The sequence below is a fragment of the Nerophis lumbriciformis genome, linkage group LG20 (assembly GCF_033978685.3).
Source record: "Nerophis lumbriciformis linkage group LG20, RoL_Nlum_v2.1, whole genome shotgun sequence".
Classification (NCBI taxonomy): Eukaryota; Metazoa; Chordata; class Actinopteri; order Syngnathiformes; family Syngnathidae; genus Nerophis; species Nerophis lumbriciformis.
In genome coordinates this window covers 3,002,367-3,146,545 of record NC_084567.2, presented here as the reverse complement: position 1 = coordinate 3,146,545, position 144,179 = coordinate 3,002,367, and the positions used below count along the sequence as shown (strand labels likewise).

The 144,179-nt window shown below is 40.0% G+C and overlaps 7 protein-coding genes across 11 annotated transcripts in view; 2 read left to right on the top strand and 5 right to left on the bottom strand.

The window, feature by feature from the left end:
* Positions 1-153, top strand: part of LOC133619178 (uncharacterized) — a 10,434-nt gene extending 10,281 nt beyond the window's left edge. The window contains exon 2 of the mRNA XM_061980103.1: positions 1-153. This exon is cut by the window's left edge and continues 1,351 nt beyond it. The gene's annotated coding sequence lies outside the window, so the exon portion shown is untranslated.
* Positions 1-17,450, top strand: part of LOC133619176 (uncharacterized) — a 170,400-nt gene extending 152,950 nt beyond the window's left edge. Inside the window, exons 1-3 of one of the 2 annotated variants that reach the window (XM_061980100.2) lie at positions 4,125-4,250; positions 4,332-4,487; positions 15,517-17,450. In XM_061980100.2, coding sequence (XP_061836084.1) covers positions 4,400-4,487; positions 15,517-17,066 — 1,638 coding nt within the window. In that variant the 5' untranslated portion in view covers positions 4,125-4,250; positions 4,332-4,399 and the 3' untranslated portion in view covers positions 17,067-17,450. Of the gene's footprint in view, positions 1-4,124; positions 4,251-4,331; positions 4,488-10,393; positions 10,530-15,516 lie in introns of those variants that run through there. The other variant, XM_061980101.2, reaches the window with a different exon arrangement.
* A 35,308-nt stretch (positions 17,451-52,758) lies between these two features.
* LOC133619174 (uncharacterized) lies at positions 52,759-71,511 on the bottom strand. 3 transcript variants are annotated; one of them, XM_061980094.1, is made up of 4 exons: positions 71,409-71,511; positions 71,170-71,326; positions 62,651-62,941; positions 52,759-54,143 (listed from the first exon to the last, which is right to left on the bottom strand). In XM_061980094.1, exons 2-4 carry the CDS (start codon positions 71,273-71,275, stop codon positions 52,771-52,773), a joined length of 1,770 nt encoding a protein of 589 aa, XP_061836078.1. In that variant the 5' UTR covers positions 71,276-71,326; positions 71,409-71,511; the 3' UTR covers positions 52,759-52,770. The 3 variants fall into 3 exon arrangements, with proteins under 3 accessions (XP_061836078.1, XP_061836080.1, XP_061836081.1); XM_061980096.1 differs by having other exon boundaries at positions 62,705-62,941; positions 71,170-71,505; XM_061980097.1 differs by lacking the exon at positions 62,651-62,941 and having other exon boundaries at positions 71,170-71,505.
* Positions 71,512-84,098: 12,587 nt separating this feature from the next.
* On the bottom strand, positions 84,099-100,034 carry LOC133619187 (uncharacterized). Its single transcript, XM_061980112.2, has 2 exons — positions 99,778-100,034; positions 84,099-86,038 (listed from the first exon to the last, which is right to left on the bottom strand). The coding sequence occupies exons 1-2, from the start codon at positions 99,887-99,889 to the stop codon at positions 84,900-84,902; spliced, it is 1,251 nt and encodes a 416-aa protein (XP_061836096.1). The 5' UTR covers positions 99,890-100,034; the 3' UTR covers positions 84,099-84,899.
* Positions 100,035-105,101: 5,067 nt separating this feature from the next.
* On the bottom strand, positions 105,102-113,663 carry LOC133619171 (uncharacterized). Of its 2 annotated transcripts, none has more exons than XM_061980091.1 (2): positions 113,376-113,663; positions 105,102-107,715 (listed from the first exon to the last, which is right to left on the bottom strand). In XM_061980091.1, exons 1-2 carry the CDS (start codon positions 113,470-113,472, stop codon positions 105,644-105,646), a joined length of 2,169 nt encoding a protein of 722 aa, XP_061836075.1. In that variant the 5' UTR covers positions 113,473-113,663; the 3' UTR covers positions 105,102-105,643. The 2 variants fall into 2 exon arrangements, with proteins under 2 accessions (XP_061836075.1, XP_061836076.1); XM_061980092.1 differs by having other exon boundaries at positions 105,102-107,712.
* Positions 113,664-120,352: 6,689 nt separating this feature from the next.
* On the bottom strand, positions 120,353-130,566 carry LOC133619173 (uncharacterized). Its single transcript, XM_061980093.2, has 2 exons — positions 130,162-130,566; positions 120,353-122,472 (listed from the first exon to the last, which is right to left on the bottom strand). Exons 1-2 carry the CDS (start codon positions 130,262-130,264, stop codon positions 120,734-120,736), a joined length of 1,842 nt encoding a protein of 613 aa, XP_061836077.1. The 5' UTR covers positions 130,265-130,566; the 3' UTR covers positions 120,353-120,733.
* Positions 130,567-141,368: 10,802 nt separating this feature from the next.
* LOC133619194 (uncharacterized) overlaps positions 141,369-144,179 on the bottom strand; it is a 20,476-nt gene continuing 17,665 nt past the window's right edge. Inside the window, exon 2 of the mRNA XM_061980127.1 lies at positions 141,369-142,943. Coding sequence (XP_061836111.1) covers positions 142,075-142,943 — 869 coding nt within the window. The 3' untranslated portion in view covers positions 141,369-142,074. The remainder of the gene's footprint in view (positions 142,944-144,179) is intronic.

Here is a 144,179-nt window from a genome sequence, read left to right as displayed (position 1 = left end):
ATGGCGCACAGAAGAAAATCCTTAACACAGCATTTTATTACAAACAAGGCAGATCACATAGATCTCATTAAAATGTTTACCGTATTTTCCGCACCATAAGCCGCCCTGGGTTATAAGCCGCGCCTTCAATGAACGGCATATTTCAAAACTTTGTCCACCGTGTTATAAGCCGCATCTAATTGCGCTAAAGGGAATGTCAAAAAAACAGTCAGATAGGTCAGTCAAACTTTAATAATATATTAAAAACCAGCATGATGTGGGCGCGCATGGAGTCGTATATCAACATGGACGGAGCTGCGTGAAAAAAGCCACCCGGCCTCTTCGCGTAAACTTCCTTTAACCACTCGCTCATCTTTTCTTCATCCATCCATCCCTTCGAGTTAGCTTTTATGATGACGCCGGCTGGAAAGGTCTCTTTTGGCAAGGTCTTCCTTTTGAATATCACCATGGGTGGAAGTTTCTGGCCATTAGCATGGCAAGCTAGAACCACAGTGAAGGATGACTTCTCATTCCCTGTGGTGCGAATATTCACCGTACGTGCTCCCGTTGTATCCACAGTGCGGTTCACAGGAATATCAAAAGTCAGTGGAACCTCGTCCATGTTGATAATGTTCTCTGGCCGGATCTTTTTTTCAGCTATCTTGTTTTTACAATATGCACGGAAAGTAGCCAGCTTTTCTTGAAAGTCTTTAGGCAGTTGCTGTGAAATAGTAGTCCGTGTGCGGATGGAGAGATTGCGTCTTTTCATGAACCGGAAACCTGTCGCTTAGTAGGAGCCATTTTGTGGTCTTTACAGATGTAAACACACAAAGGAAATGAAACGTAATATCCGCGCGCTTCTTCTTCTTCTACGGGGGCGGGTGGTTGCTTACAGTAGAAGAAGAAGCGCTTCCTCTTCTATGGGGGCGGGTGCTTACCTTGGCGGTTGCTTGCGTAGAAGAAGACGCGCTTCCTCTTCTACGGGGAAAAAAGATGGCGGCTGTTTACCGTAGTTGCGAGACCTAAACTTTATGAAAATGAATCTTAATATTAATCCATATATAAAGCGCACCGGGTTATAAGCCGCACTGTCAGCTTTTGAGTAAATTTGTGGTTTTTAGGTGCGGCTAATAGTGCGGAAAATACGGTACTTGATTACAATTTTTTTTTTTTTTTTTTTTTTTTTTTTTTTCCATAAAGAAATACAATCATGTGTGCTTATGGACTGTATCCCTGCAGACTATATTGATCTATATTGATATATAATGTATATATTGTGTTTTTTATGTTGATTTAATTAAAACAATAAAATAAAATGTATATTTTTTTCTTTTTTTGTGCGCCCGGTACCAATCGGTCCACAGCCCGGTGGTTGGGGACCACTGCTGCACATTACCTTTTGCATTATATTAATTTATATTATTATGTATTGTCTACCTTGAACTTTTTTTTCCTTTTTTTTTATGTCATTGCCTGAAATAAATAAATTAATAAAAAAAAACAAAAAACAATGAATATAAAGGAAAAAAATTAAAAACATAGGCTTTTTTAAAATAAATTGAATCCCTCTAATAAAGACAACAATTTAAGGACGTATATATCTTTTAATATTTTTCAAGATTGTATTAATAATTTAAAATCTTTAATCCAATCCGAGGATTTGCGTTTTACTTTTTTTTTTTTTTTTTTTTTTTTTTTTATCGAATCTTATGTATAGAAAGAATAGCTTGCAACATAATTCTATCAATAATCATTTTTAGGTTACTATCTTTCGTAAAAATGCCAAATTTAAATGAATTTTTATGTGTGAGGTAGAGATGCGCGGTTTGCGGGCACAACCGCGGAGTCCGCGGATTATCCGCGGATCGGGCGGATGAAATTTTAAAAAATTAGATTTTATCCGCGGGTCGGGTCGGGTCGGGTCGGGCGGTTGAAATAAAAAACAATTTAATTTTAAATAGATTCAGGCGGGTGGCAGTTAAACCAATTGGGAAATATATATACATAGTTAAATGTTGTTACCCACATACGAAAAACGAGCAGGCACCTGCAGCATATGCCACAACAGAAGAAAAAAAAAAAGAGAAGGACACTTTTACGGAGCGGAGAAGGGACGCCTCGCCGGGGTCCGGGACCGAGGCCCCTTCCCCCGAGAGGGCCCCACCGGGAGCCGTAGCTGAGGCGATCCGCGAGAAGGGCCCGACGCACGTCCAGGGTCACCACCGCACCGACACCCTGCCTCGTCTGCCTTCGCTGCGTCCGGCGTCACGCACAGCAGGTAAGCAGCTTACCTGCCCGCCACCCCCGTGGCCGGGGGCTCGTAACAGGGGTCACTCCGCACGCTCCGCCCGCGCAGCTTCCCTGCCCGCCACCCCTGTTGCCGGGGGCGCGTAACAGGGGTCACTCCGCGCGCAGTGCGCTCACGAAAGGGGTGGGGCTCACCCTGGTTGATATAGACAGCAGCTAGGACGGTGGCCATGGAAGTTGGAACCCGCTAAGGAGTGTGTAACAACCCACCTGCCGAATCAACTAGCCCTGAAAATGGATGGCGCTGGAGCGTCGGGCCCATATACCCGGCCGTCGCCGGCAGCGAGACGCGCTTGGAGGTGCGCTCAGCGCGGCTCCCATATGATTGCGCACTGGTGTGCGTCTGGGTCGTGACAGCGTGGCACGCGAATGTCTGTGCTGCATTGGATCAGTCTCCTTTCTTTAACAGGCAAAAGCTTTATAACCTCACTAATGCCTTGCATCGTCTATATTAGATATATAACAACGGGCGGATGCGGTTCTGATCAAATGTTAGATCGGGTGGATTGCGGATGGTTGACGACTTTCTGATGCGGTTGCGGATGAAATAATTGCCTATCCGCGCATCTCTAGTGTGAGGAGTTTTATGTATGAGGAGTAGGGAACGGAAGTGGCTGCCTTTTGGCGCATGCGCAAAGGGGTGGGGTAAGCAAGAGCGCTGACGATACAGCAGCTATGGGGCAGGGCCGACATCCGGGCAACTGAGCTACATACGGGTTCTTCGAGCCATAGCAACCTGACTGGCGTTGAAAACAAACCGTCGCCATTACTCTTTAACCTGTCGACCTGCGCTGATTAAACCCGTCATTCTGCCTCCAAAATGCCAAAAAACTGTGTTGTTTTTGGTTGTGCAAACCACAACTGGAGACAGGGAAAACAAAGGTCGTATTTTGTTCTGCCAAAGCGTGCTAAAAGCCCACAGAGACGAGACAAATGGCTCGCAGCTTTACACCGGGAAAACGAGGACGGTTCTCACTGGAGTCCCCCAAAATCCCGGGTCGTGTGTTCGGATCACTTCGTTTCTGGTAAATATAAGGAACAAAAATCCACCTTCTTAACCACAACTTGGCTATACCGTCCATGCTAATGTTGAACCCGTTGAATTTTTACTGAATAACGTTCGACAGCTGAAGTTGTTGTTGTTGCACAACAATAACATACGGTATAAAGGCTATTTCCAGTAATTCAGCAAATAATAAATCATAATACTGAACTGAATTTGAATGAGCTCTCTACAGATATAATAAATATACAGATACTGGTAGCCACCGTGTCATCCTTATTATCATTTATCAACATACCTTGGGTGATTTAACCATTTTTATGTGATTTATTCGTTATACAACAACCGAAGCTAACAACCGACCTGGTGCGCTTGTGAGGTAGACATAAAGATTTCCAAATTCCATGTCCGGCCATTGGGTAGGATTTTCAGTCCACGCATCTGCTGGAAGGCGGTAAGGGCAGTCGTTTAATCCAACTACAGAACATTTTAACTCGTATCTTAACCTAGCCTCACTGGAAAGACTATTTACATAATCATACGCCATTTAGAACAGTTTAAAATGCCGTGAAACCTCGTTAAATGCCTTTTCTGTCAATGCTGTGTTAGCTGTGAGCTGGTTTGTTTTCAACGAATTCAATATGGCGACCGTGTTGCTAGGGGATTGGAGGGCGGAAGTGACGTAGGTCCGCCCTCGCCCATATCGATTCACTGCAAATATAGCAACACAAATGTCAAGGATTCGTCTTTTCTAAAGCCCACGAAACGGAAGTTGAGTTTGGAGCGATGGAATTTTATCTGACGAGAAGAGTTGACGACTCGACTTTGTTGACGTACCATTATTTTGAAAAAACAAAAAAACGGAAGTGGTTGCCTTTTCGCGCATGCGCAAAGAAATCGCGCAGCGGCAAAGACTTTGGCGCGGACCAAGATGGCGGACTGAGCGGCTGTGGCTTTCCGGGTAAGTCTTAAATGTACCTTCTAAAAGCAAATATAGTAACAAATACCTATTTTGTCTTTTCTAAAACACACAAAACGGAAGTTGAGTTGGGAGCAATGGCGTGAAGATTGAAGACTTGAGAGCACACGGACGACTACTGCTATGCTAAGATGGCGACGTCATGGAAAAGAGAACATGAAAGAGAATCAACTTCCAGCAAATCACCAACGGAGATAAAGATAAAAACCGAGGATGAAGGTGAGTGTGTTGAAGTTTCGTCATTTGAAAGCCATCATACGTCCTGAAATGAGTGTAGATGAGAAATTAGCCGACTTTGTTCAAATGTAAACAAAGAACCGCCATGTCAAAATGGATGAAACCCCCAGTGGTAATTATGGACGAGCACTGAACTTCTCTTCCTTAATGGAACCTTTGTCAACGTGCACAAAGCAACTTGACGGGAAAAATGGAAAACGACATATATGGTTTGCTAATTTGGGTCCTAAAACAATCCATTGAGACAATAAAATCGATTTTTTTTTGTAAATCAGATTGACTGTTTGGATTACAAGTGAAACGTGATTTTTATCAGACTCCACTATAACGCCAACAGGCCCCAATGTGGCCCTCAACGTCACTTGCATGGGCAGTTTGATGAAGTCAAAACGAAAGGAAGTTGACTGTATTCTGCAAATGAACAAGGAAGTTGCCACTACTACTACTACTTTGCAAAATCAATCAATCAATCAATGTTTATTTATATAGCCCTAAATCACAAGTGTCTCATAAAGGGCTGCACAAGCCACGACATCCTCGGTACAAAGCCCACATAAGGGCAAGGAAAAACTCACCCCAGTGGGACGTCGATGTGAATGACTATGAGAAACCTTGGAGAGGACCGCATATGTGGGTAACCCCCCCCCCTCTAGGGGAGACCGAATGCAATGGATGTCGAGTGGGTCTGACATAATATTGTGAGAGTCCAGTCCATAGTGGATCCAACATAATAGTAAGAGTCCAGTCCATAGTGGATCCAACATAATAGTAAGAGTCCAGTCCATAGTGGGGCCAGCAGGACACCATCCCGAGCGGAGACGGGTCAGCAGCGCAGAGATGTTCCCAGCCGATGCACAGGCGAGCGGTCCACCCCGGGTCCCGACTCTGGACAGTCAGCAGTTCATCCATGGCCACCGGACCTGTGCCCCCCCCCTCAAGGAAAAGGGGAGCAGAGGAGAAAAGAAAAGAAACGGCAGATCAACTGGTCTAACAGGGGGGCTATTTAAAGGCTAGAGTATACAAATGAGTTTTAAGATGGGACTTAAATGCTTCTACTGAGGTAGCATCTCTAATTGTTACCAGGAGGGCATTCCATAGTCCAAAATTACAGTTGGTACAAAATGCGGCTGCTAGACTTTTGACAAGAACAAGAAAGTTTGATCATATTACGCCTATACTGGCTCACCTGCACTGGCTTCCTGTGCACTTAAGATGTGACTTTAAGGTTTTACTACTTACGTATAAAATACTACACGGTCTAGCTCCGTCCTATCTTGTCGATTGCATTGTACCATATGTCCCGGCAAGAAATCTGCGTTCAAAGAACTCCGGCTTATTAGTGATTCCCAGAGCCCAAAAAAAGTCTGCGGGCTATAGAGCGTTTTCTATTGGGGCTCCAGTACTATGGAATGCCCTCCCGGTAACAATTAGAGATGCTACCTCAGTAGAAGCATTTAAGTCCCATCTTAAAACTCATTTGTATACTCTAGCCTTTAAATAGCCCCCCTGTTAGACCAGTTGATCTGCCTTTTCTTTTCTCCTCTGCTCCCCTTTTCCTTGAGGGGGGGGGCACAGGTCCGGTGGCCATGGATGAAGTGCTGGCTGTCCAGAGTCGGGACCTGGGGTGGACCGCTCGCCTGTGCATCGGCAGGGAACATCTCTGCGCTGCTGACCCGTCTCCGCTCGGGATGGTGTCCTGCTGGCCCCACTATGGACTGGACTCTTACTATTATGTTGGATCCACTATGGACTAGACTCTCACAATATTATGTCAGACCCACTCGACATCCATTGCTTTCGGTCTCCCCTAGAGGGGGGGGGTTACCCACATATGCGGTCCTCTCCAAGGTTTCTCATAGTCATTCACATCGACGTCCCACTGGGGTGAGTTTTTCCTTGCCCGTATGTGGGCTTTGTACCGAGGATGTCGTTGTGGCTTGTGCAGCCCTTTGAGACACTTGTGATTTAGGGCTATATAAATAAACATTGATTGATTGATTGATAGTACTGGAGCCCCAATAGAAAACGCTCTATAGCCCGCAGACTTTTTTTGGGCTCTGGGAATCACTAATAAGCCGGAGTTCTTTGAACGCAGATTTCTTGCCGGGACATATGGTACAATGCAATCGACAAGATAGGACGGAGCTAGACCGTGTAGTATTTTATACGTAAGTAGTAAAACCTTAAAGTCGCATCTTAAGTGCACAGGAAGCCAGTGCAGGTGAGCCAGTATAGGCGTAATTGATCAAACTTTCTTGTTCTTGTCAAAAGTCTAGCAGCCGCATTTTGTACCAATTGTAGTCTTTTAATGCTAGACATAGGGAGACCCCAAAATAATACGTTACAGTAGTCGAGACGAGACGTAACGAACGCATGAATAAGGATCTCAGCGTCGCTAGTGGATAAAATAGATTGAATTTTAGCGATATTACGGAGATGAAAGAAGGCCGTTTTCGTAACACTCTTAATGTGTGACTCAAAGGAGAGAGTTGGGTGGAAGATAATACCCAGATTCTTTACTGAGTTGCCTTGTGTAATTGTTTGGTTGTCAAATGTTAAGGTGGTATAATTAAATAAATGTCGGTGTCTAGCAGGACCGATAATCAGCATTTCCGTTTTCTTGGCGTTGAGTTGCAAGAAGTTAGCGGACATCCATTGTTTAATTTCATTAAGACACGCCTCCAGCTGACTACAATCCGGCGTGTTGGTCAGCTTTAGGGGCATGTAGATGTCTTTAATCTCCTTTCTAAAGTTCAATATACTTATTAAAGAAATTTATAAAGTCATCTGCCGAGTGGGTGGAGCTATTGGGAGGAGTCCCTTGTTGGGTTAGCGATGCTACTGTACTAAACAAAAAAATAATAATAAATAAAAGCAACCACACGTTAAGAGAGTCTATCATTCACAAGACAAGAACACGTTTGTCTTTCTCTTTTTTTGTGTGTATTTTAAATTGCAGAACCAAACGCTAGCAATGGGTGGCTAACAATGTAGCTAATGGGAGTCATGTCATGTTGGAGTCCAGTCCATCAGGAAGCCAGCATATAGTCCTGGGAGGGGGTCATCTTAGCCAGGTCATCCCACATCTGTGCATGGAAGAGCCAGCCATCTTGGGTCACAACCCATGTCAGCCAGCTCCTCATCCAGACTGGTACCTGGTACTGTTTTCCTTAAAGGGGAACATTATTAAAATTTCAGAAGGGTTAAAACCATTAAAAATCAGTTCCCAGTGGCTTATTTTATTTTTCGAGGTTTTTTTCAAAATTTTACCCATCACGCAATATCCCTAAAAAAAGCTTCAAAGTGCCTGATTTTAACCATCGTTATATACACCCGTCCATTTTTCTGTGACGTCACATAGTGAAGCCAACACAAACAAACATGGCGCATAGAACAGCAAGCTATAGCGACATTAGCTCGGATTCAGACTCGGATTTCAGCGGCTTAAGCGATTCAACAGATTACGCATGTATTGAAACGGATGGTTGTAGTGTGGAGGCAGGTAGCGAAAACCAAATTGAAGAAGAAACTGAAGCTATTGAGCCATATCGGTTTGAACCGTATGCAAGCGAAACCGACGAAAACGACACGACAGCCAGCGACACGGGAGAAAGCGAGGACGAATTCGGCGATCGCCTTCTAACCAACGATTGGTATGTGTTTGTTTGGCATTAAAGGAAACTAACAACTATGAACTAGGTTTACAGCATATGAAATACATTTGGCAACAACATGCACTTTGAGAGTGCAGACAGCCCAGTTTTCATCAATTAATATATTCTGTAGACATACCCTCATCCGCTCGCAGATTTCTTTGACTTTATGGTTAGAAATGCATCTGCTTTGAGTGTCGCAGGATATCCACACATTCTTGCCATCTCTGTCGTAGCATAGCTTTCGTCGGTAAAGTGTGCGGAACAAACGTCCAATTTCTTGCCACTTTGGCATCTTTGGGCCACTGGTGCAACTTGAATCCGTCCCTGTTGGTGTTGTTACACCCTCCGACAACACACCGACGAGGCATGATGTCTCCAAGGTACGGAAAACAGTAGAAAAAACGGAAAATAACAGAGCTGATTTGACTCGGTGTTTGAGAAAATGGCGGATTGCTTCCTGATGTGACGTCGCGTTGTGATGTCATCGCTCCAAGAGCGAATAATAGAAAGGCGTTTAATTCGCCAAAATTCACCCATTTAGAGTTCGGAAATCGGTTTAAAAAATATATGGTCTTTTTTCTGCAACATCAAGGTATATATTGACGCTTACATAGGTCTGGTGATAATGTTCCCCTTTAAGAAAGTCAATGACTTCACTATTAAAGTGGATGACATTGTTATCAGCAGGAAAGATGAGGTCATTGATTGATTGATTGATTGATTGAGACTTTTATTAGTAGATTGCACAGTGAAGTACATATTCCGTACAATTGACCACTAAATGGTAACACCCCAATAAGTTTTTCAACTTGTTTAAGTCGGGGTCCACTTAAATTGATTCATGATACAGATATATACTATCAGATATATACTATCATCATAATACAGTCATCACACAAGATAATCATCAGAGTATATACATTGAATTATTTACATTATTTACAATTCGGGGTGGGGGGTGGGGTTAGGTTTGGTTGTTATCATCAGTCATCAACAATTGAGAACAGAGAAATGGATATTGAAACAGTGTAGGTCTGACTTAGTAGGATATGTACACCAAGTAGTGGACATAGAGAGAGAGAGAGAGATCAGAAGGCATAAGAAAAATATCTGCATTTGATTGTTTACATTTGATTATTAACAATCCGGGGAGGGTTTTAGTTTAGGGTTGAAGTTGCCTGGAGGTGTACTTTTATTGCGGTTTTGAAGGAGGATAGAGATGCCCTTTCTTTTATACCTGTTGGGAGCGCATTCCACATTGATGTGGCATAGAAAGAGAATGAGTTAAGACCTTTGTTAGTTCGGAATCTGGGTTTAACGTGGTTAGTGGAGTTCCCCCTGGTGTTGTGGTTATGGCGGTCATTTACGTTAAGGAAGTAGTTTGACATGTACTTCGGTATCAGGGAGGTGTAGCGGATTTTATAGACTAGGCTCAGTGCAAGTTGTTTTACTCTGTCCTCCACCTTCACCTACCTAGGTTCCATTCTGGAGGCTAATCTTTCCTGTGATAAAATGGCAACCAATGTCATCAAAAAGGTCAACCAACAAACAAGACTTCTCTACAGAATCTCCTCTCTGGTCAACAAAAGCACCATGAAGATTCTAGCAGGAACTCTCGTTCAACCCTTTTTCGATTACGCATGCACCTCCTGGTACCCTAGCACCTCCAAAACCCTCAAATCTAGACTCCAAACATCCCAGAACAAGCTAGTCAGATTACTTCTAGACCTCCACCCCAGATCACACCTCACTCCTACCCACTTCTCCAAAGTGGGCTGGCTCAGGGTGGAGGACAGAGTCAAACAACTTGCACTGAGCCTAGTCTATAAAATCCGCTACACCTCCCTGATACCGAAGTACATGTCAAACTACTTCCTTAACGTAAATGACCGCCATAACCACAACACCAGGGGGAGCTCCACTAACCACGTTAAACCCAGATTCCAATCTAACAAAGGTCTTTAACTCATTCTCCTTCTATGCCACATCAATGTGGAATGCACTCCCAAGAGGTGTAAAAGAAAGTGCATCTCTATCCTCCTTCAAAACAGCAATAAAAGAACAACCCTAGCTTAACCCCATCCCACCTCCCCGGATTAATCAAATGTAAATAATCAAATGACTTTTTATTCTTTCAATAAGATGCTCAGGTTGCTTTCCAGCAGTTGTCTCTCGCTCTCCCTCTTGCTCCAGCTCCAACAACGTCTCTCCTCATGGCTGCTGCTTATACAGAGCGACCGGTGATTAGATAACAAGGCCCAGGAGGGCCAGCTACGCACCTGTCGCTGACTTCTGTCAATACTTGGTCCGGGGTGTGTGCTTTTCCAGGATGCAACGGAAAGTTGGCACGGGCGAGACGGGAATTAAGGTACATGATTTATTTATCAACCATAAATACAAAAAAAAGGATCAAACAAAAGGCGCGCACAGTGGCGGAGAATAAACTATGAACAATTAAACAAAACTTGCAAACTATGGCTTGAATAAAGAAAACTTACTTGGCATGGACAAAAAAGGAGCAGCGTGAACATGGACATGAAAAAATGGACAGAGCATAAATGTGGTGTGGTCGTCAGGACGAACAACAGAAAATGAATGAACTTAAATACTATGGACATGATTAGTGAAAGCAGGTGCGTGACTCAAAACGTGAAACAGGTGCGTGACGTGACAGGTGAAAACTAATGGTTGCTATGGTGACCAGACAAGGGAGTGAAAAGACAGAAACTAAACAAAACATGACTTAAAACAAAACATGATAATACAGACATGACAACTTCGAGGCCGATCCTGGCACACCCCGCCTCGCTGCAGGCCCGCAGGCCACGCCCCCTCCACAGTCCATTTCTCAGATGATATAATTGTTGATGACTGAAGCGCTGATAGCAACCCAACTCAATACACCGATGATACTTTGTTTACTGAAGAATGTTTGTGATGACAAGCAAAACAACTAAACAACCTTTAGAGACAAAAAAAGGTTGTTGTCTTTACCCCCACAAAGCCTTTTGAGACATTTGTGATTAAGGGCTATATACCGTATTTTCCGCACTATAAGGCGCACCTAAAAACCACAAATTTTCTCAAAAGCTGACAGTGCGCCTTATAACCCGGTGCGCTTTATATATGGATAAATATTAAGATTCATTTTCATAAAGTTTCGGTCTCGCAACTTCGGTAAACAGCCGCCATCTTTTTTCCCGGTAGAACAGGAAGCGCTTCTTCTTCTACGCAAGCAACCGCCAAGGTAAGCACCCGCCCCCATAGAACAGGAAGCGCTTCTTCTTCTACTGTAAGCAACCACCCGCCCGCGTAGAAGAAGAAAAAGCGCGCGGATATTATCATTTCCTTTGTGTGTTTACATCTGTAAAGGCCACAAAATGGCTCCTACAAAGCGACAAGGATCCGGTTCATGAAAAGACGCAATCTCTCCATCCGCACACGGATTACTATTTCACAGCAACTGATATTCCTGTGAACCGCACTGTGGATACAACGGGAGCACGTACGGTGAATATTCGCACCACAGGGAATGAGAAGTCATCCTTCACTGTGGTTCTAGCTTGCCATGCTAATGGCCAGAAACTTCCACCCATGGTGATATTCAAAAGGAAGACCTTGCCAAAAGAGACCTTTCCAGCTGGCGTCATCATAAAAGCTAACTCGAAGAGATGGATGAAGAAAAGATGAGCGAGTGGTTAAGGTAAGTTTAAGTTTACGCGAAGAGGCCGGGTGGCTTTTTTCACGCAGCTTCGTCCATGTTGATATACGACTCCATGCGCGCCCACATCACGCTGGTTTTAATATATTATTAAAGTTTGACTGACCTATTTGACTGTTTTTTTGACATTCCTTTAGCGCAGTTAGATGCGGCTTACAACACGGGGCGGCTTATAGGTGGACAAAGTTTTGAAATATGCCGTTCATTGAAGGCGCGGCTTATAACCCAGGGCGCCTTATGGTGCGGAAAATACGGTAAGTAAACTTTGAATGATTGATAAACTTGGAAAACGTACCGAAAAAGAAGCAAAACCGTGGCCCTAAAACCAGGCACGGACCGGAGCGTGGGTTACCTGTATCGTTGCACCTTGTTTAAGCACAATTATAGATATGAACACCTGTTCGCACATGTTACCTCGATCAAACATGGTGGAAATGTTTGTTCCAAGATACTGCAGTAGTAAACAGTAGGGATGCGGTACTCGCTATAATCCTGTACGGGACAATCCGCTTTAATAATTTAAAAAGTCTTTATAATAATCAAGATCGAATGATAAGAACAAAATTATTGTCATCATTTTTTTTGCCATATCGCCCAGCCCTCATCTACCGGAGTACTCATGTGAATATAAAAATCGCCCATGATAGCTATACTATCTGCATGAGTCACCAGTTCGTCAAATGGGCAGTAGACGATTGCCAGATAGAGTGGTAGAGGGACTACAGTCCTCGTAATAAGAACCTTTAATGAATTCTACTTATTACTCGGACAAGGGTTAATGTTGGAACAAAATAACAAAAATGCCCCAAACAATGGTTTTGAAAGAAAAAGAAAAATAAATGCTCGCAAAACCTTTGACAGCTTCTACTCTCTTGTCCACCTTCTCATTGTTTTCCTTTGAGTTCTCGCTCTTGATTGACACTCTGCTATCCTGTCTCATGTGCGCTCTATTGGAGCATTCTTGCGCTTATTTTACTCATTAAAGGGGAACATTATCAGCAGACCTATGTAAGCGTCAATATATACCTTGATGTTGCTGAAAAAAGACCATATATTTTTTTAACCGATTTCCGAACTCTAAATGGGTGAATTTTGGCGAATTAAACGCCTTTCTAATATTCGCTCTCGGAGCGGTGACGTCACAACGTGGCGTCACATCGGGAAGCAATCCGCCATTTTCTCAAACGCCGAGTCAAATCAGCTCTGTTATTTTCCGTTTTTTCGACTGTTTTCCGTACCTCGGAGACATCATGCCTCGTCGGTGTGTTGTCGGAGGGTGTAACAACACCAACAGGGACGGATTCAAGTTGCACCAGTGGCCCAAAGATGCCAAAGTGGCAAGAAATTGGACGTTTGTTCCGCACACTTTACCGACGAAAGCTATGCTACGACAGAGATGGCAAGAATGTGTGGATATCCTGCGACACGCAAAGCAGATGCATTTCCAACCATAAAGTCAAAGAAATCTGCCGCCAGACCCCCATTGAATCTGCCAGAGTGTGTGAGCAATTCAGGGACAAAGGACCTCGCTAGCACGGCAAGCAATGGCGGCAGTTTGTTCCCGCAGACGAGCGAGCTATCGACCCTAGCTTCCCTGGCCTGCTGACATCAACTCCAAAACTGTACAGATCAGCTTTCAGGAAAAGAGAGCGGATGAGGGTATGTCTACAGAATATATTAATTGATGAAAATTGGGCTGTCTGCACTCTCAAAGTGCATATTGTTGCCAAATGTATTTCATATGCTGTAAACCTAGTTCATAGTTGTTAGTTTCCTTTAATGCCAAACAAACACATACCAATCGTTGGTTAGAAGGCGATCGCCGAATTCGTCCTCGCTTTCTCCCGTGTCGCTGGCTGTCGTGTCGTTTTCGTCGGTTTCGCTTGCATACGGTTCAAACCGATATGGCTCAATAGCTTCAGTTTCTTCTTCAATTTGGTTTTCGCTACCTGCCTCCACACTACAACCATCCGTTTCAATACATGCGTAATCTGTTGAATCGCTTAAGCCGCTGAAATCCGAGTCTGAATCCGAGCTAATGTCGCTATAGCTTGCTGTTCTATCCGCCATGTTTGTTTGTGTTGGCATCACTATGTGACGTCACAGGAAAATGGACGGGTGTATATAACGATGGTTAAAATCAGGCACTTTGAAGCTTTTTTTAGGGATATTGCGTGATGGGTAAAATTTTGAAAAAAACTTCGAAAAATAAAATAAGCCACTGGGAACTGATTTTTATTGGTTTTAACAATTCTGAAATTGTGATAATGTTCCCCTTTAAAAATTCAGCTAAACATGTGAACGTGTACCGTATTTTCCGCACCATAAGCCGCCCTGGGTTATAAGCCGCGCCTTCAATGAACGGTATATTTCAAAACTTTGTCCACCTATAAGCCGCCCCGTGTTAAAAGCCGCATCTAACTGCGCTAAAGGAATGTCAAAAAAACAGTCAGATAGGTCAGTCAAACTTTAATAATATATTAAAAACCAGCGTTATGAGGGTGCGCATGGAGTCGTATATCAACATGGACGGAGCTGCGTGAAAAAAGCCACCCGGCCTCTTCGCGTAAACTTACCTTAACCACTCGCTCATCTTTTCTTCATCCATCCATCCCTTCGAGTTAGCTTTTATGATGACGCCGGCTGGAAAGGTCTCTTTTGGCAAGGTCTTCCTTTTGAATATCACCATGGGTGGAAGTTTCTGGCCATTAGCATGGCAAGCTAGAACCACAGTGAAGGATGACTTCTCATTCCCTGTGGTGCGAATATTCACCGTACGTGCTCCCGTTGTATCCACAGTGCGGTTCACAGGAATATCAAAAGTCAGTGGAACCTCGTCCATGTTGATAATGTTCTCTGGCCGGATCTTTTTTTCAGCTATCTTGTTTTTACAATATGCACGGAAAGTAGCCAGCTTTTCTTGAAAGTCTTTAGGCAGTTGCTGTGAAATAGTAGTCTGTGTGCGGATGGAGAGATTGCGTCTTTTCATGAACCGGAAACCTGTCGCTTAGTAGGAGCCATTTTGTGGTCTTTACAGATGTAAACACACAAAAGAAATGAAACGTAATATCCGCGCGCTTTTTCTTCTTCTATGGGGGCGGGTGGTTGCTTACAGTAGAAGAAGAAGCGCTTCCTGTTCTATGGGGGCGGGTGCTTACCTTGGCGGTTGCTTGCGTAGAAGAAGAAGCACTTCCTCTTCTACGGGGAAAAAAGATGGCGGCTGTTTACCGTAGTTGCGAGACCGAAACTTTATGAAAATGAATCTTAATATTAATCCATATATAAAGCGCACCGGGTTATAAGCCGCACTGTCAGCTTTTGAGTAGATTTGTGGTTTTTAGGTGCGGCTAATAGTGCGGAAAATACCGTACTCCTCTGGAAATAAAGTATACATAATCAAGTTTAAAGGATCAATATTTATATATTGGTTTAAAATAGCCTAATGGGAAAGCATTCTAGTTTAAGTAAATTAAGAAATCATTTTTGACCCTGCCTTTAAAAAGAATTAGGATTTGTTGGGAGCTAGAAACAAAACGAGGATATTGAATCGAGATCGAAATCGTCCAAATTTAAACAATTCCCAATCTTAATAATGTCTGAGTCAAAGTGTTTTTGTGTTTGTTGTGTCCCACAGACATCCAGCAGCTGATTAGTTATCCAGAGGTACTTCCCACTGAGTCCTGGGTAGGGCGCTGGGCTCTGATGCAGGAGGATGCACAGCCCCCCCACATCAAAAAGGAGGAGGAGGAACTTTCAATCTCTCAGGAGGGAGAGTGTCTTCTAAGGCCGGAGGAAGCTAAACTCACCAAGTCGCCACTGACTGTTGTCTCTGTGAAGACTGAAGATGATGAAGAGAAACCACCTGAGACCTTTCGTTGGTTGTGTCCTGCAGACAACCAGCAGCTGAGTAGTCATCAACAAGAACTTCCCTCTCAGCTGCAGTGGGTTGATTCTAACCTGAAGGATCCACAGCCACCCCAAATTAAAGAGGAAGAGGAGGAACTCTGGATCACTCAGGAGGGAGAGTGTCTTCTAGGGACGCAGGAAGCTGATCTCAACAAGTTGCCACTGACTGTTGTCACTGTGAAGACTGAAGATGATGAAGGGAAACCACAACCAGACAAATTCTTAGCTCCACTATCAGATAGTGAGGTTGAAGACGAGGTTGAAGTAACTTTGAGCAGCGATACAGACTGTGAAGGTGATATGAGGACTCACACTGACAACAAACATTCTAAATGCTCTAAAGTGAAACATCTGCGCTGCTCGGGAGGTGGTAAAAAGTTTTCTCAGAAAAAATGTTTGACCCGACAGATGAGAACACACACAGGAGAAAGACCATTTAATTGTTCAGTTTGCGGTAAAACGTTTACTCACAAGAGCAATTTGACTCAACACATGAGAACACACACAGGAGAAAAACCATTTAGTTGTTCAGCTTGTGCTAAAAACTTTACTCACAGGACCAGTTTGACTGAACACATGAGAACACACACAGGAGAAAAAACATTTGAGTGTTCAGTTTGTGCTTCAAGCTTTACTCACAAGACTAGTCTGATTCAACACATGAGAGCACACACAGGAGAAAAGCCATTTAATTGTTCAGTTTGTAGTAAAAGCTTTTTTCAAAAGAGCCATTTGACTGGACACATGACAACACACACACGAGAAAAATCGTTTAATTGTTCAGTTTGTGCTAAAAACTTTACTCAAAAAAGCGGTTTGACTCAACACATGAGAACACATACAGGAGAAAAACCATTTAATTGTTCGGCTTGTGCTAAAAACTTTACTCACGGGAGCAGTTTGACTCAACACATGAGAACACACACAGGAGAAAAACCATTCAATTGTTCAGTCTGTGGTAGAAGCTTTTTTCAAAAGAGCCATTTGACTGGGCACATGCGAACACACACAGGAGAAAGAACTTTTAAATGTTCGGTTTGTCTTAAAAACTTTACTCACAAGAGCAGTTTGACTTACCACATGAGAACACACACAGGAGAAAAACCATTTAATTGTTCACTTTGCGATAAAAACTTTACTCACAAGGGCAATATGACTCAACACATGAAAACACACACAGGAGAAAAATCATTTAATTGTTTAGTTTGTGGTAAAAGCTTTTTTCAAAAGACTCATTTGACTAAACACATGACAACACACAAGAGAAAAGACATTTAATTGCTTTGTTTGTAAAAAAAAAAACAACAAAAAAACAGAGAAAGCCTTGACTGTACACATGAGAACGCACACTGGTGAAAAAACTTTTAATTGTTCAGTTTGTGATAAAAGCTTCACCAAAATACATACTCATATAATAGTACAGTTGTTATTAGTGAGAATATACTTATTTTTGGGTTCATTGAGGTTAGCTAATTTTACTTGTTTTGGAAAGTCTTGAAAAGACACATTTTCTTGTTCTATTAGTGCAAATAAAATACCCCTCATTTTTGTATTTTTTTTTCTTGTTTTTGAACACTGACTTTTTGCAGTGTACCGGCAGTAGAGATGCGCGGATAGGCAATTTATTTCATCCGCAACCGCGTCAGAAAGTCGTCAACCATCCGCCATCCACCCGATGTAACGTTTGATCAGAACTGCACCCGCCCGCCATCCGCCCGTTGTTATATATCTAATATTAATTTAAAAAAAAAAAAAAGGGTGAAAACTACGTGAATTGCACCTTGTGCAGACAAGATTTTTCGATCGGACACGGAGGAATTAGCGATGTAAAAGACCACGTTGGGACAAAAAAACACAAGTCTAATGCCGTTGCTAGCGATACAAGTGGAAAACTCTCAACGTTTTTCGTCGCCCAAACAGATTCTTTGGATGTGATAAATGCCGAAGTTTTATTTACGGAGGCATTAATTGAGCATGGACTTCCAATCGCACTGGCTGATCACATGGGACAGTTAAATGTTTGTAATGCAACCTTTAAAAATCATTACGCGGTGATCGCGATCCCAAAAATAAACTTTTCTTGACTGATAATGTCCAGAAAAAAATCGCTTTATATTACTATAGAGTCCTTTTAACGAATGAGTTTGATGGTTTATCACAAACCTTAAATGAAAGAAGTCCTTTGTTCTCCTGCACCATGCATGCGCTTTGGCCTTGCTTCGTGTTTGGTGCGCAATCCTGTCGGCTGTATTTCACAGCACGACATACTGTTAAAAGTGTTTATACTATTTATGCTTTCAAGTCCAAGTTGAAGAAATCTTGTTAAATGTTGACAGCATAACTACCAAAATACAGAAGTATGTCCTTAATATTTTTGCAGTGCTATTTCTGTTGAAAAGTTCAAATGATTACATTAGAGATGTGATGTGCCACTTTTCAAGTGTCTGATGGCTTAAATTCATTTTCATTAATTTTTCATATTTTGAATTCTTTTGAAAGGCTTACAAAAAAACTACATTAGAATTGTAATTCCATGCTATTGACAGGACTATTAATTTTAATGAAGTTAGCTTACCATGTTTACAGTATGATAATTGTGATAGAAATGTGAATTTTAGGCACAGAATATTTTTTACAATTGAACAAGGCAGTAGATTATACAAGCTTGGACAGAAAGTTAATAATGACACCAATTTTTTTTTAATGGAATTGTTTAGTACTGTTTTACCATTTGTTTACTGTAAAAAGTGTTTATACTGTTTATACTTTCAATCAACAAATTGAAGTCTTGTGAAAGGTTGACAGGATAACTGGCATTAACTGTCAAAATAATTTCAAACGATTGAAGTTAGCTTACAGAATAAACATGTCAATCAACCCATATGATTTTTGCTGTAATATTTTTGTTTTGAAAAGTCACTGTGACTGATAGAAAAGTGATGGTTTTAGCAACATTTTAACCTGTCTGAATGCTAATAATCATTTTGCGTCGGGGGGCGAAGCCCTGAACCCTCCACCAGGACTTTGTCCTGGACCTACCGGGGCCTGCGGCCCTTGGACCCTGGCTACTAGGTTTTTCTGATTTCAAAAGTTGGCAGGTATGGCGAGGTTATAAAGCTTTTGCCTGTTAAAGAAAGGAGACTGATCCAATGCAGCACAGACTTTCGCGTGCCACGCTGTCACGACCCAGACGCACACCAGTGCGCAATCATATGGGAGCCGCGCTGAGCGCACCTCCAAGCGCGTCTCGCTGCCGGCGACGGCCGGGTATATGGGCCCGACGCTCCAGCGCCATCCATTTTCAGGGCTAGTTGATTCGGCAGGTGGGTTGTTACACACTCCTTAGCGGGTTCCGACTTCCATGGCCACCGTCCTGCTGTCTATATCAACCAGGGTGAGCCCCACCCCTTTCGTGAGCGCACTGCGTGCGGAGTGACCCCTGTTAGGCGCCCCCGGCAACAGGGGTGGCGGGCAGGTAAGCTGCGCGGGCGAAGCGCGCGGAGTGACCCATGTTACGAGCCCCCGGCCACGGGGGTGGCGGGCAGGTAAGCTGCTTACCTGCTGCGCGTGATGCCGGCCGCGGCGAAGGCGGACGAGGCGGGGTGTCGGTGCGGTGGGCGCGGTGGTGACCCTGGACGTGCGTCGGGCCCTTCTCGCGGATCGCCTCAGCTACGGCTCCCAGTGGGGCCCTCTCGGGGGAAGGGGCCTCGGTCTGGATGCTAATAGCGTCCCTTCTCCGCTCCGTAAAAGTGTCCATCTCTTTTCTTTTTTTTTCTTCTGTTGTGGCATATGCTGCAGGTGCCTGCTCGTTTTTCGTATGTGGGTAACAACATTTAACTATGTATATATATTTCCCAATTGGTTTAACTGCCACCCGCAAAAAAAAAAAAAAAAAAAAATCTAATTAATCCGCCCGACCCGACCCGCGCGCGGATAAAATCTTATTTTTTTAAATTTCATCCGCCCGATCCGCGGATAATCCGCGGACTCCGCGGTTGTGTCCGCAAACCGCGCATCTCTAACCGGCAGCATGTAGATGCTGAAGAGTGCAGGGCCAAGAACCCAACCCTGGAGAACTCCACACGTTACCTTAACATACTTCGAGGTCACATTGTTATGGGAGACGCACTACTAATTAGAACATTTCAGCTTTTTCTCATTACATAACGTTTTTTTGTACTTTTTCCCCACACTGACAAATTACATTGCCTAAGCAGTTCGTATTAAAATTATTAGAAGGACACAAGTGTTGTGGGCCTTGCTTTTTCTTTGTCTTTTCCTTATGCAACCAGCTGCCACTTCAGCTGCGCCATTTCTACATACAGCTCAAAGGAAAAGAATAAAGAAAACCCAAAAATTGAGCAAAAAAACACACGTTTGCACCAAGCATAGACAAACAACAAAACAAATACACCATTTCAACACCCACATACTGTACACCGCAGGACAACACATTGTCATTTTCTCCTAACACTATTACACAACATTGTCACAATTCCATGATCAATGATGTACACTTCTGGCATCCAAATGGAAGATGAGGAAAACCCCATCCTTGTTGTCCTCAAAACAATCTTAAGTTGTGTAGCTGGCCTTTGTAACTGGTTTTGAAATGATGATATGATCATTTATATACCAAATAATATATGAAGCTTCCTTTTATTGTCATTCAAATTTGAACTTTACAGTACAGATTACCAAGCAAAAGGCTGGTAAAACTCCACTGTGTACGATGGGAAGCGACATGAAGGTGTCGGTTTCTTTGATCTATTGTGATCCACAGGAAGATCTTGTCTTGACCCGAGATCTACAAAGTGGAGAGGAAGCAGGACTTGACGCAAACTCCAGGCATCTTTTCTTAGAACTGTTTTGTGACCGAGAGCAACAGCTGTTTATGACCCCATCTCCCCTTAGAAACAGCTGTTGCTATGTAATCAGGGAAAGTCCAAATAAAAGAGGATACGTGCAACCATTTCGTCAGAGAGTTGTGGAAGACTGTACAAGAGTACAGCCCAGACGTTTCTCCTCATGAGCCAAATTGAATCCTGTCTCTGTTTAATTCCTTGCTTCTTGTCGTGTCTAATAGATGTCATCGGTGCTTGAACCTGACAATTAGCTCGTTGTAGTGCAGGATAAAAGAGCAATGAGGTGCAGATATAAATAAATAGATTACTGTACAGATAAATATATTGCACTTTTGCATATGCATCCACGTTTATGGATGTATGTTATATTGTCTTTATATTCCAGCCAGTTAATCCGTTTTTGGGGGGAATTGAGGGGATTATTTTAATGCCTTCATGAGTCTTACGGCCTGAGGGAAGAAGCTGTTACAGAATCTGGAGGTTCTGCTACGGAGGCTGCGGAACATCTTTCTAGAGTCCGGCAGTGAAAACAGTCCTTGGTGGGGGTGGGAGGAGTCTCTGCAGAATTTCTGAGCCCTGGTCAGGCAGCGGCTTTTTGCGATCTCCCGGATAGGAGGAAGAGGAGTCCTGATGATCTTTTCCGCCGTCCTCACCACTGTCTGCAGAGATTTCCAGTCTGAGGCACTGCAGGCTCCAGTCCAGACAGAGATGCTGTTGGTCAGTAAGCTCTCTATAGTGCCTCTGTAGGATGGGGGGAGGGAGCTGTGCTCTTTTCATCCGATGTATATATAATATATATAATACATATCACTATGTAGATTTTAGGCCAATTTTAGAGGATTCAGACTTGGTTTTCTCATTTTATGTTATGTCATACTTGCCAACCCTCCCGGATTTTCCGGGAGACTCCCGAAATTCAGCGCCTCTCCCGAAAACCTCCGGGACAAATTTTCTCCCGAAAATCTCCCGAAATTCAGGCGGACTCAGGTCCTCCACAATATAAAAAAGCGTACCTGCCCAATCACGTTATAACTATAGAATGATGGAGGGCGAGTTCTTGGTTTCTTATGTGGGTTTATTGTTAGGCAGTTTCATTAACGTCCTCCCAGCGTGGCAACAACACACAACAACAGCAGTCACTTTTTTGTATACCGTAAAGCAGTTCGTCTGCCGTAAACAGCAATGTTGTGACACTCTTAAACAGGACAATACTGCCATCTAGTGCATTTGATGAAAGCACTTTTGTGCGTGCCACACAACAATGCTCAGAGAGGGTGTTCAGCATGGTTAGAAAAATAGTGACAGAGAATAGAACAAGGATGGACAATTCAACCCTTAACTCAACAATGAGTAGATGAGTGTTATGTGTGTGTATATGTGTAAATAAATGAACACTGAAATTCAAGTATTTACTTTATATATATATATATATATATATATATATATATATATATATATATATATATATATATATATATAAAATAAAAATTAAAAAAAAAAAATATATATACACATATATAATAATATATACCGTATTTTCCGCACTATAAGGCGCACCGGATTATTAGCCGCACCTTCAATGAATTACATATTTCATAACTTTGTCCACCAATAAGCCGCCCCGGATTATAAGCCGCGCCTACGCTGCGCTAAAGGGAATGTCAAAAAAACAGTCAGATAGTTCAGTCAAACTTTAATAATATATTGAAAACCAGCGTTCTAACAACTCTGTCCCAAAATGTACGCAAATGTGCAATCACAAACATAGTAAAATTCAAAATGGTGTAGAGCAATAGCAACATAATGTTGCTCGAACGTTAATGTCACAACACACAAAATAAACATAGCGCTCACCTTCTGAAGTTATTCTTCATTCGTAAATCCTTCGAATTCTTCGTCTTCGGTGTCCGAATTGAAAAGTTGCGCAAGCGTGGTATCCAAAATGGCCGGTTCCGTCTCGTCGAAGTCATCGGAGTCAGTGTCGCTGTTGTTCTGTGAATCCTGCGATCCGGAAAGCTCGGACCACAGTTGTGACCGAAATATCTGCCCAGGCATTTACGATCCACTGGCAAATGTTGGCGTATGTCGTCCGGCGCTGTCTGCCCGTCTTAGTGAAGGTGTGTTCGCCTTCGGAGCTGTGTGAAAAAAGCCACCCGGCCTCTTCGCGTAAACTTCCCTTAACCACTCGCTCATCTTTTCTTCATCCATCCATCCCTTCGAGTTAGCTTTTATGATGACGCCGGCTGGAAAGGTCTCTTTTGGCAAGGTCTTCCTTTTGAATATCACCATGGGTGGAAGTTAGCATGGCAAGCTAGAACCACAGTGAAGGATGACTTCTCATTCCCTGTGGTGCGAATATTCACCGTACGTGCTCCCGTTCCACAGTGCGGTTCACAGGAATATCAGTTGCTGTGAAATACGGTAGTAATCCGTGTGCGGATGGAGAGATTGCGTCTTTTTATGAACCGGATCCTTGTCGCTTAGTAGGAGCCATTTTGTGGTCTTTACAGATGTAAACAGGAAATGAAACGTACGGTGATATCCGCGCGTTTTTTCTTCTTCTTCCGGGGGCGGGTGGTTGCTTACAGTAGAAGAAGAAGCGCTTCCTGTTCTATGGGGGCGGGTGCTTTCCTTGGCGGTTGCTTGCGTAGAAGAAGAAGCGCTTCCTGTTCTACCGGGAAAAAAGATGGCGGCTGTTTACCGAAGTTGCGAGATCGAAACTTTATGAAAATGAATCGTAATAAAGCGCACCGGATTATAAGGCGCACTGTCAGCTTTTGAGAAAATGTGTGGTTTTTAGGTGCGCCTTATAGTGCGGAAAATACGGTAATAAGCAAGGTGGCCAGCCTCAGAGCAGCAGCAAGAGCATCCAGTCCCTCCTGTCAGCTGGCGGAGAATGGAACATGAAGGCTGATCTAGATCGTCAGTTGACGTTCCCTCAAGAAATCACAACAACCTTGTTACGCCCAGACATTGTCCTGTGGTCCACCTCTACTAAAACTGTCATCATGGTAGAATTAACGGTACCATGGGAAGAGGGAATGGAGGCTGCCTTTGAAAGAAAGAGGGACAAATACTTAGAGCTGGCAAGTGAGTGTGCACAAGCAGGATGGAGGCCCTTCACCTATCCAGTAGAAGTTGGCTGTAGAGGCTACACTGGAGCGTCCACCCAGCGGCTCCTAAAGTCCCTCGGGATTAAAGGCTCCAATCTAAAGAAGGCCCTCAAAGCCCTGGCAGAGGAGGCAGAACAAGGGAGCTTCTGGTTGTGGCTCAGAAGAAACGATAAGGCGTGGGGAAAGCAAGGCGCGTAGACAGGGGGCAGTAGGGAGACTTCCCTGCTGCCATGTTATGGTATGCGGTCAGGCCCACACTTGACTCAGGGAGATGGACGTCCCTGCCATGCATAGTCCCTTGGGACTCATTCCATATACACAACAGCAATAATACCGGGGTTAGAATGTGGGTACAGTATGGATCCTTCAGCTGGCTGCAGGGGGCGGAAGGGAGACGTCCCTGTCGCTGCTCCACCACCCAGAGATGTTCCGGGATTAAAGGAGCGAAACATCCGTGAAAGGTGGCTCCCGGCTGATGACCCTGCAGCCAGCACCATATGGCACTGTCGGAGGTGCGTCAGGCAGTAATGCCCTGCAAGTGTTAACTTGTGCTTACATCTATATATATATATATATATATATATATATATATATATATATATATATATATATATATATATATATATATATATATATATATATATATATATAGCTAGATATCACTGAACATCAAGTATTTCCTATATATATATATATATATATACATATATATATATATAAATGTATATATATATATAGGAAATACTTGACTTGGTGAATTCTAGCTGTAAATATACTCCTCCCTGTTTAGCCACGCCCCCAACCACGCCCCCGTCCCACCCCGACCACCCCCTCCCCCCACCTCCCGAAATCGGAGGTCTCAAGGTTGGCAAGTATGTGTTATGTTATGTTATTTTCAATTACTATGCGCCCCCCAACCAACTGTTACATCAGCCCGAGTAGAGAAACAAAACAAAAACAAAAAACAGAAACAGAGAACGAGACACACAAAGGAATCTAAAATAAACATTTAAGACACACAATGAACACAATGAATCAAATGTCATCTGCGGCAAAAAGGTGAGTTTTATGCTGTGGTCTAGTGGGCAGCAGCATTTTTGGTGATTTAACCCCCAATTCCAACCCTTAATGCTGAGTGCCAAGCAGTAGTCGTCCATGTTCTATCAAGTCTTCAATCTTCACTTCCGATAACACTCCATCGCCCTAAACTCAATTTCCGCTTTGTGTGCGTTAGAAAGCACCACATTATTAAGGTATTTGTGGCTATGTTTGCTGTGAACATATGCAGTTGTCAAACCGTACAACTGTCCAGGAAGTCAGAGCCGTTCTGTCAGCCGTCTTGGCCGCACCCAAGCCGGAAACACCACGGGTTGTGCACATGTGCGTGATGACGTCACGTAAGCGACGTGTTTACGTGGCGGCCGTCTTAGCAGGGGCCACACTCCCATTTAAATGCAATTCAAGTTGTACATTGAAAATAAACCATGACTTGCTTATTTCTAAATCGATTGTCATGCAGTTCACTTTATTGACAACATACAAACATGTGCGTTTCATACTTGCCAACCTTGAGACCTCCGAATTCGGGAGAGGGGGGGTGGTGGCTTGGTTGAGGTGGGGGCGGGGTTTGGTGGTAGCGGGGGTGTATATTGTAGCGTCCCGGAAGAGTTAGTGCTGCATGGGATTCTGGGTATTTGTTCTGTTGTGTTTATGTTGTGTTACGGTGCGGATGTTCTCCCGAAATGTGTTTGTCATTCTTGTTTGGTGTGGGTTCACAGTGTGGCGCATATTTGTAACAGTGTTAAAGTTGTTTATACGGCCACCCTCAGTGTGACCTATATGCTTGGCATTCACTTGTGTGTGTGTGTGTGTGTGTGTGTGTGTGTGTGTGTGTGTGTGTGTGTGTGTGTGTGTGTGTGTGTGTGTGTGTGTCTGTGTGTGTGTGTGTGTGTGTGTGTGTGTGTGTGTGTGTGTGTGTGTGTGTGTGTGTGTGTGTGTGTGTGTGTGTGTGTAAAAGCCGCTTATATTATGCCACTGGGCCGGCACGTTGTTTGTATGTCGGAAAAGCAGACCTGACGACAGGATGTAGAAGACGTTAAAGGCCTACTGAAAGCCACTACTACCGACCACGCGGTCTGATAGTTTATATATCAATGATGAAATCTTCACATTGCAACACATGCCAATACGACCGGGTTAACTTACTAAAGTGCAATTTTAAATTTCGCGCGAAATATCCTGCTGAAAACGTCTCGGTATGATGACGTCTGCGCGTGACGTCACGGATTGTAGAGGACATTTTGGGACAGCATGGCGGCCAGCGATTAAGTCGTCTGTTTTCATGGCAAAATTCCACAGTATTCTGGACATCTGTGTTGGTGAATCTTTTGCAATTTGTTCAATGAACAATGGAGACAGCAAAGAAGAAAGCTGTAGGTGGGAAGCGGTGTATTGCGGCCGACTTCGGCAACACAAACACAGCCGGTGTTTCATTGTTTACATTCCCGGAAGATGACAGTCAAGCTTTACCATTGGCCTGTGGAGAACTGGGACAACAGAGACTCTTACCAGGAGGACTTTGAGTTGGATACGCAGACACGGTACCGTGAGTACGCTTCCAAACATTTGATCGCTTGCCCGTATATGCGTGCCGCTATCAATCAATCAATCAATCAATCAATCAATCAATCAATCAATCAATCTTTATTTATATAGCCCTAAATCACAAGTGTCTCAAAGGGCTGCACAAGCCACAACGACATCCTCAGTACAAAGCCCACATACGGGCAAGGAAAAACTCACCCCAGTGGGACGTCGATGTGAATGACTATGAGAAACCTTGGAGAGGACCGCATATGTGGGTAACCCCCCTCCTCTAGGGGAGACCGAAAGCAAAGGATGTCGAGTGGGTCTGACATAATATTGTGAGAGTCCAGTCCATAGTGGATCCAACATAATAGTAAGAGTCCAGTCCATAGTGGGGCCAGCAGGACACCATCCCGAGCGGAGACGGGTCAGCAGTGCAGAGATGTTCCCAGCCGATGCACAGGCGAGCGGTCCACCCCGGGTCCCGACTCTGGACAGCCAGCACTTCATCCATGGCCACCGGACCTGTGCCCCCCCCCACCCCCCCACACAAGGGATAGGGGGGAGCAGAGGAGAAAGGAAAAGAAACGGCAGATCAACTGGTCTAACAGGGGGGCTATTTAAAGGCTAGAGTATACAAATGAGTTTTAAGATGGGACTTAAATGTTTCTACTGAGGTAGCATCTCTAATTGTTACCGGGAGGTATGTGCATGTCACGTACGTAGCTTTGGGGAAATATATGTGCTGTATGAACTTTGGGGAGGTGAACGGTACTTTGGGCTGTGGGATTGAGTGTGTTGTGCAGGTGTTTGAGTTGTATTGGCGGGTTATATGGACGGGAGGGGGGAGGTGTTTGTTATGCGGGATTAATTTGTGGCATATTAAATATAAGCCTGGTTGTGTTGTGGCTAATAGAGTATATATATATGTCTTGTGTTTATTTACTGTTTTAGTCATTTACAGCTGAATATCAGGTCCCACCCGCCTCTCACAGCATCTGAATCGCTCCCACTGCCCTCTAGTCCTTCACTCTCACTTTCCTCATCCATGAATCTTTCATCCTCGCTCAAATTAATGGGGAAATCGTCGCTTTCTCGGTCCGAATCGCTCTCGCTGCTGGTGGCCATGATTGTAAACAATGTGCAGATGTGAGGAGCTCCACAACCTGTGACGTCACGCTACTCGTCTGCTACTTCCGGTACAGGCAAGGCTTTTTTATCAGCGACCAAAAGTTGCGAACTTTATCGTCGATGTTCTCTACTAAATCCTTTCAGCAAAATGGCAATATCGCGAAATGATCAAGTATGACACATAGAATGGACCTGCTATCCCCGTTTAAATAAGAAAATCGCATTTCAGTAGGCCTTTAAAGGCAGTGCCTTTAAGGCACGCCCCCAAAATTGATAACCGGGTGGAAATCGGGAGAAATTCGGGAGAATGGTTGCCCCGGGAGATTTTCAGGAGGGGCACTAAAATTCGGGAGTGTCCCGGGAAAATCGGGAGGGTTGGCAAGTATGGTGCGTTTTATTTTGGTAGAAAATAAACATGAAACACTTAACTGATAAAAGATTATTCCCAGTGACCTTGTTTCAACTGTACTTTGCAACTCAGCACAATGTGCAGACATTCTTGTTTTCTTATCAACAAGAAGAGAATATCCTAACACTTTGCCCCTACTAGCTTAGACCAGTGTTTTTCCAACCACTGTGCCGTGGCACACTAGTGTGCCGTGAGATACAGTCTGGTGTGCCGTGGGAGATGATCTAATTTCACCTATTTGGGTTAAAAATATTTTTTGCAAACCAGTAATTATAGTCTGCAAATGATGTGTTGTTGTTGAGTGTCGGTGCTGTCTAGAGCTCGGCAGAGTAACCGTGTAATACTCTTCCATAGCAGTAGGTGGCAGCAGGTAGCTAATTGCTTTGTAGATGTCAGAAACAGCGGGAGGCAGCATGGAGGTAAAAAGGTGTCGAATGTTTAAACCAATAATAGACAAAAGGTGAGTGCCCCTAAGGAAAGTTAGGGAAGGCTATGCAGAATGTGTCATGACTTGGTCCTGGGGTTTAGTTTTTCCAGAAGGCAACGGAAAGTTGGCTCGGGCGAGACGGGAATGTAAGTACATTTTTTTTTTTTTACACTAACAAAGGACAAAAAAAGAGTACAAACGAAAAGCGCGCACAGTGGCGGAGAACAAACTATGAAACCAAAAGACTATAGCATTAATAAACAAAAACTTACTTGGCTTGGACTAAAGTAGCAGCATGAAAGATGGACATGAAAACAAGTGTCAGGAATGTGAAGAGCATAAATGTGGGATGTCACCAGAAAGACAAACTGAAAACAATGAACTTAAATACTACGGACATGATTAACGAAAACAGGTGCGTGACTCAAAACGTGAAACAGGTGCGTGACGTGACAGGTGAAAACTAATGGGTTGCTATGGTGACAAACAAGAGTGCACAATGAGTCCAAACGTGGAACAGGTGAAACTAATGGGTAACCATGGAAACAAGACAAGGGAGTGAAAAGCCAGAAACTAAAGAGTCCAATAACTAAACAAAACAAAACATGACTAAAACAAAACATGATTACACAGACATGACAGAATGAAAGTAAAACTGAACTGGCAACAAAGGAAACAAAAACAGAATGCTGGATGACAGCAAAGACTTACTGTGGAGCAAAGACGGCGTCCACAACGTACATCCGAACATGACATGACAATCAACAATGTCCCCACAAAGAAGGATAAAAAACAACTGAAATTTTCTTGATTGCTAAAACAAAGTAGATGCGGGAAATATCGCTCAAAGGAAGACATGAAACTGCTACAGGAAAATACCGAAAAAAGAGAAAAAGCCACCAAAATAGGAGCGCAAGACAAGAAGTAAAACACTACACGCAGGAAAACAGCAAAAAAGTCCAAATAAGTCAGGGTGTGATGTGACAGGTGGTGACAGTACACCTACTTTGAGACAAGAGCTATAGTGATGCATGCTTGGTTATGCTTTAAAGTCATATCCAACAATTGCGACAACGACTTTTTACTGTCAACTGAGTTTTCGTTTTGTTAAAATTTTATTTATTTTATTTTATATATTTTTTTAATTTATAAATGTTTTTATTAAATTTGACAGGTATTACAATATACAATAGAACAGTAGTCACATTTTCCCCTTTTTTCCCACCCACTTCCAAGAAGGTCCTGCATACAGTAAGTTAAAGGTACAGTCACAAATGGAAAATAATTAGTACATCACTTTCTTCTCAACATAGGCAGATAGTAAATATACACCCAGAATAAATATAAATGAAAAACAAAAAAACAAAAAGGAAGCTGGTTTATGAAAGGTGAACTTTTCATGTGTCCTGTAGCGTCTTTAATTTAGCTATGTAGTCAACCACACAGCCCCAAACAGAATAAAACTTCCCAGGTGGCCCCCTAAGATTGAACTTTATTTTCTCCAGATCTAAATACATCATAAGGTCTTTAAGCCACAAGGAGGCTTTGGGGCAGACTGGTGACTTCCACTCCAGCAAAATTCTCCTATGTGCTAATAAGGTTATGCGCTGATGCTGCTGCGCTGCTGTTTTTTTAAGATGGCTGCTTAAAAGCAGGAAGCACCAACGTGCCCACTAGAGATGCGCGGATAGGCAATTTATTTCATCCGCAACCGCGTCAGAAAGTCGTCAACCATCCGCCATCCACCCGATGTAACGTTTGATCAGAACTGCACCCGCCCGCCATCCGCCCGTTGTTATATATCTAATATTAATTAAAAAAAAAAAAAAAGGGTGAAAACTACGCGAATTGCACCTTGTGCAGACAAGATTTTTCGATCGGACACGGAGGAATTAGCGATGTAAAAGACCACGTTGGGACAAAAAAACACAAGTCTAATGCCGTTGCTAGCGATACAAGTGGAAAACTTTCAACGTTTTTCGTCGCCCAAACAGATTCTTTGGATGTGATAAATGCCGAAGTTTTATTTACGGAGGCAATAATTGAGCATGGACTTCCAATCGCACTGGCTGATCACATGGGACAGTTAAATGTTTGTAATGCAACCTTTAAAAATCATTACGCGGTGATCGCGATCCCAAAAATAAACTTTTCTTGCATGATAATGTCCAGAAAAATTTGCTTTATATTACTATAGAGTCCTTTTAACGAATGAGTTTGATGGTTTATCACAAACCTTAAATGAAAGAAGTCCTTTGTTCTCTTGCACCATGGCCTTGCTTCGTGTTTGGTGCGCGTGTCGGCTGTATTTCACAGCACGACATACTGTTAAAAGTGTTTATACTATTTATACTTTCAATTAACAAATTGAAGTCTTGTGAAAGGTTGACAGGATAACTGGCATTAACTGTCAAAATAATTTCAAACTATTGAAGTTAGCTTACAGAATAAACCCATATGATTTTTGCTGTAATATTTTTGTTTTGAAAAGTCACTGTGACTGATAGAAAAGTGATGGTTTTAGCAACATTTTAACCTGTCTGAATGCTAATAATCATTTTGCGTCGGGGGGCGAAGCCCTGAACCCCCCCACCAGGACTTTGTCCTGGACCTACCGGGGCCTGCGGCCCTTGGACCCTGGCTACTAGGTTTTTCTGGTTTAAAAGTTGGCAGGTATGGTGAGGTTATAAAGCTTTTGCCTGTTAAAGAAAGGAGACTGATCCAATGCAGCACAGACTTGCGCATGCCACGCTGTCACGACCCAGACGCACACCAGTGCGCAATCATATGGGAGCCGCGCTGAGCGCACCTCCAAGCGCGTCTCGCTGCCGGCGACGGCCAGGTATGGGCCCACGCTCCAGCGCCATCCATTTTCAGGGCTAGTTGATTCGGCAGGTGGGTTGTTACACACTCCTTAGCGGGTTCCGACTTCCATGGCCACCGTCCTGCTCTCTATATCAACCAGGGTGAGCCCCACCCCTTTCGTGAGCGCACTGCGCGCGGAGTGACCCCTGTTACGCGCCCCCGGCAACAGGGGTGGCAAGCAGGTAAGCTGCGCGGGCGGAGCGCGCGGAGTGACCCATGTTACGAGCCCCCGGCCACGGGAGTGGCGGGCAGGTAAGCTGCTTACCTGCTGCGCGTGACGCCGGCCGCGGCGAAAGCGGACGAGGCGGGGTGTCGGTGCGGTGGGCGCGGTGGTGACCCTGGACGTGCGTCGGGCCCTTCTCGCGGATCGCCTCAGCTACGGCTCCCGGTGGGGCCCTCTCGGGGGAAGGGGCCTCGGTCCCGGACCCCGGCGAGGCGTCCCTTCTCCGCTCCGTAAAAGTGTCCATCTCTTTTCTTTTTTTCTCTTCTGTTGTGGCATATGCTGCAGGTGCCTGCTCGTTTTTCGTATGTGGGTAACAACATTTAACTATGTATATATATTTACCAATTGGTTTAACTGCCACCCGCAAAAAAAAAAAAAAAAAAAAAAAAAAAATCTAATTAATCCGCCCGACCCGACCCGCGAGCGGATAAAATCTTATTTTTTTTTATTTCATCCGCCCGATCCGCGGATAATCCGCGGACTCCGCGGTTGTGTCCGCAAACCGCGCATCTCTAGTGCCCACACAATGCAGACAAGGTAGGTACACTAGACAAAAGTCTTGGGACACTTCAGACTAAAAGTAGACAAAAGTATTGGGACACTTAGGACTAGCACCTGCCAAATACGCGGGCCCGACCAATGCTGCTTGCAGCTTTAATTATTATTGTGTTGTTGTTTCAACACTTAATTATCATTCTTGATTATTGCAAGTGTTGTTGTTTCAACACTTGATTATTGTAAGTGCTGACAGTAGTTGGTGATGATAAAGTGTCGTGGAAGTGTGGGCTGTGACCAGGGCCGGCCCGTGGCATAGGCCGTATAGGCAAATGTTAAGGGCGCCGTCCATCAGGGGGCGCCACGCCAGTGCCACAAATGTTGGAGAAAAAAAAAAAAAAGTTGGTACTATTATTTCTAAATACAAAAAATAACCCCACGTTAATTAAAATGCAAAGTAAAGCCTATATAATAGAAATATTATTTGTTACAACATTACGCCCCCCCCCCCCCCCGGTGTGCCCCCACCCTTCCCGTATCATGACTCTTTTTGGACGCCACCACATCAAAAAATCAACACAAAATGTCAAAACGGCCAAAACTGTCAGGTGCCCAGGGAAGAAAAAAGAGAAAGGAAGAGGAGGAGAAACGAGAAAAAGACAGAGGTAGCAGGTAGGTAACGTTAGCCTACATGAAATGATTTGTCTGTTACAGAATGTGATAGTAACCTGGCTTTTTAGCATTAAGCTAATGTTACATGATTCGGCAATTGCTAATCAATAAATAGCTAGTTCTGTTTTAACGTCGGGTTAATATTGTGGAGGGGGCTAAATTGTCATGGAAAATAATAATGTAACGTTAGGTAATTACAGTACTCCCACCTTACATTCCTCAGGGACATTTGTATTAGATCTTTTAAGCAGGTGTTTTTTGTTTACATTGTTATTGCCTTCTGGTTAGCTATTGTTTGCCCTGCAGGTAATAGTCACTTTTCCACCCCTTTATATATTAGGTATAGTTGTAAGTAAAAAAAAAATGTGGGGGGGCGCCACCTAAAATCTTGCCTAGGGCGCCAGATTGGTTAGGGCCGGGCCTGGGTACACTAGACAAAAGTCTTGGGACACTTCAGACTAAAAGTAGACAAAAGTATTGGGACACTTAGGACTAGCACCTGCCAAATACGCGGGCCCGACCAATGCTGCTTGCAGCTTTAATTATTATTGTGTTGTTGTTTCAACACTTAATTATCATTCATGATTATTGCAAGTGTTGTTGTTCCAACACTTGATTATTGTAAGTGCTGACAGTAGCTGGTGATGATAAAGTGTAGTGGAAGTGTGGGCTGTGACATCTTGCTGTTGCTAATCCGACACTCTCAAGTCAATCTGATCAGATTAGCGGCGCTCCTTGGCGCCCGGGCAGCATATGCCACCTCCGGCTGTTGCCATGACGACGTGACAGCACCTTTCAAGTGGGCGACTGACCTCTCTTGAGTTTGGCGTCTGTCTTCAAGACAGGTAAGTACGTCCTTAATATTTGACTTCGTATTTCATTTTGACCTGCTCGGATTCCAACTTGATTGGAACAATTTTAACTTTGTGCTTTGAGGCAAAGAGAAAAAAAGCTGGTCCAGCTTCACTTGCTAATAGGGAATGTCATGTGGAATACATTTTTATGGCTTTATTTGCATTATCTTAGGATTGTAACAACATTACTGTCATATTGAGTAAAAAACTCATGTTTGTGTTTGCAAGCCTTAAAAAAAGCATATGTTTGTAGTAAAAGTCACAAAGATACATTATTTCAGGCATTATTAGACATTTTGCATGTTTGGTTTAGGACTTATGTTTGCTTTTTTTCGCATTGTCTCAGGATTCTAAGAACATTACTGTCATATTGAGTAAAAAATAGAGATGTCCGATAATGGCTTTTTTGCCGATATGCGATATTGTCCAACTCTTAATTACCGATTCCGATATCAAGCGATAGCGACATATACAGTGGTGGAATGAACACATTATTATGCCTAATTATTAAACAATGTAACTTTACCATGAATTGATTATGTAACAAGGTTTTCCAAAATAAATCAACTCAAGTTATGGTAAACAGTGCCAACATGGCACTGAAAAATGTATTATTGAAGTCACAAAGTGCATTATTTTTTTTTTAACATGCCTCAAAACAGCAGCTTGGAATTTGGGACATGCTCTCCCTGAGATAATCCTGACACCCACTACAACTATGGGAAGTATTATACTTTGACTTTCACAAAGTGCATTTTTCTTTCTTCTTTTTTTTTTAAACATGCCTCAAAACAACAGCTACAAAAACAATGAAGGCACACACCTTCAGTCCAGAGTACACTAGAGTAATAAAGTAAACAATAACATAGTCCTCCTTTAGTAGACTGCCTGGTATACTGTATAACAGGAAATTATCAACTCGGCTCAATCTACCAGTGACGTGCAGTCACTAGAGGCAGGTGAGGCCCCCGCCTCACCTGCCTCATCATGGAAAGAAAAAAAAAGTAAAAAAAAAAAAAAAATGTAATTGTTAAATGCATCCAGTGATTATACTATAAAGTTATTTTCCATTTAACTTCACCAGTTTTAGATTATTTTTTATTCAAAATCGCTGAATTTTCACATTTGCCGTTCAAATACTGAGAAGAGACGGCAGCCAGTTGAGGCACGTCACTCAGTGCCTCAACATGGACGGACTGGGCTAACTGCTGGTCTGCTGTGCAGTGAGACCGTATTGCTATATGAACTATATTATACATTTCCATAGTTTAGTTAGCTGAGGTATATAATGTACAGTGTATTTTGTCAACAACTGTATGTGTGTAAAGTATTTCTTGTGCTGAGCGATCATAAAACGGCTGCAAAAGACGCACTGGCTGAGGCTCGCCTCCTGCACCCCCGCCGTAGAATTGTTATATCAACTAAAGCCCACACTTAAACTTTCCACGTGCAAGATTGAATCTATTTAAAAAAGTTATTTCATAAGAAGCCAAAAAGTGCAAAAACAATAATGTTGGTGTTGGAGGAGTTGTGAATGACTGCAGGGCCACAACATTAGGTACACCTGCAGACTGCAGGTGTACCTAATTCACAACTCCTCCAACACGAACATTATTGTTTTTGCACTTTTTGGCTTCTTATTAAATAACTTTTGTAACCTATTTTCATGGGCTTTCCTATTTGTGATGTTAAGTTCCTGTTATGCGCTGTTATACAGTGTATGCCTTGAGCTCTTATTTTGAAGGCGCTAAGAGCGGAATTTTGACACGTTGGAGTGGAGCGGAAGTTTTTGAAAGAAGGTAAATAAAGTGGTCCTCGTGTAAACTGGAGCCTCCGTGTTTGTTATTTTGTAGTTTCATACAGTATAGGCGACATTTATAAACCCTCGGTTACACTTTTTTAAATAGATTCAATCTTGCACGTGGAAAGTTGAAGTGAGGGCTTTAGTTGATATAACACTCTCGTCAGGGGGTGCATTAATCTAGCACAACAGCGGCGCATTTATAACTAAAGGTAAGACCATATTAACGTTTTTTTATTAAATGTGCTTTTTTGTGTGCTACAGTTTGTATGTGTAAAGTTAAAGTTAAGTTAAAGTAGCAATGATTGTCACACACACACTAGGTGTGGTGAAACGTGTCCTCTGCATTTGACCCATCCCCTTGATCACCCCCTGGGAGGTGAGGGGAGCAGTGGGCAGCAGCGGCGCCGCGCGCGGGAATCATTTTTGGTGATTTAACCCCCAATTCCAAGCCTTGATGCTGAGTGCCAAGCAGGGAAGAATGCTGGTATGAGCTTTTAAACATAACCCGTTAACTGCTGCCAATCAAATGGTGAATAAGATACTCTTTAGGGTTCATATGTTTGTAAATCTGACTGTGATGAAGTCAGTGCCTCACCAGCCATCAACCTCACCGCACGTCACTGCAATCTCCCCTGCTCTAACGTATTTCGGGAGGGTTGGCAAGTATGGTGTACTGTCACCACCTGTCACATCACACCCTGACTTATTTGGACTTGTTTGCTGTTTTCCTGTGTGTGATGTTTTACTTCTTGTCTTGCGCTCCTATTTTGGTGGCTTTTTCTCTTTTTTTGGTGTTTTCCTGTAGCAGTTTCATGTCTTCCTTTGAGCGATATTTCCCGCATCTACTTTGTTTTAGAAATCAACATTGTTGATTGTCATGTCATGTTGGGATGTACATTGTGGACGCCGTCTTTGCTCCACAGTAAGTCTTTGCTGTCGTCCAGCATTCTGTTTTTGTTTACTTTGTAGCCAGTTCAGTTTTAGTTTGGTTCTGCATAGCCTTCCCTAAGCTTCAATGCCTTTTCTTAGGGGCACTCACCTTTTGTTTATTTTTGGTTTAAGCCAGGGGTGCTCACACTTTTTCTGCAGGCGAGCTACTTTTCAATTGATCAAGTCGTGGGGATCTACCTCATTCATATATATAATTTATATTTACTTATTTATGAAATATATGTTTTTGTTAACAAGTTAAAGGTGTTTAATGATAATGCAAGCATGTTTAACACATATAGTTAATATTGTTAATACATTAAAGGTGTTTAATGATAATACAAGTATGTTTAATACATATAGTTAATATTGTTAACAAGTAAAAGGTGTTTAAAGATAATGCAAGCATGTTTAACACATATAGTTAATATTGTTAATAAATTAAAGGTGTTTAATGATAATACAAGTATGTTTAATACATATAGTTAATATTATTAATAAGTTAAAGGTGTTTAAAGATAATACAAGCATGTTTAACACATAGTTAATATTGTTAACAAGTTAAAGGTGTTTAAAGATAATACAAGCATGTTTAACACATATCGTTAATATTGTTAACAAGTTAAAGGTGCTTAAAGATAATACAAGCATGTTTAACACATATAGTTAATATTGTTAACAAGTTAAAGGTGTTTAAAGATAATACAAGCATGTTTAACACATATAGTTAATATTGTTAACAAGTTAAAGGTGTTTAATGATAATACAAGCATGTTTAACACATATAGTTAATATTGTTAACAAGTTAAATGTGTTTAAAGATAATACAAGCATGTTTAACACATATAGTTAATATTGTTAACAAGTTAAGGTGGTTAAAGATAATACAAGCATGTTTAACACATATAGATTCCTTTCTTTCATGAAGACAAGAATATAAGTTGGTGTATTACCTGATTGTGATGACTTGCATTGATTGGAATCAGACAGTGGTGCTGATAACGTCCGCATTTTCGAATGGAGGAGAAGAAAGTCCTCCTTTCTGTGCAATACCACATGAAAGTGGTTGGTTTTTGGCATCTTGTTTGTCCAGCTTCCGTACTCCTTTGTATACACTTTACAAGAAATACATTGTCGGCAAACTCCGTAGCTTGCTAGCTTGTGCACGCCAGCTTTCTGAGACTCTTGTTTTGTTAGCGCAACTGTGCAGTCGGTCTTTGGAGTTTTGACGACAGGTACGGCGCCAGAGTCTGTTGAAATAAAGTGTTTCTCGCCTTCCAGTCGGTCATTTTAATGAGCTGGCAGCAGCCAGCGTCATCTCAGAAGACCCTCGGGTGCCGTGAATGTCAATCAAGTGACGAAAGTGACGTCATAGTGAAGATTTATGATCGCTCATTTTTAGGACTATTTTTTTCATGCCTGGCTGGTGATCGACTGACACACCCTCCGAGATCGACCGGTAGCTCGCGATCGACGTAATGAGCACCCCTGGTTTAAGCATTAGACACTTTTTTACCTGCACACTGCCTCCCGCTGTTTCCGACATCTACAATGCAATTAGCTACCTGCTGCCACCTACTTAGGGTGTTACGGCACACGCAGTCTGCGTCTCTGCTCGCGCTGAGAGCAGCACGCCCACACAGCTACAAGCCTGCAGACAATCAGACAATCTACACACCTGGTTCTGATGAGGGCAAGCTCAATAAAGGACCAGTGGACCCAAGGATCGGGGCGGGAACTTAGTTTTCTCATGATTTGATGACATTGATGGGATTGGGTCTTCTCCGGTGAAGAATTTCAGATCCCTTCACAACTGAGATGCTTCGTTACTTGGATGGTTTGATCTTCATACGGGCCCAACTGATGTTCTCTTCCAGTTTTCTGAGAAGCTTCTTGGTGCATGGGACGGTGGTGGTCAACGCTTATTTGACAATTACTGTTGTAGAATGAAATAAGTCAAGTTGTTCTTGTCTGTGGTCTTAAAGTGACTTATAAATATGAGATGCATGAAATAAAAGACACACGGTGTTGTTGTCTCTGAGAACAGGAAGTGATTGTTTACTGTGAGAAGCAGCAGTGTTTGAAGTTGAAATGAAGACGGCATCGTTTCAAATATGAATTGTTCCACATGAAACTAAATAATAAAATGTTGTTTTTATGCCTTTTGTCTTTCAGTGGTTCATTCACTCATGTATTTCCGCACTGCATCTTCTCAAGATCCAAACTTCCCAGAGTATGTGAGTGTTGTTTATGTTGATGAAGTAGAGATTAGTTACTATGACAGCAACATCAGGAAATCAGAATCCAAACAGGACTGGATGAACAAAGTCACAGCAGAGGAGCCAAACTACTGGCAGAGATAAACCGAGAACAATGTCGGTAATGAGTATGTCTTCAAAGTCAACATTGAAATAGCCAAGAAGCATTTCAACCAAACTGAAGGTTTGTTTATGTTGAACTTTCTACTGTTGTAAAAAAAAATTTTCAAGGTAAAATTTTTTTTGCAAGGTTAAAAATGATTTTCAAGGTAAAAAAAATTTTTCAAGGTAAAAATTTTTTTCCAGGTTAAAAATGATTTTCAAGGTAAAAAATTTTTTTCAAGGTAACATTTTTTTTTCCAGGTTAAAAATGATTTTCAAGGTAAAAAAAATTATTTTCAAGGTAAAAAAAAATTTTCAATGTAAATATTTTTTTTCAAGGTAAAAAATGATTTTCAAGGTAAAAAATGATTTTCAAGGTAAAAAATGATTTTCAAATTTTTTTGATTTTTTAAAATGTTATTAATTTTTTTAATTTTTTTAATTTTTTAAATTGTTTTAATTGTTTTAATTGTTTTAATTGTTTTAATTGTTTTAATTTTTTAAATTTTTTAAATTTTTTTAATATTTTTAAATTTTTTAAATTTTTTTTAATTTTTTTTAAATTTTTTTAAATTTTTTAATTTTTTTTTAAATTTTAAATTTTTTTAATTTTTAAAAATTTTTTAATTTATTTTTTAATTTATTTTTATTTATTTTTATTTTTTTTATTTTATTTTTATTTTTTTTAAACAATTTTAACAATTAACATTTTTTTTATGTTTAGGGTTAGGTTTAGGGTTAGGGTTAGGGTTAGGGTTAGGATTAGGGTTAGGGTTAGGTTTAGGGTTAGGGTTAGGGTTAAGATTAGGGTTGGGGTTAGGTTTAGGGTTGGGGTTAGGTTTAGGGTTAGGTTTAGGGTTAGGGTTAGGGTTAAGATTAGGGTTAGGGTTAGGGTTAGGGTTAGGTTTGGGGTTAGGGTTAAGATTAGGGTTAGGGTTAGGGTTAGGGTAAAATTAAAAAAAAAAGGTGGATTGCCATCTCCGGGTTGGGGAGGAGATCTTGCCCCAAGTGGAGGAGTTCAAGTACCTCGGAGTCTTGTTCACGAGTGAGGGAAGAGTGGATGGTGAGATCGACAGGCGAATCGGTGCGGCGTCTTCAGTAATGCGGACGCTGTATCCATCCGTTGTGGTGAAGAAGGAGCTGAGCCGGAAGGCAAAGCTCTCAATTTACCGGTCGATCTACGTTCCCATCCTCACCTATGGTCATGAGCTTTGGGTTATGACCGAAAGGACAAGATCACGGGTACAAGCGGCCGAAATGAGTTTCCTCCGCCGGGTGGCGGGTCTCTCCCTTAGAGATAGGGTGAGAAGCTCTGTCATCCGGGGGGAGCTCAAAGTAAAGCCGCTGCTCCTCCACATGGAGAGGAGCCAGATGAGGTGGTTCGGGCATCTGGTCAGGATGCCAACCGAACGCTTCCCTAGGGAGGTGTTTAGGGCACGTCCGACCGGTAGGAGGCCACGGGGAAGACCCAGGACACGTTGGGAAGACTATGTCTCCCGGCTGGCCTGGGAACGCCTCGGGGTCCCACAGGAAGAGCTGGACGAAGTGGCTGGGGAGAGGGAAGTCTGGGCTTCCCTGCTTAGGCTGCTGCCCCCGCGACCCGACCTCGGATAAGCGGAAGAAGATGGATGGATGGATGGAGGTAAAAAATGATTTTCAATTTTTGTTAATTTTTTAAAAATGTTTTTATTTATTATTATTATTATTTTTTTTTAAATTTGTTTAATTTTTTAATTTTTTTAATTTTTTTTAATTTTTTTAAAACATTTTAATTTTTTTTTTAATTTTTTAATTTTTTTTAAATTTTTTAAATTTTTAAATTTTTTTAATTTTTTTAATTTTTTTAATTTTTTTTTTAATTTTTTTAATTTTTTAAAATTTTTAAATGTTTTTTAATAAAAAAAAAAAAAAAACATCTTTAATTTATTTTTAATTTCTTTTAATTTTTCTTTATTTTTTTTATTTAAAAAAAAAAAATGTTTTTATTTTTTTAAATTTTTTTTAATTGTTTTTATTTTATTTTATTATTTTTTATTTTTTAAAACCATTTCAAAAAAATTCATCCATCCATCCATCCATTTTCTACCGCTTATTCCCTTTGGGGTCGCGGGGGGCGCTGGAGCCTATCTCAGCTACAATCGGGCGGAAGGCGGGGTACACCCTGGACAAGTCGCCACCTCATCGCAATTAAAAAAATTTAAAAAATTAAAAAAAAATTACATTTTTTTAAAAAACATTTTTAATTTATTTTTAATTTATTTTTAATTTATTTTTATTTATTTTTTTTATTTTTTTTAAATTTAAAAAAAAGTTTTAATTTTTTTTTATTTTTTTAAAAAAAATGTAATTTTGTAAAATTAAAAAAAAAAAAGTTTAATTTTTAAAAAAAAAATTAAAAAAAAAAAAAAAAAATTAAATTTTTTTTTTAATTTTTTAAATTTTTTAAAAAATTTAAAAAAATTTTTAAATTTTTTTAAATTTTTTTAATTTTTTAAAACAATTTAAAAAAAAAATATAATATTTTTTTTTTTTAATTTTGAAACAATTTTAACAATTTAAATTTTTTTTAGGGTTAGGGTTAGGGTTAGGGTTAAGATTAGGGTTAGGGTTAGGGTTAAGATTAGGGTTAGGGTTAGGGTTAGGGTTAGGTTTAGGGTTAGGGTTAGGGTTAGGGTTAAGATTAGGGTTAGGGTTAGGGTTAGGGTTAGGTTTAGGGTTAGGGAGGAGCTGGACGAAGTGGCTGGGGAGAGGGAAGTCTGGGCTTCCCTGCTTAGGCTGCTGCCCCCGCGACCCGACCTCGGATTAGCGGAAAAAGATGGATAGATGGATGGACGGATGGAACATGACTTGATAAAGAAAGAACTCTTAAAAATATCTCATTCTCATAGTTGTCACCTTTTTGCTTGATTGCCAAACATGCCAAGGCTGTCTTTTGGGAAGTAAACAAGGCGTGACGTTCATATACACTTGATATTCACTGTTTTATGTGTCGTGTACATTCTGGGTGTTTTAGTCAATAAAAAAACCTGCCTAATATAATTCTGTTTTAGAGGTGGTTTGTCATTACTACACATGACACGACTTTTAGCTGAACAAATGTCAAATGTTTCAAGTATTGCTGTATTAGAGAAACACTTTTACAGTTAAAATAAGACGAAATATTCCAGCTGTTGGAATTATTTAGTGTGAGTTTGGGGTTGCCAACAGTCCTTTGAAAAACAGAATTAGAATTAAAAACAAAAGTACGTACTGAGACTAAAAAGGGTGCACTTTGTCCAGTGTTGTTATCGTGAAAATGATTATTATTAGGGCCCGCATGGCCCATTGCATAAGGACTCCCACAGGGAGTCCTTATGCAATGGGACATAAGGACCTATTGAATTTGTAAGGTTTTATTAGGGCCCGCATGGCCCATTGCATAAGGACTCCCTTTGAGCACTAATTTGACCCACTTAACATGCTTCAAAACTCACCATATTTTACCCACACACCAGGACCTGCGAAAATTGTCTTTTAATAAAAAAACCGAACCCCAAAACTCAAAATTGCGCTCTAGCGCCCCCTAGAAAGAAAACTGCTTATAACTCCCAGTACGAATGTTGTAGAGACATGAAACAAAAACCTCTATGTAGGGCTCACTTAGCCCTACTTTTCATTAATTAATTTTCTCGGGCAAAAATCAACAGGAAGTTGGCAATTCCCCCTTCAAGACAAAAAAGTACTAAAAACAGTCACTTTTGCCTCTTTGAGCTGTAATTTGACCCCCTTAACATGCTTCAAAACTCACCGAACTGAACGCACACATCAGGAAAAAATTGCGATCTAATAAAAAAACCTAACCTCAAATCTCAAAATTGTGCTCTAGCGCAATTTTTTTATGAAACGCACAAAAAAGTGCGCCTCGGATGAAAAAACTGACAAAACTGCCTGTAACTCTCCCTGGGAAGGTCGGAGAGACATGAAACAAAAACCTCTATGTAGGTCTCACTTAGACCTACATTTCATAAATTGACAACCCCCAGCAAAAATCAACAGGAAGTTTGCTATTCCCCCTTCAAAACAAATTTTTTTGTAAAAACCGGTCACCTTCCTCTGAGCGCGTTTGTCGTTTCGGCTTCAAACTAACACAGGAGAGAGATTAAACCCTTGTGTATAAAATAACAGAACAGAAACACGGTGCTAAATGTTCTCCTTATTTGGGGATCTGATACCGTCCCAAAAATAGCCATTTCTGCACATGGTGTCAGATTTAAATCCAATGCCTTAGCAAGGTGTTTGAAAATAGTTGTCCAATAATCCAGCAAATGGGGACAAGACCATGTTTGCAGGTGACATGTAACATCTGTTACAAGTATCCGAGATATTGGGGTATATTTTGGAGAGTTTGGAATTAGTGAAATAAATACGATGGACAACCTTAAATTTTATTAAATTAAGCCTTGAACAGGATGTACTGTTCTTAATTCGGGTTAAGGCAGAATCCCAATCTCCATAATTTTCGAGTTTTCGTTTTTAATGTTGTCTGCTGGTGGTGTGCCTCCGCATTTTGTCAATGAAAAAAATGTGCCTTGGCTCAAAAAAGGTTGAAAAACACTGCTTAGACTCACAGTAGTCCATACTTGCCAACCTTGAGACCTCCGATTTCGGGAGGTGGGGGGTGGGGGCGTGGTCGGGGGTGGGGCGGGGGGGCGAGGTTGGGGGTGTGGTTAAGATATATATATATATATATATATATATATATATATATATATATATATATATATATAAGAAATACGTGACTTTCAGTGAATTCTAGCTATATATATATATATATATTTTTTTTTTATATATATATATAAATAAAATAAATACTTGAATTTCAGTGTTCAATTACAAACTACAACTCACAAACACTTTAGAGTTAGGCTCCACCATCAGAATGTGTACTTAAACTTATAAAGATCACATGTATATTGTTCAGTGAGTTGATTCACCAAAACTAACCTGTTATACAGGAGGAAAAAGCACACAGGACGTTTCAATTGTTCACAGTCTGGTCGCGCTCATCAGAATGACAAGCCACTTCCGGTCTGCAGGTGATAGCATTCAATTGGGAAGAAACGCCCTACTGCCCCCTACTGACCAATGTGAATACTGATAAATGTGTAATGACAGCTCCAAAAACGAATTCAAACCACAAAATAAAATAAATAAATCAACACAAAAATGTGACACATTATGGGTGGGTCACATATGCATGTACAGTAGATGGCAGTATTGCCCTGTTTAAAAGTGTCACAACATTGCTGTTTACGGCAGACGAACTGCTTTACGGTAGACACTGTTGTTGTGTGTTGTCAACACGTCACTCAGGTCCGCCTGAATTTCGGGAGTTTTTCGGGAGAAAATTTGTCCCGGGAGGTTTTCGGGAGAGGCGCTGAATTTCGGGAGTCTCCCGGAAAATCCGGGAGGGTTGGCAAGTATGCAGTAGTCACACAGCTAAAAGGGGTGTAACATATCTATTTATATATTTTAGACTCCTCCCTTTTATTTAGTTTGCCACAAGATGATTTAGTTGTAAGGCTGTCTAAAATGATGAGAGGTGACTAGAGCTGAAGTTGAACCATTTATTCTACAGAACAGGGGTAAGTACAAACAATAGCAATACCAGCGCTGGAGGGAGTGAGCCGGGCTATCCAAAGGTCGGATCAGTCTCTAAAATCTGCGATACCCTAACCCTGGCAGCAGGAATTGAAACAGAAAGTTAACTTGACATGTGTGCCAAGCGCCAAAGAGGCTTGTATGGCAGAGCAGCGCATTTATGACAGTCCAGCTTGTCATCGTCGTTGTTTCTTATTGTTTATTAAAAGAAAGTTGATCCATCATCTCCTGGTTATGTTTGGTACGCAGTACTGTATAGCACTTCATATTGTGTTCAAAGTCTACAAACCTTCACTAAATTATGGTTTGTTTTTTATGGAAGAAATTTGGCTGACTATACAAAATGTATCTGCCTACAAACCCTATTTAACCCAGTGGTTCTCAAACTTTTTTTGTCATCCCCCACTTTGGACAAGGGGGAGTTTTCAAGCCCCACCTGCCCCCATCGCCCCAACAGAGCGCTAATGCCAAGCTTTAACATTTTCAAATTTATTGAACATCAAGTTGTATACATTCAAACTCAATAACATAAAATAACATTAAGTTCAATAATAAATAAAATAACTGTGCAGCTGTGGTATAACTTGCATCAAGTTCAATAATAAATAAAATAACTTCCATCAAGTTCAATAATAAATAAAACAAAAGTGTTATAACTTGCATCAAGTTCAATAGTAAATCAAAAAAAGTGTTATAACTTGCATCAAGTTCAATAATAAATCAAAAAAAGTGTTATAACTTGCATTGCGTTCAATAATAAATCAAAAAAAAGTGTTATAACTTGCATCAAATTCAATAATAAATCAAATAAAAGTGTTATAACTTGCATCAAGTTCAATAATAAATCAAAAAAAGTGTTATAACTTGCATCAAGTTCAATAATAAATCAAAAAAGTGTTATAACTTGCATCAAGTTCAATAATAAATCAAAAAGTGTTATAACTTGCATCAAGTTCAATAATAAATCAAATAACTTGCATCAAGTTAAAAAATAAATAAAAAAAAGTGTTATAACTTGCATCAAGTTCAATAATAAATAAAACAAAAGTGTTATAACTTGCATCAAGTTCAATAAAAAAAAGTGTTATAACTTGCATCAAGTTCAATAATAAATCAAATAAAAGTGTTATAACTTGCATCAAGTTCAATAATACATCAAATAACTTGCATCAAGTTCAATAATAAGTCAAAAAAAGTGTTATAACTTGCATCAAGTTCAATAATAAATAAAACAAAAGTGTTATAACTTGCATCAAGTTCAATAATAAATAAAAAAAAGTGTTATAACTTGCATCAAGTTCAATAATAAATCAAAAAAAGTGTTATAACTTGCATCAAGTTCAATAATAAATAAAACAAAAGTGTTATAACTTGCATCAAGTTCAATAATAAATAAAACAAAAGTGTTATAACTTGCATCAAGTTCAATAATAAATCAAAAAAAGTGTTATAACTTGCATCAAGTTCAATAATATATCAAATAACTTGCATCAAGTTCAATAATAAACACAATAAAAGCGCCACTTTGCAATCTTTGCAAAAAAAAAAGGAGGAGCTATGCATTTGGCAAGACAGGGCAAGTGACAGCACTTTGCACCAGGAGAGCCACATTGCTTCACTGTGAAACAGCACGGCTGTATGATCAGCTCCCATTTCCCCACACAGTGCAGAGAACAGTCGCGCTTTCAGTGGTCGTGTTTTGATCAAATTTACCGCGCTCACAACATCTGTTAAAACCTCATTGAGTTCGGGGCTGAGCTTCCTTGACGCGAGTGCTTCCCGGTGAATGACACAGTGTGTGCCCGTCACATTTGTGTTTCTCTGCAGGCGCTGGCTCTGGCTCGACGACATTTGAGGTGCGAGTCACAAATGTATATATTTGTGTAATTGTGATCCACACATTAGCCTGCTACCCATCCGCGCGAAAGTTTGTTCCGCTTAGCCCCGCCCCCATTAGTTACTGTTGCTATGTCTGTCAAACTTTCGCTCGTACCGAGAAATATAAAGCCTACAGTAAAAATAAGTACCGGTAATTTCCATTTATTTATATAGCGGATTTCACAGACAGAATCACAAAGGGATTTACAGTGTGTATAGAAAATGAAAGCATAGTAAAAAAAATAATCTAAAAATATAATAATTTAAAAAAATGTTTTAAGTGAAATTTCCTCCCGTTCCTCGCGCCCCACCTGTCATGTCTCTATTCCCCACCAGTGGGGCGCGCCCCACACTTTGAGAAACGCTGATTTAACCCTTGTGTAATGTTCATATTGTTGTTACTCAGCCAGCGTTTGTGGGTCTGATGGACATTTTGTGGCTTTTAATGCCTCACAATCAAACACTTTGATGTTAAAGTACTGAACAGATGTTTACCTTATCCCAATAAACATCTGTTCAGTATTTTAACATCAAAGTGTTTGATTGTGAGGCATTAAAAGCCACAAAATGCAACGGGTCCATCAGACCCACAAACGCTGGCTGAGTAACAACAATATGAACGTTGCACGGAACATTTCTCTGGCAGTTTCTGCATCCCACAGGGATTCTTCTTTTGTGTTTCTGCACCTGCGGTTCCCACACAACATTGTTTGTCAACACTGTCTGCTCTCATATTCTCGCACATTTCACCCTCTGATGTCGGAGGCAGATATTTACATATATCTGAATTTAAGTTGTACTTCTTTCATTTCTTAGTCATATTTGAACACAGCTCGTGTTTTCCATTTATTCTCTTTTGATGCTCTGTCAGCAAGTATACTGTGTGTTGCCCTTGAGTTCTTTGGAATGTGTTGTGACTAGCATTTTGTTATGGCTAGGGAGGGGGAAGGGAAGAGAGGTTTTTGGCGTTGGGAAGGGAGACCATTTTGGGGAGGCACAAGAGAATGTTCTATGGTTAGACTGGTCTCAATCAAAATGTATATTGGCAAAGCTTTGAGAATATACAAGAAAATACCTATTCTGTCTCTGGTGGTTTTTCAACTCAGCTTTAAGTGTCGGAAAGAACTTGGGAGCGAATTGTGACTTGAATTCCCTGGGAGGAACAACTGGTCCAAAACGCAACAGTACCTACACTCTGTCCTCCTCCTGTGTAGGCCTGCTGTGTGTGTGTGTGTGTGTGTGTGTGTGTGTGTGGTATACAGAACATCAATTTCCACACTTCTATTAGCTCCGGGTCCAGTGGACCCGGACATCTTATACGTAATATAAATGTGCAGGGGGTGTGTATGGTGTGTGGTCATCAAATATGTATTCTGATATATGTTCTTCACAGAAAATGAGCCAAAGTCAGTGAGTCTCAGTTTGAAAAATTAGTTAATTGTATAATTTTTCTTTTAATAAAAAATGAAAACGGGTCCCACAGACCCGAACACCACACAAGGGTTAAAGGGGAACATTATCACAATTTCAGAATGGTTAAAACCATTAAAAATCAGTTCCCAGTGTCTTATTATATTTTTCGAAGTTTTTTTCAAAATTTAACCATCCCGCAATATCCCTAAAAAAAGCTTCAAAGTGCCTGATTTTAACCATCGTTATATACACCCGTCCATTTTCCTGTGACGTCACATAGTGAAGCCAACACAAACAAACATGGCGGAAAGAACAGCAAGCTATAGCGACATTAGCTCGGATTCAGACTCGGATTTCGGCGGCTTAAGCGATTCAACAGATTACGCATGTATTGAAACGGATGGTTGTAGTGTGGAGGCAGGTAGCGAAAACCAAATTGAAGAAGAAACTGAAGCTATTGAGCCATATCGGTTTGAACCGTATGCAAGCGAAACCCACGAAAGCGACACGACAGCCAGCGACACGGGAGAAAGCGAGGACGAATTTGGCGATCGCCTTCTAACCAACGATTGGTATGTGTTTGTTTGGCATTAAAGGAAACTAACAACTATGAACTAGGTTTACAGCATATGAAATACATTTGGCAACAACATGCACTTTGAGAGTGCAGACAGCCCAATTTTCATCAATTAATATATTCTGTAGACATACCCTCATCCGCTCTCTTTTCCTGAAAGCTGATCTGTCCAGTTTTGGAGTTGATGTCAGCAGGCCAGGGAAGCTAGGGTCGATAGGGGGTTTAGCTCGCTCGTCTGCGGGAACAAACTGCCGCCATTGCTTGCCGTGCTAGCGAGGTCCTTTGTCCCTGAATTGCTCACACACTCCGGCAGATTCAATGGGGGTCTGGCGGCAGATTTCTTTGACTTTATGGTTGGAAATGCATCTGCTTTGAGTGTCGCAGGATATCCACACATTCTTGCCATCTCTGTCGTAGCATAGCTTTCGTCGGTAAAGTGTGCGGAACAAACATCCAATTTCTTGCCACTTTGGCATCTTTGGGCCACTGGTGCAACTTGAATCCGTCCCTGTTGGTGTTGTTACACCCTCCGACAACACACCGACGAGGCATGATGTCTCCAAGGTACGGAAAACAGTCGAAAAAACGGAAAATAACAGAGCTGATTTGACTCGGTGTTTGAGAAAATGGCGGATTGCTTCCCGATGTGACGTCACGTTGTGACGTCATCGCTCCGAGAGCGAACATTAGAAAGGCGTTTAATTCGCTAAAATTCGCCCATTTAGAGTTCGGAAATCGGTTAAAAAAATATATGGTCTTTTTTCTGCAACATCAAGGTATATATTGACGCTTACATAGGTCTGCTGATAATGTTCCCCTTTAAGAACCGATTGAGTTTATACATCGAGGTCCCACGGTACATCTGTGCTGCTAAAGGTAAATAAACAATGAGCATATTGATTGTTTTCCTGCCATCTGGGAGGGGGACTCTCCAGGTCACGTACTATCAAACTGCTGCACCTCCAGCCACCAGTCGGTAAAGCTGCTCAAGTTTGCGGACGACACTACCCTCACCGGGCTCATCTCGGACGGCGACGAGTCCGCCTACAGGAGAGAGGTGGACCGGCTGGTGTCCTGGTGCAGCCTCAACAACCTGGAGCTGAACGCCCAGAAAACAGTGGAGATGATCATGGACTTCAGGAAAGTCAAAGCCCCACCTTCCCCCCCTCACCCTGATTGACTCTCCCACCCCTCCAGGACCTGTTCTCCTCCAGGACCAGGAGGCGTGTGGGTCGGATCACAGCTGACTCTTCTCACCCTGGACACAAACTATTCTCCCCTCAGGCAGGAGACTACGGTCCATCCAGACCCACACCTGCCGCCACCTGAACAGTTTTTTCCCCTCGGCCATCAGGCACATGAACAATAACAAGATCTGATAGCTCAGTTACAGCTCATTTTATTACCTATTCTGTGTTATATGTGTTTTATGTTGCACAATTGCGCCAAGTAAAATTCCCAGTTTGTGAACCCGTTCTCAAACAATGGCAATAAAAACTCTTCTGATTCTAATTCTGATTCTGAAGCTAGCAATTTCAATTTTAAAGGGGAACATTATCACAATTTCAGAATGGTTAAAACCAGTAAAAATCAGTTCCCAGTGGCTTATTATATTTTTCGAAGTTTTTTTTCAAAATTTTACCCATCACGCAATATCCCTAAAAAAAAGCTTCAAAGTGCCTGATTTTAACCATCGTTATATACACCCGTCCATTTTCCTGTGACGTCACATAGTGAAGCCAACACAAACAAACATGGCGGAAAGAACAGCAAGCTATAGCGACATTAGCTCGGATTCAGACTCGGATTTCAGCGGCTTAAGCGATTCAACAGATTACGCATGTATTGAAACGGATGGTTGTAGTGTGGAGGCAGGTAGCGAAAACCAAATTGAAGAAGAAACTGAAGCTATTGAGCCATATCGGTTTGAACCGTATGCAAGCGAAACCGAGGAAAACGACACGACAGCCAGCGACACGGGAGAAAGCGAGGACGAATTCGGCGATCGCCTTCTAACCAACGATTGGTATGTGTTTGTTTGGCATTAAAGGAAACTAACAACTATGAACTAGGTTTACAGCATATGAAATACATTTGGCAACAACATGCACTTTGAGAGTGCAGACAGCCCAGTTTTCATCAATTAATATATTCTGTAGACATACCCTCATCCGCTCTCTTTTCCTGAAAGCTGATCCGTCCAGTTTTGGAGTTGATGTCAGCAGGCCAGGGAAGCTAGGGTCGATATTCTCCTCTTGATCATCTTCGGTGGCATAAGGGACGGTGGGAGCCAAGACATCCAGGGGGTTTAGCTCGCTCGTCTGCGGGAACAAACTGCCGCCATTTCTTGCCGTGCTAGCGAGGTCCTTTGTCCCTGAATTGCTCACACACTCCGGCAGATTCAATGGGGGTCTGGCGGCAGATTTCTTTGACTTTATGGTTGGAAATGCATCTGCTTTGAGTGTCGCAGGATATCCACACATTCTTGCCATCTCTGTCGTAGCATAGCTTTCGTCGGTAAAGTGTGCGGAACAAACGTCCAATTTCTTGCCACTTCGCATCTTTGGGCCACTGGTGCAACTTGAATCCGTCCCTGTTGGTGTTGTTACACCCTCCGACAACACACCGACGAGGCATGATGTCTCCAAGGTACGGAAAACAGTCGAAAAAAACGGAAAATAACAGAGCTGATTTGACTCGGTGTTTGAGAAAATGGCGGATTGCTTCCCGATGTGACGTCACGTTGTGACGTCATCGCTCCGAGAGCGAATATTAGAAAGGCGTTTAATTCACCAAAATTCACCCATTTAGAGTTCGGAAATCGGTTAAAAAAATATATGGTCTTTTTTCTCCAACATCAAGGTATATATTGACGCTTACATAGGTCTGGTGATAATGTTCCCCTTTAAGAATATAAGCTGGAAGGCTGTTGTTCTTTACTCCAAACATAATTTCCATTGCTTTTAAAAACACAATATCTGAACATTTTTACACATTAGAAGTTATAAATAATGTATTGGTATGTTCATAGTAGCACGCTTTGTGTATTATTCTAATGACCCTTTTTTGAAGTTTAATTATTGGGTCTATGTTTGTTTTATAAACATTTCCCCAAACTTCAGCACAGTATGTTAAATATGGAAAAATAAAAGAATAATATAACATATGCAGACATGTCTTATTCAGCATGTGTCTTACTTTATAAACAATAGCAATGGATTTGGATATTTTTCCCTTTAAATATATTCAATATGCGGCTTCCAACATAATTTATGATCAATTATTATTCCCAAGAATTTAGTTTCATATACTCTATCAATTTCCACTTGATTTAATTTTTAATTTTGTGTCCTTGCATCTCTAAACACCATTAATTTATTTTTCTTATCATTTAATGATAACTTATTAATATCAAACCCTTTTTTTAGCTGAATCAACTCAACCTCTATTATCCTCAACACTTCCTTCAAGTCTTCTCCTGAACAATATACATTTGTATCATCTGCAAACATAATACATTTACATTTATTAGATACTGAACAAATATTTAAATAAAGTATAAATAACTTAGGTCCCAATACCGAGCCTTGTGGAACCCCACAAGTTACTCTTCTTGTCTGTGATTTAGTCTTATTAATTTCCACATATTGAGATCTAACTACTTAATGCATGCTTTGAAAGTCTGTTAGTCCCAGCAGGATGTCCAAATACGGTCAGTGCGCAGGCCGTATTACGGAAAATAACAGAGCTGATTTGACTCGGTGTTTGAGAAAATGGCGGATTGCTTCCCGTTGTGACGTCATCGCTCCGAGAGCGAATATTAGAAAGGTGTTTAATTCGCCAAAATTTACCCATTTAGAGTTCGGAAATCGGTTAAAAAAATATATGGTCTTTTTTCTGCAACATCAAGGTATATATTGACGCTTACATAGGTCTGCTGATAATGTTCCCCTTTAACCGCAAACAGATCAAATGAAGGTTGTTTTTTTTTTTAAACAAGTGTGTTTCATTATGCGATGAGGTAAACTTTGTCACTAAAAACTGAGCAACTAAAAGTTATTTTCCCCCTCTGTGTGTATTCTGCACTAAAGCGAACCAACAGGCCCTTCAGCGAGTGGTTAAAGCGGCGGGGGAAATTACAAGGACGATACTCCCAGAGATGAGTGCCATGTACACAACTCGCTGCCTAAAGCGAGTACACAACATCCTGAAGGACAGATACCACCCAGCACATGGCCTCTTCAACCTGGAAGGAGGTATAGATGGATTCGCGTCAGGACCACCAGAATGTCTCACAGTCTGTATCCCCCAGGCTGTGAGACTGCTAAATGAACAGCCTGCCCCTTTGCTGCCCCGGACCATCTTATTACCTCACTCTTCACCACCTCAATAATTGTGCTCTGGACGTTGCATTGCTGCAACATCAACGTAACACCCATCAGACATCTGACTGTTCCCACCCCCACACCCCTCTTATCGCCATCTTCCTGACAATACTAAAATGTAAACTATTGTCAACCTGCACATCAATGCAGTTTCTATGCTGCTGGACAAAGCTCAAACAAAATCTCGTTGTTCATGTATGACTTAAGTGTTATTATGACAATGACAATAAAGGAATTGATTGATTGATTCTCATGTGATAAAACAAAGTTCTCATTTGACCACAAACCTCTGCCGATTGTTTTTTAAACCTCACGTGTTCTTTTCTGCGTGACCACGTCTGCTCTATTAAGGATTTTATTTTTTATTTTTCTCTCCCGCGTGTAATTTGCTGTGTCCAGTCAATTTGTTCTTTTGAGAAAAACTTTTACCACAAACCGTACAGTTAAAAGGTTTTTCTCCCGTGTGTATTCTTTTGTGTCTCACCATGTCGGAATTAAAATAGAATCTTTTGCCACAAACTGAACAACTAAATGTTTTTTCCCCAGAATGCGTCATTCTGTGTTGAGTCCAGCCGTGTCTGGATAAAAAGGTTTTACCACAAACTGAGCAACCAATTTTTTCTCCTGTGTGTCTTCTGCTGTGTTCGGTCAATCTGTTCTTTCGAGAAAAACTTTTACCACAAACTAGACAATTGAATGTTTTTCCTCCTGTGTGCGTTCTCTTGTGTTCCGTCAAATGGCTCTTGGTAACAAAGCTCTTACTAGATGTTGAACAATTAAATAGTTTTTCTCTAGTGTGCTTTCTCATATGTCGGGTTAAACTGCCCTTTAGATAAAAGTTTTTACCACAAACCAGACAATTAAAGGGTTTTTCTCCGGTGTGTATTCTCATGTGTTGAGTCAAATTGCTCTTGAGAGTAATGCTTTTACCACAAACTGAACAATCAAATGAATTTTCTCCAGTGTGTGTTCTCTTGTGTTCGGTCAAATGGCACTTCTTAGTATAGCTTTTACCGCAAACTGAACAGTTAAATGGTTTTTCTCCTGTGTGCGTTCTCATGTGCTCACTCAAATGGGTCTTTGTGGAAAAGCTTTTACCGCAGACGGAACAGTTAAACGGTTTTTCTCCAGTGTGCGTTTTCATGTGTTCAGTCAAATGGCACTTTTTGGTAAAGCTTTTCACACAAACTGAACAATTGAATGGTTTTTCTCCCGTGTGCGTTCTCATGTGTTCACTCAAATGGCACTTTTTAGAAAAGTTTTTGCCACAAACTGAACAACTAAATGGTTTTTCACCGGTGTGTGTCCTCATGTGTACAGTCAAATTGCTCTTTTTAGAAAAGCGTTTAGCACAAACTGAACAGCTCAAACATGTTTTACCCGTCTTCTTTTTAGAGCAATTAGAGTGTTTGTTGTCAGTTTGAGTCCTCATATCACCGTCACAGTCTGTATCGCTGCTTAAAAGTTCTTCATCCCCGTTTTCAGCTCCGCTATCTGACAGTGGAGCTGAGAGGTGGTCTGGTTGTGGTTTCTCTTCATTGTCTTCAGTCTTCACAGAGACAACAGTCAGTGGCAACTTGGTGAGATCAGCTTCCTCCTGAGTTATCCAAAGTTCCTTCTTTTCCTCTTTAATGTGGGGTGGCTGTGGATCCTCTTGCTCCAAAGTAGAGCTCCGCCCCTGTGACTGAGGAGGAAGTTTTCCTGGATAACCAATCAGCTGCTGGACGTCTGCAGAACACAAACACAGTCTAGTTCAGACATGATCCATGAGATGTTTCTCCTTGAACTCGCTACACACTTTCTTCTATGTGCTGCATGTGTGTGTAGTGTTTCATGGACATTCTTTTAGTGCCTTGCCAAAACGATGGATCCATGTACACATGACTTGGGCTGGTACTCGACAAGTGGAGCGAGAATCCCCAAAAATAGAAAACTTCTGTTTCCATGGGCTGCACAATACTCGGAAAAAAATGGACATTGCGATTTCTTTAACCCTGTGATTTATATAATATTATATTTTTTACCAGTTGACTTGAATTTGCATTTTGTTATGCTGCCATCCTGTGGAAAACTGACCTGCAACCATCATAATTGTTATGTGAATGTTAATGAATAAGTGAATGAGTTTGGCTTCTAAATAAGGCTGCAGCTAACGATTATTTTTCTATCGATTAATCTATAGATTATTATTTTTTTTTTCGATTAATCGATTAATCTATAGATGCTTTTTTTTTTTTTCCCGATTAATCTATAGATTATTTTTCCTTTTACCGATTATTTTTTTTTATTTAAAATGAAGATGAAAAAATAAATGTACCGTATTTTCCGCACCATAAGCCGCGCCTTCAATGAACGGCATATTTCAAAATTTTGTGCACCTATAAGCCGCCCCGTGTTATAAGCCGCATCTAACTGCGCTAAAGGAATGTCAAAAAAACAGTCAGATAGGTCAGTCAAACTTTAATAATATATTAAAAACCAGCGTGATGTGGGCGCGCATGGAGTCGTATATCAACATGGACGGAGCTGCGTGAAAAAAGCCACCCGGCCTCTTCGCGTAAACTTCCCTTAACCACTCGCTCATCTTTTCTTCATCCATCCATCCCTTCGAGTTAGCTTTTATGATGACGCCGGCTGGAAAGGTCTCTTTTGGCAAGGTCTTCCTTTTGAATATCACCATGGGTGGAAGTTTCTGGCCATTAGCATGGCAAGCTAGAACCACAGTGAAGGATGACTTCTCATTCCCTGTGGTGCGAATATTCACCGTACGTGCTCCCGTTGTATCCACAGTGCGGTTCACAGGAATATCAAAAGTCAGTGGAACCTCGTCCATGTTGATAATGTTCTCTGGCCGGATCTTTTTTTCAGCTATCTTGTTTTTACAATATGCACGGAAAGTAGCCAGCTTTTCTTGAAAGTCTTTAGGCAGTTGCTGTGAAATAGTAGTCCGTGTGCGGATGGAGAGATTGCGTCTTTTCATGAACCGGAAACCTGTCGCTTAGTAGGAGCCATTTTGTGGTCTTTACAGATGTAAACACACAAAGGAAATGAAACGTAATATCCGCGCGCTTCTACGGGGGCGGGTGGTTGCTTACAGTAGAAGAAGAAGCGCTTCCTGTTCTATGGGGGCGGGTGCTTACCTTGGCGTTTGCTTGCGTAGAAGAAGAAGCACTTCCTCTTCTACGGGGAAAAAAGATGGCGGCTGTTTACTGTAGTTGCGAGACCGAAACTTTATGAAAATGAATCTTAATATTAATCCATATATAAAGCGCACCGGGTTATAAGCCGCACTGTCAGCTTTTGAGTAAATTTGTGGTTTTTAGGTGCGGCTAATAGTGCGGAAAATACGGTAGGCCAGTTTTTTCAAAAGGCATGGCTTTTATTTACAAAAAAAAAAAAGTATGGCCACTCAGTCAACATTGAAAACAACGTGACAAAATATTCTGTAACAATGTAAACATTTAAAACGTTTAACATTTAACAAAATTAAAAGTAGCTTATTTGCTTTTTAATGTGCAAATATAAAATAAACATACAGTGCAAATCTTAATATTCTGCAATAGTATAAGCATTTCAAAAGTAAAAGTATTGCTTATTTTGCTTTAAAATGTGCAAAAATAAAGATAAACATCCAATACAAAAAAGTGCGTATTTCCTTGAATTGGCGCCGGGTATATACAGGTAAAAGCCAGTAAATTAGAATATTTTGAAAAACTTGATTTATTTCAGTAATTGCATTCAAAAGGTGTAACTTGTACATTATATTTATTCATTGCACACAGACTGATGCATTCAAATGTTTATTTCATTTAATTTTGATGATTTGAAGTGGCAACAAATGAAAATCCAAAATTCCGTGTGTCACAAAATTAGAATATTACTTAAGGCTAATACAAAAAAGGGATTTTTAGAAATGTTGGCCAACTGAAAAGTATGAAAATGAAAATTATGAGCATGTACAATACTCAATACTTGGTTGGAGCTCCTTTTGCCTCAATTACTGCGTTAATGCGGCGTGGCATGGAGTCGATGAGTTTCTGGCACTGCTCAGGTGTTATGAGAGCCCAGGTTGCTCTGATAGTGGCCTTCAACTCTTCTGCGTTTTTGGGTCTGGCATTCTGCATCTTCCTTTTCACAATACCCCACAGATTTTCTATGGGGCTAAGGTCAGGGGAGTTGGCGGGGCGGGCCAATTTAGAACAGAAATACCATGGTCCGTAAACCAGGCACGGGTAGATTTTGCGCTGTGTGCAGGCGCCAAGTCCTGTTGGAACTTGAAATCTCCATCTCCATAGAGCAGGTCAGCAGCAGGAAGCATGAAGTGCTCTAAAACTTGCTGGTAGACGGCTGCGTTGACCCTGGATCTCAGGAAACAGAGTGGACCGACACCAGCAGATGACATGGCACCCCAAACCATCACTGATGGTGGAAACTTTACACTAGACTTCAGGCAACGTGGATCCTGTGCCTCTCCTGTCTTCCTCCAGACTCTGGGACCTCGATTTCCAAAGGAAATGCAAAATTTGCATGGTTGGGTGATGGTTTGGGGTGCCATGTTATCTGCTGGTGTCGGTCCACTCTGTTTCCTGAGATCCAGGGTCAACGCAGCCGTCTACCAGCAAGTTTTAGAGCACTTCATGCTTCCTGCTGCTGACCTGCTCTATGGAGATGGAGATTTCAAGTTCCAACAGGACTTGGCGCCTGCACACAGCGCAAAATCTACCAGTGCCTGGTTTACGGACCATGGTATTTCTGTTCTAAATTGGCCCGCCAACTCCCCTGACCTTAGCCCCATAGAAAATCTGTGGGGTATTGTGAAAAGGAAGATGCAGAATGCCAGAGCCAAAAACGCAGAAGAGTTGAAGGCCACTATCAGAGCAACCTGGGCTCTCATAACACCTGAGCAGTGCCAGAAACTCATCGACTCCATGCCACGCCGCATTAACGCAGTAATTGAGGCAAAAGGAGCTCCAACCAAGTATTGAGTATTGTACATGCTCATATTTTTCATTTTCATACTTTTCAGTTGGCCAACATTTCTAAAAATCCCTTTTTTGTATTAGCCTTAAGTAATATTCTAATTTTGTGACACACGGAATTTTGGATTTTCATTTGTTGCCACTTCAAATCATCAAAATTAAATGAAATAAACATTTGAATGCATCAGTCTGTGTGCAATGAATAAATATAATGTACAAGTTACACCTTTTGAATGCAATTACTGAAATAAATCAAGTTTTTCAAAATATTCTAATTTACTGGCTTTTACCTGTATAGTATTCGCATGCCTCGAATTACTGCCGGGTCAAACTCGTTTCGCAAAATAATTAGCGCATGCTTGGCCTTACCGCCGGCTCAGGATTAACGCCGGATCAAACTCGTTTCGCAAAATATTAATTTTATTAGCGCATGTCTGGAATTTTCGCCGGGTCAAACTCGTTTTGCAAAATAATTAGCATATGTCTAGAACTTCCGCCGGGTCAAACTCGTCACGTCACGAGTGACACTTCACCTGTCATCATTTTCAAAATGGAGGAGGCTGATTTCAATAATTTGAAATTGCATAAAGGGAAGAAGATTAAGAGCTATTCAGTAGGATTTAAGGTCCAAGCTATTGAATATGCTAAAAAGAACAGTAAGCAGCTATGTTTTATTAATATACCGTAGCTGCGTGTGTCAAATATGAGTCATTAAATGACTCCCGCCTCCTGCTGGTAGAGGGCGCTAGTGATCCTTCTTGCGACTACCGGTACTGCAGAAGACCGGTGCCGCAGAAGAAGACAACAAGCCACAAGAGTGAGCAGTGATCGTTTGTGTTGGAATAATTGTTTGTAAGTTATCACAAAAGAAACGTTGTATTATGAATGCTGTCTTTCGAGGCCTAACAAGAGGAAGAAGGCTCGTGAAACGCCACTGTGATTTCAACACGGACAGATGTCAGGATCTGCTCAACTTCCAGAGGAACTCTCTTTGAAGTGTTAAACGAACTCTCTCTGAAGTATTTCACAAACTCTCTTCCAACTATTTGGTAACCGAGGTCAACGCTATTTACGACCCGCTGCCCTCTTGAAGTTGCTGTGGTCAGGAGACGGGAGGGGTTATCCATTTGTCCTCCAACACCTGCCCCAGCTGGATCCAGGAAGAGCCCAAGCCCGAGAAATCCTCTTTTTGGTCTTCAAAGCGACCGAAAACAATGACTGTTTTACATACTTCCCATTCCTGCTGTGACATGTGTTGGTGCGTGAACATTGAACATCTGAATAAATGAGGAGACGAAAACCTTCTTCGTCAGAGCGTGGTGCAGGACTGTACAGAGAGTGCAGTGGCCATGTCTCTCCTCAATATTGAGTCCAAATTGAATTCGGTCTCTGTTTGATTCCTTGCCTTTTGTCTTGTTTAATAGATGTCCTCAGTGTTTGAACGTGACAGTTTGCTTGCACTTTTAACATGGAGGATTACATATCTAAAATAAAACAGTTTTCTAAACTGGACTTTCAATGGAAGCGGGAGGTAATACTTAAAGGAATATCTCCATCGAGACAGAGAGACTTTTAAAACTGAAGAAAGATAAGGAAGACTTCCATAAACAAGTTATCGATGCTTTTGATCAGAAGCAGCTGCGCATGGACTTCATTTATAAGTAAAGGTAAGACCATAATAACGTTTTTTTTTATTAAATGTGCTTTTCATGATGGTATCCTTACATCGGTCAAATTTATAAGCGCAGGCCTAAATTTACCCCACGCCTTTTGGTAAGCGCAGGAGTGAGAAGAGGTTTTAAATTAATTAGCCCCGGCGGCTATTCAAGGAAATACGGTATGCGAGGCGTCGACGCACAAAAACGACGTCGACGTATTTACGTAATCGATGACGTCGACTACGTCGTTTCAGCCTTACTTCTAAATATATTTGAGATATATTCTATTTGCATCTTTTTTTGCCTATTTTTGTTGTGCTGGGACAAAAGTACATGTTTCATTCGATTCAATTAACGATTCCCGTTAATTAAAGTTGTTTTCTACAGTGTTTCTCGTATGTTGAGTCAAACTGAACACAAAAATGTTTTTCTTGTCCTTATGTTTTCAGTGGAATTGCTCTTTTTAGTCAAGCTTTTACCAGAGACCGAGCAGTTTAAACGGTTTTTTTACCGCTTTTCTTTTGAGAGCATTCAGTGTTAGTTGTTAGCGTGAGTCCTCGGGCTGTGAGTCTTTGAGCACCACACGATTTGATTCGATACTTTGGGGTAACGATTCAGATAATTCACAAACGTTTCTCGATTCAAAATCTACACTTTTTAAATTAGCATTGGATGCTACATTCCTCCATAAAATAGATAAACAGCTCTGAAACATGTCTATGTTACTTAAACGAAAACTGGTTTTGTTTAACAAAGTCAAATACAAATAGTGCAACAAGAGAAGTATCCAACACTTCTCTTTTCTAAAGTAAATCTGTACAGCAGATATGTCAGAATTATTGTATCGAAGTTATCACAAAACTTTGTGCTACATTGAGTTCAGCTCGCCCTGCGAGAGGACAAAAGCTGTCTTTGATCCTACCAAGCTTGTAAAACTCCACTGTGTAGGATGGGGATTGACATGAGGGTGTCGGTTTCTTTGATGTATTGTAATCCACAGGAAGAATTTGTCTTGACCCGAGATCTACAAAGTGGAGAGGAGGCAGGGCCTGACCTCCCTCCAGGCACCTTTTATTTGAACTGTTTTGCAACCAAAGGCGATGGCTGTTTACGACCCCCCTCCCTTAGAAACAGCTGTTGCCATGTAATCAGGGAAATTCCAAATAAAAGAGGAGGCGTACAATCTTTCGTCAGAGCGTGGTGAGACACCGTACAAGGGTACAGGTCTACGCGTTTCTCCTCAATTGAGCCAAATTGAATTCTGTCTCTGTTCAATTCACTGCTTCTTGTCTTGTTTAATAGATCAGTGTTTGAACCTGACAAGATATAGATCATCTACATCAGGCCTGGGCAATTATTTTGACTCGGAGGCCAATTTTAGAGGAAAAAATGTGTCTGGTGGCCGGCATATCAAATTTGTAGGAACACTAATACAAAACCTCACAATAATGTCTGATTGAATGCTAAAAACTTTATGACTGACCGCCAGGGGTGTCACTAGCTTTTAAGGACAGGGGGGGCTTAGCCCCCAGGAGATGCACAGGATGCGAGCGAACGTTGCGCACGAGCACAAAACTTCACAAACGGCTAACAAAGACTTAGAAATTATTCATTGTTATTATTATTATTGCACGGGATGAAATGAAATGCTTCCCGGGACGATGGCTTTAACCATTTTTTTTCTTTTTCCTTTTATGTATTTATTAATTTGACATTTTATATTAAATGTATTGGTTGTTCCTCCCTCTAAAAATCCTATGAAATAACACGCCATCCTATAATACACCAGCTATTAATGTAACAATACAATAAAACAAATATATTTAATGATGTTTTTTTTCATTATTTTATGTATATTACTTGATATATATTCTACGAATGATGTGGGCATTTTTTATATGAACAAGTCCAAGGACCGCAAGCAAGGTCACAGAGAAAATGCGGACTGGAGTTTGAGTGATGTGGGCATTTTTTATATGAACAAGTCCAAGGACCGCAAGCAAGGTCACAGAGAAAATGCAGACTGGAGTTTGAGTGATTTGGGCATTTTCTATATGAACAAGTGGAATGGATTGGATACCGACACACTAAAGAGGCTCTTTACCTTACGCTATGAAGTGAGGAAACTGAGTGAATAATGACAGGTTATATGATTATTCAAACTCATATTTGGGCCACTTTATAATATGTCGGCATGTATTTGTAAAAAAATAAAAATAAAAAAAATAAAATATATATATATAACTCCAAATTATTTAGGGGGGCTTAAGAATATTTTAGGGGGGCATTTTTTATATGAACAAGTCCAAGGACCGCAAGCAAGGTCACAGAGAAAATGCGGACTGGAGTTTGAGTGATGTGGGCATTTTCTATATGAACAAGTGGAATGGATTGGATACCGACACACTAAAGAGGCTCTCTACCTTACGCTATGAAGTGAGGAAACTGAGTGAATAATGACAGGTTATATGATTATTCAAACTCATATTTGGGCCACTTTATAATATGTCGGCATGTATTTGTAAAAAAAAATTAAATTAAAAAATAAATAAATATAACTCCAAATTATTTAGGGGGGCTTAAGAATATTTTAGGGGGGCTAAAATAGGCCTAACAACGCCAATGCTGACCGCCTTAAAAAAACGGAATGGAATTTTAAATTTTTTTACCGAATGAGACACCCAGAACGTACATGAAAATAAAGAATGTGGGATTTACAATATTAACTATGAACGATAAAACACTGAATATTAACAACATATGAACGTCACACCCCCCCAACAAAATGCAACAAACACAGCTAAATATGAACGCGAAGGGTAGAAAATAAACCCACCTACAATCTGATATATGTGATATATCACTAAGCTTTAGAACTTTGTTGTAAAAATCTCCTTCCACGTCTGTCCCTGACACCCACATTTCAGCCTCTGGAAACACTCTGTGGAAACGCTCCCCACCCACACTGCTTGGTGCCTCGTCTGACCTGCTGTAACTTAGATGACCATAGTAACTAATTAGATGACCATAGTAACTCATTAGATGACCATAGTAACTCATTAGATGACCATAGTAACTCATTAGATGACCATAGTAACTCATTAGATGACCATAGTAACTAACTAGATGACCATAGTAACTCATTAGATGACCATAGTAACTAATTAGATGACCATAGTAACTAATTAGATGACCATAGTAACTCATTAGATGACCATAGTAACTAACTAGATGACCATAGTAACTAGTATGTCATGCAAAAGCGCAGATTCCAAGCATTGAAATACTTAGTATAGTTCAAGGTCATGTGAAAACATGAGTGCACATCATAATGGCAGCTACACTTTCCATCTAAAGATCTAAAAATAATAATTTGGGAATGTCCGGTGGGCCAGATTGAAATTGCATTTGGCCCCAGGGCCTTAATTTGCCCAGGTCTGATCTACATCAACAATATGATTTGCCAGAGTGGCTGAACAGGACAGATTTTTTTTTTAAATTTGATTTTTGTTTTAGTCGATTAAGAATCATTACAAATAAGAATCGCGATTAATTGGAAAATCCATTTTTTGACACCCCTAGTGAGTCTTAATATCACCTTCACAGTCTGTATCGCCGCTCGAAGGTTCTTTAACCTTGTCTTCGGACTCACTATCTGATAGTGGAGCCAGGAGTTTGTCTGGTTGTGGTTTCTCTTCACCATCTTCAGTCTTCACAGAGACACCAGTCAGTGGCAACTTGGTGAGATCATCTTCCTCCTGGCCGAGAAGACACTCTCCCTCTGGAGTGATGCAGAGATCCTCCTCTTCCCTTTTAATGCGGGGGGGATATGGACCCTCCTGCGACTGAGTGGAAAGTTCTTCTGAATGACCAATCAGCTGCTGGACGTCTGCAGGACACAAACAAACACAGTTTTAGTTCAGACATGATCCGTGAGATGTTTCTCCTTGAACTCGCTACACACTTTCTTCTATGTACTGCATGTGTGTGTAGTAGAGATGCGCGGATAGTAGAGATGCGTGGATAGGCAATTATTTCATCCGCAACCGCATCAGAAAGTCGTCAACCATCCGCCATCCACCCGATGTAACATTTGATCAGAACCGCACCCGCCCGTTGTTATATATCTAATATAGACGATGCAAGGCATTAGTGAGGTTATAAAGCTTTTGCCTGTTAAAGAAAGGAGACTGATCCAATGCAGCACAGACATTCACGTGCCACGCTGTCACGACCCAGACGCACACCAGTGCGCAATCATATAGGAGCCGCGCTGAGCGCACCTCCAAGCGCGTCTCGCTGCCGGCGACGGCCGGGTATGGGCCCGACGCTCCAGCGCCATCCATTTTCAGGGCAAGTTGATTCGGCAGGTGGGTTGTTACACACTCCTTAGCGGGTTCCGACTTCCATGGCCACCGTCCTGCTGTCTATATCAACCAGGGTGAGCCCCACCCCTTTCGTGAGCGCACTGCGCGCGGAGTGACCCTGATTTACAGGGGTGGCGGGCAGGTAAGCTGCGCGGGCGGAGCGCGCGGAGTGACCCCTGTTACGAGCCCCCGGCCACGGGGGTGGCGGGCCGGTAAGCTGCTTACCTGCTGCGCGTGATGCCGGCCGCGGTGAAGGCGGACGAGGCGGGGTGTCGGTGCGGTGGGCGCGGTGGTGACCCTGGACGTGCGTCGGGCCCTTCTCGTGGATCGCCTCAACTACGGCTCCCGGTGGGGCCCTCTCGGGGGAAGGGGCCTCGGTCCCGGACCCCGGCGAGGCGTCCCTTCTCCGCTCCGTAAAAGTGTCCATCTCTTTTTTTTTTCTTCTTCTGTTGTGGCATATGCTGCAGGTGCCTGCTCGTTTTTCGTATGTGGGTAACAACATTTAACTATGTATATATATTTCCCAATTGGTTTAACTGCCACCCGCCTGAATCTATTTAAAATCTAATTTTTTTTTATTTCAACCGCCCGACCCGACCCGACCCGCGGATAAAATCTAATTTTTTTAAATTTCATCCGCCCGATCCGCAGATAATCCGCGGACTCCGCGGTTGTGCCCGCAAACCGCGCATCTCTAGCGGATAGGCAATTATTTCATCCGCAACCGCATCACAAAAGTCGTCAACCATCCGCATCCACCCGAACTAACATTTAATCAAAACCGCACCCGCCCGTTGTTATATATCTAATATAGACGATGCAAGGCATTAGTGAGGTTATAAAGCTATTGCCTGTTAAAGAAAGGAGACTGATCCAATGCAGCAGAGACATTCAATGCGTGCCACGCTGTCACGGCCCAGACGCACACCAGTGCGCAATCATCTGGGAGCCGCGCTGAGCGCACCTCCAAGCGCGCTCGCGCCACTCAAACTGCTGCAGGCAGCTGCGTTCTATCTTGTTTTAACATCCTGTGGCACTCTTCTGGGATCACGGCGGACGAAACTGCTCATGCTCAGGGTGTTTGTGGAGGTTCGGGGTTTTGCACAAATGTGATGCACCATGTTAGATGTCCCGGTTTTGTGACTGTCGTAGACATAAACAGCGTCGCAGCTCTTGCAAATCACGTAGCCAGCATTACTATCATCCTGATTTACAACCTCATAAAAACGAGTCCACGCTGAACTTTTCTGGCCTTTTTTTCCCCTGGTCTTTAGTATTCCCTTTTTTTAGTTTGTCGCGTACCACGTTTGCTGCCGGCGTTGCCATCTCTTTTTTAATTCTTCTTCTGTTGTGGCATATGCTGCAGGTGCCTGCTTGTTTTTCGTATGTGGGTAACAACATTTAACTACCGTATTTTCCGCACCATAAGCCGCCCCGTGTTATAAGCCGCGCCTTCAATGAACGGCATATTTCAAAACTTTGTCCACCTATAAGCCGCCCCGTGTTATAAGCCGCATCTAACTGCGCTACAGGGAATGTCAAAAAAACAGTCAGATAGGTCAGTTAAACTTTAATAATATATTAAAAACCAGCGTTCTAACAACTCTGTTCACTCCCAAAATGTACGGTAATGTGCAAATGTGCAATCACAAACATAGTAAAATTCAAAATAGTGCAGAGCAACATCAATAACTTAATGTTGCTCGAACGTTAATGTCACAACACACAAAATAAACATAACACTCACTTTCTGAAGTTATTCTTCATTCATAAATCCCTCGAATTCTTCTCCTACGGTGTCCAAATTAAAAAGTTGGGCGAATTACGGGATCCAAAATGGCCGGCTCCGTCTCGTCGAAGTCATCAGAGTCAGTGTCGATGTTGTTTTTCCAGCAGTTCTGTGAATCCTGCCTTCCGGAAAGCTCGGACCACAGTTGAGACCGAAATATCCGCCCAGGCATTTACGATCCACTGGCAGATGTTGGCGTATGTCGTCCGGCGCTGTCTCCCTGTCTTAGTGAAGGTGTGTTCGCCTTCGGTCATCCATTGTTCCCACGCCGTTCGCAGTCATGCTTTAAATGCCTTGTTGACACCAATATCGAGCGGTTGGAGTTCTTTGGTTAATCCACCCGGAATGACGGCGAGTGTTGTATTTGTGTGCTTCACTTGTTTTTTGACACCATCTGTGATGTGGGCGCGCATGGAGTCGTATATCAACATGGACGGAGCTCTTTGCGTAAACTTCCCTTAACCACTCGCTCATCTTTTCTTCATCCATCCATCCCTTCGAGTTAGCTTTTATGATGACGCCGGCTGGAAAGTTCTCTTTTGGCAAGGTCTTCCTTTTGAATATCACCATGGGTGGAAGTTTCTGGCCATTAGCATGGCAAGCTAGAACCACAGTGTGTCGCTTAGTAGGAGCCATTTTGTGGTCTTTACAGATGTAAACACACAAAGGAAATGAAACGTAATACCCGCGCGCTTCTTCTTCTATGGGGGCGGGTGCTTACCTTGGCGTAGAAGAAGAAGCACTTCCTCTTCTACGGGGAAAAAAGATGGCGGCTGTTTACCGTAGTTGCGAGACCTAAACTTTATGAAAATGAATCTTAATATTAATCCATATATAAAGCGCACCGGGTTATAAGCCGCACTGTCAGCTTTTGAGTAAATTTGTGGTTTTTAGGTGCGGCTAATAGTGCGGAAAATACGGTATGTATATATATTTCCGAATTGGTTTAACTGCCACCCGCCTGAATCTATTTAAACATTTTTTTTTTTTTATTTCAACCGCCCGACCCGACCGCAAACCGCGCATCTCTAGTGTGTAGTGTTTCATGGACATTCATGTCAGGCCATATTCTCCCAGGAGAAGCATTATGCTGCACTTGAAAGTTTGGGTGCAGTATACACCACACATGATGACATGATGAAATAAAACGATCAAACTTCGGAGCAGAGAACATCCATTGAGAGAAGGATAACAGGACCATAATGCCACTTCCAAAATAAGATGCCCAACGTTGTCTTGTGTGCTTGAGAGGTATAAAGTGTGACCGTAGCGGAATACGGCCGTATTTGGACATCCTGCTGGGACTAACAGACTTTCAAAGCGTGCATTAAGTAGTTATTTAAGTAATAGATCTCAATATGTGGAAATTAATAAGACTAAATCACAGCCACGAAGAGTAACTTGTGGGGTTCCACAAGGCTCGGTATTGGGACCTAAGTTATTTATTTATTCAGTATCTAATAAATGTAAAAGTATTATGTTTGCAGATGATACTTAAAGGAAGTGTTGAGGATAATAGAGGTTGAGTTGATTCAGCTAAAAAAAATGGTTTGATATTAATAAGTTATCATTAAATGATAAGAAAAATAAATTAATGGTGTTTAGAGGTGCAAGGACACAAAATTAAAAAGTGGAAATTGATAGAGTATATGAAACTAAATTCTTGGGAATAATAATTGATCATAAATTATGTTGGAAGCCGCATATTGAATATATAAAGGGAAAAATATCCAAATCCATTGCTATTCTTTATAAAGTAAGACACATGCTGAATAAGACATGTCTGCATATGTTATATTATTCTTTTATTTTTCCATATTGAACATATTGTGTTGAAGTTTGGGGAAATGTTTATAAAACAAACAGAGCCAATAATTAAACTTCAAAAAAGGGTCATTAGAATAATACACAAAGCGTGCTACTATGAACATACCAATACATTATTTATAAGTTCTAATGTGTTAAAATGTTCAGATATTGTGTTTTTAAAAGCAATGGAAATGATGTTTGGAGTAAAGAACAACAGCCTTCCAGCTTATATTTAAAGGGGAACATTATCACCAGACCTATGTAAGCGTCAATATATACCTTGATGTTGCAGAAAAAAGACCATATATTTTTTTAACCGATTTCCGAACTCTAAATGGGTGAATTTGGGCGAATTAAACGCCTTTCTAATATTTGCTCACATCGGGAAGCAATCCGCCATTTTCTCAAACACCGAGTCAAATCAGCTCTGTTATTTTCCGTTTTTTCGACTGTTTTCCGTACATTGGAGACATCATGCCTCGTCGGTGTGTTGTCGGAGGGTGTAACAACACGAACAGGGACGGATTCAAGTTGCACCAGTGGCCCAAAGATGCCAAAGTGGCAAGAAATTGGACGTTTGTTCCGCACATTTTACCCACGAAAGCTATGCTACGACAGAGATGGCAAGAATGTGTGGATATCCTGCGACACTCAAAGCAGATGCATTTCCAACCATAAAGTCAAAGAAATCTGCCGCCAGACCCCCATTGAATCTGCCGGAGTGTGTGAGCAATTCAGGGACAAAGGACCTCGCTAGCACGGCAAGCAATGGCGGCAGTTTGTTCCCGCAGACGAGCGAGCTAAACCCCCTGGATGTCTTGGCTCACACCGTCCCTTATGCCACCAAAGATGATCAAGAGAAGAATATCGACCTTAGCTTCCCTGGCCTGCTGACATGAGGGTATGTCTACAGAATATATTAATTGATGAAAATTGGGCTGTCTGCACTCTCAAAGTGCATGTTGTTGCCAAATGTATTTCATATGCTGTAAACCTAGTTCATAGTTGCTAGTTTCCTTTAATGCCAAACAAACACATACCAATCGTTGGTTAGAAGGCGATCGCCGAATTCGTCCTCGCTTTCTCCCGTGTCGCTGGCTGTCGTGTCGTTTTCGCTTGCATACGGTTGAAACCGATATGGCTCAATAGCTTCAGTTTCTTCTTCAATTTGGTTTTCGCTACCTGCCTCCACACTACAACCATCCGTTTCAATACATGCGTAATCTGTTGAATCGCTTAAGCCGCTGAAATCCGAGTCTGAATCCAAGCTAATGTCGCTATAGCTTGCTGTTCTTTCCGCCATGTTTGTTTGTATTGGCTTCACTATGTGACGTCACAGGAAAATGGACGGGTGTATATAACGATGGTTAAAATCAGGCACTTTGAAGCTTTTTTTAGGGATATTGCGTGATGGGTAAGATTTTGAAAAAAACTTCGAAAAATATAACAAGCCACTGGGAACTGATTTTTAATGGTTTTAACAATTCTGAAATATCCTGCTGAAAACGTCTCGGTATGATGACGTCAGCACGTGACGTCACGGATTGTAGAGGACATTTTGGGACAGCATGGTGGCCAGCTATTAAGTCGTCTGTTTTCATCGCAAAATTCCACAGTATTCTGGACATTTGTGTTGGTGAATATTTTGCAATTTGTTCAATGAACAATGGAGACAGCAAAGAAGAAACCTGTAGGTGGGAAGCGGTGTATTGCGGCCGACTGCAGCAACACAAACACAGCCGGTGTTTCATTGTTTACATTCCCAGAAGATGACAGTCAAGGTTTACCATTGGCCTTTGGAGAACTGGGACAACAGAGACTCTTACCAGGAGGACTTTGAGTTGGATGCGCAGACGCGGTACCGTGAGTACGCATGCAGCTGCGGCTTCCAAACATTTGATCGCTTGCCTGTACGTGCGTGCCGCTATGTGCATGTCACGTACGTAACTTTGGGGACTTTGGGGAAATATATGTGCTGTATGAACTTTGGGGAGGTGAACGGTACTTTGGGCTGTGGGATTGAGTGTGTTGTGCAGGTGTTTGAGTTGTATTGGCGGGTTATATGGACGGGAGGGGGGAGGTGTTTGTTATGCGGGATTAATTTGTGGCATATTAAATATAAGCCTGGTTGTGTTGTGGCTAATAGAGTATATATATGTCTTGTGTTTATTTACTGTTTTAGTCATTCCCAGCTGAATATCAGGTCCCACAGCATCTTCCCTATCTGAATCGCTCCCACTGCCCTCTAGTCCTTCACTCTCACTTTCCTCATCCACAAATCTTTCATCCTCGCTCAAATTAATGGGGAAATCGTCGCTTTCTCGGTCCCAATCGCTCTCGCTGCTGGTGGCCATGATTGTAAACAATGTGCAGATGTGAGGAGCTCCACAACCTGTGACGTCACGCTACTCGTCTGCTACTTCCGGTACAGGCAAGGCTTTTTTATCAGCGACCAAAAGTTGTGAACTTTATCTATCTACTAAATCCTTTAAGCAAAAATATAGCAATATCGCGAAATGATCAAGTATGACACATAGAATGGACCTGCTATCCCCGTTTAAATAAGAAAATCACATTTCAGTAGGCCTTTAAGTGTTTCTTAATGAAAATGATTTGGGAGTTTTTAAGTTGCAAGTGATAAACACGTGTTTAGTGGAACAAAAAGAAATGTAAAACTGCATCAATATACATAAATTAAAGATGCATCAATAATCGTAGTTGTACTAAAGTCTCTGTAACGTTTGTTTTTCTTTGTGTCATTGGGTCGCTTGAGTGTAGTTCACTTTTATGACACTGGAGGGGGCATTGAATGCATCATTGCACCAGCAACCTCTGAAGGTTACATGAACTTCCTTGTCAATTGTTTAATTGGCAGTGTGAGTCGATACAAAGTGAGTTACTTTATATACACTTTAATATCACTTGCTCTGTCCCTAAAAACCGTATTGCAACTCATTTTGTCCGTTTTATTGTAGTCTAATATCTGTTTGGCATCAAGTTCACGAGCTAACTGCGAGCTGAAAATCAAACCCTGGTTGGGGTCTGTTTGTAGCACTGGACATGTTTGTTAGCCCCAATTTAGAATTATTGTTGTGATGCTATTTACATTCTAGTAATCATTACGTTACTTAGGGCTGCGATGTTCAAATTCTGTGCATTTATGTACATGTGTATTTCAACAGGCTTGTGCCTACATTTCATTGCATTGTGGTCACGTTAGTTGATTTGTTATGATTGTATTTGTTTTGTATAGGAAACCAAACACATACACACACACACACAACTCATGCATGTCTTCGATAGACAATTGAACCAACAAATCTGGACTTGAACACTTGGACTATGGACTGGACTCTCACTATTATATTAGATCCACTATGGACTGGACTCTCACTATTATGTTAGATCCACTATGGACTGGACTCTCACACTATTGTATTAGATCCACTATGGACTGGACTCTCACACTATTATGTTAGATCCACTATGGACTGGACTCTCACTATTATGTTAGATCCACTATGGACTGGACTCTCACAATATTATGTTAGATCCACTATGGACTGGACTCTCACACGTTTATGTTAGATCCGCTATGGACTGGACTCTCACTATTATGTTAGATCCACTACGGACTGGACTCTCACACTATTATGTTAGATCCACTACGGACTGGACTCTCACACTATTATATTAGATCCACTATGGACTGGACTCACACTATTATGTTAGATCCACTATGGACTGGACTCTCACACTATTATGTTAGATCCACTATGGACTGGACTCTCACACTATTATGTTAGATCCACTATGGACTGGACTCTCACTATTATGTTAGATCCACTATGGACTGGACTCTCACTATTATGTTAGATCCACTATGGACTGGACTCTCACGCTATTATGTTAGATCCACTATGGACTGGACTCTCACTATTATGTTAGATCCACTATGGACTGGACTCTCACACTATTATGTTAGATCCACTGTGGACTGGACTCTCACACTATTATGTTAGATCCACTATGGACTGGACGATGTGGGATCTGAGCCGAGGATGTCGTTGTGGCTTGTGCAGTCCTTTGAGACACTCGTGATTTAGGGCTATATAAGTAAACATTGATTGATTGATTGATGAACTCACTCACCTTCATCTTTCGTCTTTATCTCCGTTGGTGATTTGCTGGAAGTTGATTCTCTTTCATGTTCTCTTTTACATGACGTCGCCATCTTAGCATAGCAGTAGTCGTCCATCTTCTATCAAGTCTTCAATCTTCACTTCAGGTAACATTCCATCGCTCCAAACTAAAACAATTAGAAAACATTCACCTTTGAGATATGTACAGCTATATTTGTCGTGAATCTTTATAGCTGTTAGATCGTAAACCTCTCTAGGAAGCAACAGCCGCCCAGTCCACCATCTTGGCGGTACAGGCAGGTACTGCGCATGTGCGTAGAAACGTCATTTCCTTTCAACCTGAGCGCTTACGTGGCGGCCATCTTAGCACGGGCAACTGACCCATTTATAGCAACGCAATGTGGCATAATTATTACAAAAATAAACCATAACGTGCTTATTTCTCAATCGCTTTTCATGCAGTTTACTCTCTTAACAACACAAAAAAAAGCATGTGTTTTTAATAAACTGCGTTTTATTTGTTGTAACTAAAAAAAATCTTTCTGTTGAAAGATTATTCCCAGTGTCCTTGAAGGGGTAGAGAAAAAATATGTATTGGGGCATGTTGGTTTAATGATCCATAACACAGAAAAAACACATAAAAGACAGTTTATTTGTGTGTCATTCACATCTCCATTGGACAGGGCCGGCCCGTGGCATAGGCCGTATAGGCAAATGCTAAGGGCGCCGTCCATCAGGGGGCGCCACGCCAGTGCCACAAATGTTGGAGAAAAAAAAAAAGAAAAGTTGGTACTATTATTTCTAAATACAAAAAATAATCCCACGTTAATTAAAATGCAAAGTAAAGCCTATATAATGGAAATATTATTTGTTACAACATTACACGCACGTTGCGCCCCCTCCCTTCCCGTATCATGACTCTTTTTGGACGTCACCACATCAAAAAATCAACACAAGATGTCAAAACGGCCAAAACTGTCAGGTGCCCAGGGAAGAAAAAAGAGAAAAGAAGAGGAGGAGAAACGAGAAAAAGACAAGAGGTAGCAGGTAGGTAACGTTAGCCTACATGAAATTATTTGTCTGTTACAGAATGTGATAGTAACCTGGCTTTTTAGCATTAAGCTAATGTTACATGATTCGGCAATTGCTAATCAATAAATAGCTAGTTCTGTTTTAACGTCGGGTTAACATTGTGGAGGGGGCTAAATTGTTATGGAAAATAATAATGTAACGTTAGGTAATTACAGTACTCCCACCTTACATTCCTCAGGGACATTTGTATTAGATCTTTTAAGCAGGTGTTTTTTGTTTACATTGTTATTGCCTTCTGGTTAGCTAATGTTTGCCCTGCAGGTAATAGTCACTTTTCCACCCCTTTATATATTAGTTATAGTTGTAAGCCTAGTTGTTAAAGTGCACATCATTATTGTAAATTAAGCAATATGTATGTAAAAAATATTGTATTTCATATATTCATTTTTTATTTTTTGCATTCATTTATTTATTCATATTTTTTTTAATCTTGTTAACTATTCTGATTGTTAATTTGCTTTCTTTAAGTAAAAAAAAGGTCAAAGACAAAGCTATTCGGTTTCTTGTGAGTATATACACTTCACTGCCGATGTGGGGGGGCGCCACCTAAAATCTTGCCTAGGGCGCCAGATTGGTTAGTATTAGGGCCTGCCATTGGAAGTATTATCTCCACAATTTCAATCACTCCTTTCAGGAGATGTATATTACATTTTTCATCTGTATTCCGATAGGTCACAGACGTCAAACTCAAGGCCCGGGGGCCAGATGTGGCCCGCCACTTTATTTCAATTGGCCCTCGGAAGGCTGGAAATAATATGTATCAATAAAGTACTGTAACTTTTCTTACTAAATGTATTCTTTCTTTCTATTTTGGGAGAAAAAATATATATGTACTCCATGTAATCTCAAATTATGTTAACTTAAATATTGTCTAATTATGCAAAAATATATGATCAAACATTAAAACCATTTTTACGGTAAATAGAAATAAATACTAATAATACTGATTTCAAGCAAGTTATCCATCAAATTGTGCAATGTAAAAGTAACAATAGATTTCATGGTCAAATTGTGAAATTTACTGTGGTTTTTACAGCATTTTTCTCTAAATGAAATTTTTTTTTTTTTACTGTAATAAACTGTGATGCCGTTGTGGCATTTTACAGTAAAAAAAAACGAAAAATCTACAGATATTGATTTGCGGTAAAAAAAACACACAAAAAAAACAACAACAACAAAAAACTAAAACTAGCAGGTCAGGTGCCAGAATTTTACTGTAAAATTATTTTTTTATTTACAGTAAAAAACAAATGTAAATTTTACAGTAAAATTCTGGCAACAGAAATTGCCATTTTTTAACCATAAAACCAGCTGTACTGTTTTTCCATTTGCAGTAATATACACTACATTTACAGTAACATACACTACATTTTGAGGTGAAATTATTCCAATTTACCATATTTTTTTTTACATTTTAGTTTAAAAAAAATCTACTTATAAAATGCATTTAAAAAACGGTGTAATAATAGTATTCACTGTTAGAAGCGGCCCTCTGGAGCCAAACATAACTGCCATGTGGCCCTCAGTGAAACGGGTTTGAGCCGAGGATGTCTTTGTGGCTTGTGCAGCCCTTTGAGACACTGGTGATTTAGGGCTATATACTGTAAGTAAACGTTGATTGATTTATGACATTCACGTATTTTGATGTTTGAGATTCTTTTTTCAAATTCTAATCATCCGTCCATCCATCCATTTTCTACCGCTTGTCCCTTTTGGGGTCGCGGGGGGTACTGGAGCCTATTTTTTTCCAAATTGTATTCATTTTTGAGCTATAGAGCGGTCCTTTTTCTATGATACACGTGGTAATTATCTTAAATACCTTATTTATTTTCATTTATCACTTTCACATATTTTGATGTTTGAGCTTCTTGTTCAGATGCAAATCATAATTTGTCCAAATTGTATTTATTATCCGAGTTTTGGAGCCCCCCCCAAGAAAAAACCATGCGATTTTACCAATATGACCAAAAATACAAAACACTGTCCTGTATCCCTCTTGATAAAATAAACATCAATCAATCAATCAATGTTTATTTATATAGCCCTAAATAACAAGTGTCTCAAAGGGCTGCACAAGCCACAACGACATCCTCGGTACAGAGCCCACATAAGGGCAAGGAAAAACTCACAACCCAGTGGGACGTCGATGTGAATGACTATGAGAAACCTTGGAGAGGACCGCATATGTGGGTAACCCCCCCCCTCTAGGGGAGACCGAAAGCAATGGATGTCGAGTGGGTCTGACATAATATTGTGAGAGTCCAGTCCATAGTGGATCCAACATAATAGTGAGAGTCCAGTCCATAGTGGATCTAACATAATAGTGTGAGAGTCCAGTCCATAGTGGATCTAACATAATAGTGAGAGTCCAGTCCATAGTGGATCTAACATAATATTGTGAGAGTCCAGTCCATAGTGGATCTAACATAATATTGTGAGAGTCCAGTCCATAGTGGATCTAGCATAATAGCGAGAGTCCAGTCCATAGTGGATCTAACATAATAGTGAGAGTCCAGTCCATAGTGGATCTAACATAATAGTGTGAGCGTCCAGTCCATAGTGGATCTAACATAATAGTGAGAGTCCAGTCCATAGTGGATCTAACATAATAGTGTGAGAGTCCAGTCCATAGTGGATCTAACATAATATTGTGAGAGTCCAGTCCATAGTGGATCTAGCATAATAGCGAGAGTCCAGTCCATAGTGGATCTAACAGAATAGTGAGAGTCCAGTCCATAGTGGATCTAACATAATAGTGTGAGAGTCCAGTCCATAGTGGATCTAGCATAATAGCGAGAGTCCAGTCCATAGTGGATCTAACATAATAGTGAGAGTCCAGTCCATAGTGGATCTAACATAATATTGTGAGAGTCCAGTCCATAGTGGATCTAACATAATATTGTGAGAGTCCAGTCCATAGTGGATCTAACATAATAGTGAGAGTCCAGTCCATAGTGGATCTAACATAATATTGTGAGAGTCCAGTCCATAGTGGATCTAACATAATAGCGAGAGTCCAGTCCATAGTGGATCTAACATAATAGTGAGAGTCCAGTCCATAGTGGATCTAACATAATAGTGAGAGTCCAGTCCATAGTGGATCTAACATAATAGTAAGAGTCCAGTCCATAGTGGATATAACATAATAGTGTGTGAGTCCAGTCCATAGTGGATCTAACATAATAGTGAGAGTCCAGTCCATAGTGGATCTAACATAATAGTGTGAGAGTCCAGTCCATAGTGGATCTAACATAATAGTGAGAGTCCAGTCCATAGTGGATCTAACATAATAGTGTGAGAGTCCAGTCCATAGTGGATCTAACATAATAGTGAGAGTCCAGTCCATAGTGGATCTAACATAATATTGTGAGAGTCCAGTCCATAGTGGATCTAACATAATAGTGAGAGTCCAGTCCATAGTGGATCTAACATAATAGTGTGAGAGTCCAGTCCATAGTGGATCTAACATAATAGTGAGAGTCCAGTCCATAGTGGATCTAACATAATAGTGTGAGAGTCCAGTCCATAGTGGATCTAACATAATAGTGTGAGAGTCCAGTCCATAGTGGATCTAACATAATAGTGTGAGAGTCCAGTCCATAGTGGATCTAACATAATATTGTGAGAGTCCAGTCCATAGTGGATCTAACATAATAGTGAGAGTCCAGTCCATAGTGGATCTAACATAATATTGTGAGAGTCCAGTCCATAGTGGATCTAACATAATATTGTGAGAGTCCAGTCCATAGTGGATCTAACATAATAGCGAGAGTCCAGTCCATAGTGGATCTAACATAATAGTGAGAGTCCAGTCCATAGTGGATCTAACATAATAGTGTGAGCGTCCAGTCCATAGTGGATCTAACATAATAGTGAGAGTCCAGTCCATAGTGGATCTAACATAATAGTGTGAGAGTCCAGTCCATAGTGGATCTAACATAATATTGTGAGAGTCCAGTCCATAGTGGATCTAGCATAATAGCGAGAGTCCAGTCCATAGTGGATCTAACATAATAGTGTAAGAGTCCAGTCCATAGTGGATCTAACATAATAGTAAGAGTCCAGTCCATAGTGGATCTAACATAATAGTAAGAGTCCAGTCCATAGTGGATCTAACATAATAGCGAGAGTCCAGTCCATAGTGGATCTAACATAATAGTGAGAGTCCAGTCCATAGTGGATCTAACATAATAGCGAGAGTCCAGTCCATAGTGGATCTAACATAATAGTGAGAGTCCAGTCCATAGTGGATCTAACATAATAGTGTGAGCGTCCAGTCCATAGTGGATCTAACATAATAGTGAGAGTCCAGTCCATAGTGGATCTAACATAATAGTGTGAGAGTCCAGTCCATAGTGGATCTGACATAATAGTGTGAGAGTCCAGTCCATAGTGGATCTAACATAATAGTGTAAGAGTCCAGTCCATAGTGGATCTAACATAATAGTAAGAGTCCAGTCCATAGTGGGGCCAGCAGGACACCATCCCGAGCGGAGACAGGTCAGCAGCGCAGAGATGTTCCTAACCGTTGCACAGGCGAGCGGTCCACCCCGGGTCCCGACTCTGGACGGCCAGCACTTCATCCAGGGCCATCGGACCTGTGTGTCTCCCCCTCCACAAGGGAGAGGGGAGCAGAGGAGAAAGGAAAAGAAACGGCAGATCAACTGGTCTAAAAAGCGGGTCTATTTAAAGGCTGGAGTATACAAATGAGTTTTAAGATGGGACTTAAATGTTTCTACTGAGGTAGCATCTCTAACTGTTACCGGGAGGGCATAAACATATTATGATTATGCATCTTAAACATGATCGCACTTTAAATAATAATACTTTCCACAAACAAATGACAAAATATTTAGGGGGTGATCCAGATCACCATCTGGATTTAGGACTTTTCTATCAATAAAATGTAGGCCCTGACTGACAGAGAGCTTTTCTAGTTGACACATATTACTCTGCCCTTCTTGGATGTTGGAATTCAGTTTGGCAGATAGTTAACCAGTCCTTCAAAATAGAGATGAAAATACGTCAATTTTTTTTTATTGATAGTCTTACATCATACTTGCCAACCTTGAGACCTCCGATTTCGGGAGGTGGGGGGTGGGGGTGCGTGGTCGGGGTGGGGCGGGGGCGTGGTTGGGGCGGGGCTAAGAGGGGAGGAGTATATTTACAGCTAGAATTCACCAAGTCAAGTATTTCATATATATATATATATATATATATATATATATATATATATATATATATATATATATATATATATATATATATATATATATATATATATATATATGAAATACTTGACTTTCAGTGAATTCTAGCTATATATATATATATATTTATTTTATTATATATATATATATATATATATATATATATATATATATATATATATATATATATATATATATATATATAAATCAAAGAAATACTTGAATTTCAGTGTTCATTTATTTACACATATACACACACATAACACTCATCTACTCATTGTTGAGTTAAGGGTTGAATTGTCCATCCTTGTTCTATTCTCTGTCACTATTTTTCCAACCATGCTGAACACCCTTTCGCAGGTACCCAGAAAGGTTTTGAGTACCACCAAAAAAACTGAATCTCTGAACACAGTATAAAAATCTGTGTTAAAGGTGTACAAATACTGTTTGTATAATAAGCATGTTATTTTTTTACAAATGAGGGTTAAGAGTTCAGTACTAAAACAAAAAAAAGAATGTGGCTTAAGGACAGTTTTTTAATTGAGCTGCTGCATTTTTTGGTTGGGTTGTTTATTTATTTTGAGTAACTTATATACATTTCTAAAAGGGGAGGAATGTAATAGAGTGATCTATGTTTGTCTGTTGCCATCTCCTGGTGAATGTTGGCTATAGCGTACTGGGGTTACTTTTTGGTTGGCCAACGATTTACGCGGTGTTGCGCACCTGACGTCACTCAGGTCCGCATGGAGCTGGAGGGGGCGTGGCTTCCAGCTCCGCCTGAATTTCGGGAGATTTTCGGGAGAAAATTTGTCCCGGGAGGTTTTCGGGAGAGGCGCTGAATTTCGGGAGTCTCCCGGAAAATCCGGGAGGGTTGGCAAGTATGTCTTACATAGTTACAGTAAAACTAAGCACACAAAGGAAAGTACACTAATATACACACAGAGCGCTCCTACATGTAGGAATCACGTCAAATCGACACAACGGAATGTCACAAATAAAAATGAAAAAGCAATACAATCATAAAAGATAAAAGTTGACTTTTATGCTACTAGCTTAATGCTAACATTCAATGGACAATCCTATTGGCAGGCTAATGAAAAGTTAGCATTAGCACAGTTTAAAATTCGTACAAGCATTTACCAATTTGATTTTCACCCAACAAAATGTACATAAAACAACAAATCCAGTTGTACTTACAGCTAGTGTTTTTCTTCCAATTGTGGTCTTTTGGTTGTCTGCAACACTGTGTGCTTAACCTTGAATGAGGAATGTTATAAAGAGAGATAATGGGCATTTGTTTTGGCTAGAGAGACATGACTGCCAGGGACTTAAGAGGGGAGAGGGTTTTTCGGGGGGGGCAGACCATCTTAGCGGGGCGATTGAATGTTCTATGCTGGACTGGTCTCAATGTATATATGCAAAGCTTTGCAAATATATTACAAAATACCTATTCTGTCTCTGGTGGTTTTTCTACTCAGCTTTAAGTGTCGTAAAGAGCTTGGTTGGGAGTGACTTGTGACTTGAATTCCCTGGGAGGAACAACTGGTCATCAAACGCAACAACACAAATATTGAATGAAATAAGTTTATTTCGGTCATATAATCAACCATCAACCATTTTGTGTGAGCAGTTTAACAGCACAGATTATACATATTTAACAATCATACACATTTACACACAAAAATAAAATAAAAAGAATGAGCAAAAAAGGAATAGGCTGAAGCCAAAGCTTATATTTGCCTATCCTATACATTCACTGAACATTAAATTGCCTGCAACATCGTTAAAAAAAATCAATGGGATGAAAGTAATTGTTACTATATTTTATCATTTTAAATTAAATCACCTTTGAAGGTTTTCTTAAACCTTAACAAAGAACTACATGTCTTCAGCTCATTACTGAGCTTGTTCCACCATTTAACTCCTAAAACTGAAATACATTTGTATTTTACATTCCTTCTTACCTATTTCAAAAATCCAAAAATCCAAATTATAGATTTCTCCTCTTAATTGAAATAACCTAAAAATACAAGCTGTTGGCTGTTGTTCTTTGCTCCAAACATAATTTCCATTGTTTTTAAAAACACAATATCTGAACATTTGAACACATTAGAACTTATAAATAATGGATTGGTATGTTCATAGTAGCACACTTTGTGTATTATTCTAATGACCCTTTTTTGAAGTTCAATTATTGGTTCTATGTTTGTTTTATAAACATTTCCCCAAACTGTTAAATATGGAAAAATAAACTGTTAAATATGGAAAAATAAAAGAATAATATAACATATGTGTCAGGCTTGTCCCTGACAGTTTGACTGTTTTAGTTTTTCCTCTGCCTTTGTCTTAGTTTTCTGTCAGCGCTTTTATTTTGTCTTCATTTCCTGATTGTCTCCCTGAGTGCTGCTTCCCCTCAGCTGTGGCTGATTGGCACCTGGCCACACCTGGTGTCAATCAGCCAGCTGCTATTTAAACCTGCCTTCCCCTCCAGTCAGGGCTGGATTATTGTCATTCCTACGGTACTTGTCGATGCCAGTGTAGCTGTAAGCGGTAGCGGTAAGCTATTTATTGTAGATGTTTGTAGCTTGCTGTCTTTTTGTTCCTCGTCTTCCAGTTCCTGTTTTCCTGGCATCCTGTTTCCTGTTCCTAGTTCCTGGTTTGTGTTTTTTCCTTTATTTTATGAACATTAAATCATGTTTTCCGCCTTCTCTGCATCTTGGGGTTCGTCACCTACAAACTCTGACAATATGCACACATGTCTTATTCAGCATGTGTCTTACTTTATAAACAATAGCAATGGATTTGGATATTTTTCCCTTTGTATATTCAATATGCGGTTTCCAACATAATTTATGATCAATTATTGTTCCCAAGAATGTAGTTTCATATACTCTATATCAATATTGACATCTAACTTTGTACAACGAGGCCAGTTTGCTGACTAACTACGGCAGCCTTTTGCTGCACACCTGAAACTCTCATTTTACAACAAAAAAATGTTATGTGGACCATGATTGTGAGGAGCGGGCAGCCCATATATCACCTGGATGGCAAAGTGATACCAACGCCATGGTAAAAAAAATAAAAATTAAAAAATTAAAATTGAAGACATTAATAAAAAACACAACAAATGTCCCTTATTCACGAGTGTCTCAAAGGACCAAAGCTGCTGTTCTTGACATCACTAACTCATTAGATCATCAGGTATCGTCCTCACAACAAAGGGATCGTGACTTCTCACATGTGGTGTGACGCTGTTTTATGTCCGCATGTGTGCTGGCTGACATCGGTAGCACATATAACGATTTCCACCAATTTAATACCGTATTTTCCGCACTATAAGGCGCACCTAAAAACCACAAATTTTCTCAAAAGCTGACAGTGCGGCTTATAACCCGGTGCGCTTTATATATGGATTAATATTAAGATTCATTTTCATAAAGTTTCGGTCTCGCAACTACGGTAAACAGCCGCCATCTTTTTTCCCCGTAGAAGAGGAAGTGCTTCTTCTTCTACGCAAGCAACCGCCAAGGTAAGCACCCGCCCCCATAGAACAGGAAGCGCTTCTTCTTCTACTGTAAGCAACCACCCGCCCGCGTAGAAGAAGAAGAAGCGCGCGGATTTACGTTTCATTTCCTTTGTGTGTTTACTTACATCTGTAAAGACCACAAAATGGCTCCTACTAAGCGACAGGTTTCCGGTTCATGAAAAGACGCAATCTCTCCATCCGCACACGGACTACTATTTCACAGCAACTGCCTAAAGACTTTCAAGAAAAGCTGGCTACTTTCCGTGCATATTGTAAAAACAAGATAGCTGAAAAAAAGATCCGGCCAGAGAACATTATCAACATGGACGAGGTTCCACTGACTTTTGATATTCCTGTGAACCGCACTGTGGATACAACGGGAGCACGTACGGTGAATATTCGCACCTCAGGGAATGAGAAGTCATCCTTCACTGTGGTTCTAGCTTGCCATGCTAATGGCCAGAAACTTCCACCCATGGTGATATTCAAAAGGAAGACCTTGCCAAAAGAGACCTTTCCAGCCGGCGTCATCATAAAAGCTAACTCGAAGGGATGGATGGATGAAGAAAAGATGAGCGAGTGGTTAAGGTAAGTTTACGCGAAGAGGCCGGGTGGCTTTTTTCACGCAGCTCCGTCCATGTTGATATACGACTCCATGCGCGCCCACATCACGCTGGTTTTTAATATATTATTAAAGTTTGACTGACCTATCTGACTGTTTTTTTGACATTCCTTTAGCGCAGTTAGATGCGGCTTATAACACGGGGCGGCTTATAGGTGGAAAAAGTTTTGAAATATGCCGTTCACTGAAGGCGCGGCTTATAACCCAGGGCGGCTTATGGTGCGGAAAATACGGTACTCTCATTGCCGTCTCGCCCGAGCCAACTTTCCGTTGCCTTCTAGAAAAACTAAACCCGAGGACCAAGTCGTGACAGCTTCAGTTTCTTCTTCAATTTCATTTTCGCTACCTGCCTCCACACTACAACCATCCGTTTCAATACATGCGTAATCTGTTGAATCGCTTAAGCCGCTGAAATCCGAGTCTGAATCCGAGCTAATGTCGCTATAGCTTGCTGTTCTATGCGCCATGTTTGTTTGTGTCGGCTTCACTATGTGACGTCACAGGAAAATGGACGGGTGTATATAACGATGGTTAAAATCAGGCACGTTGAAGCTTTTTTTAGGGATAATGCGTGATGGGTAAAATTTTGATTTTTTTTTTTGAAAAATAAAATAAGCCACTGGGAACTGATTTTTAATGGTTTTAACCCTTCTGAAATTGTGATAATGTTCCCCTTTAAGTAGCGTGCCGCACGTTGTGTAAACAATGCACACTGAGGCACAACACACAGCATGCTAGCAGCAACCGGGCTACTACAACATGCAGAAGCCAGAGCTGGAAGACCCTCCTGTCATGACTTGGTCCGGGGTGTTTGCTTTTCCAGGATGCAACGGAAAGTTGGCACGGGCGAGACGGGAATTAAGGTACATGGCGGGTTTTAATATATCAATTTAATATATAAAAAAAAAGGGATAAATGAAAGCACGCACAGTGGCGGATAATAAACTATGAAACCAAAAGACTATAGCAAAAAGTACAAATGAAAAGCACGCACAGTGGCGGAGAATAAACTATGAAAAACAAAAAGATTATAAACATGGAACAAAAACTTACTTGGCTTGGACAAAAAAAGGAGCAGCGTGAACATGGCCATGAAACAATGGACAGAGCATAAATGTGGTGTGCATAAATGTGGTGCGAGGTCGTCAGGACGAACAACAGAAAATGAATTAACTTAAATACTTATGGACATGATTAACAACAGGTGGGTAACTATGGTGACAAAACAAAACTGCACAAAAAGTCCAAAAATAAAACCTGATCACACAGACATGACACCTCCTGCTTCGTTAAGATCTCCCGTTTGGGAACATTTCGGTTTCGCGGTGCGATACATCAATGGATAACATCGCTTCAACGAAGAGAAAGACGAACAAACACAGCTCCCACCGCATTCAAGCAGCCTCTCCTCGGCGAGTCAGGCAGGGCTAAAGCAATAACAAATGTTTTTATAGCAGCAGATTTAAGACCATATTGCATTAAAAACTAGATTTTGAGCCACTTCTATGGTGGAAGAACAATGAGCCCATACATATATCCTCTTACTGCCAAGTTAGCCAGGCACTACCTCGCCATACCTGCTACCTCCGTGCCCAGTAAAAGGCTATTTTCCACAGCTGGAGACATTTTAACTTGCAAGCAGGTCTGCTCTTTCTGCACACAATGTGGATAAGCTGATTTTTCTGGCAAAAAACATGAAGGTTGAGTGAAAGTCACCAGGGTTAAAGGCTGGGGGGGGGGAAAGAAAAGTTAATCTGAGGCTGAGTTGACTTGAAACTGTTTAATGTTGCACTTTTTATATGTAGAAGAAAAGTTTTGTCATTTTATTTCATCTGAGCAACAACTTGAAGCAGTTTAATGTTGCACTTTATATGTGGAAATGCTGCACTTTATATGTAGAAAGGTTTTGTTAAGAAACCAATTCTGAGCCTTATCTTATTTAGTTTTTATTTGATATATGTTGACTGCATTAACCCTGGCAATGGACCCTGTGTGTATATGTATGTTATGCCATTCTTTACACATTTGGTAAATAAATACCGTATTTTCCGCACTATTAGCCGCACCTAAAAACCACAAATTTACTCAAAAGCTGACAGTGCGGCTTTTAACCCGGTGCGCTTTATATATGGATTAATATTACGATCATTTTCATAAAGTTTCGATCTCGCAACTTCGGTAAACAGCCGCCATCTTTTTTCCCGGTAGAACAGGAAGCGCTTCTTCTTCTACGCAAGCAACCGCCAAGGTAAGCACCCGCCCCCATAGAACAGGAAGCGCTTCTTCTTCTACTGTAAGCAACCACCCGCCCGCGTAGAAGAAGAAGAAGCGTGCGGATATTACGTTTCATTTCCTTTGTGTGTTTACATCTGTAAAGACCACAAAATGGCTCCTACTAAGCGACAGGTTTCCGGTTCATGAAAAGACGCAATCTCTACATCCGCACACGGACTACTATTTCACAGCAACTGCCTAAAGACTTTCAAGAAAAGCTGGCTACTTTCCGTGCATATTGTAAAAACAAGATAGCTGAAAAAAAGATCCGGCCAGAGAACATTATCAACATGGACGAGGTTCCACTGACTTTTGATATTCCTGTGAACCGCACTGTGGATACAACGGGAGCACGTACGGTGAATATTCGCACCACAGGGAATGAGAAGTCATCCTTCACTGTGGTTCTAGCTTGCCATGCTAATGGCCAGAAACTTCCACCCATGGTGATATTCAAAAGGAAGACCTTGCCAAAAGAGACCTTTCCAGCCGGCGTCATCATAAAAGCTAACTCGAAGGGATGGATGGATGAAGAAAAGATGAGCGAGTGGTTAAGGTAAGTTTACGCGAAGAGGCCGGGTGGCTTTTTTCACGCAGCTCTGTCCATGTTGATATACGTATGTTTGTGATTGCACATTTGCGTACATTTTGGGAGTGAACAGAGTTGTTTGAACGCTGGTTTTTAATATATTATTAAAGTTTGACTGACCTATCTGACTGTTTTTTTGACATTCCTTTAGCGCAGTTAGATGCGGCTTACAACACCGGGCGGCTTATAGGTGGACAAAGTTTTGAAATATGCCGTTCATTGAAGGCGCGGCTTTTAACCCAGGGCGCCTTATGGTGCGGAAAATACGGTAACCAGAAAATGCATATTTAGTTTTTTTCTTACTGTACCGAAAATGAACCGAACCGTGACCTCTAAACCGAGGTACGTACCGAACCGAAATTTTTGTGTATCGTTACACTCTTAGTTTTACAGCATGTATCAAACTTTGCCTAAACTATAATCCTCATTGAGAAACAACAACAGGGTTTATGTTCGTGGTATGCATGCTCACGTGTTTTACCATATTATCTTTTCGAGTGAATCTCTGACCGCACACTGAGCAACAAAAAGGTTTTTCTTCCGTGTGCGTTTTCCAATGTCTTAACATAGCTGGTTTCTGAGTGAATCGGTTGCCACAAACCGAGCAACTGAATGGTTTGTGTCCCGTGTGTATTCTCAAGTGTCGTACTAAATCTATCTTCTGGGTGAATCTTCTCGGGCAAACTGAACAACTGAAGGGTTTTTCTCCGGTGTGTTTCGTCGCGTGAAAATTCAAATGTTTCTTGGAAACAAAACTTTCGTTACAAACTGAGCAACTAAAGGGTTTTTCTCCCGTGTGCGTTCTCATGTGATCAGACAAAATGTTGCTTTTAGTATAGCTCTTACCACAAACTGAACACCTGAACGGTTTTTCGCCGGTGTGTGTTCTTATGTGTCTCAACATATCTGCGTTGTAAAGGAACCTTTTACCACAAACATCACAACTTAAGGTTTTTTCTCTCGTGTGTTTCGTTGTGTGTCCTGTCAAACCTGATTTGGTAAAAAAGCTTTTACCACAGAGTGAGCAAATAAAGGTTTTTTCTCCTGCGTGCGTTCTCATGTGGTCATCCAAATGTCTCTTTAGAGAAAAGCTTTTACCACAAACTGAACAAATGAATGGTTTTTCTCCTGTGTGCGTTCTCATGTGTTGAGTGAGATTGCCCTTGTGTGTGAAGACTTTAGCACAAACTGAGCAGCTCAAACCTTTTTTACAACTCTTCTTTTTAGAGCGTTCAGAGTGTCCGTTGTTAGTGTGCGTCCTCATTTCACAATCCCAGTCTGTATCGCTGCTGAAAGGTTCCTCAAGCCCATCTTCAGTCTCACTATCTGATAGTGGCGCTAAGAGGTTCTCTAGTTGTGGTTTCTCTTCGTCGTCTTCAGTCTTCACAGAGACAATGGTCAGTGGCAACTTGGTGAGATCAGCCTCCTGAGTGATCCAGAGTTCCTCCTCTTCTTCTTCTTCTTTAATGTGGGGTGGCTGTGGATCCTCCTGCTTCAAAGTGGAGCTCCCCACCTGTGGCCGAGGAGTAAGTTCTTCTGGATAACCAATCAGCTGCTGGTCGTCTGCGGGACACAACACAAACACACAAAAGTCTGTAACATAGTCCCATACCTGCCAACTTTTGAAATCATAAAAACCTAGTAGCCAGGGTCCAAGGGCCGCAGGCCCCGGTAGGTTCAGGACAAAGTCCTGGTGGGGGGTTCAGGGGGGCTTCCGACGCAAAATGATTATTAGCATTCAGACAGGTTAAAATGCTGCTAAAACCATCACTTTTCTATCAGTCACAGTGACTTTTCAAAACAAAAATATTACAGCAAAAATCATATGGGTTGATTGACATGTTTATTCTGTAAGCTAACTTCAATAGTTTGAAATTATTTTGACAGTTAATGCCAGTTATCCTGTCAACCTTTCACAAGACTTCAATTTGTTAATTGGAAGTATAAACACTTTTTACAGTAAACAAATGGTAAAACAGTACTAAACAATTCCATTGGAAAAAAAAATTGGTGTCATTATTAACTTTCTGTCCAAGCTTGTATAATCTACTGCCTTGTTCAATTGTAAAAAATATTCTGTGCCTAAAATTCACATTTCTATCACAATTATCATACTGTAAACATGGTAAGCTAACTTCATTAAAATTAATAGTCCTGTCAATAGCATGGAATTACAATTCAAATGTAGTTTTTTTGTAAGCCTTTCAAAAGAATTCAAAATATGAAAAATTAATGAAAATTAATTTAAGCCATCAGACACTTGAAAAGTGGCACATCACATCTCTAATGTAATCATTTGAACTTTTCAACAGAAATAGCACTGCAAAAATATTAAGGACATACTTCTGTAATTTGGTAGTTATGCTGTCAACATTTAACAAGATTTCTTCAACTTGGACTTGAAAGCATAAATAGTATAAACACTTTTAACAGTATGTCGTGCTGTGAAATACAGCCAACAGGATTGCGCACCAAACACGAAGCAAGGCCAAAGTGCATGCATGCTGCAGGAGAACAAAGGACTTCTTTCATTTAAGGTTTGTGTTAAACCATCAAACTCATTCGTTAAAAGGACTCTATAGTAATATAAAGCAAATTTTTCTGGACATTATCATGCAAGAAAAGTTTATTTTTGGGACCGCGATCACCGCGTAATGATTTTTAAAGGTTGCATTACAAACATTTAACTGTCCCATGTGATCAGCCAGTGCGATTGGAAGTCCATGCTCAATTATTGCCTCCGTAAATAAAACTTCGGCATTTATCACATCCAAAGAATCTGTTTGGGCGACGAAAAACGTTGAAAGTTTTCCACTTGTATCGCTAGCAACGGCATTAGACTTGTGTTTTTTTGTCCCAACGTGGTCTTTTACATCGCTAATTCCTCCGTGTCCGATCGAAACATCTTGTCTGCACAAGGTGCAATTCGCGTAGTTTTCACCCTTTTTTTTTTTTAATTAATGAAAAACCGTATTTTTTATCACTGCAACCGTAACCCGGAATAGGTTGATGAAAACCGTACGAATTACGGGAAAACCGGAGTAGTTGGCAGGTATGCCACAGGATATATCTAGCCGTGTTGACATATTTTCACCCATCTTCACATATTGCTTCCTGTTGGTTAAATAACTTCTTACCCAATTCAATACCAAACCTCTGATGCCATATCGTTCTAATTTTCGTATTAAAATATCATGATTAATTGTGTCAAATGCTTTTGTTAAGTCCATGAATACTGCGGCCGCACATTCTTTACCATCTATTGCATTGGTAATTTCTTCTGTTATTTTGGTTAATGCTATTGATGTTGAGATATTTGCTCGGAATCCATATTGGTTCTCCACAAGAGTCCCACTTTTGTTAATAAATAAATCTAATCGACTATTGAATAATTTTTCCAAGATTTTGGAGAATTGTGGAAGTAATGAAACTGGTCTGTAGTTAGTAAACTGGTGTACGTCTCCATTCTTATAAATTGGTACGACTTTTGCAATTTTCATTATATCAGGGAATTTACCGGTTAAAAATGATACATTGGTGCCTACTCTTGTAAAAAGAGCTCAGCAGCACATGCACTTTTTGCATAGGATAAAAAGAGCTCAGCAGCACATGCACTTTTTGCATAGGATAAAAAGAGCACAGCTCCCTCCGCCCATCCTACAGAGGCACTATAGAGAGCCTGCTGACCAACAGCATCTCTGTCTGGACTGGAGCCTGCAATGCCTCAGACTGGAAGTCTCTCCAGAGAGTGGTGAGGACGGCGGAAAAGATCATCAGGACTCCTCTTCCTCCTATCCAGGAGATCGCAAAAAGCAGCTGCCTGACCAGAGCTCAGAAAATCTGCAGAGACTCCTCCCACCCCCACCAAGGACTGTTTTCACTGCCGGACTCTAGAAAGAGGTTCCGCAGCCTCCGTAGCAGAACCTCCAGACTCTTGAACGCATCAAAATAATTCCCTCAATTCCCCCCCCAAAAAACGGATTAACTGGCTGGAATATAAAGACAATATAACATACATCCATAAACCTGGATGCATATGCAAAAGTGCAATATATTTATCTGTACAGTAATCTATGTATTTATATCTGCACCTTATTGCTCTTTTATCCTGCACTACAACGAGCTTATTGTCAGGTTCAAACCCCGATGACATCTATTAGACAAGACAAGAAGCAAGGAATTAAACAGAGACAGGATTCAATTTGGCTCATGAGGAGAAACGTCTGGGCTGTACTCTTGTACAGTCTTCCACCACTCTCTGACGAAATGGTTGCACGCCTCCTCTTTTATTTGGACTTTCCCTGATTACATAGCAACAGCTGTTTCTAAGGCAGTGGTTCTCAAACTTTTTTTTGTCATCCCCCACTTTGGACAAGGGGGAGTTTTCAAGCCCCACCTGCCCCCATCGCCCCAACAGAGCGCTAATGCCAAGCTTTAACATTTTCAAATTTATTGAACATCAAGTTGTATACATTCAAACTCAATAACATAAAATAACATCAAGTTCAATAATAAATAAAATAACTGTGCAGCTGTGGTATAACTTGCATCAAGTTCAATAATAAATAAAATAACTTCCATCAAGTTCAATAATAAATAAAAAAAAGTGTTATAACTTGCATCAAGTTCAATAATAAATCAAAAAAAGTGTTATAACTTGCATCACGTTCAATAATAAATCAAAAAAAGTGTTATAACTTGCATCAAGTTCAATAATAAATCAAATAAAAGTGTTATAACTTGCATCAAGTTCAATAATAAATCAAAAAAAGTGTTATAACTTGCATCACGTTCAATAATAATAAAAAAAAGTGTTATAACTTGCATCAAGTTCAATAATAAATCAAAAAAAGTGTTATAACTTGCATCACGTTCAATAATAAATCAAAAAAAGTGTTATAACTTGCATCAAGTTCAATAATAAATCAAATAAAAGTGTTATAACTTGCATCAAGTTCAATAATAAATCAAAAAAAGTGTTATAACTTGCATCACGTTCAATAATAAATCAAAAAAAGTGTTATAACTTGCATCACGTTCAATAATAAATCAAAAAAAGTGTTATAACTTGCATCAAGTTCAATAATAAATCAAATAAAAGTGTTATAACTTGCATCAAGTTCAATAATAAATCAAATAACTTGCATCAAGTTCAATAATAAATCAAAAAAAGTGTTATAACTTGCATCAAGTTCAATAATAAATAAAACAAAAGTGTTATAACTTGCATTAAGTTCAATAATAAATCAAAAAAAGTGTTATAACTTGCATCAAGTTCAATAATAAATCAAATAATAGTGCCACTTTGCAATCTTTGCAACAACAAAAAAGGAGGAGCTATGCATTTGGCAAGACAGGGCAAGTGACAGCACTTTTCCCCGGGAGAGGGAAAAGTGGGCAAAAGACACACACAAACACCACCTTGCTTCACTGTGAAACAGCACGGCTGTATGATCAGCTCCCATTTCCTCACACAGTGCAGAGAACAGTCGCACTTTCAGTGGTCGTGTTTTGATCAAATTTACCGCGCTCACAACATCTGTTAAAACCTCATTGAGTTCGGGGCTGAGCTGCCTTGACGCGAGTGCTTCCCGGTGAATGACACAGTGTGTGCCCGTCACATTTGTGTTTCTCTGCAGGCGCTGGCTCTGGCTCGACGACCTTTGAGGTGCGAGTCACAAATGTATATATTTGTGTAATTGTGATCCACACATTAGCCTGCTACCCATCCGCGCGAAAGTTTGTTCCGCTTAGCCCCGCCCCCATTAGTTACTGTTGCTATGTCTGTCAAACTTTCGCTCCTACCGAGAAATTTAAAGCCTACAGTAAAAATAAGTACCGGTAATTTCCATTTATTTATATAGCGGATTCCACAGACAGACTCACAAAGTGATTTACAGTGTCTATAGAAAATGAAAGCATAGTAAAAAAAAAATCTAAGAATATAATAATAAAAAACATTTTTTAAGTGAAATTTCCTCCCGTTCCTCGCGCCCCACCTGTCATGTCTCTATTCCCCACCAGTGGGGCGCGCCCCACACTTTGAGAAACGCTGTTCTAAGGGGAGATGGGGTCGTAAAAAGCTGTTGCACTCGGTCACAAAACAGTTCAAAGAAAAGATGCCTGGAACTTGCGTCAGGTCCTGCTTCCTCTCTGCTTTGTAGATCTCGGGTCAAGACAAGATCTTCCCGTGGATCACAACAGATCAAAGAAACCAACACCTTCATGTCGCTTCCCACCGTACACAGTGGAGTTTTACAAGCTTTTTGATTGGTAGGATCAAAGACAGCTTTTGTCTCCTCGCCGGGAACTCATGGGAACACAAAGTTTTGTGATAACTTAGATACAATTATTCTGACACTAATGCAACAACTTAACTGTACTGTAAAGTTCAAATTTGAATGACAATAAAAGGAAGTCTAAGTCTAATGACTCTGTCCATGCCCGCCCGCCCGCCCACCAAACTAAACCCATGGAGCGTCGCTTGACTTCGACGACGACTATGGCCCTCGTGTAACCTGGCCAAAGGTCGGTCTCATGCCCTCAAAGCGCAGGGAGTTCCAGTGCATATCCCCACTAGGGATGTCCCGATCCGATATTTGGATCGGATCGGCTGCCGATATTTGCCAAAAATTGCGTATCGGCAAGGCATGGGATAATGCCGATCCAGATCCAGTTAAAAAAAAACTCCGGTCCGTGTTTTCCAACGCACCGATTTAAATAATACATTCCACTTTTCTGCTGCTCCCTAATTTCCGTTCCGCATTTTCCAGCACACCTTCAACACATCCACAATTCTCACGCAGTTGCTTTTAGCTGCTGGCATTACACGACAGGCTCTTCTCACTCTTTCCTGTGTCTCCCTCTCACAGACAGCGAGCGCACCTTCTTACACACGTCACATACTGTCACGTCACACGTCACATACTGTCACGTCATACGTCACATACTGTCACGTCATACGTCACAAACGTATACGTCCTCTCCCAGCAGAGAGCGAGGTAGCGGCATGGCTAACGTTAGCTGTGATGCTAGCGCAGCCGCTAAGGTGCGCGCCTGCTCAAGCGTCCTCTGCGCACGAAAATCTATGCCACGCACAAAATCAAATAAAAAAATAAGCGCATAACAATTTTCGACACACGGACACGACAGAGACAACAGTTTTCGTCATCATTGTTCAAATATTGTGACGTCTGTCGAGACGCTTATCTCCATTCGGTGCCACACGTCCACACCATCAAAATGCTGAGGCAAAAATGTCCACATCAACACCCGTATGAAAAAATTTGTGATTTTTTTAGTTGTGATTTCCTTCTCTGCATGAAAGTTTAAAAGTAGCATATATTAATGCAGTATGAAGAAGAATGTTTTAATGTAGACATGCAAGCCTTGAAAGAAAATTTTGAAAATCAAGACTACATTTCCTGCAAATGGGTGCATTTCTACCCTATATTTTAACTTTAGATTTATTCTCATATCAAACTCTTTTGGCTATCTTTTTGACACTTACATCCGGCGCCCCCCTCCACACCCTGGATTATAAATAATGTAAATAATTCAATGTGATTATCTTGTGTGATGACTGTATTATGATGATAGTAACAGTTAGAGATGCTACCTCAGTAGAAACATTTAAGTCCCATCTCAAAACTCATTTGTATACTCTAGCCTTTGAATAGCCCCCCTTTTTTTAGACCAGTTGATCTGCCGTTTCTTTTCTTTTCTCCTCTGCTCCCCCCTATCCCTTGTGGAAGGGGAGACACACAGATCCGGTGGCCATGGATGGGGTGCTGGCTGTCCAGGGTCGGGACCCGGGGTGGACCGCTCGCCTGTATATCGGTTGGGAACATCTCTGCGCTGCTGACCCGTCTCCGCTCGGGATGGTTTCCTGCTGACCCCACTGTGGACTGGACTCTTACTGTTATGCTGGATCCACTATGGACTGGACTCTCACAATATTATGTTAGACCCACTCGACATCCATTGCATTCGGTCTCCCTAGGGGGGGGGGGGGTTACCCACATATGCGGTCCTCTCCAAGGTTTCTCATAGTCATTCACATCGACGTCCCACTGGGGTGAGTTTTTCCTTGCCCTTATGTGGGCTATACCGAGGATGTCGTTGTGGCTTGTGCAGCCCTTTGAGACACTTGTGATTTAGGGCTATATAAATAAACATTGATTGATTGATTGATTGATATCTGATAGTATATATCTGTATCATGAATCAATTTAAGTGGACCCCGACTTAAACAAGTTGAAAAACTTATTGGGGTGTTACCATTTAGTGGTCAATTGTACGGAATATGTACTTCACTGTGCAACCTACTAATAAAAGTCTCAATCAATCAATCAAAACGAATAGAATCATCATACTGCTGTGATTATATGCATCAAGTGTTCATTCAAGGCTAAGGCAAAATATCGAGATATATATTGTGTATCGCAATATGGCCTTAAAATATCGCAATATTAAAAAAAGGCCATATCGCCCAGCCCTAGTTCAATGATGCCATTTCTGTTTGTCATGTATAATTTTGTCTATTTTGTGTTTATCCTTGAATAAACAAGTCAGTTTCTTGTTACCAACCATTGTGTATTATTCAAACTCCCCTAATTCAGCTGGCTAGTTGTTATCAAGAGTACTAAAACCCTTTTCAACATGATTCTGACAACTAAGTAGGCTAAATAACTTTAAACTTTAATACATGCTCGGATAGGCCAGTATCGGTCAGTATCGGTATCGGATCGGAAATGCAAAAACAATATGGGTATTGGATCGGAAGTGCAAAAACCTGGATCGGGACATCCCTAATCCCCACTGCCACACAGACATGGTTCCCACAGGAGAGATCACCTCTGACGCCACGGAAAGGTGCCAGGTTTTCTGGAACTTTCGCTGGCTCGTCCTCTCGGATGAGAACACGCAGCTGTGTGAACACAGTCTGTCATGTCTGTGTAATCATGTTTTGTTTTAGTCATGTTTTGTTTTGTTTAGTTATTGACTCTTTAGTTTCTGGCTTTTCACTCCCTTGTCTTGTTTCCATGGTTACCCATTAGTTTCACCTGTTCCACGTTTGGACTCATTATGCACTCTTGTTTGTCACCATAGCAACCCATTAGTTTTCACCTGTCATGTCACGCACCTGTTGTTAATCATGTCTGTGTTATTTAAGCTTTTCATTTTCTGTTGTTCATCCTGGTGTCATATCTTTTCTAACCCTGCTATCCTCTCGTATCAAGCCACAGTAAGTGTTTTTATTTCGTGTTCACAGTTTCTGCCTTAGAGCAAGTTTTGTTTTCATTCGCCAAGTTTTTTTACCTCCGCCATTGTTCGCGCCTTTTGTTTGCTTCTGTTTTGTAGTTTGTTAGTGTTTAAGATAAATCATGTACCCACCTTCAAGCCATGTCCGATCCAAGTTCAATTGCATCTCGGGAAAACAAACTCCACAGTCCAAGTTCTGACACAGTCAGGCTTAGCATTCGTCGAAATTTGTATTGGATTATGGCTTCTCACGATTATAAAAACATTATAATCGAGGAAAAACGATAAGTGAAATGAATGTCAACTGAAGCTGAGACATTCGCGCATTATGGAGGCGACGCCTATGCCGTGGATGTGGCAGTCCGTCTGTTGCAAGCTGTAAAAACACAGAATGCACCAGACTGGCGGTTTTTGAATGCATTTTTAAAGTGATTATAGGTTCGAATTGATTGCTCCTATTAGCTGCATTGCTAGGCACTAAGAAGGAGACCATTTTTACATGTTAGAATGCAAAACAAAAATCTTGTTAAAGGGGAACATTATCACAATTTCAGAAGGGTTAAAACATCAAAAATCAGTTCCCAGTGGCTTATTATATTTTTCGAAGTTTTTTTCAAAATTTTACCCATCACGCAATATCCCTAAAAAAAAGCTTCAAAGTGCCTGATTTTAACCATCGTTATATACACCCGTCCATTTTCCTGTGACGTCACATAGTGAAGCCAACACAAACAAACATGGCGGAAAGAACAGCAAGCTATAGCGACATTAGCTCGGATTCAGACTCGGATTTCAGCGGCTTAAGTGATTCAACAGATTACGCATGTATTGAAACGGATGGTTGTAGTGTGGAGGCAGGTAGCGAAAACCAAATTGAAGAAGAAACTGAAGCTATTGAGCCATATCGGTTTGAACCGTATGCAAGCGAAACCCACGAAAACGACACGACAGCCAGCGACACGGGAGAAAGCGAGGACGAATTTGGCGATCGCCTTCTAACCAACGATTGGTATGTGTTTGTTTGGCATTACAGGAAACTAACAACTATGAACTAGGTTTACAGCATATGAAATACATTTGGCAACAACATGCACTTTGAGAGTGCAGACAGCCCAATTTTCATCAATTAATATATTCTGTAGACATACCCTCATCCGCTCTCTTTTCCTGAAAGCTGATCTGTCCAGTTTTGGAGTTGATGTCAGCAGGCCAGGGAAGCTAGGGTCGATATTCTTCTCTTGATCATCTTCGGTGGCATAAGGGACGGTGTGAGCCAAGACATCCAGGGGGTTTAGCTCGCTCGTCTGCGGGAACAAACTGCCGCCTTTGCTTGCCGTGCTACCGATGTCCTTTGTCCCTGAATTGCTCACACACTCCGGCAGATTCAATGGGGGTCTGGCGGCAGATTTCTTTGACTTTATGGTTGGAAATGCATCTGCTTTGAGTGTCGCAGGATATCCACACATTCTTGCCATCTCTGTCGTAGCATAGCTTTCGTCGGTAAAGTGTGCGGAACAAACGTCCAATTTCTTGCCACTTTGGCATCTTTGGGCCACTGGTGCAACTTGAATCCGTCCCTGTTGGTGTTGTTACACCCTCCGACAACACACCGACGAGGCATGATGTCTCCAAGGTACGGAAAACAGTCGAAAAAAACGGAAAATAACAGAGCTGATTTGACTCGGTGTTTGAGAAAATGGCGGATTGCTTCCCGTTGTGACGTCATCGCTCCGAGAGCGAATAACAGAAAGGCGTTTAATTCGCCAAAATTCACCCATTTAGAGTTCGGAAATCGGTTAAAAAAATATATGGTCTTTTTTCTGCAACATCAAGGTATATATTGACGCTTACATAGGTCTGGTGATAATGTTCCCCTTTAAATGTCAGAATAATTGTATCTACGTTATCACAAAACGTTGTGTTTCAATGAGTTCCTGGCGAGCAGACAAAAGCTGTCTTTGATCTTACCAAGAAGAAGGCTTGTAAAACTCCACTGTGTAGGATGGGAAGCGACATGAAGGTGTCGGTTTCTTTGATCTATTGTAATCCACAGGAAGATTTGTCCTGGCCCGAGATCGCCAAACCGGAGAGGAAGCAGGCCCCTTTTCTTTGAACTGTTTTGTAACCAAAGGCGACAGCTGTTTACGACCCCCTTCCTTTAGAAACAGCTGTTGCCATGTAATCAGGGAAAGTCCAAATAAAAGAGGAGGCGTACAATCTTTCGTCAGAGCGTGGTGGGACACTGTACAAGAGTACAGCCCAGACGTTTCTCCTCAATGAGCTGAATTTAATTTGGTCTCTGTTTAATTCCTTGCTTCTTTGTCTGTTTAATAGATGTCATCAGTGTTTGAACCTGACATTAAATTTTACAGTTGACCCAATCCTTAACTCTCAAATTTTTTGAGAAAGAAGTATTAGCATCTAAAAAATGTATTTCTTGTAGAAATATACAATGATATGTACCGTATGCCTTTTCGATTAAAAAAAAACATTTTATTGTAACAATACATTTGATGTATTTTCAGTCCCTGACGTGCATCTGGCTCTCAGATAAATCTTCGCTGACATTGCTTAACACGATAACACACCTGTTGTTGTTGTTGTTGACTTTGGACTGACTATCGGCTGCACGACATCAAGGCCGCAGAACAGAGACACGCGGCAGGCTTACACACACACACACAAATGTACGCCACACACACATACCACACTCCCCATCCAACGCCTTTGACGCGAATCCCTTAGGGCAGGGGTCGGCAACCCAAAATGTTGAAGAAGCCATATTGGACCAAAAATACAAAAAAAAATCTGTCTGGAGCCGCAAAAAATTAAAAGCCATATTACATACAGATAGTGTGTCATGAGATATAAATTGAATTAAGAGGACTTAAAGGAAACTAAATGACCTCAAATATAGCTACAAATGAGGCATTATGATGCAATATGTACATATAGCTAGCCTAAATAGCATGTTAGCATCGATTAGCTTGCAGTCATGCAGTGACCAAATATGTCTGATTAGCACTCCAACAAGTCAATAACATCAACAAAACTCACCTTTCATGCACAACCTTAAAAGTTTGGTGGACAAAATGAGACAGAAAAAGAAGTGGCATAAAACACGTCCTAGAAAGTTATACATGTAAACAAACTACGGTGAGTTCAAGGACCGCCAAAATTAGTAGGACAAAACGGCGCTCGCCAAATACTCGAATCAGTGAAGCATGTTTAATATAAACAGTGTGATTTATAACAATTAGGGAGGTTTGTGTCATGTTTGTCCTCCTACAGAAACCATATTAAAACAAAAAATAGATTGTTTTCCCCTCATCTTTTTCCATTTTTCATACATTTCTGAAAAAGCTCCAGAGAGCCACTAGGGCGGCGCTAAAGAGGCTCTAGAGCCGCGGGTTGCCGACCCCTGCCTTAGGGGTAATGGACGGAGGGGCAGCGCCCGAAGAGCTGCAGCCTGCCACCATGGCCCCCCACTCCCTTCCCTCTGTTGCTAGATATCTGGAGATGTACGTTGTAATATGTATATGTGCTTTGCTATGGAGGTTTTTTGCCACTCCAGACTAGATTGTATTTTTTGTTACTCATCCTTCCCCAGCGTTGACCTTTTTCCCATCTTTTACGGGGCGCCTTGTGACGACCCATCAGCGTTCCTGTTCTGTAACCCTGTACACTGTTTGTTTGTCTCATCTTGAACGGGTTTGTGCTGAAAACAAAGTTTCGTTGTACTTGTGCAATGACAATAAAAACCTACCGACCTACGATACATAATGAATAATTCCGTTGGAAATCACAGTGTTGAAAATAACGTTCAAGATATAAAACATGCATTTTAATCCATCCATCCGTTTTCTACCGCACCCGTTCAAGGTTGTGGGCGGCTCAGCCAATCCCAGCGGTCCTCCGGGGTACAGGAGGGTGGCATTCATGGTAAGAAGTATTTTATTTTATTATTGGTTAGCTTCAGAATAACAATATTATTACAAAGGTTAAGAGACTTATTATACTCTAAAAATATTGGTCTTACTTAAAATGCACGCATTTAGTTGTATTCAGTGTTGTATATAAAATATTACATGGTTCACACGGAAATACATTTTAAAATATTCATGGCTCTCTCAGCCAAAAATGTTCCCGACCCCTGATCTAAAGCATATTTTTAAGCACGGTAGACCAGGGGTTAGTGCATGTGTCTCACAATACAAAGGTCCAGAGTTCAATCCCGGGCTCGGGATCTTTCTGTGTGGAGTTTGCATGTTCTCCCCGTGACTGCGTGGGTTCCCACCGGCATACTTGCCAACCTTGAGACCTCCGATTTCGGGAGGTGGGGGGGGGTCGGTGTGGGGTGGGTTCGTGGTTGGGGGCGGGGCTAAGAGGGGAGGAGTATATTTACAGCTAGAATTCACTAAGTCAAGTATTTCATATATATATATATATATATATATATATATATATATATATATATATATATATATATATATATAAGAAATACTTGACTTTCAGTGAATTCTAGCTGTATATATATTTATTTTATTATATATGGATAGATGGATGGATATATATATATATATATATATATATATATATATATATATATAATAAAATAAATATATATACAGCTAGAATTCACTGAAAGTCAAGTATTTCTTATATATATATATATATATATATATATATATATATATATATATATATATAATAAGATAAATATATATACAGCTAGAATTCACTGAAAGTCAAGTATTTCTTATATATATATATATATATATATATATATATATATATATATATATATATATAATAAGATAAATATATATACAGCTAGAATTCACTGAAAGTCAAGTATTTCTTATATATATATATATATATATATATATATATATAAATAAAAGAAATACTTGAATTTCAGTGTTCATTTATTTACACATATACACACACACATAACACTCATCTACTCATTGTTGAGTTAAGGGTTGAATTGTCCATCCTTGTTCTATTCTCTGTTACTATTTTTCCAACCATGCTGAACACCCTTTCGCAGGTACCCAGAAAGGTTTCGAGTACCACCAAAAAAACTGAATCTCTGAAGACAGTATAAAAATCTGTGTTAAAGGTGTACAAATACTGTTTGTATAATACGCATGTTATTGTTTACAAATGAGGGTTAAGAGTTCAGTACTAAAAAAAAAAAAAAGAATGTGGCTTAAGTAGAGTTTTTTAATTGAGCTGCTGCATTTTTTGGTTGGGTTGTTTATTTATTTTGAGTAACTTCTATACATTTCTAAAAGGGGAATAATGTAATAGAGTGATCTATGTTTGTCTGTTGCCATCTCCTGGTGAATGTTGGCTATAGCGTACTGGGGCTACTTTTTGGTTGGCCAACGATTTACGTGGTGTTGCGCACCTGACGTCACTCGGGTCCGCATGGAGCTGGAGGGGGCGTGGCTTCCAGCTCCGCCTGAATTTTGGGAGATTTTGGGGAGAAAATTTGTCCCGGGAGGTTTTCGGGAGAGGCGCTGAATTTCGGGAGTCTCCCGGAAAATCCGGGAGGGTTGGCAAGTATGCCCTCCGGCTTCCACCCACCTCCAAAGATATGCACCTGGGGATAGGCCCCTCCCACTTCCAAAGACATGCACTGGGGATAGGCCCCTCCCACCTCCAAAGACATGCACCTGGGGATAAGCTCCTCCCACCTCCAAAGACATGCACCTGGGGATAAGTTGATTGGCAACACTAAATGGTCCCTAGTGTGTGAATGTTGTCTGTCTATCTGTGTTGGCCCCGTGATGAGGTGGCGACTTGCCCCGCCTTCCGCCCTAATGCAGCTGAGATAGGCTCCAGCACCCCCCGCGACCCCAAAAGGGACAAGCGGTAGGAAAATGGATGGATGAAACTCCACTTCCTTCTTCAAGCTAACAATCATGGCGGCTCTTTGTTTACATTCTTCAACCAAGTCGGCTAATTACTCAACACATTTTTCAGACTTGAAATATATATATATTTTTTTAAACAATCAACTCACTCACCTTTATCTTCAGTTTTTATCTTTATCTCCGTTGGTGATTTGCTGGAAGTTGATTCTTTTTCATGTTCTCTTTTACATGACGTCGCCATCTTAGCATAGCAGTAGTCGTCCATCTTCTATCACGTCTTCAATCTTCACTTCACATAACTCAACTTAGGCTTTAAAAAAGACGATTATTTGAGGTATTTGTTGCTATATTCGCTGAGACTATTTTTAAAACTTCTCCGGGAAAGCGACATCAGCCTAGTCTGCCATCTTGGTTCGTCAACACGCGCATGCGCGTTGCAAATACGGCGTTTGCGCATCTTTTTCTTCCTGAGTGATTACAGTTTTACAAAAAAAAAAAAAAAATGAAGAAAAAAAAAATAAACTGTTTGATTTTGATTTTATATTTCATACAACATATTTAAAAATCCCCAATGAAAAGAAACGGGAAAAACTGACGGACACCGGAAGTATTTTAATTTTCAAAGTAAAAGCGGGGATAGGAAATACGGTAGCCTTGTGCGTGGCTTAAATCTCTTTGGGAATACTACACAGAAATAATCATAGACATGGTACAACGAAGACTGACACTTACAGAAATCTCTACGCACATATCACACGGCTTTAAATCGCTACTTCCGGTTCTCGAAAATGGAAATAAAAAATTCCGTCGGTCCTTGAAGTGCCGTGTTAAAAATAAACACCATTTTGTGGTCTTTTTTCTGTTTGTGCTTACAAGGGATTTCAATTGTTTAAAAAAAATAAAATAAAAATACAAAAGCAAATCTTTTTTTTTAAACTAGTCATTTCCATTTTAACACACACAAAAAAATCATGTTTGTATTTTAAAATGAACAATATTTGATTGATGTTGTTTTTTTTGGTGTTAGTTTGTGTGTTTTAAGCAATTGGCTTATAATAACACATTTGTCAGGCTTGGACGAAGGAAGGGACTCAGATGCAGAGATGTGATTCCAAATAAAGCTTTTATTTTGAAAAACTCTTTAAGCCTCCAGAGCCGAGTAAATTCATCCATCCATTTTCTACCGCTTATTCCCTTTGGGGTCGCGGGGGGCGCTGGAGCCTATCTCAGCTACAATCGGGCGGAAGGCGGGGTACACCCTGGACAAGTCGCCACCTCATCGCAGGGCCAACACAGATAGACAGACAACATTCACACTCACATCCACACACTAGGGCCAATTTAGTGTTGCCAATCAACTTATCCCCAGGTGCATGTCAAATACTATGAAATTACAAAAATAGATATCGACAAAATGTTCCAAAAGGGAAAAACCGAAAATCACTCCAAAAGGAGGAAATACAAAAAAATAATTATAATTAGCACCGTATCTGTTATCAAAAAACTTTAACAAAAAAACGCTCCAACAGGAGGAAGAAAATAAAGACTATAAAACTTACTATTCTAATAAATGTAAACAAAAAATCACTCAAAAACTTTGAGGAAAAATCATTAGGGAAAAATTATAACTCACCACTGCGGTAGAAAAAGGTAGAATAACAAAAGTCGCTCTGAGGGAGGAGAAAAAGTTAATTCAAAATTACAGCGTGGGATATTCTGGAAGCAAGGACGTAGACGTGGGACAAGGCAAGGCATGGACATGAACATGAACATGAACATGAACATGAACATGGAACGCAAGACAGGCACGAAAGCTCGAGCCAATCTGGCACAGAACAAGGGGAGGCATGGGCTTAAAAAGAACATGAGGGTAATGGGAAACAGGTGGAAACAATCAAGGGTCAGGAATGACGTCAGACTGGTGACACAAGAGGAAGGACCCGTGATCTGAAACAAGAGGAGTTGCTTTTCAAAATAAAACATGTAAATCACAAGACAGAAAAAACCAAGACAAGACTTCCCTCACCGCGGTGTGACAACATTATTATTATTTGTTATTTTTGTTTTACTTTTGCGGCTGTGTGTAGAAATGTCTGGTTGCATCAGCTCTGCTCTTTTAATGTCTTTAACGTTCCTTTGTGTTCTTTGATGCTTCCCTCTTACACACATGTTTATGTGTGCTATGGCTATGAGGTTTTTTTCTCCATTGGCCTCAGTCTGGACCCCCTCTGCAGGGGCCCAGGCTTAGACGGAATTTTCTCACTCCCCCCAGCGTTTTCTCACCTTTTTTGTAAGGGGCGCCGGAAGTTGGCAGACCCGTCAGCGATCCTGTTCTGTCTCCCTGTAATGTTTGATCCTGTTCTGTCTCCCTGTAATGTTTGATCCTGTTCTGTCTCCCTGTAATGTTTGTCTGCTCTTGAATGGGATTGTGCTGAACATGTGAATTTCCCCTCGGGGATTAATAAAGTACTTCTGATTCTGATACGTAACAAAATGTGGAAAATGTGAAGCGTCGGGAATAATTTTAGCCAATAAAAGTTCCATTGGCTAAAGTTCATGAAAACCATTTCTTCAAATAAATAAAGCTATTATTTGTAAATACCTCATAGGATCGATGTTGATGAACACAAGTTGTTTACATTTTTTTAAATGTAGTTACACTATTTGCATTTTTCAGTGGGCAAATTTTGTTTTTAATAAAAAGCTTATATTTTGAAACAACCGTAGTAAAGCGCAGAACTGAAGTTGCTTAAAAGAGTAAAGTGGAAACCAAACAAACACACAAAAACATAATTGTGTCATATTGCATCAGCACTTATTCATCCATGCCCATATATGGTCAGCATTACAAGTGCTAATAATAATAATAATAGATTTTATTTGTAAAAAGCAATTTACATTGAGCAAACCACCTCAAAGTGTTACAGTGTATTAAAAAAATTTAAATAAAAAGATGTTAAAAATAAATAAAAATAAAAACTAGAACAGCCTAATAGTATGGATATATCTAAAAAAAAAAAGAAAAAAAAAGGGGACAACGTGGCGAAGTTGGGAGAGTGGCCGTGCCAGCAATCTGAGGATTACTGGTTCAATCCCCGCCTTCTACCATCCTAAGACACGTCTGTTGTGTCCTTGAGCAAGACACTTCACCCTTGCTCCTGATGGGTGGTGGTTAGGGCCTTGCATGGCAGCTCCGGCCATCAGTGTGTGAATGTGTGTGTCATACTTGCCAACCTTGAGACCTCCGAAGTATATATATATATATATATATATATATATATATATATATATATATATATATATATATATATATATATATATATATATATATATATTATTTTTTTTTCTGTGTGTATACATATATATATATATATATATATATATATAAATAAAATAAATACTTGAATTTCAGTGTTCATTTATTTACACATACACACACATAACACTCATCTACTCATTGTTGAGTTAAGGGTTGAATTGTCCATCCTTGTTCTATTCTCTGTCACTATTTCAGAACACACACATTATACAAATATACATTATAAAATCAATAAGAAAACGGGAGCTCTAATTTGGGAGTCTGAATTAGGATCAGAAGTTCCTATATAAACATTGCGCACTCACGTCGCCTTTTTGTATTGATTACTGCAGCTGTGCACTGGATTCATTCACAAATACAAACTACAACTCACAAACACTTTAGAGTTAGGCTCCACCATCAGAATGTGTACTTAAACTTATAAAGATCACATGGATATTATTCAGTGAGTTGATTCACCAAAACTAACCTGTTATACAGGAGGAAAAAGCACACAGGACGTTTCAATTGTTCACAGACTGGTTGCTCTCATCAGAATGACAAGACACTTCCGGTCTGCAGGTGATAGCATTCAATTGGGAAGAAACGCCCTACTGCCCCCTACTGACCAATGTGAATACTGATAAATGTGTAATGACAGCTCCAAAAACGAATTCAAACCACAAAATAAAATAAATAAATCAACACAAAAATGTGACACATTATGGGTGGGTCACATATGCATGTACAGTAGATGGCAGTATTGTCCTGTTTAAAAGTGTCACAACATTGCTGTTTACGGCAGACAAACTGCTTTACGGGGGACGAAAACTTGACTGCTGTTGTTGTGTGTTGTTACCGCGCTGGGAGGACGTTAATGAAACTGCCTAACAATAAACCCACATAAGAAACCAAGAACTCGCCCTCCATCATTAGCTGTTTATATTGTGGGAAAGCGGACGTGAGAACAGGCTTCTCAACACGTCACTCAGGTCCGCATGGAGCTGGAGGGGGCGTGGCCTCCAGCTCCGCCTGAATTTCGGGAGATTTTCGGGAGAAAATTTGTCCCGGGAGGTTTTCGGGAGAGGCGCTGAATTTCGGGAGTCTCCCGGAAAATCCGGGAGGGTTGGCAAGTATGGTGTGTGTGTTAATGAGTGAATGTGGAAATAGTGTCATAGCGCTTTGAGTTCCTTAAAAAAGGCAGAAAAGCGCTATACAAGTACAACCCATTTACCATATCTAAAAAAAAGGCTTTTTTAAAAAGAAGGGTTTTTAAGCCTTTTTTTAAAAGCATCCACAGTCTGTGATGCCCTCAGGTGGTCAGGGAGAGCGTTCCACAGACTGGGAGCGGTGGAGCAGAAAGCCCGGTCTCCCATTGTGTCAAGACTGGGACTTTGACGTGGTTTGTTCTCCCGTGGTGCAAATGAACATTTGGACCAGACATGGCGTGAAGGTGAAGACATTATTTATTTTACACTAACAAAAGAACAAAAAGCGCGCTCAGGGCGGATGTACAAACTTGACTAACGAAAAGAAAAGACTTGCACGGGGGCAAAAATCTATGAACAACAAAAAACACTAACTGTGGCAATAATAAACAAACTTACTTGGCATGGACATGAAGTGCGCAGAGATGGACAGAGTGTGACAGGGGGCATAAATGTGGGGATGTCGTCAGGACGAACAACAGAAAATGAATGAACTTAAATACTATGGACATGATTAGTGAAAGCAGGTGCGTGACTCAAAACGTGAAACAGGTGCGTGACGTGACAGGTGAAAACTAATGGTTGCTATGGTGACAAACAAGAGTGCACAATGAGTCCAAACGTGGAACAGGTGAAACTAATGGGTAATCATGCAAAGACAAGGGAGTGAAAAGCCAGAAACTAAACAAAACATGACTTAAAACAAAACATGATTACACAGACATGACACATTGTTTGTAGCTTTGGAGGAGGTTAGCCTGTCTGGAGCGGAGGTGTCGTGTGGAGGATTTGGGGGTAAGCAGTTCTTTGAGGTAGAGGTGGGCTAACACTCCTACTGACTCAGTCCTCATTATAGCAAACATATTGTATTAAAAGCAAATATCATTGATCCAGCTCCTCATTACGTAAGAGTGCAGAAGTCCGACGTTTTTAAAGGTAAATTTGATATTTAAAAAAAAAATGTTACAGCATGAGGTTGTAGCACAATTTTATTACGTTATATATTATGGCACATGTTATTATGTCAATTGTACATCACATACTCGTGCTATAAATCTGGGACGTACTACATTTTGTGCCAGCTCAAGTCTGCTGTTATTGAGTCCTTAAGATATTTACAACAACACATTAACAAAATCAAAAATCTCCTGTCCGAAAAGAGGACACCACAGTCATTGTCTACTTCATTTTTTCTTTGTCTTATAACGGCATTAAAACAAGTGCAAGTGTTGTTGAACATAGAGGATATGTTGTAACTTACACTTTGTGTGCATGTACAACAATATTGTACAACATTGTCACAACACAAACACACTTTTATGATCATTGATGAAGGCCAAAAGAATGCAAGTGAGGAAGACACCATCCCTGTTGTTCTCAACCAATCAAAGTTGGCTGATGATTTATTTCTTCAATTCGGTGTGCAGTTACTGTAACTAATGAGGGAATCTGGTATCATACACTTCTATAATTTGACAATCTTTGAACACATACTTTTATTCTAAGTTGTGTGTCATTCTTTTCTTCCAAGTATAACTTTGACCCCCAATCGGGCGTCTAAAATATCAATATTGTGTGTTTTCATGTGTGCAAAAATAGCTCTTTTGTCAAAGTACCTTTTACCACAAACTGAGCAACTCAAGGGTTTCTTCCCGTTGTGCTTTCTGACGTGTCTTTCCATGGAGTTTTTGATAGTGAATCGCTTACCGCAAACTAAACAACCGAAAGGTTTTTCTCCGGTGTGCTTGTGCATGTGTCGGGTGAAATTCCGTCGGTGATAGAAGCTTTCGCCGCACACTGAGCAACCAAAGAGTTTTTCTTCTTTGTGCGTTCCCGCGTGCGTCACCATATTTGCCTCCAGAGTAAATCTTTTGCCGCAAACTGAGCAACGAAAGGGTTTTTCTGCTGTGTGCATTCGCTTGTGTGTTGCCATGTCTTCCTTCCGAGCGAATCGTTCGCCACAAACCGAGCAGGAAAAGGGATTCTCTTCTGTGTGCGTTTGCATATGTGCTACCATGGTCTCCTTCTCAGTAAATATGTTACTACAGACTGAGCAACTAAAGTGCTTTTCTTTTGAGTGCGTTCTCTCGTGTTTTATCATAGTGTATTTCACAGAGAAACTCTTACCGCATACTGAGCAACTGAAGGGTCTTTCTCCGGTGTGTTTAAGCATGTGTCGCGTCAAACTTTGTCTGTAAGCAAAGCTTTCGCCACAAACTGAGCAATGAAACGCTTTTTCTTCCGTATGTGTTGCCATGTGCGTTACCATGGTTTCCTTTTGAGTGAAGGTGATACCACAAACTAAACAACTGAAGGGGTTTTCCCCGGTGTGTTTCAGCATGTGTCGAGTCAAACTTTGTCTGTAAAGAAAGCTCGCGCTGCATACTGAGCAACGAAAAGGTTTTTCTTCTGTGTGCGTCGCCACGTGTGTTTCCATAGTTTCCTTCTGAGTGAATGTGATACCACATACCGAGCAACTGAAGGGGTTTTCTCCAGTGTGCTTCAGCATGTGTCGTGTCAAACTTTGTCTGTAAGCAAAGGTTTCATCACAAACTGAGCAACGGAAAGCTCTTTCTTCCGTATGTGTTGCCATGTGCGTTACCATGGTTTCCTTTTGAGTAAAGGTGATACCGCAAATTGAGCAACTGAAGGGGTTTTCTCCAGTGTGCTTCAGCATGTGACGAGTCAAACTTTGCCTGTGGGGGAAACTTGCGCTGCAAACTGAGCAACGGAAAGGTTTCTCTTCCGTATGCGTCGCCATGTGCGCTTCCAAGGGTTCCTTCTGAGTAAATCCCTCGCCGCAAACTGAGCAAGTGAAGGCGTTTTCTCCGGTGTGTTTCAGCATGTGCTGAGTCAAACTTGGCCTGTTAAAAAAGTTCTCGCCACAAACTGAGCAACAAAACAGTTCTTCGCCCGTGTGCGTTGACATGTGACGTTTCATCGGGTATTTTAGAGAGAATCTTTTCCCGCAAAATAAACAACTGAAGGGTTTTTCTCCGGCGTGTATCAGCATGTGCCGAGTCATACTTCGCCTGTAAGAAAAGTTTTCGCCGCAAACTGAGCAACTGAAAGGTTTTTCTCCCGTGTGCTTTCTCAAGTGGTTTACCAGATCGGACTTTTTAAAGAATGTTTTAACACAAACTGAACAACCGAATGGGTTTTTTTCCAAGTGTGTTTTCATGTGTTGAGTACGATTGCCCTTTTTAGTGAAGCTTTTTGCACAAATCGAGCAGCTAAAAGGTTTTTTACCGGTCTTCTTTTCAGAACATTCAGAGTGTTTGTTGTCAGTCCTCATATCGCCTTCACAGTCTGTATCGCTGCTCAAAGTTACTTCAACCCCATCTTCAGCCTCACTATCTGATAGTGGAGCTAAGAGGTCGTCTGGTTGTGGTTTCTCTTCATCATCTTCAGGCTTCACAGAGAAAACAGTGAGATCCGCTTCCTCCGGCCCTAGAAGACACTCTCCCTCTTGAGTGATCCAAAGGTCCTCCTCTTCCTCTTTAAGGTGGAGGGGCTGTGGAGTGGAGCTCCCATCCTGCGACTGCGTAGGACATTTGTCATGACGAATCGGCTGCTGGACGCCTGCTGGACACAAACAACACAAAAACACTTCAGTTCAGACACCATCCGTGAGGTATTTCTCCTTTGACTTGCTCCACACTTTATTCTATGTACTACTGTATGTGTGTGTAGTGTTTCATGGCCCACCATTTAGTGCCTTGCCACCCCTTTTTCTACCCAAAGACCACAGGCCTCATGTGTAAGGCTGAAACGACGCGTCGACGTAGTCGACGTCATCGGTTACGTAAGTACGTCGACGCCGTTTTTGTGCGTCGGCGCGTCGCATATTTACGTCACACTACTGTCATGGCGGAGCGCAAAGCAGACGATGCGAGCGAGGGGAAAAAAGCACGCCAAAAGTCGTCAAAAGTGTGGGAGTATTTCAATAAACGGCCTAATAATGTTGTTGTATGCACACTGTGTCGAGCGGAAATGGCCTATCATAGCAGCACAACGGCTATGAACGAACATTTGAAAAGAAATCACCCGACAGCGTTCTTGCCATCAACAAGTCAATCGTCCGCGTGCGTATACGTTGTCATTATTACACAAAAACATGAATGTGTCATTTGTATCTGCGTTGTAAATTCATAAACTAAAGCACCGTTTGCTCTGAGAGGCGCGTTTGGCGTGCCTGTTCAGTGTTTACAAAGACGCGCTCCTCTTTAACGCTGTGGAGAGGCGGCGGCGGCGAGCGAGCGGCGAGGCGGGGCGCGCCGGGAGCGACGCCGCAAGAGACAGGGGACGACGAGCGAGCGAGGAAGAGGAGCTGAAAAGCAAGGAAAGAAAGAGAAAAGAGTTGGAAGAGAAAAGACTTTGTGTAAAATTAAAAGATTGTAAACCTGGCAAAGCCGTCTGGCGTTCAGTCTGTCGGTCCTGAAAGAACCCCACGGCACAAGACGTGTCACAAACGCTGACGTTAATTAGTTGTGCAAATACCTTTTACAACATTAACAGTTACATATACTATGTACAAACCAACAATTAACTTTCACTTTAATCATACTATCATTGTTGTGTTATTAAGCAAAATAAGCAATACTTTTACTTTTGTTGAAATGTTTACACTGTACACTTTTTTGTATTGGATGTTTAGCTTTATTTTTGCACATTTTAGCAAATAAGCAATACTTTTACTTTTGTTGAAATGTTTACACTTGTTACAGAATATTTCCGTTTTGCACTTTTTTGTATTGGATGTTTATCTTTATTTTTGCACATTTTAAAGCAAAATAAGCAATACTTTTACTTTTGAAATGCTTATACTATTCCAGAATATTAAGATTTGCACTGGATGTTTACTTTTATATTTGCACATTAAAAAGCAAATAAGCTACTTTTAATTTTGTTAAATGTTAAAAGTTTTAAATGTTTACATTGTTACAGAATATTTTGTCATGTTGTTGTCAATGTTGACTGAGTGGCCATACTTTTTTTTTTGTAAATAAAAGCCATGCCTTTTGAAAAAACTGGCCTACATTTATTTTTTCCTCTTCATTTTAAATAAAAAAAATTATCGGTAAAAGGAAAAATAATCTATAGATTAATCGAAAAAAATAATCTATAGATTAACCGATTAATCGAAAAAATAATCTATAGATTAATCGATAGAAAAATAATCGTTAGCTGCAGCCCTACTCATGTGTTAAGCTTGCTTACGCACAAAAACCTGGCGTTTTCCCCTTTTCATGGCAAAGTTTTGGTGTATCAAAAGTGAACAGGCAGGCTGTCGATACTTTGGCGACATTTGATTTTAACAATGTAAAAAGATCCATGCAAGAACGCAAAACTCACTTTTCCTTGAATGGGTTTAATCCTTTATATTCATATTGTTATTTGTGAGAATGCCTATTCATTTATGTAGGTGATAATTGTCCCGCCTATTGCTGTCACAATGTGTCCCTGTGACTCCAGCACAGCCGGTCCAGCAGACAAATGGCACCGCGGAGACCTAAACCTAACCCTAGACGGCTGCTACCTCTCCTACGTTTTATGAATGCATTGAGTAATCAAACAAGAGACAAAGTCTTTCGTATTCTTTTTATTATGCTGGCATGCTTGAATGTAAAAGATTGCAAATCAAATATTACATTAATTTCACCTGAAACTCTAATCTGGTTGTGAGCAAGCTACTTTATGAAAATATTTTGTTGTAAGTTACACATTATTTTTAGTCGATCCCTATATGACTGACAATGTATTCATTTTTAGTCGATCCCTATATGGCTGACAATGTATTCATTTTTAGTCGATCCCTATATGACTGACACCAAATGTATTTTTAGTCGATCCCTATATGACTGACAATGTATTTATTTTTAGTCGATCTCTATATGACTGACAATGTGTTTATTTTTAGTCGATCTCTATATGACTGACAATGTGTTTATTTTTAGTCGATCCCTATATGACTGACAATATTTATTTTTTTTAGTCGATCCCTATATGACTGACAATATATTTATTTTTAGTTGATCCCTATATGACTGACAATGTATTTATTTTAGCCGATCCCTATATGACTGACAATGTGTTTATTTTTAGTCGATCCCTATATGACTGACAATATATGTATTTTTAGTCGATCCCTATATGACTGACAATGTATTCATTTTTAGTCGATCCCTATATGGCTGACAATGTATTCATTTTTAGTCGATCCCTATATGACTGACACCAAATTTATTTTTAGTCGATCCCTATATGACTGACAATGTATTTATTTTTAGTCGATCTCTATATGACTGACAATGTGTTTATTTTTAGTCGATCTCTATATGACTGACAATGTGTTTATTTTTAGTCGATCCCTATATGACTGACAATATTTTTTTTTTTTAGTCGATCCCTATATTACTGACAATATATTTATTTTTAGTTGATCCCTATATGACTGACAATGTATTTATTTTAGCCGATCCCTATATGACTGACAATGTGTTTATTTTTAGTCGATCCCTGTATGACTGACAATATATTTATTTTTAGTCAATCCCTATATGACTGACAATGTATTTATTTTTAGTCGATCCCTATATGACTGACAATATATTTATTTTTAGTCGATCCCTATATGACTGACAACATATGTATTCTTAGTCAATCCCTATATGACTGACAATGTATTTATTTTTAGTCGATCCCTATATGACTGACAATATATTTATTTTTAGTTGATCCCTATATGACTGACAATATTGTTTTTAGTCGATCCCTATATGACTGACAATATATTTATTTTTAGTTGATCCCTATATGACTGAAAATATATTTATTTTTAGTCGATCCTGATATGACTGACACTGGGGTTTTTTTGTCGATCCCTATATGACTGACAATGTGTTTATTTTTAGTCTATCCCTATATGACTGACAATGTGTTAATTTTTAGTCGATCCCTATATGACTGACAATGTCTTTATTTTTAGTTGATCCTTATATGACTGACAATATATTTATTTTTAGTCGATCCCTATATGACTGACAATGTGTTTATTTTGAGTCCATCCCTATATGACTGACAATGTATTTATTTTTAGTCGATCCCTATATGACTGACAATGTGTTTATTTTTAGTCGATCCCTATATGACTGACACCAAATTTATTTTTAGTTGATCCCTATATGACTGACACCAAATTTATTTTTAGTCGATCCCTATATGACTGACAATGTATTTATTTTTAGTCGATCCCTATATGACTGACAATGTGTTTATTTTTAGTTGATCCCTATATGACTGACAATGTATTCATTTTTAGTCGATCCCGATATGACTGACACCAAATTTATTTTTAGTTGATCCCTATATGACTGACACCAAATTTATTTTTAGTCGATCCCTATATGACTGACAATGTATTTATTTTTAGTCGATCCCTATATGACTGACAATGTGCTTATTTTTAGTCCATCCCTATATGACTGACAATGTATTTATTTTTAGTCGATCCCTATATGACTGACAATGTGTTTATTTTTAGTCGATCCCTATATGACTATGTGTTTATTTTTAGTCGATCCCTATATGTGTGACAATCTGTCACTTCATTTCTGTTTGTTTCCTTGTTTTTGTATTTACTTCCCGTCAGTGCTCTTATTTTGTGCTCTTTTGTTCCATTTCCTGTTTGTTGGCAGCCGGTCCACACCTGCTGCCAATCAGCAAATGTTCTATTTATGCCTTGTCAAGAGCACTCCTCAGTGCTCGAAGATCGCCATATGTTTGGAACGCATACATGCAAGACTGCGTTATTTTCTGTTGATGATAATAAAATCATCTTACCTCCTTGTCGCTCTCCTGGTTCCTGCATCTTGGGGTCTCAAAAACTGCAGCCATGCGAGTTCCTAACAATATGACTGACAATGTTTATATTTTTAGTCGATCCCTATATGACTGACAATGTGTTTATATTTTTAGTCAACCTCTATATAACTGACGATGTATTTATTTTTAGTCGATCCCTATATGACTGACAATGTTTATATTTTTGGTCGATCCCTATATGACTGACAATGTTTATATTTTTAGTCGATCCCTATATGACTGACAATGTGTTTATTTTTAGTCGATCCCTATACGACTGACAATGTGTTTATTTTTAGTCGATCCCTATACGACTGACAATGTGTTTATTTTTAGTCGATCCCTATACGACTGACAATGTGTTTATTTTTAGTCGATCCCTATACGACTGACAATGTGTTTATTTTTAGTCGATCCCTATATGGCTGACACTTTATTTTTAGTCGATCCCTATATGACTGACAATGTTTATATTTTTAGTTGCTCCCTATATTGCTGACAATGTATTTATTTTTAGTCTATCTCTATATGGCTGACAATGTATTTATTTTTAGTCTATCTCTATATGGCTGACAATGTATTTATTTTTAGACCATCCCTATATCACTGACAATGTTTGTTTTTTGTCGATCCCTATATGGCTGACACCGGATTTTATTTTTAGTCGATCCCTATATGACTGACAATGTGTTTATTTTTAGTCGATCCCTGTATGACTGACAATGTGTTTATTTTTACTCGATCCCTATATGACTGACAATGTGTTTATTTTTAGTTGATCCCTATATGACTGACAATGTGTTTATTTTTAGTTGATCCCTATATGACTGACAACGTGTTTATTTTTAGTTGATCCCTATATGACTGACAATGTATTTATTTTTAGTCGATCCCTGTATGACTGACAATGTTTATATTTTTAGTCGATCCCTATATGACTGACAATGTGTTTATTTTTAGTCGATCCCTATATGACTGACAATGTATTTATTTATAGTCGATGAATTAAATGCGCTGACAGTTCATTGCTCCTGCCAAATGAATTGCACTGAGTGGAGCGGATCACCACTCCAAGATGGCGGCCCTGCGTCTCGTCAGCGCCAGTAGGCAGCAGCGCTCCATGCTGCGTACCCTTAGAACATGTCTATGGTTTCTTCCTATAATCAACGTCACTTCCCTATCTCTCCCCGGAAGTCCCGCCCCTCCAATAAAAGTCATAACCAACAAACAAATATACTGGCCACCACTAGGGGGCGTTTAAAGTGGCCGAGCTAAATTTAACCATTGACCACTTTTGGACATCTCTGTGTCTCTCGTGACGAGGTCAAATCATTTTTCAGTGGCCTCCAGAATGACATTGTTGGAAACTTCAACACGCTCACCTTTATCAGCACTTTGCACCCTTTTCTCCGCTGTTGATTCTCGTTTATCTTCTCCTTTACATGACGTCGCCATCTTAGCACAGCAGTAGTCGTCCATCTTCTATCACGTCTTCAACCTTCAACCTCAACTTCGGTTGCTCGGGCTTGAGAAAGTGCATCTTTAAGATATCCACTGTCGTATTTGCCGTGGACTTTTGTGACCGTTTCATTGTACATTTTGATACTTTTGGTCTTGAGCTCCGAATAAAAAAACCACAGCAGCTCAGTCCGCCATCTTGGTTGCCTGAAGCTGAGTGCGCAACTGCGCATGCGCTGCATTTTTTTCGCCCACAACATGTTCTTTATTTTTAATTTTTATTTTATAACCTTTATTTATAAATTTCAACATTTACAAACAATTGAGAAATAATAATCAAAGTAAGTATAAAAACAGTCGCCAGGGGGTTGTAAAGTCAAAATAACTAAAATAGAATGCAAAAAATGTATGTATATATATATATATATATATATATATATATATATATATATATATATATATATATATATATATATATATATACAGTCTATTATACAGCATTATTCACATGTCAATAACATAAATACAGTCTATTATACAGCATTATTCACATGTGAATAATATAAATACAGTCTATTATACAGCATTATTCACATGTGAATAACATAAATACAGTCTATTATACAGCATTATTCACATGTGAATAATATAAATACAGTCTATTATACAGCATTATTCACATGTGAATAATATAAATACAGTCTATTATACAGCATTATTCACATGTGAATAATATAAATACAGTCTATTATACAGCATTATTCACATGTGAATGATATAAATACAGTCTATTATACAGCATTATTCACATGTGAATAATATAAATACAGTCTATTATACAGCATTATTCACATGTGAATAATATAAATACAGTCTATTATACAGCATTATTCACATGTGAATGATATAAATACAGTCTATTATACAGCATTATTCACATGTGAATAATATAAATAGTCTATTATACAGCATTATTCACATGTGAATGATATAAATACAGTCTATTATACAGCATTATTCACATGTGAATAACATAAATACAGTCTATTATACAGCATTATTCACATGTGAATAATATAAATACAGTCCATTATACAGCATTATTCACATGTGAATAATATAAATACAGTCTATTATAAAGCATTATTCACAGGTGAATAACATAAATACAGTCCATTATACAGCATTATTCACATGTGAATAATATAAATACAGTCCATTATACAGCATTATTAACATGTGAATAATATAAATACAGTCTATTATAAAGCATTATTCACAGGTGAATAACATAAATACAGTCCATTATACAGCATTATTCACATGTCAATAACATAAATGCAGTCTATTATACAGCATTATTCACATGTGAATAATATAAATACAGTCCATTATACAGCATTATTCACATGTCAATGACATTAATACAGTCTATTATACAGCATTATTCACATGTGAATGATATAAATACAGTCTATTATACAGCATTATTCACATGTGAATAATATAAATACAGTCTATTATACAGCATTATTCACATGTGAATGATATAAATACAGTCTATTATACAGCATTATTCACATGTCAATAACATTAATACAGTCTATTATACAGCATTATTCACATGTGAATGATATAATTACAGTCTATTATACAGCATTATTCACATGTGAATGATATAAATACAGTCTATTATACAGCATTATTCACATGTGAATAATATAAATACAGTCCATTATACAGCATTATTCACATGTCAATAACATTAATACAGTCTATTATACAGCATTATTCACATGTGAATAATATAAAAACAGTCTATTATACAGCATTATTCACATGTGAATAATATAAATACAGTCTATTATACAGCATTATTCACATGTGAAGAATATAAATACAGTCTATTATACAGCATTATTCACATGTGAATAATATAAATACAGTCCATTATACAGCATTATTCACATGTGAATAATATAAATACAGTCTATTATAAAGCATTATTCACAGGTGAATAACAAATACAGTCTATTATACAGCATTATTCACAGGTGAATAATATAAATACAGTCTATTATACAGCATTATTCACATGTGAATAATATAAATACAGTCCATTATACAGCATTATTCACATGTGAATAATATAAATACAGTCTATTATACAGCATTATTCACATGTGAATAATATAAATACAGTCTATTATACAGCATTATTCACATGTGAATAACATAAATACAGTCTATTATACAGCAATATTCACATGGCCACTCTTCCAACCGCGCCACGCCGTGAGAATATGTGAAATATGTGTATCATATTGTAACTGTTTGCATCGTTGAAAAAAACTTAACAACAAACCCCTTCCCGAGGCTTGAAAAAAAAAAAAACATCTAAAACAGGGGTGTCCAAAGTGCGGTCTGGGGGCCATTTGCAAGATTTGTTGGCATGCAACATGAAAAAAAAAAACAATAAAAAAAAAAAAAGTAGGAAAAAAGAGCAAAAAGATGTAATGTAGTGAGAAAAAGATTAAGATTTAAAATTTAAGTCTAATTAGGTGGGTGAAATGCTGATTTTTTTTTTTTTGGTAAAAAGAAAACACTACAAATATGCCACTAAGTTGTGTCTTTAAATGTATGTAATGTCTCTTTTTATTACATAAATATATACTTTTTTTTTTTTTTTACAAAAAACAAAAAAATATCAAAATGGCCCTCGCATACTTTTACTTTTCATTAAGCAGCCCTTGGTTTGGGCCCTCCGGATCTAAAAGGTCCTATTCCCTCCACATTCCAAAAATCCTTTCATTGGCTACTTCAACATTATTAGCGTTCATAAGTATTTAATAATGACGGATAAATAAGCAAGATAAAAAATAGAAATATTTGTCAGAATTGTTTATACATTTGAAAAAAACAACAACAAAAAACTCTAAAACAGGGGTGTCCAAAGTGTGGTCCGGGGGCCATTTGCAAGATTTGTTGGCATGCAACATGAAAATTAAAAAGAAACAACAATAAAAAAAAAAGTAGGAAAAAGAGCGAAAAGATGTAATGTAGTGAGAAAAAATATTACATTTAAAATTTAAGTCTAATTATGTGGGTGAAATGTTGATTTTTTTTTTATTTTGTAAAAAAAAAAAAAAAAAAAACTAAAAGCATATATTATATAGCAAATCTTAGGGATAGCTCTCTGTGTTTTAAGTGACAAAATGTTTTATTGATAGTTATTGGTATCAAAATTTCAGCTTTTTTTCAGACGGGCCAACAAAACTTGAGCTGCTGTCCGCAAATGGCCCCCCAGCCGCACTTTGGGCCCCATTGTAATACCTAACGGTGGTACACTTTGTCACCCATAACACAATTTTTTAATACAAAAATATATACTTTTTTTTTTTACAAAAAATTTAAAAAATATCAAAATGGCCCTCAGATAAATAAGCCAGATAAAAAATAGAAATATTTGTCACAATTTTTTATACATTTGAAAAAACAAACCAAAAAATCCTCTAAAACAGGGGTGTCCAAAGTGTGGTCCAGGGGCCATTTGCAAGATTTGTTGGCATGCAACATGAAAAAAAAAAAAGAAACAACAATAAAAATAAAAAAAAGTAGGAAAAAAGAGCGAAAAGATGTAATGTAGTGAGAAAAAAGATTACATTCAAAATGTAAGTCTAATTATGTGGGTGAAATGTTGATTTTTTTATTTTTATTTTGTAAAAAAATAAAAAAAACACTAAAAGCATATATTATACAGCAAATCTTAGGGATAGCTCTCTGTGTTTTAAGTGACAAAATGTTTTATTGATAGTTATTGGTATCAAAATTTCAGCTTTTTTTCAGACGGGCCAACAAAACTTGAGCTGCTGTCCACAAATGGCCCCCCAGCCGCACTTTGGGCCCCATTGTAATACCTAACGGTGGTACACTTTGTCACCTATAACACAATTTTTTATTACAAAAATATATACTTTTTTTTTTTACAAAAAATAAAAAAAATATCAAAATGGCCCTCAGATAAATAAGCCAGATAAAAAATAGAAATATTTGTCACAATTTTTTATACATTTGAAAAAACAAACAAAAAAACCCTCTAAAACAGGGGTGTCCAAAGTGTGGTCCAGGGGCCATTTGCAAGATTTGTTGGCATGCAACATGAAAAAAAAGAAAAGAAACAACAATTAAAAAAAAAAAAAAGTAGGAAAAAAGAGCGAAAAGATGTAATGTAGTGAGAAAAAAGATTACATTTAAAATGTAAGTCTAATTATGTGGGTGAAATGTTGATTTTTTTTTATTTATTTTGTAAAAAAATTAAAAAAACACTAAAAGCATATATTATACAGCAAATCTTAGGGATAGCTCTGTGTTTTAAGTGACAAAATGTTTTATTGATAGTTATTGGTATCAAAATTTCAGCTTTTTTTCCAGACGGGCCAACAAAACTTGAGCTGCTGTCCACAAATGGCCCCCCAGCCGAACTTTGGGCCCCATTGTAATACCTAACGGTGGTACACTTTGTCACCTATAACACAATAATGCCACCAAGTTGTGTCTTTAAATGTATGTAATGTCTCTTTTTATTACAAAAACATATACTTTTTTTTTTTACAAAAAATAAAAAAAAATATCAAAATGGCCCTCAGATAAATAAGCCAGATAAAAAATAGAAATATTTGTCACAATTTTTTATACATTTGAAAAAAAAATGGAAAAAAAGTTTAATTGATTCAAGTTTGTAAAAACAACTTTTTATAAATAATACAATTGTTTATTAATCAAACAGAGTATAAATTTGAATAAATGTTCGAACTGCTCCCACAGTGGAGTGTTTTAAGTCTCGTCTTAAGACCCACTTTTATTCTCTGGCTTTTAACACTACGTGAGTTGTGTGGTCCTCTGTTGTCCTCTGTGTTTTTAAAATTTTGCTTTTTGCTTTCTATTTACTGTTTTAATTGGTTTTACCCTTTGAAATTGTTTTTAATCACATTTATTTTATATTGTTTTTAATTGTGTTTAATATTGTTGTGCAGCACTTTGGAAACATTTTGTTGTTTAAATGTGCTATATAAATAAAGTGGATTGGATTGGATTGGAAGGATAAAAGTTGTTTACACTTTTTACATTAATTATCCGTGGATACTTTCACGAGCCGGTCTGTTCTAAATACAGTGAAAGGCCTACATTTTGAAAAATGCAGGAAATGGAAGTTGCTCACTTTGGGCGCATGTGTAAACATAGTTTACATTTAGCTACTTCCCTGTTCTGCAGCAACAACAACATTTTGTGATATCCAAGATACAGAATGTCACTGATGGAATATTTAGCCTGTGATAGATATTATTAATACATACGTACACTTCCTTGTTGCTAAACATTCAAACTGAACACCCAAATCCATTCCATGTTCATTTAGGTCCAGTATAGGAAACAAAGGAAAAGTAAATCAATCATAAATAGACTTTTATAGTCACATGACAGCTCTTATAAATGTAATAAAACCCATTTAAGTGGTGTTGAACGTAGAGGATATGTTGTAACTTACACTCTGTACGACACTGTCATGCAACAAACACCATTTCATGATCACTGATGTACACTTGAGTCATCCAAAAGAAGGGCGAGGAAAACAACATCCATGTTGTTCTCCACCAATCAAAAGTTACGTAGCTGCTGTTCTTGGCATCACTTAGCACTAAGGCTGAAACGACGCGTCGACGTGGTCGACGTCATCGGTTACGTAAATACGTCGACGCCGTTTTTGTGCGTCGGCGCGTCGTATATTTACGTAACACTACTTTACTGTCATGGCGGAGCGCAAAGCAGACGATACGAGCGAGGGGAAAAAAGCACGCCAAAAGTCGTCAAAAGTGTGGGAGTATTTCAATAAACGGCCTAATAATGTTGTTGTATGCACACTGTGTCGAGCGGAAATGGCCTATCATAGCAGCACAACGGCTATGAACGAACATTTGAAAAGAAAACCCCCGACAGCGTTCTTGCCATCACCATCAACAAGTCAATCGTCCGCGTGCGTATACGTTGTCATTATTACACAAAAACATGAATGTGTCATTTGTATCTGCGTTGTAAATTCATAAACTAAAGCACCGTTTCGCTCTGAGAGGCGCGTTTGGCGTGCCTGTTCAGTGTTTACAAAGCCTGTTCAGTGTTTACAAAGACGCGCTCCTCTTTAACGCTGTGGAGAGGCGGCGGCGGCGGCGAGCGAGCGGCGAGGCGGGGCGCGCCGGGAGCGACGCCGCAATCGTGCCCAGGTGCGCGATCCGCGCAGTTGGAAGAGAAAAGACTTTGTGTAAAATTAAAAGATTGTAAACCTGGCAAAGCCGTCTGGCGTTCAGTCTGTCGGTCCTGAAAGAACCCCACGGCACAAGACGTGTCACAAACGCTAACGTTAATTAGTTGTGCAAATACCTTTTACAACATTAACAGTTACATATACTATGTACAAACCAACAATTAACTTTCACTTTAATCATACTATCATTGTTGTGTTATTAAGCAAAATAAGCAATACTTTGACTTTTGTTGAAATGTTTACACTGTACACTTTTTTGTATTGGATGTTTAGCTTTATTTTTGCACATTTGAGCAAATAAGCAATACTTTTACTTTTGTTGAAATGTTTACACTTGTTACAGAATATTTCCGTTTTGCACTTTTTTGTATTGGATGTTTATCTTTATTTTTGCACATTTTAAAGCAAAATAAGCAATACTTTTACTTTTGAAATGCTTATACTATTCCAGAATATTAAGATTTGCACTGGATGTTTACTTTTATATTTGCACATTAAAAAGCAAATAAGCTACTTTTAATTTTGTTAAATGTTAAAAGTTTTAAATGTTTACATTGTTACAGAATATTTTGTCATGTTGTTGTCAATGTTGACTGAGTGGCCATACTTTTTTTTTTGTAAATAAAAGCCATGCCTTTTGAAAAAACTGGCCTACATTTATTTTTTCCTCTTCATTTAAAAAAAAAAAAAAAATCGGTAAAAGGAAAAATAATCTATAGATTAATCGAAAAAATAATCTATAGATTAACCGATTAATCGAAAAAATAATCTATAGATTAATCGATAGAAAAATAATCGTTAGCTGCAGCCCTACTTAGCACCACAGACCGTCACTTTTTTAGGTGAGTTCTCTCATGGAACTTTACACTTTTATGATTTGGGAATCTTTCCGCACAAATTGTGTGCTGTCAACCCATTCTTATAGTTCAACCGTCACCCCCTACCGAGCACGTAAAAAGACTATTCTCATCTGTGTGTTCTCATGTGTGCATGAATACCTTTCTCGTCCGAGTATCTTTTGCCGCAGACTGAACAACTGAAAGGTTTCTCTCTGTTGTGTGTCCTGGCGTGTTTCACCAACAAGTATTTCAGCGAGAAACTTCTACCGCAAACTGAACAACTGAAGGGTTTCTCTCCGTTGTGTTTCAGCATGTGTCGGGTCAAACTTTGTCTGTAACAAAATAATTCGCCACAAACGGAGCAACAAAACAGGTTTTCTTCCGTGTGCATTTTCATGTGCATTTCTCTAGTTTCCTTGCAGGTGAATCCTTTGCCACACACTGAACAACCGAAGGGTTTTTCTCCAGTGTGTCTCAGCGTGTGTCTCGTCAAAGTCTGTCTGTAGCAAAAGAATTTGCCGCAAACTGAGCAACGGAACGGTTTTTGGTCCGCGTGCGTTCTCATGTGCATTGACAAAGATGCCTTCAAGGTGAACAACTTGCCGCAAACTGAGCAGAGAAATGGTTGCTCTCCCGTGTGCCTTCTCATATGGGCAACCATTGAATATTTCAGGGAGAATCCTTTCCCGCAAACTGAACAACTAAAGGGTTTTTCTCCGGTGTGTTTCAGCATGTGTCGGGACAAGTTTTGTTTGTAACGATATAATTTGCCACAGACTGAGCAACGAATGGGGGTTTCTTCTTTGTGCGCTTTCATGTGTGCTACCAAAGTTGCCTTCTCAGTGAACATGTCGCCACAAACTGAGCAACTCAATTGTTCATCACGTGTGTGCGTTTTCATGTGTTTCACCATACTTGACTTCTGAGCGAATCTTTTAGCGCATACAGTGCAACAAAAAGGTTTCTCCTCTTTGTGCATTTTCATGTGCGTTACCATGGTTGCCTTCTCTGGAAATACGTGACCGCAAACTGAGCAACCGAAGTGTTTTTCTCTTGTGTGTGTCCGCGTGTGTTTTACCATCAGGTATTTGAAAGAGAACCTTTTGCCACATGCTGAACAACTGAAGGGTTTCTCTCCGGTGTGTTTCAGCATGTGCCGGGACAAACTCTGCCTGTGCGCAAAGCCGGCACTGCAAACGGAGCAACGGAAATGTCTTCTTTCCGCATGCGTCGCCATGTGTGCATCCATGCTTGCCTTCTGAGTGAATCCTCGACCGCAAACTGAACAACTGAATGGCTTTTCTTCTGCGTGAGTTCTCATGTGTTGAGTCAAATTGCAATTTTTGCTAAAGCTTTTAGCACAAACTGAGCAACTAAAACATTTTTCACCCGTCTTCTTTTCGGGACATTTAGAGAGTTTGTTGCCAGTGTGAGTCCTCATATCTGTATCGCTGCTCAAAGGTACTTCAACCTCGTCTTCAGCCTCACTATCTGATAGCGGAGCTAAGAGGTTGCCTGGTTTTGGTTTCTTTTCATCATCTTCAGTCTCCAGGAGCAACTTTGTGATATCCGTGAGACCCTCTCCCTCCTTCGTGACCCAAAGTTCCTCCTCTTCCTTTTTAATGTGGGGGGGCTGTGGATCCTCCTGCTTCAAAGTGGAGCCTCCCCCTCGCGGCAGAGGAGGGAGTTCTTCTGGAAGACCAATAAGACGCTGGACGTCTGCAAGACCCAAAGAATGAAAAGACTGTGGTTCGTCATCGTGGTCTTCAGTCTTCACAGCGACAACAACTAGCGGCAGCTCGGGGAGATCCGCTTCCTGCCACTGAGGGGGAAGTTCTTCCACATGACCATTTAGCTGCTGGATGTCTGCGGGACACAAACACACTTTAGCTCAGACATGTAGAGACTAAGTCCCATTTACCCTGACTTTATTGGTTCTGAATACAGTAATATGATATTATTATTATACAGTAGTAATGCAGTACTTTGACAATGTGTTCAGAGAGTGTGCGTCTGCTGCCACCTAGTGTCTGTTCATAAGTTAGGTATCACTTCAACTCTTGTGTTTGTGCAACTTGGAAATTTGAAGTGGAAGCAAAGGGGCTAATGCAGCGTTTCTCAAAGTGTGGGGCGCGCCCCACTGGTGGGGAATAGAGACATGACAGGTGGGGCGCGAGGAACGGGAGGAAATTTCACTTTAAATTTTTTTTTTTAATTATTATATTCTTAGATTATTTTTTTTACTATGCTTTCATTTTCTATACACACTGTAAATCACTTTGTGATTCTGTCTGTGAAATGCGCTATATAAATAAATGGAAATTACCGGTACTTATTTTTACTGTAGGCTTTATATTTCTCGGTACGAGCGAAAGTTTGACAGACATAGCGACAGTAACTAATGGGGGCGGGGCTAAGCGGAACAAACTTTCGCGCGGATGGGTAGCAGGCTAACGTGTGGACCACAATTACACAAATATATACATTTGTGACTCGCACCTCAAAGGTCGTCGAGCCAGAGCCAGCGCCTGCAGAGAAACGAAAATGTGACGGGCACACACTGTGTCATTCACCGGGAAGCACTCGCGTCAAGGCAGCTCAGCCCTGAACTCAATGAGGTTTTAACAGATGTTGTGAGCGCGGTAAATTTGATCAAAACACGACCACTGAAAGCGCGACTGTTCTCTGCACTGTGTGAGGAAATGGGAGCTGATCATACAGCCGTGCTGTTTCACAGTGAAGCAAGGTGGCTCTCCCGGGGCAAAGTGCTGTCACTTGCCCTGTCTTGCCAAATGCATAGCTCCTCCTTTTTTTTTGCAAAGATTGCAAAGTGGCACTTTTATTGTATTTATTATTGAACTTGATGCAAGTTATTTGATTTATTATTGAACTTGATGCAAGTTATAACACTTTTATTTGATTTATTATTGAACTTGATGCAAGTTATAACACTTTTATTTGATTTATTATTGAACTTGATGCAAGTTATAACACTTTTTTTGATTTATTATTGAACTTGATGCAAGTTATAACACTTTTTGATTTATTATTGAACTTGATGCAAGTTATAACACTTTTGTTTTATTTATTATTGAACTTGATGCAAGTTATAACACTTTTTTTGATTTATTATTGAACTTGATGCAAGTTATAACACTTTTGTTTTATTTATTATCGAACTTGATCCAAGTTATAACACTTTTTTTGATTTATTATTGAACTTGATGCAAGTTATTTGATTTATTATTGAATTTGATGCAGGTTATAACACTTTTATTTGATTTATTATTGAACTTGATGCAAGTTATTTGATTTATTATTGAACTTGATGCAAGTTATAACACTTTTATTTGATTTATTATTGAACTTGATGCAAGTTATAACACTTTTTTTTATTGAACTTGATGCAAGTTATAACACTTTTGTTTTATTTATTATTGAACTTGATGCAAGTTATAACACTATTTTTGATTTATTATTGAACTTGATGCAAGTTATTTGATTTATTATTGAACTTGATGCAAGTTATAACACTTTTTTTGATTTATTATTGAACGTGATGCAAGTTATAACACTTTTTGATTTATTATTGAACTTGATGCTAGTTATAACACTTTTTTGATTTATTATGGAACTTGATGCAAGTTATAACACTTTTTTTGATTTATTATTGAACTTGATGCAAGTTATAACACTTTTTTTTATTTATTATTGAACGTGATGCAAGTTATAACACTTTTTTGATTTATTATTGAACTTGATGCAAGTTATAACACTTTTATTTTATTTATTATTGAACTTGATGGAAGTTATTTTATTTATTATTGAACTTGATGCAAGTTATACCACAGCTGCACAGTTATTTTATTTATTATTGAACTTAATGTTATTTTATGTTATTGAGTTCGAATGTATACAACTTGATGTTCAATAAATTTGAAAATGTTAAAGCTTGGCATTAGCGCTCTGTTGGGGCGATGGGGGCAGGTGGGGCTTGAAAACTCCCCCTTGTCCAAAGTGGGGGATGACAAAAAAAGTTTGAGAACCACTGGGCTAATGGAAAAGGTTGCTAGGCCTAAGGAGGAATTCCAAGCTGGAAGAGAAAAGGCATTCTCTCAGTTGTAATTGATAACCAGCTGTCAGACTATTTCACATGTGAAATGAAGGAAGGAGAAAATATTACTGAACAGCTAAAAACGATTGAAGGAACTGACGGATAAATGAGGGTCTGTGAACCTTCTGTTCATTTGTTTATAAAAACGAACACTAAAAAACAAAATAACACGTTTTTTCTGTTTCCAAACCCAAAATTTTAAAAATGGATAACAACTAATTTTTCCATTTTTTGCTTTTGTGCAAACTTGGAAAATGCAAACAATGGATAACAGTCCGTGTACCTTCCATTCATTCTGTTTCACATTTACACATTTTGGGCCATTTTTTCTTTTTTCATTTCTGAAACAAAAGTTCAACAACTATTTAATGAGACTTTTTTAAGATGACAACAGGACTCCTGCTGAACAAAGATGTTAGCATTATGCTAAAAACATGCTAAACGCAAAGGAAAAGTTAAAATACCGTTTCCGGTTCAATTTGTCATCACACAGACAACTACGCATTTTTGCATTTTGGATGAACATTTATTTTTTATTTTTGTGTTTATTTGGAAAAATTTAAAACTATAAAAGGACAACAGCACAAAATCCAATTTTATGGCAATATTTTAATGAAAATCAATCTTTTTCTGTTTGTTTTCAAATCTGCCATATATAATAAAAATCGGAAAACAGCCCAAATTTAATTTTTTGATTTGCGTTTCAGAATTGGAACTAGAATGAAGGGAAGGTACACGGACCGTCTGTCAACCTTCCGTTTATTTGTTTATCAATATAAAACCAACACTAAAAAACAAAATTACACGTTTTTTTTCAATATCTGTTTCCAGACCCAAAATTTAAAAAATGGATAACAAATAATTTTTCCATTTTTTGCTTTTGTGCACACTTGGAAAATGCAAACAATGGATAACGGTCCGTGTACCTTCCATTCATTCTATTTCACATTTACACATTTTGGGCCATTTTTTCTGTTTTCATTTCTGAAACAAAAGTTCAACAACTATTTCATGAGACTTTTTTAAGACGACAACAGGACTCCTGCTGAACAAAGATGTTAGCATTATGCTAAACGCAAAGGAAAAGTTAAAATACTGTTTCCGGTTCAATTTGTCATCACACAGACAACTGCGCATTTTTGCACTTCGGATGAACAGTTTTTATTTTTTGTGTGTTTATCTGGAAAAATTAAAATCCATAAAATGTTATGGCAATATTTTAATGAAAATCAACTCTTTTCTGTTTGTTTTAAAATCTGCCATATATAATAAAAATCGGAAAACAGCCCGAATTTTACTTTTTGATTTGCGTTTCAGAATTGGAACTAGAATGAAGGGAAGGTACACGGACCATCTGTCAACTTTCCGTTTATTTGTTTATCAATATAAAACCAACACTCGAAAACAAAATAACACGTTTTTCTTCAATATCTGTTTCCAGACCCAAAATTTAAAAAATGGATAACAACTAATTTTTCAATTTTTTGCTTTTGTGCACACTTGAAAAATGCAAACAATGGATAACAGTCCGTGTATCTTCCGTTCATTCTGTTTCACATTTACACATTTTGGGCCATTTTTTCTGTTTTCACTTCTGAAACAAAAGTCGAACAACTATTTAATGAGACTTTTTTTAAAAGGACAACAGGACTCCTGCTGAACAGAGATGTTAGCGTTATGCTAAAAACATGCTAAACGCAAAGGAAAAGTTAAAATACTGTTTCTGGTTCAATTTGTCATCACACAGACAACTACGCATTTTTGCATTTTGGATGAACTTTTTTTTTTTTGTGTGTGTGTGTGTTTATTTGGAAAAATTTAAATCCATGAAAGGAAAACAGCACAAAATCCAATTTTATGGCAATATTTTAATGAAAATCAACCCTCTTCTGTTTGTTTTCAAATCTGTCATATATAATAAAAATCGGAAAACGGCCCGAATTTTACTTTTTGATTTGCGTTTCAGAATTGGAACTAGAATGAAGGGAAGGTACACGGACCGCCTGTCAACTTTCCGTTTATTTGTTTATCAATATAAAACCAACACTCGAAAATAAAATAACACGTTTTTCTTCAATATCTGTTTCCAGACCCAAAATTTTAAAAAATGGATAACAACTAATTTTTCCATTTTTTGCTTTTGTGCACACTTGAAAAATGCAAACAATGGATAACAGTCCGTGTACCTTCCGTTCATTCTGTTTCACATTTACACATTTTGGGCCATTTTTTCTGTTTTCACTTCTGAAACAAAAGTCGAACAACTATTTAATGAGACTCTTTTTATAGGACAACAGGACTCCTGCTGAACAAAGATGTTAGCGTTATGCTAAAAACATGCTAAACACAAAGGAAAAGTTAAAATACTGTTTCTGGTTCAATTTGTCATCACACAGACAACTACGTATGTTTGCATTTTGGATGAACTTTTTTTTTTGTGTGTGTGTGTGTTTATTTGGAAAAATTAAAATCTATGAAAGGAAAACAGCACAAAATCCAATTTTATGGCAATATTTTAATGAAAATCAACCCTTTTCTGTTTGTTTTCAAATCTGTCATATATAATAAAAATCGGAAAACGGCCCGAATTTATTTTTTGATTTGCGTTTCAGAATTGGAACTAGAATGAAGGGAAGGTACACGGACCATCTGTCAACTTTCCGTTTATTTGTTTATCAATATAAAACCAACACTCGAAAACAAAATAACACGTTTTTCTTCAATATCTGTTTCCAGACCCAAAATTTTAAAAATGGATAACAAATAATTTTTCCATTTTTTGCTTTTGCGCACACTTGGAAAATGCAAACAATGGATAACAGTCCGTGTACCTTCCCTTCATTCTGTTTCACATTTACACATTTTGGGCCATTTTTTCTGTTTTCATTTCTGAAACAAAAGTCGAACAATTATTTAATGAGACTTTTTTAAGATGACAACAGGACTCCTGCTGAACAAAGATGTTAGCGTTATGCTAAAAACATGCTAAACGCAAAGGAAAAGTTAAAATACTGTTTCCGGTTCAATTTTTCATCACACAGACAACTACGCATTTTTGCATTTTGGATGAACTTTTTTTCTTTTTTTTGTGTGTGTTTATCTGGAAAAATTAAAATCCATGAAAGGAAAACAGCACAAAATCCAATTTTATGGCAATATTTTAATGAAAATCAACCCTCTTCTGTCTGTTTTCAAATCTGCCATATATAATAAAAATCGGAAAACGGCCCGAATTTTACTTTTTGATTTGCGTTTCAGAATTGGAACTACAATGAAGGGAAGGTACACGGACCGTCTGTCAACTTTCTGTTTATTTGTTTATCAATATAAAACCAACACTAGAAAACAAAATAACACATTTTTTTTCAATATCTGTTTCCAGACCAAACATTTAAAAAATGGATAACAAATAATTTTTCCATTTTTTGCTTTATTATTATTAGCCTTTATTTAACCAGGTAAAATCCCATTGAGATCAAAGATCTCTTTTCCAAGGGAGACCTGGCCAAGAGGGCAGCAGCAAGGTTACATTAAAAAACAGTAAACAAATACATAAAACATCACATTTACAACATTAAAACTTGCTGACATGACACATGTGCATACAGACAAGGTAGACTGCAGTCCTTTCACAGAAGCTTTAAACTCATTCAACGTAACTAGGGTTTGAAGTTTAATGTTCGATTGTAGGTTATTCCAAGCCTTCGGTGCTGAAAACCTAAATGCTTTCTTGCCCAGTTCAGTTCTTACTTTGGGGACGACAAATTGCAGAACATTCATTGAACGAAGATTGTGACTTCCTTGTTTCTTTGTTAAAAGACAAGACAGATAAGATGGAGTGATACCCAGAATGGTTTTGTAGATGAAAACATACCAATGATTGAGGCGTCCAGCACATAAAGATGTCCAGTTAACCATTGAGTATAACACACAATGGTGAGTAAGTTAACCATTGAGTATAACACACAATGGTGAGTAAGTTAACCATTGAGTATAACACACAATGGTGAGTAAGTTGGTGGTACACACTATCCAGCTTGTGGAGACAAGCAGCAGTAGCATTCATGTACAACACATCTCCATAGTCAATAACAGGTAAAAAGGTTGTTTCCACCAATTTCTGTTTCACAGTAAAAGAAAAGCAAGACTTGTTTCTATAATAAAATCCCAGTAAAAGTTTCAGTTTTTTACAACATACTGAATGTGCTCCTTAAAACTCAAGTGGTCATCAATTAAAAATCCTAAATATTTAAAAGCAGATACTAACATAATTTGTTGCCCATTTCTTGTTAAAATGTTCTCACACAGTGATGATCTTACAGTTTTTGATGTGGTAAAGAGCATACACTTTGTTTTCTCTGCATTTAAAACCATTTGAAGATAGCAAAGTTGTTCTTGTACTCTGTCAAATGCATGTTGTAGATATTTAAAAGCCTCAGCAAGAGTGGGTGCTGTGCAGTATATGACAGTATCATCAGCATAGAAATGGAAAGTTGAGTTCGGAATATTCTGTCCAAGATTATTTATGTAAATAGTGAATAATAAGGGGCCCAACACAGAACCTTGAGGGACACCCTTTTTCACTTGCAGTACGTCCGAGGAGGAACCTTCTATCTGAACAGCCTGAGTTCTACTTGTGAGGTCATTTGCAAACCATCCAACTGCTTGCTGAGAAAAACCAATAGCTGAAAGACGTTTGATTAAAATGACATGATCAACAGTATCAAATGCCTTTGAAAAGTCAATAAAGAGGGACAGACAGCACTGCTTCTTGTCAAGAGCTTCAGTTACATCATTTATATACTTCATAGCAGCAGTAACAGTACTGTGATTTCTACGAAAACCTGACTGAAATGGTGACAGAATAAAATTGGTGTCCAAAAAGTCTTTTATCTGTTCACTGATAAGGGATTCAAGCACTTTTGCCAGAACAGAGAGTTTAGAGATCGGTCTGTAATTATTTAGATTACTAGGGTCACCTCCTTTTAATAGGGGGATTACAAGGGCAGATTTCCAATCAAAATTTCATTTGAAATTAGAGTAGTAGCTTTTGCGCACACTTGAAAAATGCAAACAATTGATAAGGGTCCATGTACCTTCCGTTCATTCTGTTTCACATTTACACATTTTGGGCCATTTTTTCTGTTTTCATTTCTGAAACAAAAGTTCAACAACTATTTCATGAGACTTTTTTAAGATGACAACAGGACTCCTGCTGAACAAAGATGTTAGCGTTATGCTAAAAACATGCTAAACGCAAAGGAAAAGTTAAAATACTGTTTCCAGTTCAATTTTTCATCACACAGACAACTACGCATTTTTGCATTTTGGATGAACGTTCGCTGTCTTCTCCAAGCTAACAAACAATCATGGCGGTGAAAAACTTTCTCAAAGCTTTTTTTTTTATAGCCTTCAAAAAACGTTATTGGACTTCAGCTCACCTTCATCTGTACTTTTCGTCTTTTCCTCCGTTGTTGATTTGCTGGAAGTTGCTGATTCTCTTTTCCATGACGTCGCCATCTTAGCATAGCAGTAGTCGTCCATCTTCTATCACGTCTTCAATCTTCACTTCCGGTAACACGCCGTCGCTCCGAAGTCAACTTCCGTTTCTCGGCTTTTAGAAAATAATGTTTTCAAAACACTAATCTTTAAGACATTCATCGCTGCCTTCGCCGTGAAGTTAGGATGGTGTTTTTGTCGTACGTTGGAAACTTTTGTCGCGAGCTCCGGACAACAAGATCAGCTCAGTCCGCCATCTTGGTCGCGTCTGTGCTGTGTGAAAAGGGCATTTCGGTTCTTTGAAGAGAGTCGGTTTTTTTTGACTCCGTTCCTAAAAAACGAGTCGGCTTCAAAAAATGACCCCTCAAATCTTTTCGTTGCCAAAATTGATTATACCAAAAATACTCAATGCAGATGTTGACGGGCGTGTTTAAAAAAAAAAATGGTAATGTTTTTTTTGTTATGGATTGTGTAACCTATTTTTATGGACTTGCCTCTTTGTGACGTTAAGTTCCTGTTATAAGCTGTTATACAGTATATGCCTTGAGCTCTTATTTTGAAGGCGCTAAGAGCGGAAGTGGTGACACGTTGAGTTTTGAAACGTAACCGAGGGTTTATATACAGGTAAAAGTCAGTAAATTAGAATATTTTGAAAAACTTGATTTATTTCAGTTAATTGCATTCAAAAGGTGTAACTTGTACATTATATTTATTCATTGCACACAGACTGATGCATTCAAATGTTTATTTCATTTAATTTTGATGATTTGAAGTGGCAACAAATGAAAATCCAAAATTCCGTGTGTCACAAAATTAGAATATTACTTAAGGCTAATACAAAAAAGGGATTTTTAGAAATGTTGGCCAACTGAAAAGTATGAAAATGAAAAATATGAGCATGTACAATACTCAATACTTGGTTGGAGCTCCTTTTGCCTCAATTACTGCGTTAATGCGGCGTGGCATGGAGTCGATGAGTTTCTGGCACTGCTCAGGTGTTATGAGAGCCCAGGTTGCTCTGATAGTGGCCTTCAACTCTTCTGCGTTTTTGGGTCTGGCATTCTGCATCTTCCTTTTCACAATACCCCACAGATTTTCTATGGGGTTAAGGTCAGGGGAGTTGGCGGGCCAATTTAGAACAGAAATACCATGGTCCGTAAACCAGGCACGGGTAGATTTTGCGCTGTGTGCAGGCGCCAAGTCCTGTTGGAACTTGAAATCTCCATCTCCATAGAGCAGGTCAGCAGCAGGAAGCATGAAGTGCTCTAAAACTTGCTGGTAGACGGCTGCGTTGACCCTGGATCTCAGGAAACAGAGTGGACCGACACCAGCAGATGATATGGCACCCCAAACCATCACCCAACCATCATGCCTCGTCGGTGTGTTGTCGGAGGGTGTAACAACACGAACAGGGACGGATTCAAGTTGCACGAAATTTGTTCAAAAATACGAGGGTGTAGGGAAAGCCGACGAAAATGGTCAGTCGTTTGTTCCGCACACTTTACCGACGAAAGCTATGCTACGACAGAGATGGCAAGAATGTGTGGATATCCTGCGACACTCAAAGCAGATGCATTTCCAACCATAAAGTCAAAGAAATCTGCCGCCAGACCCCCATTGAATCTGCCGGAGTGTGTGAGCTATTCAGGGACAAAGGACCTCGGTAGCACGGCAAGCAATGGCGGCAGTTTGTTCCCGCAGTCGAGCGAGCTAAACCCCCTGGATGTCTTGGCTCACACCGTCCCTTATGCCACCGAAGATGATCAAGAGAAGAATATCGACCCTAGCTTCCCTGGCCTGCTGACATCAACTCCAAAACTGGACAGATCAGCTTTCAGGAAAAGAGCGCAGATGAGGGTATGTCTACAGAATATATTAATTGATGAAAACTTTATTCATTATTCGCGGTTTTACATAAATTATTATACATAAACTGTGTCTACCAATAATTTAGCTTAAAAACATTACAACACTTAAAAACAAACACATACCAATCGTTGGTTAGAAGGCGATCGCCGAATTCGTCCTCGCTTTCTCCCGTGTCGCTGGCTGTCGTGTCGTTTTCCTCGGTTTCGCTTGCATACGGTTCAAACCGATATGGCTCAATAGCTTCAGTTTCTTCTTCAATTTCGCTTAAGCCCCTGAAATCCGAGTCTGAATCCGAGCTAATGTCGCTACCTTGCTGTTCTATCCGCCATGTTTGTTTGTGTTGGCATCACTATGTGACGTCACAGGAAAATGGACGGGTGTATATAACGATGGTTAAAATCAGGCACTTTGAAGCTTTTTTTAGGGATATTGCGTGATGAGTAAAATTTTGAAAAAAACTTCGAAAAATAAAATAAGCCACTGGTAACTGATTTTTAATGGTTTTAACCCTTCTGAAATTGTGATAATGTTCCCCCTTTAACATACTTGCCAACCCTCCCGGATTTTCCGGGAGACTCCCGAAATTCAGCGCCTCTCCCGAAAACCTCCCGGGACAAATTTTCTCCCGAAAATCTCCCGAAATTCAGGCGGAGCTGGAGGCCACGCCCCCTCCAGCTCCATGCGGACCTGAGTGACGTGTTGACAGCCTGTTCACAACATTGCCGTAAACAGCAATGTTGTGACACTTTTAAACAGGACAATACTGCCATCTACTGTACATGCATATGTGACCCACCCATAATGTGTCACATTTTTGTGTTGATTTATTTATTTTATTTTGTGGTTTGAATTCGTTTTTGGAGCTGTCATTACACATTTATCAGTATTCACATTGGTCAGTAGGGGGCAGTAGGGCGTTTCTTCCCAATTGAATGCTATCACCTGCAGACCGGAAGTGTCTTGTCATTCTGATGAGAGCGACCAGTCTGTGAACAATTGAAACGTCCTCTGTGCTTTTTCCTCCTGTATAACAGGTTAGTTTTGGTGAATCAACTCACTGAATAATATCCATGTGATCTTTATAAGTTTAAGTACACATTCTGATGGTGGAGCCTAACTCTAAAGTGTTTGTGAGTTGTAGTTTGTATTTCTGAATGAATCCAGTGCACAGCTGCAGTAATCAATACAAAAAGGCGACGTGAGTGCGCAATGTTTATATAGGAACTTCTGATCCTAATTCAGACTCCCAAATTAGAGCTCCCGTTTTCTTATTGATTTTATAATGTATATTTGTATAATGTGTGTGTTCTGAAATAGTGACAGAGAATAGAACAAGGATGGCCAATTTAACCCTTAACTCAACAATGAGTAGATGAGTGTTATGTGTGTGTATATGTGTAAATAAATGAACACTGAAATTCAAGTATTTCTTTTATTTATATATATATATATATATGTAATAAAATATATATATATATATATATATATATATATATATATATATATATATATATATATATATATATATATAGCTAGAATTCACTGAAAGTCAAGTATTTCTTATATATGTATATATATATATATATATATATATCTTAACCACGCCCCCCGCCCCACTCCCGACCACGCCCCCCAACCCCCACCTCTCGAAATCGGAGGTCTCAAGGTTGGCAAGTATGCCTTTAAGTAACTCCAGGGCCGGCCCGTGGCATAGGCCGTATAGGCAAATGCTAAGGGCGCCGTCCATCAGGGGGCGCCACGCCAGTGCCACAAATGTTGGAGAAAAAAAAAAAGAAAAAAAGTTGGTACTATTATTTCTAAATACAAAAAATAATCCCACGTTAATTAAAATGCAAAGTAAAGCCTATTTAATAGAAATATTATTTGTTACAACATTACGGCCCCCTCCTCCCCCCGCATGGTGCGCCCCCTCCCTTCCCGTATCATGACTCTTTTTGGACGTCACCACATCAAAAAATCAACACAAGATGTCAAAACAGCCAAAACTGTCAGGTGCCCAGGGAATAAAAAAGAGAAAAGAAGAGGAGTAGAAAAGGAAAAGACAGAGGTAGCAGTTGGGTAACGTTAGCCTACATGAAATTATTTGTCTGTTACAGAATGTGATAGTAACCTGGCTTTTTAGCATTAAGCTAATGTTACATGATTCGGCAATTGCTAATCAATAAATAGCTAGTTCTGTTTTAACGTCGGGTTAATATTGTGGAGGGGGCTAAATTGTTATGGAAAATAATAATGTAACGTTAGGTAATTACAGTACTCCCACCTTACATTCCTCAGGGACATTTGTATTAGATCTTTTAAGCAGGTGTTTTTTGTTTACATTGTTATTGCCTTCTGGTTAGCTAATGTTTGCCCTGCAGGTAATAGTCACTTTTCCACCCCTTTATATATTAGGTATAGTTGTAAGTAAAAAAAAAAAGGTCAAAGACAAAGCTATTCGGGTTCTTGTGAGTATATACACTTCACTGCCGATGTGGGGGGGCGCCACCTAAAATCTTGCCTAGGGTGCCAGATTGGTTAGGGCCGGGCCTGAGTAACTCCACATGTGTTCATTCATAGTTGTGACGTGACAATCTACAATGTAAATAGTCATGGAAATAAAGAAGATAAGTTGTGTCCTGTACTGTATGTTAATATAAAGTCTGGGCATTGTTGGTTGGTTGGGAGAAGTTTATTTGGAACATGTATACAGTTTCAATATGATACATCACATATTTTCCATTTCCCCTTACAACATGGAAGGGAGTAGGAAGAAGCAACGCTTATTTAATCGTACCCCTTTTCCACTTCATAGCAATTACTAACACATTTATTTACTTCTTGTTCTCGACTTGTAAGATTATTTACAACAAGGATTTCTAAATAAGACAGTTGTGATTCACTACATGAGATAATAATAATGTGGTATTTTCAATAAGTTCAATACATTTTGTCACAATTCTTCTTCTTAAAGGCCTACTGAAAGCCACTACTAGCGACCACGCAGTCTGATAGTTTATATATCAATGATGAAATCTTAACATTGCAACACATGCCAATACGACCGGGTTAGCTTACTAAAGTGCAATTTTAAATTTCGCGCGAAATATCCTGCTGAAAACGTCTCGGTATGATGACGTCACGGATTGTGGAGCACATTTTGGGACAGCATGGTGGCCAGCTATTAAGTCGTCTGTTTTCATCGCAAAATTCCACAGTATTCCGGACATCTGTGTTGGTGAATCTTTTGCAATTTGTTCAATGAACAATGGAGACAGCAAAGAAGAAAGCTGTAGGTGGGAAGCGGTGTATTGCGGGCGGCTGCAGCAACACAAACACAGCCGGTGTTTCATTGTTTACATTCCCGGAAGATGACAGTCAAGCTTTACCATTGGCCTGTGGAGAACTGGGACAACAATGACACTTACCAGGAGGACTTTGAGTTGGATGCGCAGACGCTGTACCGTGAGTACGCATGCAGCTGCGGCTTCCAAACATTTGATCGCTTGCCCGTACGTGCGTGCCGCTATGTGCATGTCACGTACGTAACTTTGGGGACTTTGGGGAAATATATGTGCTGTATGAACTTTGGGGAGGTGAACGGTACTTTGGGCTGTGGGATTGAGTGTGTTGTGCAGGTGTTTGAGTTGTATTGGCGGGTTATATGGACGGGAGGGTGGAGGTGTTTGTTATGCGGGATTAATTTGTGGCATATTAAATATAAGCCTGGTTGTGTTGTGGCTAATAGAGTATATATATGTCTTGTGAATATCAGGTCCCACCCGCCTCTCACAGCATCTTCCCTAAATGAATCGCCCCCACTGCCCTCTAGTCCTTCACTCTCACTTTCCTCATCCACAAATCTTTCATCCTCGCTCAAATTAATGGGGAAATCGTCGCTTTCTCGGTCCGAATCGCTCTCGCTGCTGGTGGCCATGATTGTAAACAATGTGCGGATGTGAGGAGCTCCACAACCTGTGACGTCACGCTACTCGTCTGCTACTTCCGGTACAGGCAAGGCTTTTTTATCAGCGACCAAAAGTTGTGAACTTTATCGTCGATGTTCTCTACTAAATCCTTTCAGCAAAAATATGGCAATATCGCGAAATGATCAAGTATGACACATAGAATGGACCTGCTATCCCCGTTTAAATAAGAAAATCGCATTTCAGTAGGCCTTTAAACACTTGCAGTTCGAACCGCCTGGGTCCTATAAGTACAATGTTTATCAATCCATTCCATAATTGAATTCCACATACTGATATGCTAAAGGTCTTAAGTGTTGTACATGCATGCACATATTTCCAGTTACATTTTTCTCTAATATTAAATGTCTCCACTTTTGTTGGGAAGAGTTGTTGTACATTCTTGGGTCGCTGGTTATAATTTGCTTTGTGCATCATTTTAGATGTTTGCAAATGCATCAAATCACCAGATTTCAATATAATATTAAAGTTTAAAAATATGCAGTACATTTGTCAAAATGGAAAAAAACAGGGGGGAAAAAGTACTTTGACACATTTGTTCCAGACTTTCGCAAGCCAGGCCAAGCCTTGACTTTGACACCTGGGATCTACGGTTCAAGCACACCTGTGAAGTGAAAACCATTTCAGGTGACTACCTCTTGACGCTCATGGAGAGAATGCCAAGAGTGTGCAAAGCCGTAATTAGAGCAAAGGGTGGCTATTTTGAAGAAACTAGAATATAAAACATGTGTTCAGTTATTTCACCTTTTTTTGTTAAGTACATAACTCCACATGTGTTCATTCATAGTTTTGATGTGACAATCTACAATGTAAATAGTCATGGAAATAAAGAAAACACATTGAATGAGGAGAAGGTGTGTCCAAACTTTTGGCCTGTACTGTATATTAAAGATGTCCCGATCCGATATTTGGATCGGATCGGCTGCCGATATTTGCCAAAAATTGCGTATCGGCAAGGCATGGGAAAATGCCGATCCAGATCCAGTTTTAAAAAAAACTCCGGTCCGTGTTTTCCAACGCACCGATTTAAACAATACATTCCACTTTTCTGCTGCTCCGTAATTTCCGTTCCGCATTTTCCAGCACACCTTCAACACATCCACAATTCTCACACAGTTGCTTTTAGCTGCTGGCATTACACGACAGGCTCTTCTCACTCTTTCCTGTGTCTCCCTCTCACAGACAGCAAGTGCACCTTCTTACACACGTCACATACTGTCACGTCATACGTCACATACTGTCACGTCATACGTCACATACTGTCACGTCATACGTCACATACTGTCACGTCATACGTCACATACTGTCACGTCATACGTCACATACTGTCACGTCATACGTCACATACTGTCACGTCATACGTCACATACGTATACGTCCTCCCCGAGCAGAGAGGTAGCAGCATGGCTAACGTTAGCTGTGATGCTAGCACAGCCGTGCGAGCAACGCTCCCTCTAAGGTGCGCGCCTGTGCAATTGCGCACTGTTTAAGCGTCCTCTGCACATAGCAAATCTTTGCCACGCACAAAATCAAATAAAAAAATAAGCGCATAACAATTTTCGACACACGGACACGACAGAGAAAACAGTTTTCGTCATTATTGTTCAAATATTGTGACGTCTGTCGAGACGCTTATCTCCATTCGGTGCCACACGTCCACACCAAATGCCGAGGCAAAAATTTCCACATCAACACCGTATGAAAAAATTTGTGATTTTTTTTAGTTGTGATTTCCTTCTCTGCATGAAAGTTTAAAAGTAGCAAATATTAATGCAGTATGAAGAAGAATGTTTTAATGTAGACATGCAAGCCTTGAAAGAACATTTTGAAAATCAAGACTACATTTCCTGCAAATGGGTGCATTTCTACCCTATATTTTAACTTTAGATTTATTCTCATATCAAACTCTTTTGGCTGTCTTTTTGACACTTACATCCGGCGCCCCCCTCCACACCCTGGATTATAAATAATGTAAATAATTCAATGTGATTATCTTGTGTGATGACTGTATTATGATGATAGTATATATCTGATAGTATATATCTGTATCATTAATCAATTTAAGTGGACCCCGACTTAAACAAGTTGAAAAACTTATTGGGGTGTTACCATTTAGTGGTCAATTGTACGGAATATGTACTTCACTGTGCAACCTACTAATAAAAGTCTCAATCAATCAATCAAAACACATAGAATCATCATACTGCTGTGATTATATGCATCAAGTGTTCATTCAAGGCTAAGGCAAAATATCGAGATATATATCGTGTATCGCAATATGGCCTTAAAATATGGCAATATTAAAAAAAGGCCATATCGCCCAGCCCTAGTTCAATGATGCCATTTCTGTTTGTCATGTATAATTTTGTCTATTTTGTGTTTATCCTTGAATAAACAGGTCAGTTTCTTGTTACCAACCATTGTGTATTATTCAAACTCCCCTAATTCAGCTGGCTAGTTGTTATCAAGAGTACTAAAACCCTTTTCAACATGATTCTGACAACTAAGTAGGCTAAATAACTTTAAACTTGAATACATGCTCGGATAGGCCAGTATCGGTATCGGTCAGTATCGGTATCGGATCGGAAATGCAAAAACAATATCGGTATCGGATCGGAAGTGCAAAAACCTGGATCGGGACATCCCTACTGTATATTTTATTGTTTTTATTAATTTGTTTTATCTAACTTGGGGATTGAAATTTTTAATTCCACTTATAATGTTAAAAACACAGCAAATACAAGTTTATTGCATTTGAAGGGATATACATGCGTCCTTATTATGGATTGTCAGTACATCAATGGTTAGTTTGGTCTCATAAAAAAAATATAGTTTATGGGCAATAATTCGTAGGTCAATATATCGTCAAGCCCAATGTGTTATCGGCCCAGGCCTAACTATTGTTTGTTTCACGCTGATCAGTGAGCACAGACTTCAATAGTTCTGAAGTGTCATGTCTGTGTGATCATGTTTTGTTTTAGTCATGTTCGGTTTTGTTTTTGGACTTTTTGTGCACTTTTGTTTGTTTTGTCACCATAGCAACCATTAGTTTTCACCTGTCACGTCACGCACCTTTTTTCACTAATCATGTCTGTAGTATTTAAGTTCATTGTTTTCAGTTTGTCTTTCTGGTGACATCCCGCATTCATACCCCTGTCACACTCTGTCTACCTCTGCGCACTTCATGCCATGTCCAAGTCAGTTTTTTCTATTAATGCCACAGTTAGTGTTTTTGTTTAATTGTTCACAGTTTTTTGCCCACGTGCAAGTCTTTTTGTTTCGTTAGTCAAGTTTGTACTTCCGCCTTCAGCGCGCTTTTTGTTCCTTTGAGTGTTATAAATAAATATGTATTTACCTTCACGCCATGACCAGTCCAGCTTTACTTGCATCTCGGGAAAACAAACGCACCATAGTCCACGTCTTGACAGATGTCGCCAGCACGACGAACTGAAAACAATGAACCTAAATACTACAAACATGATTAGTGAAAACAGGTGCGTGACTCAAAACGTGAAACAGGTGCGTGACGTGACAGGTGAAAACTAATGGTTGCTATGGTGACAAAACAAACAAAAGTGCACAAAAAGTCTAAAAACAAAACCGAACATGACTAAAACAAAACATGATCACACAGACATGACATGAAGGAGTCAGACGGTGTTGAGTCAAGACAGCTTGTTGGTGCTTTAAGGCTAAACATTTTCCTGAAAAGTATGAAAATGAAAAATATGAGCATGTACAATACTCAATACTTGGTTGGAGCTCCTTTTGCCTCAATTACTGCGTTAATGCGGCGTGGCATGGAGTCGATGAGTTTCTGGCACTGCTCAGGTGTTATGAGAGCCCAGGTTGCTCTGATAGTGGCCTTCAACTCTTCTGCGTTTTTGGGTCTGGCATTCTGCATCTTCCTTTTCACAATACCCCACAGATTTTCTATGGGGCTAAGGTCAGGGGAGTTGGCGGGCCAATTTAGAACAGAAATACCATGGTCCGTAAACCAAGCACGGGTAGATTTTGCGCTGTGTGCAGGCGCCAAGTCCTGTTGGAACTTGAAATCTCCATCTCCATAGAGCAGGTCAGCAGCAGGAAGCATGAAGTGCTCTAAAACTTGCTGGTAGACGGCTGCGTTGACCCTGGATCTCAGGAAACAGAGTGGACCGACACCAGCAGATGACATGGCACCCCAAACCATCACCCAACCATGCAAATTTTGCATTTCCTTTGGAAATCGAGGTCCCAGAGTCTGGAGGAAGACAGGAGAGGCACAGGATCCACGTTGCCTGAAGTCTAGTGTAAAGTTTCCACCATCAGTGATGGTTTGGGGTGCCATGTCATCTGCTGGTGTCGGTCCACTCTGTTTCCTGAGATCCAGGGTCAACGCAGCCGTCTACCAGCAAGTTTTAGAGCACTTCATGCTTCCTGCTGCTGGCCTGCTCTATGGAGATGGAGATTTCAAGTTCCAACAGGACTTGGCGCCTGCACACAGCGCAAAATCTACCCGTGCCTGGTTTACGGACCATGGTATTTCTGTTTTAAATTGGCCCGCCAACTCCCCTGACCTTAGCCCCATAGAAAATCTGTGGGGTATTGTGAAAAGGAAGATGCAGAATGCCAGACCCAAAAACGCAGAAGAGTTGAAGGCCATTATCAGAGCAACCTGGGCTCTCATAACACCTGAGCAGTGCCAGAAACTCATCGACTCCATGCCACGCCGCATTAACGCAGTAATTGAGGCAAAAGGAGCTCCAACCAAGTATTGAGTATTGTACATGCTCATATTTTTCATTTTCATACTTTTCAGTTGGCCAACATTTCTAAAAATCCCTTTTTTGTATTAGCCTTAAGTAATATTCTAATTTTGTGACACACGGAATTTTGGATTTTCATTTGTTGCCACTTCAAATCATCAAAATTAAATGAAATAAACATTTGAATGCATCAGTCTGTGTGCAATGAATAAATATAATGTACAAGTTACACCTTTTGAATGCAATTACTGAAATAAATCAAGTTTTTCAAAATATTCTAATTTACTGGCTTTTACCTGTATGTGACTCTTCAAAAAAAAGGACGATTCCAAAGTGTTTTTGGGGTGAGGATTCAATTCAGAATTGATTGTCGATTCAAACCAATTCTCGCAAAATATTACTTGGTATATGAATGATGGTAAAACCGATGGCATCAAGACATTGAACTCCTTCTGAAGGGACCCAGATTGTCCGGAACAATTCCCTGCTCTGACCAGGAGGTGCCAAAACTGACCAATCAGAAAGAAGGGGAGTTGCCTGGCTATGTCAATCAATCAATCAAAGTTTATTTACATAGCCCTAAATCACAAGTGTGTCAAAGCCAGGGATACGGTGAAGACCTCAACGGCGGAGCAGGCGGAAGATGGTGGATGTAAGAACCACCACAACGGCTGCGATGGCGGAAGAAGGCACCCCCACATCCATGTGGGCCCAGTTATGGGGGACTTACAACCCAAGACCTCAACGGTGGAACAGGCGGAGGATGATTGCTAACCCTATGGAGCGTCACAACGGCTGGGATGGCGGAAGAAGGCTGCAGCAGAAAAGGGTCCCCAGTCGTCTTGGACTATCTGTCAAGGATTGTGTGGTGACTGTCTGTGCACCAGTCTCCCCACGTTAAACAAAGTCACGCGCCCTCCATAAAGGGATACACCCCTACCAGGAGGATCGTCAAACTCGCTTCGAGTGACTGCCGATGATGATGATGATGAGGTGGTAGGAGTTAGTTGCTGATTTGAGCTGATACTTAACCTGGCAGGTTGTGTTTTTACATTAAAGCAAGCAAAATAAATAATTTGAAGTCATTGGAACGCTTGATTTGTATGCGACACCACACTGCCAGCATGGAGTCACTCTTCAAAGACAAAGTCTTTGGGCCACAAACTGATCATTTACAAGGTTGACATCTTCCTGCGTGTGTTCTCCTGTTTTACCACGCATGTCGTCAGAGAGAACCTTTAGTCACAAACCTCTAAAAAGGGTTTCCCCCGGTGTGTCTTTTCATGTGCCTTCGCAGTATTTCCTTTTGAGAGAATCGTTCGCCACAAATGGAGCAAATGAAGGGCTTCTCCCCGGTGTGTGTCCTAATGTGTGAGAGCAAATTGGACTTGTGAGAGAAGGTTTTGCCACAAAGCAAGCATTTAAAGGGTCTTTCTCCAGTGTGTGTTCTCATGTGCGTTTTCAAGTTGGACTTTTGTGTGAATCTTTCGCCGCACACTGAACAAATGAAGGGTTTTACTCCGGTGTGGGTTATCATGTGCCTCTTCAAAGTGGACCGGCGAGTAAAGGTGTTGCCACAAAGTAAGCAACTGAAAGGTTTGTGAGAGGTCATGTGTCGGGCAAACTCCTTTTTGTTGCAGAAACTTCTGTCACAAAATGAGCATTTTCTACCGGCCTTCTTTTTGGAGTGTTTGTTGTCGGCGTCGCCTTCACAGTGTGCATCGCTGCTCAAAGGTTCTTGGGCGTTGTCCCGGTCCTCTGTCTCACTATCTGCTTGCGACCCCCCACAGTGGTCTCCATAAGCTTCTGTTGTCATGTGTTGTGTTGAGCTACAGCCAGGAGGCTCCGCCCATCTGGTCTCCTCACCTGGACTGTGATGAAGCTGAGAGGACTCGGGTGGTTTCTCTTCATCGTCTTCAGTCTTCACGGAGACAACGGTCAGTGGCAACTTGGCGAGATCCGCTTCCTCTGGTCCGAGAAGATAATCTCCCTTCTGAGTGATCCATGGTTCCTCCTCTTCATCTTTAATATGGGGGGGCTGTGGATCCTCCTGGTTCCAAGCGGAGATTCCCTCCTGTGGCTGAGGGGGACGTTCTTGTTGCAGAATCGGCTCCTGGGCTTCTGTAGAACATAAACAAGCCAAACGTACTTTAGTGATAAGATATACCCGTATTTTCCGCACCATAAGGCGCCCTGGGTTATAAGCCGCGCCTTCAATGAACGGCATATTTCAAAACTTTGTCCACCTATAAGCCGCCCCGTGTTATAAGCCGCATCTAACTGCGCTAAAGGAATGTCAAAAAAACAGTCAGATAGGTCAGTCAAACTTTAATAATATATTAAAAACCAGCGTGATGTGGGCGCGCATGGAGTCGTATATCAACATGGACGGAGCTGCGTGAAAAAAGCCACCCGGCCTCTTCGCGTAAACTTACCTTAACCACTCGCTCATCTTTTCTTCATCCATCCATCCTTTCGAGTTAGCTTTTAGGATGACGCCGGCTGGAAAGGTCTCTTTTGGCAAGGTCTTCCTTTTGAATATCACCATGGGTGGAAGTTTCCGGCCATTAGCATGGCAAGCTAGAACCACAGTGAAGGATGACTTCTCATTCCCTGTGGTGCGAATATTCACCGTACGTGCTCCCGTTGTATCCACAGTGCGGTTCACAGGAATATCAAAAGTCAGTGGAACCTCGTCCATGTTGATAATGTTCTCCTACCGGATCTTTTTTTCAGCTATCTTGTTTTTACAATATGCACGGAAAGTAGCCAGCTTTTCTTGAAAGTCTTTAGGCAGTTGCTGTGAAATAGTAGTCCGTGTGCGGATGGAGAGATTGCGTCTTGGAAACCTGTCGCTTAGTAGGAGCCATTTTGTGGTCTTTACAGACACACAAAGGAAATGAAACGTAATATCCGCGCACTTCTTCTTCTTCTACGCGGGCGGGTGGTTGCTTACAGTAGAAGAAGAAGCGCTTCCTGTTCTATGGGGGCGGGTGCTTACCTTGGCGGTTGCTTGCGTAGAAGAAGAAGCACTTCCTCTTCTACGGGGAAAAAAGATGGCGGCTGTTTACCGTAGTTGCGAGACAGAAACTTTATGAAAATGAATCTTAATATTAATCCATATATAAAGCGCACCGGGTTATAAGCCGCACTGTCAGCTTTTGAGTAAATTTGTGGTTTTTAGGTGCGGCTAATAGTGCGGAAAATACGGTAATGGTGGATGGAATGTGTTGGAATAATTGTTTGTAAGTTATCACAAAAGAAACGTTGTATTACATTATGTTCCTGATAAGAAGATGAAGGCTCTCTTTTGAGGCCTACCAAGAGGAAGAAGGCTCGTGAAACTCCACTGTGATT

What these genes read in the sequence shown, in the direction of transcription:
- LOC133619174 (XM_061980094.1), bottom strand. Translation starts at nt 71,275, where the DNA reads ATGGACGACTACTGCTATGCTAAGATGGCGACGTCATGTAAAAGAGAA. An exon ending in GATAAAGACGAAAGATGAAG is followed by an intron (nt 62,942 to 71,169) that starts GTGAGTGAGTTC and finishes TGTGTCCTGCAG; the next exon opens with ACGTCCAGCAGCTGATTGGT. An exon ending in CGGCGATACAGACTGTGAAG is followed by an intron (nt 54,144 to 62,650) that starts GTGATATTAAGA and finishes TGTGTTCTGCAG; the next exon opens with ACGTCCAGCAGCTGATTGGT.
- LOC133619173 (XM_061980093.2), bottom strand. Translation starts at nt 130,264, where the DNA reads ATGGACGACTACTGCTATGCTAAGATGGCGACGTCATGGAAAAGAGAA. An exon ending in GACGAAAAGTACAGATGAAG is followed by an intron (nt 122,473 to 130,161) that starts GTGAGCTGAAGT and finishes TGTGTCCCGCAG; the next exon opens with ACATCCAGCAGCTAAATGGT.
- LOC133619187 (XM_061980112.2), bottom strand. Translation starts at nt 99,889, where the DNA reads ATGGACGACTACTGCTATGCTAAGATGGCGACGTCATGTAAAAGAGAA. An exon ending in GATAAAAACTGAAGATAAAG is followed by an intron (nt 86,039 to 99,777) that starts GTGAGTGAGTTG and finishes TGTGTCCCGCAG; the next exon opens with ACGACCAGCAGCTGATTGGT.
- LOC133619171 (XM_061980091.1), bottom strand. Translation starts at nt 113,472, where the DNA reads ATGGACGACTACTGCTGTGCTAAGATGGCGACGTCATGTAAAGGAGAA. An exon ending in GGTGCAAAGTGCTGATAAAG is followed by an intron (nt 107,716 to 113,375) that starts GTGAGCGTGTTG and finishes GTTTGTGTCCAG; the next exon opens with CAGGCGTCCAGCAGCCGATT.